This window comes from Bufo gargarizans, chromosome 3 (assembly GCF_014858855.1).
Source record: "Bufo gargarizans isolate SCDJY-AF-19 chromosome 3, ASM1485885v1, whole genome shotgun sequence".
Taxonomy (NCBI): Eukaryota; Metazoa; Chordata; class Amphibia; order Anura; family Bufonidae; genus Bufo; species Bufo gargarizans.
In genome coordinates, this window is record NC_058082.1 from 451251570 (window position 1) to 451395748 (window position 144179).

Below are 144179 nucleotides of genomic sequence, written 5' to 3' on the forward strand. Positions count from 1 at the left end.
AAAATTTGCAGACAAGTCAAACAAATGTTTTTTGTCGCACACGTTTTCTGAGACTTGCTGTTGCACGAAACCGGTGGCTGCACCATTGTAGCTATGTTTAAATACTCCCTGTGGCGGCAGGCATCTCTTGTAGTTGTTCTTTAAGTTTAGAGGCATTCAGTTATTCATTCCGTCATAATAGAAGCCTATGGCCTGCATAACGGATCCGTCCGGTTTCCGTTGTGCAGGAGAGGACTAGACGAATCCGTTATGCTAGCCATAGACTTTTATTATAACGGATTGCCTCTAAAGTCATTCCGTTATGGTCCGTGGTAACGGAATCCATAACGCAGTTCAGTAAAAACCACAACACGAACCCGCCCACTAACTTCAAAATATGAAATTCGATCATCCCTAATATGATATCTAAAAAAATGGTGAGTAGCAGAGGCCGGGTGGATATGTCATGTAATGATGCCACTAGCTGTTAGTCATCATGTGGTTCTCATTCAGGTTACAAGTTTACTTCAAATATTCTAAATGTCCGAAGGTGACAACTAATGGTATCGATTACGTAAAGCTAAAGAAAGTGAAGTCTTGTGTCTCGAAAACTGTATCATGATAATTTTTTTACGTTATGTACAGTAACTACCCACACACATGAATGGTTTTAATAAACAGTAAGTTAAAGGGGTTATCCTAGAAAAGATAATGACCTATGTTCAGGATAGGTCATCATTATCACATCGGCTGCGTTCTGAGTCCCATCGATCAGCTGTTTCAGGGAGCCGTTGCCCACACCGGATCTCTGGTGAGCAATGCAGGCTCCCAAGCAAAGCGTTATACATAGACCTGAAGGGGGCTGAGCTGCAACTAGGCCACATGACCGATGTACGATGACGTCGCTGGCTTAGGAAGAGGCTGCCATGCTCTTGGAATGCCTGGCCTCTTCTAACAACAGGTCAGACCCCTGCGGATGTGATATTGATGACCTATCCTGACGATAGGTCCTCAATATCTTTTCCCAGATAAACCCTTTAAAGTGGTTCTTGAAGTGTGTGCTACCTGTGGAGGGACTGCCAGAACTGGTGGAGGGCTCTTCCACTTAGGCCCCAACTGGATGTGTTCCTCAGTCATGTGAGCGCAGCCAAGAAGGCTGAATTGGAGGCATGATAGAGGGGTAAGTAGCAGACTACTTCCCTTCACAGGCCAAGACAGCAAGGTTTTCAAGAAAGCCTAAAGAACTCCTTGAAACATCATATCCACAGAGAAAAAAATGACTTCCTTTCTGTCACAAATACTCCTTTCTGACAGCAAATGCTGGTGGTTTTAGTCCTGCACCAGTGAAACAGCCACAGGTTGGTTAGATGGTAGAGGGGAATGGCAGAAAAGTAGTTACAGAACTAATCTGGGTTTATTTTCTATTTATCTAATACAAGGAGCAAAGAATAAAGATAAAAAGCCATACAAAGTATTTTATTTTAGCTTGTACATAATTTGTTATATTTCTTACATTCGATTCCCAACCTGCATGCCACAGAGAAAATATAAAGTAAAAAGAGGATCTGCAAGCCCCATGGACATCACAGAGTAAAAAAAACAAAACCCCAAAAAACCTAAAATAACTCATTGGGACTCATAAATGGAGAAGCTGTCCATCCAAACAGGTCATTGAAAATGGGAACCTGGGATGTGTCTGGCTTCCATTAAAAACACAAACTCCACCTATTGATTCACTAGCTTGACCTTGTATAAGATCTTGTAAAGATATAAATGGTAATAATTTGTGCGTATTGGAAAATGTAATCTATCTGAGCTGGCATTCATTTCATTTACTTATGACATCATACAACATACTAGGAATTCCAAAATTTTTAAGACAACATTTAGCTTGTATGTAATTAACATGATAAGTGGCCATTGTTGTGCTTTTATATCTGTACTATTTGGCATAAGGATATTTCTTATTTTGTCCCAGAGAAGCTTTAAGCAGCTGCTGAGTTGACGGCCATTGCAGTGTGAAGGTAGCCATAAAGCAATATATATCATAACTTCTACGAACAATCATACAAGCAAAGGCAGAAACTGAAATAGAAATCTGGTTTTGTAACATCCAGTATCGATAGTACATTGTGTTAGGGCTTTCTCTAGAAGTTTTCAAATTCGCAGTCAAAATCTGTCATTCGACAAACGATATATTTCCATTGACGATCCCTAGAAGATAGTATTTATGGATGAAAAGTTAATTTACAGAAGACTTATCAAAAGTAACAGAAATATATTTATAATACAAATCTAATTGAAATAATCTCAATTATTGATAATCCATTCCCTTAAAGGGGTTGGCCACTTTCTGGTTACTGGTGACCAAGGTGTTTGTAAGATGATTACATGGCACTTACTAATATAGGCTTTGTTGAAATTCTGCACCATTTTCTATATTTTATAATGTATGCCCCCTGTTTACAAAGTCTTTTCTGCTTTACACACAGAGGTCTTGTCCATAAGATGGCCGCTGATGGAGGGTCATGTGACCAGGCAAATCATCTCCATGTGATGTCTCCTCCATTCCGATACCCTGCACCTGCCATCTATACTTGTACTGTTGGGAGCTTAGTGAAGGTGTAGTGTATTTGGACAGAGGAGACATCACACAGAGGTGATTTTCCTGATCACATGACCCTCCATCAGCGGCCATCTTATGGACAAGACCTCTATGTGAACAAATGATTTTGTAAACAAGAGAACATATCTTATGAAATTTAGAAAATGTCATATAATCATCTTACAAATACATTGCTCAACGATAATCAGAAAGTGGTCAACCCCTTTAAGGAGCCATTCACATGGCATTCTTTGCAGGCTGATTTCGGCTCAGACTCCATGCCAAAAAAAAAAAAAACAGGCAGTGGTGCGGAAACTGCCTCCTATTACCTTTAAAGAGACACCGCCCCGCCATTCATGTGGTCGCAGTTTATTGCCAAAACTGCACCAATAAGGGTCCATTCATACATCCGTAAGTGTTTTGCGGATCCGCAAAACACGGACAGCAGCAATGTGCGTTCCCGGTTTTGCGGATCCGCAAAACACGGACACCAGCAATGTGCGTTCCGCATTTTGCAGACCGCTCATCGCCGGCACTATAATAGAAAATCCCTTATCTTGTCTGCAATTACGGACAAGAATAGGACATGTTCACATAGTGCGGCCCCATAAAAATGAATGGGTCCGCAATTCCGTTCCGCAAACGCAAATGAAGCCTAAAGGACATGTCCTTTCTTGGCCTCTCAATGAAAACAGTGTCAGTGCTGCCGCCCAGAGGCTTTTTGTTGCTGAATCCGTGCCACATTCAGCCTGTATAAAATGCTGCTTGGGTGGCCCCTTAGAGTTTAGGAAACGGCCATTAAAAGCCCTTACCAGTAATATGTTTGGAGCGATACATAATCTTAAAGGGGTTGCCCAGCCACTTAAAATAAAAAAAACCAGAATGGTGTAAAATAATAAAAATTATCCTTACCTAACCAATTACAGGCCACATCCGTGATCCACTAAATCCTGTGGTTGGCTGCAGTGGTCACAAATCTGTGTCGAGAAGGACCAGAAAGTGGCGCGGATCATTAAATGGGTTTACTGTGCTGTCGAAAAAATCACCCACCTGCCACTTTGTTCCTGTGCCAAGGGCATGATCCATGCTCCTTCCAGTCCCCGGGGTCTCATGTGCTGCTGAGGCCAATCACTTGCCTCAGCGGTGACATGTCACCTAGCGGCATGTGAATGGCCTCAGAGACGCACGTGATCCTGTCCAGAAGTTTACAGGCCCTCAGCACTGTAAGGATAAGGTGAGGAGCAGGTGACTGTATTTTTTTGTCAGCAGATTTGTACAGTAGCTATGAAGCTGGCTGACCTGTTCCATGTGTACTTAGCAGCTGAAGACATCTGTGCTGGTCCTGTGTTCATATGTGACTGTATTGTAATCTATGTTAATGAGCCTCTAGGAGCAATGGGGGTGTTGCAGTTACACCTAGAGGCTCTGCTCTATCGGTAACTGCTGCGTCCTCTCCACTTTGATTGACAGGACAAGGTATGATCCCATTTTCAGTGCCTAGTCATGCCAAAGCAAAGTGCAGAAGGCCGGGCAGTTGCAGAGAGAGCACAGCATCTAGGTGTAACGGCAATGTCCCTGTTGTTCCTAGAGTCTCATTTGCACATATTAAAACATAATTTTTCTTAGCAATGCGGGCACATATGAACATAGGGCCAACACAGATGCCTTCACCTGCCAAGCGCACATGTAACAGGTCAGTCAGTGTCATAGGTAGTGATGAGCGGCAGGGGCAATATTCGAGTTTGCGATATTTCGCAAATATTTAGGCGAAATATGTGCAAATTCACATTTTAGCAGGTCTGACTACATATTACTGATTGGTGCACTAAGTATTGTTGTGACATCACAGCACTATGTCTGTAGCATGTATGTATGGACAGCAGAACCCATCACACTACCTAACACCCTGCACTGGAACCAGCTACACTATATAACCTACACTGACTATCTCCCACTATCTGTATTATATATAAGCTAACTAACTATCTAATGTAATGAGTGGAAAGCACGGAGCACAGCGATGACACTGCTGTCCCTCTCAGATCTGCAAAATACTGCATACAAGGGCTGCTGGGGAGGTTCTTATTTAGTAAGGGGTGGGCAACTTTCCTATTGGTTGCTAGGGATGTTGCTAAGCTCTGACAAAGACATTGCAGCCTTCTCATTGGCCCACAAGCAAATCTAGAATTGTCATTAAAACGAACATATAGCACTATATTCAAAATCTTCGGGAATTCTCAAAGTGGCGATATTCGCAATTAAAATTCTCGATTCGAATATTCGCGCCCAACACTATTCATAGGTACAAATCTGCCGACAGATGCTCTTTAAAAAGGGGTATAAAGCTGGACAACCCCTCTAAGGCATTACTTCTTTCATTTTACACCATTTGGAGCATTTTTTCAAAGATGCCGGATAACCTCTTTGAGTGCAATATAGCAGATACAATATTGATAAACCTGACATGACTATGGTATTGTCGACTGGCTCTCTCCTCCTAGCTGCCACCACCCCCCCAACTTCCCTTAATCCCAAGAAAGACACAACCCAAATGTGGATTTAGTTGGCCACAGCAGCCATTTTATTAACAAAAACAACATAAATACCATAAATAACATATAACACCAACAAAGGGTTTCTTTCCTTAAGGCCCCTCAACAACCCCAAAACATTCCTAAACAGGGAGGGTCCTTGGAGCCCCAAAACTAAATTACCTCTAGCTGTATAGCCGCCAGCTCAGACACAGAACTGTGCAAACCTGAGCTACACGTGAGCAGATTCCCGCCATCTCATTCTTCCGATTCCAAGGCCTGAGGCCTCTTGGCTCCCTCCCCACCACTTCAGAGCCACCATTCCACCAAATCCAAGGACCCCCCAACCGCCACAATGCAAGGTGTGAACCCTCACCTCCTTGCCTCCCGCCACACCCGAAGCGCCATCTCAATCCCATCCTGCAGCACTGAGCACCACAAATCGATGCCCACTGCATTAAGATGCACTCTGTCCGCCCGCGAAAAAGCCCCCTCCCCATCCTCGAACTCCCTGTGCCGCACTGCCACTCCCCCATTCCTGACCAAAAACTAGCAATGTGCGTTCCCGGTTTTGCGGATCCGCAAAACACGGACACCAGCAATGTGCGTTCTGCATTTTGCGGACCACACATCACCGGCACTATAATAGAAAATGCCTAATCTTGTCTGCAATTACGGACAAGAATAGGACATGGTCGCCTCTATCAAGTGGGGACCTACTCTAACTTTGGCGCAGCACTGTGCAGCGACCATCGTGCCCCCACACCGCTCCAGCAGGCAGGCTGCTGCACAGTGAAGGCGCTGTGTGGCTGCTGGGTCCCATTGCCTGCTGGAGCGGGGTGGGGCACGATGGTCGCCGCACAGTGCCGCGCCAAAGTTAGAGTAGGTCCTCACTTGATAGAGGCGACCTTGTCGTGGTAAGTGGGCCTATGCTCTTTGATCAAACTGTATACTAATGCCTCCTAATAGTGCACAGCAATAGATTGTTAATAGTGCTGTATAGCCATGTCTTATCATGCTGATATTTAATAAGTTTGGTACATCAAAAGCATAGTTGTTGCCATTTCTTTACTTAAGAGACAGGATAACCGGATTAAGTTGCTTCTGAACTTATCTTGTGGATTACAGCAGATCTCTGATGGAGGACAAAATTTACACAGACACCATGCTTTTGTTTCCTCAGGAACACACACTGCTGCTTACTGTGCAGCCTCTTTTTTCTTTTTTTTTTCTCTGTGTGTACAACTTTATTTAAACACTTTCTGGTTAACAAACAGACAACATATTCATATGACTGTAGATCAATAGATAAGCTGTATAAGGGCATATAAAGAAAATGTCATATATCTTAACAATAGTAATGAGGATGTGCGATTTAGATTCTTTCTCATATTGAACATAGCCCAGCCAGCATATCACCGCCTCACATCTCCAAAACCCCAACTGCCTGCCGTCTGGCTGGACCGCTGCGCATAAAGCCCCCCAAAGCACCCAAAACCCCCCCAAAATACAAAATACTCAGACCCCGTTAAGGTCCAGCCGTATGTATGAACAAAAACAGATTTCCAACGCCCGATGCAACGGATCACCTGGTCCCCCAGACCCCTCTTCGCTGCCTCCGTGACGGCCCCAATCTGAAACTAATTTGCCCCCCAAAAAGCAACGGATCCAGCTCCAAACCCCCCAAACAAACCCAAAAAAACGAAATAAATTTAAAAGCGACAGAAACGTCCCGTCTTCATGTATCAACAACGGCTGACCTAAAACCCCCTGTAAACCAAAATCCCAGAGACACCTCACCGGGCAAGTGTCCGACCCCCGGACCTCAAACAAAACCACCCTGCAACCCCTGCCCAACTGGTCCGTCTTTGACCTGCGGATAACAAACGCCTCCCTATCCTGATATAGGTCTAGGTTCTCTCTACGCTATCCCCCAGCCCGGACCCTGCTGGGGCTAACCAATTCGCCCAACCGCAAAGCCCCAAAAAAAGCAAAAGAAAAGGCCAAATTAAACAATCACACTTCTGCTGCAGACATGCAAACCAGGCATAACCGTGCAAACAATTGGCCCAAAAGCTGAAACAAAACCGTCCGTCGAATGTCCGATGCCGTGCTCCGCCGGCTCCAACCCTTCAAAGCCTGCAACACCAAAAATGACTTTGACACATCCCGCATGCCTCTACACCTACACCCAAAAGCCACCCCCGCCATCAAACACGTGATACGAGACACCGACCATCCTTCCTCCCTACAATGCCCCAACAGCAACAAGACCTCATCCCCTAACCCCTCCCCCCTTAAACGCTGCTTCCAAGACTCCCCAAAAACCCACGCCCTCTCATAGGCAGCCCATGTACCGCCAATGACCCCCGCAACAAATCCTCTACAGACCGAATGGCAGATTCCACAACTCCATCGGGCATATCATTCTCTGCTCGTCCACCTCCGGTGCCAGCTCCCAAAAGCAATCCCACTGCAAACGAGATAAAGCATCCGCGATTGAATTGCTGACCCCAGGCACATGAGAAGCCACAATCCACACATTCAACGACAAACAAACTTATATCAAATGCTGTAAAATCCGAACGACCAGAGGGGAAGAGGCCGACAAGCGATTAATGGCTTCCACCAGCACCAAGTTATCGCAATGGAAACGCACTTTCCGATTCTTGAAGGATGCGCTGACACCGCCACCACTATCGGGAAAAGTTCTAGCAGAGCCATATTCTTCACCCAGCCTTCCGCCTTCTATTGTTCAGGCCCCACCCCCGCACAACAATGCCCTTGAAAATAAGCCCCAAATCCAATGCCCCCAGCCGCATCCGTAAACAATTTTAAATCCGCAGCAACCACCGTGTCCGCCATCCACAACAACTTACCATTGTAATGATCCAAAAAGGATTCCCAGACCCGCAAATCCCCTCGCAGCTCCATACCTAGCCGAATAAAGTGATGCAGAGCCAGGGCTGTTGCTGTCGCCTGCGCCAACCGCCGCCAAAAAATCCTGCCCATGGGCATGATATGGCACGCAAAATTCAGTTTTCCCAAAAGTGATTGCAAGTCCCTCAGCTGTATCTTCCGCATGCCACTAGCAGCAGATACCACCCTCTGCAAATACTCTAACTTATCAACCGGCAACCTGCACTCCATTGCAACCGTATCGATGACAATACCCAGGAAACTTAAAGCCGTAGTTGGCCTTTCCGTCTTATGCCCAGCCAGCGGTACCCCAAACTGTCTCGCCATCGCTTCGAAAGAGTGCAGCATAACCGATCATCCGTTCGAGCCCGGCGGCCCAATAAACTGAAAATCATCCAAATAATGGATGATGACCGCTACCCCAACCAATCCCATGCCACGCATTCCAAAAACGTGCTGAACTTCTCAAAATATGAGCATGAAATTAAGCAACCCATGGGCAGACATTGATCCACAAAAAAAACTCGTCCCAACAACAGCCCAACAGATGCTGACAGTCAGGATGCATCGGCACCAACCGGAATGCTGACTCAATATCAACCTTTGCCAGTAATGCCCCCTGACCGTATCTGCAAACCCAACGAACCGCCTCGTCAAATTACGTATAAACTACTGAACACAACTCAGGCGCAATCCCATCATTAACCGAATCCCCTTTGGGAAACGATAGATGATGAATCAGCCAAAATCTTCTGGGATCCTTTTTTGGAACCACCCCTAAACCTCAAATCCAGCATCGGAGGACCTGCAAACGGGCCTGCCATGCGCCCCAACTCAACTTTGTTCTGCAACTTATCTGAGACTATACCTGGAAAATCCAACGCCGAACGCAAATTCTTCCCCACCCCCACCGAACTTCTCCCTTCAACAAACGGGATCCGAAAACCCTCCCGGAAGCCCGCCCTCAAAAACTCTGCTGCAACCTGGTCCTTATACTTATTTAGGAAGGGCTCCATACCGATTAACTGAACGGGCGTCCATCGCTTTTCCCAGCGCGTCCTCCCCGCCCTTCCCTTTTCTGCTCCGGAAACACAGAGCGGCTCCATGATTCCCCCCGCAAGATTAGCACTCATGCTTAAACTTGCACTTGTCTGACTGTACGGAACCCCCGGCCCCCGTGAAAGGACTGCCCTGCCCTAAACGGAGCTGTCACCCGTTACTACAGCACTATATCCTTGTGGTCCCACCTGATACTAGGACGCACCACCTTGCGCTGACGAAACTGCTCGTCATAACGCAACCAAGCAAGCCCCCGTAAACCCCATACGCCTCCCCAATAGCGTCTATATAACAAAAAAAGGCGGAACAATTCTGTGGCGCCTTTTCCCTTATAACACTGGCCAGGATCACAAAGGCCTGCAACCAATTTGAGAACGTACGCAGAATCAGACGATAACGCCGCTTATCCTCATCCTCCTTTTTCTTATCTTCTGTCCCTTCTCTATCCAGCTTTGTCCCTTCTCTATAAAGCTCTCCAAAGGGAGTAGGGAAAAAATATCCACGTACTCCCCTTTCCAAATCTTATCCCGCACCTCTTGCTTTAAAGGGTCCTTCAAAGCTAACATACACCTCGCCCTTTGCCGGGTCGTCCAAACGCGGTACATCCCCATCCTTATTAATATCTACTCCCCCGTCCTTATCACCTCCCGACTCCGCTGACGTCCTTCCAGCCCCGCCGCCACCACTACTACCGCCGCTTGCAGTCATCCCCCCTGACCGGAGCTTCCCTCCCTTAAGACACCCCATGCCGCCAATGGCGACCACGCGGTCGACCCAGGTGCCAATAAACCCTGCACCAACTCCCGTAACCCAGCCCAAAGCTACCTTAACCCCCCACTGGCCTCTGCCCCTGGGGTCCCCCCCTCCCCTAGGGTGCCCATCATATTTGACAACGCCAAGGGGTTACCCCCTTACGACTCACCTGGCTGCACAGATGCTGTGACTCCGCCAGAAGGAACGCGAGCTTGAGGGTGTTGTGTGCAGTCGCCTTCCTGTCCTGAGATCCTCAGGAAATCCTCTGCAGAGATTTATTCTCCTGTAGCCCGGGCGCATAGTTCCACTGCCGTACCACTAGATGTCGCCAAAGCTCCAGAAGACAGGGAGCCAGCCCTGTGCTGCTCAGCCTGGGAAGAAGATGCAGAGCCTCCATCTTGGCCATGCCATACCTGCTGCTCACCCCTGTCATCTCTCCCTCGCTGGGCAACGGAACCTCTGCCTAGAGGTCCTGCCGCACCTGGTCCTGCTCCCCTACCGCCCACCTCTACTGGAGAAGAAGAAGAAGGGGATCCTCTCCCCAGGCCTGGGTCCCGCCATGCTGCTGGATTCCTCCTGGCCCGTGCCCGCCTGGAACTAACCTGCCCCACTACAGCACAAACTGGAGGGTCCCTGGAGGGGCTCCTCACTCTGCGCCGGACCCTCTGGGTCACCTCCGAGCTCAGGCGCGCCGGAGGCCTGGTCCTCCATGGCCTTTTTCCTGGGGGCACTTCAGCAGCAGCACCACCCGACTGTTCAGGAGCCGCTCGGAGCTACGCCAGCATTGCCTCCACCTTGGACATGGTAAGTAGGCTCTGGGGCACACAGCCACTGTATTTTTCTTTTTCTTCTTTTTTAAAATAGGGGGGGCGGGGGGGTCCCTTTACTGTGCCCAGTAAAAATGTCCCTTTCCCGCCTTTGGTCCCCCCTCCTACCATCCACTCCCCTCCCAGCACTGTCCTGAATGCCTTACCTGCCATTTTCTCCCCACTCCTTCCAAACCTAGTCATGCAGGCCTCCCCCAGGCTTTCAGCCCAGGTAGTAGACAAAACAAAATATGGCCAAATACCCACCTTTTCATGTACTTATTATAGCAAAAATGACTATTTTTAAATAGTAAAATCTTATTTATGAAAAATAGCACAGGACGATTGAGACTACATGTAGTATCAAAATTCTGTCACTGTTTATAAAGGGATACTCTGCTGCCATTATTGCTTACTGGGGTAATTATACTGGCATACTGTATGATGGGGTACTGTGATGGCAGTGTTTTGGGGCGTACCCTGATGGCAGTGTTAGTGCGGTTTACACTTATGGCATGTCCTCGAGGCACATTTTCCATTGTTACATTAGAAAAAAAAAACTTTTTATGCTGCATTTTTCATGCCTTCCTGAAAGTCTTTGGTCAAACATAAAATGCGGTGTTGTAACTAGAGCCATACTTGATAAGATGGTCCTTTCGATGACATCCACTTCATAGCCATACTATTGATCATATGATTGCATGTTAAAGTCCCCTAAGGGGACTAAAAAGTACAGTTAAAAATAGATTTAACATTTAGGCAATACAAATTTTGATGCATGGTGAATGCTGTAATGAAATGGCCAATTAGCAGTTTTTTAAATCACCTTAAATAAAAACGTAACCAAAATACATATGCCCTAAAACAGTACCAACAAAAACTACAGCTCGTCCTGCAAAAACAAGCCTGTAGGCTGAAATATCAAAATGTTATCTGTGTCAGAAAATGACAATACAAAGAAAAATGATTTTATCTTTTTTTTGTAAAACATAAAAAGCATATATGAATTTGGTACCATAATCATATTGACCCACAGAATAGGGTCTTTATGTTATTTTTAGCACGCAGTGAACACCATGAAAACAAAACCCCCAAAAAGCATTGGCAGAATTGCATTTTTTCCAATTGCACCCCACAAAGAATTTTATTGCCATTTTTCAATACATGATTGGATAAAACAGAAAGTTAAAAAAAAATTATGGCTCCTGGAAAGTCGAGGAGGAAAAAAAATGAAATGAAAATGGGCTGGGTCCTGAAGGGATTAAATTTTTAAGGCTAGGCAAAAAATAAAATAAATTGACGATGACTTGAAACTTCTTTTGGAGTATTTTATGTTTAAAGCACTTCCTATGGACAGTGACTGAATGAAACTAACCTATCCACTCCAGAGAAGGTTGTGGTTGCTCCTCTTATGTAATAGCCATAGGAATATAGAACCATGTCCACGTCATCGCCATAATGTCCAGGATATTCTTGTGTCAACCTGTTTTGGTAGAAATGAAGACCAATAGAAAGATTAAATTTCCACTAGAAAAAATAGAAATGTGTACAATTGTTTCCTATGATGCCTTTCAGAACAATCCCTGCAAAAGAGAGAACTCTAATGCAAAAGCTTAAGAATGTTTCCGAGTCTCGGTTATGCGATTAGCTCCTTTTTTGGGTACATAATTAGACAAGAGAACACATTTTACATGTATGACTGTAACTGAATGATGTATAAATGAACCTTAGGTGAAGTTTTTTCCGGACTGATAGAGGTTATGCGCTTTCCTAGTATACTTTGAGGCTAATTTATGAAGCTTAAAGAAAACTTTTCACAGCAGATTTCATTCTATATTACACTCAAGAAAACTCATACAGTGGCATGCAAAAGTTTGGGCACCCCTGGTCAAAATGACTGCAAGTTGCAGATGAAATGATCTCTACAAGTCATAAAGTTAAAGCTGACATATTCCCTTTGTATTTTAAGCTAAAACATTCTGGGTTGTACCTTGTTTTATTTCACAGGCGGGCTCATCGGGGGGCTGGGAGCCTCCCTTGGATCTGGAATTCCCTGTGATGGCTCCCCTGCTCGCCAGCGTCCTAGAAATGTTAAATCTGGGGGCAATTACTCAAGTTCCCCCCTCTCAAGAGAAGGAGGGTTTCTACTCCACTCTGTTCTCAGTAGCCAAACCGGACGGGTCATTCAGGATAATAAATCTAATAAATTCAGGATAATAAATCTAAAGGGACTAAACAAGAACATCCTACACAGGAAATTCAAGATGGAGTCTCTGGCGTCCACAATCCCGTTAATAAGATAGAACGCGTTAATGTGCACAGTAGATCTAAAGGACACATATTACCATGTATCAGACAGCAATCTCAAAAATTCAAAAGATTCGCGCTAAGAGACAGTACAGGGAAGGTCTGTCATTTCAAGTTCTCAACCCTCCTCTTCAGTATTTTCACGGCCCCCAGGGTTTTTACAAAATTGTCGTAGAGATGGTAGCTCATCTAAGGAGCCAAGATCTAATAATAATACCTTACTTAGATGACTTTCGGGATGGAAAGAGACCTAAAGTCCTTCCTAGCCTTACTGAAAGATCTAGGATGGATTGTAAATCTAAAAAAATCATGCCTTCTTCCCAAACAAATATAAAATTATTGGGAATTCTCCTGGATTAGCAAATACAGTCCTCATTCCTTCCAGAAGAAAAGACAGTGGACCTAAGAGGGAAGGTCCAACGTTTCCAGAAAATAAATTCATGCTCCATCACAGAGGCGATGAGATTTCTAGTTGTGTTTGCATAGCGTCGGTTCCCTGGCTTCAGTTCCACTTCAGGACCCTCCAGCTATGGTTACTGAGGTGTTGGGACAGGAGACAGACTTCCTTAGACAGGAAGGTCGTGATCCCACAACATGTAAAGTCATCACTCACATGGTGGACCCAGTCACAAAATCTAGTAAAAGGAGTGGCTTGGCAGAAGACCCCGTTTGCTCAGATTCAAACAGATGCCAGCAAAACAGGCTGGGGAGCAAACATAGAAGGGAAGTTCTTTCAAGGTCTTTGGCCGGAACCCTTTCAGATCACTTGTCAAACTACTGAGAATTAAGAGCTGTATGGGAGATAATAAAAGCCGCATCGGATATCATAAAGGGCCATCACGTAAAAATCTTATCCGACAATGTAACAACGGTATCTTACTTAAGGCAACAAGGGAGAACAAGATCAAAACAACTAATGAATCTGTCAGGGAAAATATTTTTATGGGCCGAAGGAAACCTAAAATCTGTATCGGCAGTGCATCTAAGGTTACCAGAATCAGGTGGTGGATGTTTTGAGCCTAAAAACCCTAGACCAGGGCGAATGGTCACTAAATCCAGAAATATTCAACCTGGTAAAAGAGAGATGGGGCTCTCCGGTCATAGATCTGTTTGCTTTAAGGTTAAATGCAAAAGTGAAGAAATTCTGCTCCCTAAACCCAAGAGACAACCCTTGGGCCGTAAATGCTTTCTCCATGACTTGGAACTGGACTCTGGCTTACGCATTTCCCCCCCGGTCCAACTAATTCCAAAAGTTATCCAGAAGATTATCAACGACGGACCAAACCTTATTCTAATAACTCCATTTTGGCCAAAACGAAGTTGGTTCTCGATTCTCAAAATTCTAGCGTCGGATCTGTGGGTACTTCCTCCCAAAATAGACATCTTGACTCAAGGTCCAGTAATGCACCCACGTCCAGAATTCTTCAGGTTGACAACCTGGATCCTGAGTCGGAAATCTTAAAGAGACAGGGGTTGTCAGACAGGGTCACTCTTAAAGCCAGTAGGAAAAAAGTGACTTCTGCAATTTATCTAAAAATCGGGAAACTGATCTGCTCCTGGTGAGGACAGGATGAGATAAATCAATTAGCTCCAAACATACAGAAAATTCTAGATTTTCTGCAACAAAAGTTAGATTTAGGCCTCCATTCTTCAACCTTGAAGGTGCAGGTTGCAGCCCTAAGTCTCTTCTTCGACTCATATTTAGCTGAGCACAGGTGGATTAGGAGATTTTTCAGGGCAGTGCGCCGATTAAGACTTTTTGTTAGACCTAGAATCCCAACCTGGGATTTAAACAAAGTACTAAAGGGTCTAACAAAAAGTCCTTTTGAACCTTTAAAGCAGGCATGCTCAACCTGCGGCCCTCCAGCTCTTGCAAAACTACAATTCCCAGTAATTTTACAACAGCTGGAGGGCCGCAGGTTGAGTATGCCTGCTTTAGAGGAAGCGTCAGTTAAAATGCTCTCATCCAAGACAGCTTTCCTTATAGCAATTACGTCGGCTAGGAGAATAGGGGAAATTCAAGCCATATCAGACATCCGCATTTAACTATCACGGATGATAGGGTAATTCTTAAACCAGATCCAGGATTTCTTCCAAAGATAGTTTCTGAATTCCATAGGAACCAGGAAATAGTGCTGCTATCATTCTGAAATAATCCAAAAAACATAAGAAAAGAGGAATTAAATTCCTTTGATGTCAGATGAGTTGTGCTGAGGTATCTGGAAGTATCTAAAGAGTTTAGGAAGGTTGACAATCTGTTAGTTCAGTTCAGAGGAAAAAATAAGGGGAAAGCGGCCTCTAGGGCCTCCATCACCAGGTGGGTAAAACAGACGATCTATGATAGTTACCGTATTCAAAATCTTCCTTGCCTTGTTAAAATTAAGGCCCATTCTACCAGGGCAGTATCTTCTTCCTACACAGAAAAAGCGTGTGCTTCATTGGACCAGATATGTAAGGCCACGACTTGGACCAACATTCATACCTTCATAGCATAAGCACTACAGACTTGACTTGTCAGGATCTTCAGAACTATCCTTTGGTAGGAAGGTCCTCCAAGCCATAGCCCCCCCTTAGTTAGGTAATCTGGTAGGTCTCCTATCTGCCGTCATGGTGGTGAAATGGGAAAAACTGAATTAGACTTACCGGTAATTTCTTTTCCATGAATCCACCACGACGGCACGGAATTCCCACCCAAAAAAGTATAGCGTACTTAATTATGTTAGTATGAAGGAATACTACAAAAAATTTTTTAATATATAATACATAGGTCTCTGCCATGTGTTGTGCTTAAATTGAATAGAAGAAATACAAAAAAAAAGCACATAAGGCTAAGGTGCATGGATACTATAGTAATCTGTTAAATACTGAAGAGGGTGGGGGCAATTTAATCTTTCTCTGTTTTCCGGCCACTACAGAGGTCAGGGGTCAATCTCCTATCTGCCATCGTGGTGGATTCATGGAAAAGGAATTACCGGTAAGTCTAATTCAGTTTTTTTATTTTCATTTTTTACATTTTCAAAATAACAAAAAATGAATAGGGCCTGAAGCAAAGCTTCAGGCATCCTGTATGTTTAATATATAGTAGCACCCCCCTTTGGCCAGTATCACAGCTTGTAAACTCTTTTTGTAGCCAGCCAAGAGTCTTTCAATTTCTGATTGAGGAATTTTCATCCATTCTTCCTTGCAAAAGTCTTCCAGGTCTGTAAGATCCCTGAGTCATCTTGCATGCACTGCTCTTTTGAGGTCTATCCACAGATTTGTTATGATGTTCAGATCAGGTGACTGTGAAGGCCATGATAAAACCTTCAGCTTATGCTTTTTGAAGTAGTCTATTGTGAATTTTGAGCAGTGTTTAGAATCATTATCTATTTATAGAAGCCATCCTCATTTCAATTTCAGATTTTTTACAGTTGGTGTTATATTTGCTACCAGAATTTGCTAGAATTTCATTGAGTCCATTCTTCCCTCTACCCATGAAATGTTCCCCGTGCCATTGGCTGCAACACAACCCCCAAAGCATGATTGATCCACCCACAGCTTAATGGTTAGAGAGCCAAAGAGGCCAAAAAGTTATATTTGAACCTTATCATTCCACAGGACTTATTTCCAAAATGCATCAGGCTTGTTTAGGTGTTCTTGTGCAAACTTCTGATGCTAAATTTTGTGGTAAGGCTGCAGTAGAGCTTTTCTTCTGATGACTCTTCCATGAAGGCCATATTTGTGCAGTTGTTGCTGAACAGTAGAACAATGTCCCACAACTCCTGAGTCTGCAAAATTTTACTGAAAGTTGTTTGTAGTCAAACAGAGGTTCTGAGAAGCTGTCTCTGAAATTTTTCTTGGTCTTCCAGATCTTCTTTTGACCTCCACTGTTCCTGTTAATGCACATTTCTTAATTACATTTCAAACTGAGGAAATGGTAACCTGAAAACGCTTTGCGATATTCTTACAGACTTCCCCTGCTTTGTGGGCCTCAACTATTTTCATTTTCAGAGTGTTAGGCAGCTGCTTAAAAGAACCCATGGCTGATATTTTTTGGGACAAGGTTAGAGGAGTCTGGGTATTTATAAAGCTTTGAAATTTGCATCACCAGGACTTTACTAATGATGATTGTGAACAAGCCTTAACCCTAACAGGCTATTTAAAGTCTGAGACCTCGGTCAAAGTTAAGTGTGCACTCAGATCTCCTTGGGTTACTATACTTTTGCAAGGTACTCCTTTCCTTTTTTAATCTAAAATTGTACAAAACCAAAATTATACATTGATATTGCTTAAAATGTTGAAAAGTGTGTTTCATCGTTAACTTTATTTCTTTTGAAGATCATTTCATCTTCAACTTGCTTAACTGTTCACAGTAACAGTAATTTTGACCAGGGTTGCCCAAACTTTTGCATGCCACTGTAGCTGTGCTGTGATTAGTTGCTATAATAAACAATAATAGTTTTTATTTCTCACAGTTTTCATAAATCTCCCCAAAGATGTTTCAATATCTGAACATTTTTAAAGTATCCACAATTAAGTGAATGGAACTATGCCGATCACAGAGTATGTCAGTACTCTCATCTGTCTCAGACTTCTGAATCATAGCTCTTTGCAACTATGTGACCAAGAATGTTTCCTTTCACTCACAGTAAGGGCTTAGACTACGGCTAACATGGCAATAATGGTCACACGACAGCTGTAGCGGCCAGGATTGCAGAGTAGTGACGATCCCATAGAAATAAGTCGGATCACAATGTGACCAAAATATTCAACACTACTGGATTTTTTGTCACTTGCACTACAATCCAGTTAATTTCTATGGGATCACCGCTTCTTTGCAATCTTGCCCGTGACAGCTGCCGCGTGACCAGTGTCGCTGTTTAGCCCTAGCCTTATTCACAAGTCAGTGATTCAAAGTGTGCTGTTTGTGTTCCCCAAATATAGCACACATATCCATTCATTTTAAAGTGTTTATTCACACAAACCTGTTTTTCCACTGACCAGAAAAACAGGGGAGACATGCATTACTTCGCTCCTTGGTGTAGATCAAACACCCATTGAAGAATTTTATTCCTTGAAGACGACTGATAGAACATGAATGACACGGTGGCTTTCACTAGGAGTTGCTTTGGAAATCCTGCCTTCAGCCTAGCAGTGCACATGGAATATGGATGACACATAGAGGCCAAAAAACTGACACATGGACCATCACGGAGATCTTCACAGATAAAACACTGCCATGTCACAGACATGACCATATGAATAAGGCCTAAGGCAGGGGTTACACGGCGACTTTGGCCATAACAAACACATGGTGCTCATTTAAGGATTGCAAAAATCCATCAGGTTTTAACTTCTTGTAACTGTTGAGTCGTGACAATTTGCAGGATACAACCTGAACCCTTTCACTATCACTATGCTGAACTGAATGGACAGATGTCTTTTTTCAGCCTTACAAACTATGTCATAATGTAGTTGTAATGCAGGAAGAACTACACTGCAGTCTTTAGCTGTGAGATGTGTGTCATGGCCAAAGTCTCTGTGTACCCATAGTGTAAGCAAAGATTTTGAAGGTGGTTAAGAACAGCAACAGAAAGTACTGCATCATTTTCCACTATATAAAAATTAAAATGCAAGTAGGGACTATAAAGATGGTACCTGCTCAGCTTCATAGCCAATGGGTACCTGCTGTTTTGCACAGCAGACACCTGGAGGAAGAGTCTATGATCAGAGATAATGCCAATCATGGATATTTAACCATCAGATGCTAGAGTAAATTGACATCTGAGCGGTCTTTTCCCCATAAAAAAAATTGAAACTTTTTTCAAAATATTAAAAGAATAAAAAAATTAAAATCACCCCCTTTCCCTATTTTAAAAATAAAAGTAAATAAATAATAAAAAAAATCACTAGCATCATCACATCACAAAACACCCTGATTATTAAAGTATAAAATTATTTAGCCCATATGAATGTCATAATGGAAAAAAAATCAAGATGGCCAAATCACTTTTTTGATCGCTTCACTTTGCAAAAAATGGAATCATTTTTATACACACTTCAAAATGGTATCAATAAATTACAGATCCCCCCACAAAAAAATTAACCCTGACGCGGCTCCGTAGACGTAAAAAGTCAGGTCAGAGTCAAAGAAAAAAAAAATTCAACTTTTTTTTTTTACAATTTTTTAAAGTATTAAAATACAAGAAAAAGAAAAACCAAGACTAAGACTTGATGTCGAAACGCATCAACTTGTTATGGCTCGTGTTCCTGTACTTTTAATGTAAGCCAAATAAAACTTGGATTTTAACAGCGGACGATCATGCTGGAGGATTTTTCTCCGTGCACGTCTCTTGCTAGAGATTATAAAAATGTGATGTCAATGACGTAAAAACTAAACCCGTAAAACTATGTTGGAATTGCGTTTTTTTTTTAATTCCCACCCCATGTGCAGTCTAAGTTCCGCACTACTAGCTTGAATGATCCTATAAACTCTATTTAACATGTTTAATTTTAATACAAACTTACCAGCAGCTATAAGAGCATCTTTTTTTGTAACGACAGCAGTAGAATTGCCATTCTCTATCCAAGACAGAATCAAAGTACTGACTGCTGAATCCCGCTACCAGTCCATTATTAGAACACGTCTGATACCTGTGAATGACAGCAGAGCAATAGTAAATACACACAGAGCTTCTTATTTCTGTATACATGTTTCTATATTTCAGAAACCATAGCATGCTGGGTGGGACACCGAGGCAACTGACAGCCACCCTTTTCCCGACAAGAAAACACTACATTTACATACAGCCACCACTAGGGGGAGGGGCTCAATGCAAAGAGATTAGGGATGAGCGAACCCGTGGAAGTGCGGGTTTGCTGGGTTCAGCCGAACTTCAGATCAAAGTTTGGGTTCAGTACCCAAACTTGACCCCGAACCCGGACCCCATTAAAGTCAATCGGGACCCGAACTTCACTTTATTATTTTCCGTTATAACATGGTTATAACGGGAAATAATAGCATTCTTAAGACAGAATGCTAAATAAAATGGCCATTGAGGGGTGAAAAATAATTTAAAAAACTTACCTCATCCACTTGATTGTGCAGCCGGTATCCTCTTCTTTCTTCTTTCTGCTGGACCTGCAAAAAGACCTGCAATGACATCACTGCAGGTCCTTCTATCTTTATTCAGCAGGACCTGCGATGACGTCACCGCGCTCACCACCTGGTAAACTCGGTGATGTCATCGCAGGTCCTGCAGAAAGAAGAGGATACCGGCTGCGCGATCAAGTGGATGAGGTGAGGTTTTTTGTATTATTTTTTAACCCCTCGATGGCCATTTTATTTAGCATTCTGTCTTAAGAATGCTATAAATTTTTGTTATAACCATGTTATAATGGAAAATAATAAAATCACCCGAACACCTAGCCCCAACACCGAACCGGAACTTCAGTAAAAAAAAGTCTGGGTTCGGGTCCGGGAAGCCGAACTTTGCAGTTCGGGTTCGGTCAACCCTAAAAAAGATTATTTCAGCTTCCATTCCAGTAAATGGTAATTGTATAAATTTCTATTCACTAATATCCCCCTAGTGGGTGCTTCAGGCAGTGTTTAAAAAGTCATTTAGAAGAGATAAGGAGCCCGTCTGCTCCCTGCCTGACGGAAGAGAGAGAAAATTCAGATCCTGCTAATAGAGCATTTCAGCTCTATACAGAGAAAATAACCATTATTTTAATAAAGACCAATAGAAAAAAGATTTTTACCTCATAATGAGTACAATGCAATAATAATAAAAAATTGCCCCCAAATGTGTACATAGCCTTTAAGCAAACATTTAAACATAGAAAATGCCACATATTAGTCGTAGCCAATGTTTCGGTCCCCCTGGACCTTGTTTACAGTACTCACAGCACTCCTGCTGTATTTTTGCTTGATTAAATAAAAGTTACGTAATTTTGAACCAAATTTTTAGCGCTCTTCTCACATGACATGCAGTTGCATCTCTACATGCCTGACGTCAAATCGGGTGAAAGAGTATGACTGGACAAGATGAATAGGTCATCAATATCACATCTGTAGGGGCCGACACCCTGCACCCCACTGACCAACTGTTTGCAGCAAAAATAAAGTAACATAGTGGACTAGCGAGAAGCAGAAAGCTCCATCCACTGTGCAGTGAATATGCCGAGTTACAGTCACAGCTCCCATTCAACTGATAGGTCATCAATCCCTAGAACTCATACAACCCCTTTAATTACATATCCTAAGCAGGATGGAGAAGCTTAGTGTAAAATCACAGTTTTATAATGTAACATGTATTTATTATATTATTGTAAAATGTTGATACACAAAGAAAAAAGTATAACAGGTAAAATAGAATTCTCCATTGGCGTCTGTTAGGGGTTCATTGGAATTGTTCAAAAATAATGTTGCAAATTTACTAATCCTAAAGATGGCGTTAACATAGTCCGTCTGTCTAAACCTCCACAAGATTTATCACAGGGGCTCAGGCTGGATGATAAATCTGGTGCGGGGATAAAGACTTTTGTCTAACTCTATACCAACTATTGGTTAGCTAACTTTGAGACTGAATTTTACACTAGAATTGTGGAGCAATTTAGAGGCAAAATGTTGCACCTTAAGCCGCGCCCCTCTCTGGTAAGCCACATACGCTATTTGGGTTAAGGGGGAAATGATTTATCTAAACCAAGTTGTGACAAATTGTGCCACTTTTAGTTCAGTTTAATCCAAAATCTAGGTGTACTCCCATTAGTTAATGTGGGCCTGTAACGGACAGTGGATATGGGCCCACTATGCCCACTAACCAATTTAACTTTGAGCTTTCAACCTTTAAGCCCTATACAGGGATCTGGTCTTCACTGCAGCGGATCCACCAGGCTTATACCTCTTGGAATAGTCCCACTGTAGTTGTTGGCTGATCCACAGGAGTCAGAGACATTGGTGAGTAGCACCAAAGGAATAGGCAACACCCACAGTTAGGAAACAGGCCAAAGTCAGGACAGCATGCCATAAATCCTTAGAAGTGATGATCGATAGGATGGGGAAGACTAAGGGTGCGCACTCTCCCCGGCTCTTAAAGGGCCAGTTGACGACCTTAGTCTTCCCTGTTCTATCACTGGTCACTTGTGACTATTTACGGCACCCTTCCACTCACCCTTGACCAAAAAGACCTAACGGAGCACAGGCCATGGCCTGCAACAGAGGAGGCCACATGGGCAGTGCGGCATGCTGCAGGTAGGAAGAGGAGGGCAAGCGGTCTGGACTGCTGGCATTGCAGAATTGAAAGCGAGGTTAGTTACAAAGAGGAGTGAGGCAGCGGTAGGCACGGGCCACCATTGTAGCAGCACTAATGTTCTTGTGTTTGGATATTGTTGTTACATGCTTGTTATTGCTCTCTTTAGTATTTTTTTATTCCATCTTAAAACATCCACCTTATGTATCGAATGCTGGGGTTACAAATGCTCAGTAGCTTAGCTCCATCATCTGAACTTTCTAGTACATGGGTGGTAGAGTGATCATCATAACAAGTATTTAACACTAATATCTAGACACAGGAGCATCGATCCGACTGGAAAATAGCTCAGGGGGAAAAGTTGTCATTTGTGTTTTTCTGGGAGCAACTGTGCTGTTATTTGCAGCAAATTTATAAAACTGTCACACAATTATGATAACTTGATTGTATCTTTAAATATGTCTAGAGATGTTTCTACTCACCTACTGGAATAAGATTGTGCAACATTTTAAAAAGACAGAAGTATCTAAAATCTGGCTATCTGGCAGCAATACCCACTTCCAAAAACTGACATGCATAGTGCAATTGATTCTAGTTCCAGTTGGTTAGTAAATATGTCCTGCAGCCAGAGGTCGCAGTAACGTCTGTACAAGCGCCATAGATGCCTGTATAAGCCATTTTACTCCCTAGAAAAAGTCTAAGGCGTACCAATACGCCTTAGACTTTTTCCTGCTTTTCATCAGTGTATGGCGCGCTGTGAACGGCACAGGCAGCGCAGCGATGCTGCCTGTGCCCACAGTAACCAATAGCAAAGCTGCTATGGCTAAAAACACGACATAGAACAAAACATGCAATGCAACAGCTCTCTGCAAACCAAATAAAGTACAAAAATGCATTATAATTGCTAGTGCTATGCTTATAAACTAGAGATGCTTGGCAAATACATTTTGAATTAAATTATTTGAGCCCGTCTGCCGGGCTCAAATAATTTTTTACAAAATGTATTTGCCAAGCATCTCTAATTTATAAGCATAGCATTAGCAATTATAATGCATTTTTGTACTTTATTTGGTTTGCAGAGAGCTGTTCCATTGTATGTTTTGTTCTAAATAGCAAAGCTCCAGACAACAAGGAGCTTTGCTATTAGTTACTTTAGGCGAGCGCAGGAGCGATACAGGTCCAGCATCAGGGGAAGCCGGTGGGCACTGGAAGGAGTAGGGGCCGGCTTCCAGGGGATGTTTGAATATGGAGTGCCTGGCGCGCTGCATAAGGATCCTGGCGGCGGTGGAGCTAAAGACTGGGCACGGACATGAAGATGGACGCAGAACAAGGTGACAGCAGCGTGTAACGTAACGATGTGTGTGATGTATGTAGTACAGTACACTCAGGGCCGGTGCAAAGATTTTTGTCGCCCCCTCATGTCACTAACTCACTGACAGACACACACACACACACACACTGACAGACAGACACGCACTCAGACACTCACTGAATGACGTACACAGAAACTCACTGACAGACACACAGAAACTCACTGACAGACACACATAGACTCACAGACAGACATACACTCGCTGACAGACAGACAGACACGCACTCAGACACTCACTGAATGACGTACTCACTGACAGACACACATACACTCACTGACAGACAGACACCTACCCACTGAAACACACACACACATGGAAACTCACTGACAGCAGGGGTCAAGTCCTGGGAAAAAAAGTGTGGGAACTCACCCAAGATCCACTGCAACCCCCCCTCCAAAAAAAAAAAAAAGCACAGAAAATCTAGCACGCTGTAATTTGTGTAGCTGCGGACTGAGCCAAATGACCCCTACACATCAGAGGCAAGGCATATGCCCTCACAGCTATGAAAGCTGTCTAGTTATTTATGTAAAAAAAAAAAATATATAAGACTTCTACTGTAGGTAACTTTGCCCACTGTGTATGGATGTAGCAGAGCTGGGTGTGTTGGGGCAGCTGTCATGTGTATGGTTGTACACTAGGTATCAGTACACTAGGTATCAGTAGAAGTCTTAAAAAAAAAAAACACTTTTAGAAAAGTTTGTCCTGGGATTCGAACTCATGACCTCTACACATCAGAGGCAAGGAATTTACCCCCACAGCCATGAAAGCTGTCTAGGTAGTTGCTTAAAAAAAAAAATATAAGACTTCTACTTATACCTAGTGTACTGATACCTAGTGTACAACCATACACATGACAGCTGCCCCAACACAGCCAGCTCTGCTACATCCATACACAGTGGGCAGCTGTCATGTGTATGGTTGTACACTAGGTATCAGTACACTAGGTATAAGTAGAAGTCTTATATATTTTTTTTTTAAGCAACTACCTAGACAGCATTCATGGCTGTGAGGGTAAATGCCTTGCCTCTGATGTGTAGAGGTCATGAGTTCGAATCCCAGGGACAAACTTTTCTGAAAGACATTCTAAATGATCTCCTATGTGTCAGCTGCGAACAGCGTATTAGGCCGACAGAAGAAGTGAAGGAGATGATGTCAGTAGGGGGCAGGGTGCCATGAGAGGAGTCACAGATAGCAGCAGCACCGCACAGACAGCTGTGAAGCTGCTTAGCCTGCCCTGCACAGTGCGCTTCACCCCCTGATTTTAGCCGCGTTCTCCTGGCTTGAGGCTTGAAAGGGAACGGCGTTCCTGCCATGAAAAAAGTGCACGCGCGTTCCCCCTCCACTCGACGACCCCTGACTGGCAGACACTCACTGGCATATACTCACTGACAAACATACACATACTCACTAACAAACACATAGACACTTACTGACAGACAGACATCCACACTCATTGACATACACTCACTCACTGACAGACACACATACATTTACTGACAGAAAGACAGACATACATTCACTCACAGACATAAATACGCAGACACTCACTCAAACATTTAAACACTCACCTCCCTGGGGTCCAGTGTGGTGCAGCTCCTCAGTCCTCCAGCGCGCCGTTTAGTATGCCGGTGCCGGAATGACGTCATATTCAGGCATCACAGAGGGAGGAATGGGGAGCTGCTAGAACAGCCTCCCTTGCCGCCCGCCTCCTCTCCTCTGGTAATTTACTGGCAGAGTAGGCACCTGCCATCAGGGTAAGTAGATGCCTGCTCTGCCATATTTAAGAAGGACCTCCACCTCCTGGCCCCCCCTGTAACAGCGCTGGGGGCGGCTCAAGAGCCGCTCGCCCAGGGCTGCAGCCCCAGTCAGGGGTAGCCCACCAGGGCGCACCCAGCAGGCCGGCGCCCTAGGCGAAAGCCTAGTTCCCCTATATGGTTGCACCGGCCCTGCACACACTGCACTACATACATCACACACATGTATACATCACACACTGCACTACATACATCACACGCATGTATGTGGTGCAGTATGTGAGTGAGTGCAGACAGGCTATTACAGCCAAGTGGTAAAGTACAGGGAAGATTTGTGATATTGGACTGGACTTTATAACTTCTCTATAATAGCTTGATGTTATCTAGACCAGTAATGGTCCCCTGCATAAATCCCCACCTCTAAGGCCCCGTTCACATCACCACTATTTAATTCAGTTGTTCTGCTCATCTAATGGAGCAGAACAACAAAAATAACGGAAGTGCTGGATCGGTCATGTAAGGCTGGGTTTTTGTCATACGATCAACATACACAACATATGCCATACTGTGACATCCATCACCATGGTGTTCCATAGTAAAAAAAAAAAGTACTTTTTGGGAGGATTCTGCAGAATGGGAAAGTGTAGTGTACCATGTTTTTCCATCCTGCAAAGTCCAGCAAAAAAACATGTAGGCTAACGTATCTTTTTTTTTTTTTTTTACACAATGGAATTCTATAGTGACAGATGCCACAGTATGTCGTCTGTCTGAGGCGTCTGTTAATGTATATATGATTTTTATGTGTACAATTAATATATGCCAAAAATGTAATGTAAACCTGGCCTAACTGACAGGGAAGAAGCTGAACAGACCCCGCTTACTATGATGGAGTCCGTTCAGTTTCCATTCACGAGCCTGTCTTTTTAAAGTGCTGCATATAAAGCTTTTTTGTCTGGTCTTATCTGCAACAGAGGCTCCAAACGCAGCCTCCAACGCAGATGTGAGCGAGTGCAGGCCTATATATTATGTATTTGAATTACTGCAAATTTAATACTCCTCCTCAAGTAAAAATACTCCTCAAAAATGGTCGGAGGAATATTTTTACTCTTCTGGAAAAAATGTAGTGCGACCTCTGCCCACAGCAGATAAAACACAATTTTGGAGTAAAACGCACCAGAAAAAAAAAGTGAAATGCTAAATGTGGGCCCTTATTTTTATGCATGCTAAGGAATGTAGTATTTACTAACCCCTTTAGTCCATTCTCGGACTCTGGTTCAATTTAAAGGAATGAATGGGAACTAAAATAACTATTAATATGCCTTAAATGTTATTAATCTGAATACTCCTTTAAAAATGACCTGCGATGTCCTCCAACAATTGCATCCACATCACCTGGCGGTAGCCACAGTTCCGCAGATTATTTCACTATTTTCTTTACAAGGTTACGCTACTTTCACATGACCATTTTTCCTGTACGGTTTTGAGATCCGGCAGGGAATCTCAAAACCAGAGCAAAATGCTTCTGTTCTAATATTACAACCGGCTGCATCCATTCAGAATTGTTGTATTACTGTTGTATTATTATAAATGAAGAAACCATATCTGCCACAAAAAAAAAAAAAAACGGATGACTCACATGGGTTTTTGTGCCAGATCTCAAAACCGGACAGCACAACGCGGATGTGAAAGTAGCCTTTCCCATGTTCCAGAGCAAAGGGTAACAACTCCTGATAACCAGCTATTGAGGCAATGCACTTTGTAATTCTCCAAGGGGGGTGAACCAAAGCTAGAATGAACAGCATTGGAGCTCTGATTCACTTCCAATTAAAGAATCACACCCCCTTGACGCCGCATGTCCCAAATAGAATATCAGGAGACGATTCTTCCAGTACCGATTGCTCCAATTCAGGATGTCTAGGGAAAAAAAACAGGGAGCATCCCTTGTGAGAAGATATGACAGGTCCTCTTCAAAGGAGTTTTCCAATAGTTACTTATTACTGATCTATCCTCAGGATAGGTCATCAATATTTCAGATTTGTGATGGCCCAACTCCTGGCACCCCTGCTTATCAGCAGTTCAAAGGGACTTCAGCACTTGGGTGAACATTGCAGCCTTGTCCTTGTCCTGTGACCCCATGTCCATTGGTCACATGGCCTTTCCGAAGGTCACCAATAGTTCACTTCCAGATAACTCCTTTAAGTATTTATTTTCAAAATGGGATATCTTGGTGTAGTACGATTACTCACTGTGCGTGATAACTTATTAGCTTTACATTGCTGATATACAGCATCAATTACTAGAACAAACGTGCTAGTCAGGCTGGGTTCACACCTGAGCTTTTACAGCGTGTTCCTACGTGCTGTAAAACGCTCAACAGGCAAGAACCAATGCTTCCCTATGGGCATGGTTCTCACCTGAGCGTTTTACAGCGCGTACGAATGCACTGTAAAACGCCCTACGCCCCAAGAAGTACAGGAGCTTCTTTGGGGCGTATTGTCGCGCGTTCCCGCCCATAGACTTCAGCGGGAACGCGCGACAATGGGTGTTTCTTGTTTGCTAATTTAAAAACGCGCGTACGCGCCGCTTTGTGTGTAAAAAGTATTTTACTACTGTCTGAAACGAGCTCTCTCCTGTTGATAAAATGGCCAGCCTCTGTACTCACTTTTATGAATGCACTGCAGCGAGTGGCAGCAAGCTGGCCGGCGCGTGACTGACGTCACTTAGTAACGCTCCACCTTCCTGAATTAGGAGCGTTACTAAGTGACGTCAGTCACGCGCCGGCTGGCCAGCTCACTGAAGCTCACTGCAGTGCATTCATAGTGAAAGTGAGTACAGAGGCTGGCCATTTTATCAATAGGAGAGAGCTTGTTTAATACAGTAGTAAAATACTTTACACACAAAGCCAGTTATGTGCGCAGTTTAGGACACATGAGGAGACACATAGGGCCATGAGGGGGACCAGCATAAGATGCTATATGTGTGTGTCTTATGCTGGCCCCCCTCATGGCCCTATGTGTCATAGCACACATCCCCTATAACAGTGCCAACCACAGATCCACCCCATAACAGCATCATCCACAGGTCCCCCATAAGTGTCCTCCACAGATCCCCCATAACACTGTCCTCCACAGATCCCCCATAACACAGTCCTCCACAGATCCCCCATAACAGTGTCCTCCACAGATCCCCCATAACAGTGTCCTCCACAGATCCCCCATAACAGTGTCCTCCACAGATCCCCATAACAGTGTCCTCCACAGATCCCCCATAACACTGTCCTCCACAGATCCCCATAACAGTGTCCTCCACAGATCCCCCATAAGTGTCCTCCACAGATCCCCCATAATAGTGTCCTCCACAGATGCCCCATAATAGTGTCCTCCACAGATCCCCCATAATAGTGTCCTCCACAGATCCCCCATAACAGTGTCCTCCACAGATCCCTCATAACAGTGTACTCCACAGATCCCAGAGTTTTTCATTGAATGCCTCTGTTGTCAATCACACAAACGCGCGTATTACGAGCGTTTCCTAAATACAAAAACGCCCCAAAATACGCCTCAAAAACGCCTGAAAAACGCCTGATAAAAACACCTGTAAAATGCGCATACTGAATACGCTCAGGTGTGAACCAAGCCTAAAGCTAACTCAAATCTAGGTACTCCAACATAGGTCCATTTACTTCAGTGGTGCTCTGTATGGTAGAATTCCCACCGATCAGTAAGTTATACGAGTAGAAAGCAATAAAATAATTCTGACCTCATAACAATCAGATTTTCGATGGATGCCAACTACTAAATCTAAAGTTTATGACCAGCTTTATGCAGTAGAATGTAGAGAACTCTAACCCTGTAAGGGTCCTTTTACATGCACAGATGATCCGGCAGATTATCGGGGATAAAAGTTTGTATAAACACTCAATCCCGATAATCTGCCTGTGTGAAAGGTGCCGGCAACCGCTTGTTTGTCAGTTAATCGTGTCATTCTGCTTGCACCAAAAATCATCGTTCCTGTGCAGCAGGTCGTTCTTTCTAAACAATGATCCTGCGCAGGAAAATTTACTCTTTATGGGGACAAGTAATCGCTGTACCAATCGCTTGTCCCCATACAGTGGAGGTGATTGCTGCTTGTAAATACAGCCTTCATCTCCGCTGATGATCTGACGTTTATCAGGAGTATTTACCAAATCATCTGTAGAAAAGAACCCTAAATGTATCTCTTCTCCACTAGATGGCGATGATGGATTAAATATTTGATAATTATATTAAGCAACCGTGTGTTCTCTATACTGGACAAACTAGTAACAAGTTGTAACAATGTTTCCTGATTGCTTAATTAATAATTGCTCTTGTGCTCAGACAAATCACAGCTTGCAGGCAGCTATTTGTTCAATGAAGATATGTCTGCTGCAGTGGCGTGCCTAGGGTGTTTGGCACCCGGGGCGGGTCATTTCTATGGCACCCCCCACCGATACTTTCAAAAAATTGTACCCCCTTACAGTAGTATTGCCCTCATTGTACAACCTTCACAGTAGTTTTGTCCAGATATGTGCCCTCTTATGGTAGTTATGCCCATATTGTGCCCCTTCCAGGTAGTTATGCCTTCACTGTACAACTTTCACAGTAGTTATGCCCACATTGTGTCCTTTTAAAATACTTATCCCTTCATTGTGCCCCCTTTCACAGTTGTAATGCCCTCTTTGTGCCTCCCTCACAGTAGTTATGCTCTCTGTGCCCATTTCAAAGTAGTAATGCCCTATCTGTGTCCCCTTAACAGTTGTAATGCCCTCTCTGTGTCCCTTCAGAGTAGTTATGCCCTCACTGTGCATCCATAACAGTAATAATGCCCTCTGTGCCCCTTCATAATAATAATGCCCACTCAGTGCCCCATAACAGTTATGCCCACCCACTTTACAAGAGTAATGCTCTCTGTACCCCCTTCACAGTAGTAATGCCATCTGTGCTCCCTTCATGGTAGTAATGCCCATTGTGCACCTTCATAGTAGTAATGTCCATTGTGCCCCTTTATAGTAATAATGCCCACTGTGCCTCCTTCACAGTAGTAATGGCCATTGTACCCACTTCATAGTTATAATGCCCATTGTATCCCATTTATAGTAGTAATGCCCATTGTGCCCCCCTAATACTAGTAATGCCCTTTGTAGTAGTATTGCCCTCTGTGCCCCCTTTGTAGTAGTAATAATGCCCTCTGTGCCCCCTTTGTAGTAATAATGCCCTCTGTGCCCCCTTTGTAGTAATAATGCCCTCTGTGCCCCCTTTGTAGTAGTAATGCCCTCTGTGCCCCCTTTGCAGTAATTTTGCTCTCTGTGCCCCCTCCATGGTAGAAATACCCTCTGTGCCCCCACCATGGTAGAAATGCCCTCTGTTAAATAAAAATAAAAAACACATTACCTACTCACCTTGTCCTGTTCCTGAAGCTCACAGTCCTCTCTCCCTTACAGACAGAGATCGCTCTGCAGCACGGTGTAGGCGGAGCTTATGAAGATTTCCAAGCTGCAGGCTCCGCCCACACAGGCGCGATCTGTGCGTGCAGGCTGCATGGTGGAGCAGGAGAAGTCTTCCTGCTTCACTATTCAGTGCTGGAGAGACAGAGCGCAGGGAGCTAAGTGACAGGACCGCAGCTCCCTGTGCCCCTGCAATGAGCGTTAGATTGATGGAAGCGCTCATTGCTTTTAAGCTCTGGCACCCCTGAGAGCCGGCACCCGGTGCCCTATAAGACACACTTCTCCCCCCCAAAATGTGTGTGGGGGGGGGGGGGGAAGTGAGTGCGTCTTATGGGGTGATTATAGGGAAAAAAAACATGTCCGGCATTACAGTAGTGTACCGTCCGCGCTGCTGGTGCTTGGTGATTGCCGAAGGAACCGAACGCACTGTGGGTATTCAGTGGCAGGTGCCGGGCACTGCTGTGATGCAGGGGCTGGTTGCCTCTGCAGGCTGTCTGTGGAAGGGACGGCCTCAGCAAGTGCTGGGTGGTAAAGACCGGCCGGCCCGAAGCGCTGTTATGGAGGAGGGAGGGAGAAGAAAGTTGAGGAGCGCAGGAGCCGGCAGACGAGGGGCGGAGCAGACTTCCCTGTCACACATTCCTGCTCCGCCTTTCAGTCGTCACACTGCCTGCTCCTGACTACGTGCTTGTCACTACCAGAGCTTTGAGACGTTCTCACAGCTCTGTTTCTCCACCCCGTGATGATGTCACTACTAGAGCTTGGGGGAGTTCCCTCGGCCTTGTTTCTCCGCCCCTGTGATGAGGTCTTTACTTTCTGTTTCCTTCCTCCCAGCTGTCCCTCCTGTGTTTGATTTCGCTGCCTTTAAATCACCCCTCCTCCTTTGTAGAGGTGCGGATTATACTTTTCATTTGAGCTGTAACTCTCGCTTGAGTATTTTCACCTGTGTGATATCTTTTCACTGGATCTGTGTTCTGCTGAAGCAAGTACTTCGGATATTGTCTGCTGACTTTGGATCTGCTTTCACTGCAGCTGCAGCTCCTTCAGTTAAGTGTTCAGACATTGTGTGTTTCTGTTTCTTTGCTGACTGGATCCGAGGCGACCCCGGTTCCGTCCATATACTGAGCAGGGCACCGGTGGCCGTGCCCCTTTCACTATTGTAGGGGTTTCAGTGGTCATCAGCCTTAGGTACGCGGGCATGTCTCGATCCACTATCTGGATCTGGACATGTGCATAGCAGCTTAGGGAGAGCTTTTAGGGTCTGACAGGGGGTCACCCTTTATCCTCCCTAGTTTGGGTCCGGTCAGTTGCTATTCACTGTGTAGGCTCTTGTTGCTCACTTACAGCCGTGACAGTGCTCCTAGCTAAGTGCAGAGCTGTGCCCTGACAGAAAGATTCTCTAAGGTAACCATAATAACCCCACTGCTAATAAAGTGACCCCCTAATAAAGTAACCCCATCTAATAACGTGACCCCCCCAATAAAGTGACCCCCTTATTAATATTAAAATATTGGTCTGTTATTTTATTTAAAATGTTAACACACCTTTTGTTCAAAGTATTTTTTTTCCTATTCTTACCCTCTAAACCCTAGGTGCGTCTTATAGGGCGAAAAATACGGTACTCTATGTCTAGAAGCTAGATGGTTTCTCCACCAACATAGAAGAGGATTCTTTACGGTAAGAGCAGTGAGACTATGGAACTCTCTGCCTGAGGAGGTGGTGATGGTGAGTACAATAAAAGAGTTCAAGAGGGGCCTGGATGTATTTCTGGAGTGTAATAATATTACAGGCTATAGCTACTAGAGAGGGTCGTTGATCCAGGGAGTTATTCTGATTGTCTGATTGGAGGCAGTTTTGGAAGCCAATGTCAGGAGTGGATCATGAAAGGAGATAAAGTATAAAGGACAGATAGGACTTTTCCTCTTTTTTTATTTTTAATTCACTCCCGGTTTTAGCTTTCAAAACTGCATGCTAAAACCTGCCATACCTTAAGAGATCTGAAAGAGAATAGTGACTTTAAGGTCCCATGCACATAACCATATCCATATTGCGGTCTGCAAATTGTGGATTCGCAAAACACGGATATTGGCCATATGTCCCTCATTTTCATGTTACACCTTACATTAAAAGTGCCTATTCTTGTTTGCCAAATGGACAAGAACAGCTGTCCTTCAAAATGTGGATCAGATGCAGACCAAAAATACAGTTGTGTGCATAGGGCCTTAGACAGCTATTTACTGTCCCCCAAACTGCAGACAAGTCTGGTCCAGAAACAGGAGAGAGTAGACGTGAAATACTACACATTTTATATCCCGGAGAATCGCACTCCCTACAAAATTCTCCTGATTTCTGATGAGCAACTCGACTAGCATGTATACACTCATCAATATGTCATCCTCTCTGCGTATAAAAAAATAAAATATCTGAGACAGAGAACATTTTTGAAAAACATCCATCCATGGATTAGTATTATGAGCAGTATAAACTGCAGAACTAATGGAATCCATCATGATGTTATATGTATAAAAACACATTCCATTGTTATGGCAAAGATATAATAATTGATTTGGCCCCAGCTCTGCTGTGCTAATGATTGTGTAACCATGTGCTACCTTTCACCCCATTTTAAGACTGACTGTCCACGCATACAAGAAAATTAAGAAACCAATTGTAGGCTGTAAGGTGTAAAGGTACTAACAAACCCTTTCTAATTTATGGAATATCTGCATTGAAGTTCATACACCTGGCCATGCTATATAAATATGGCTCCAAGGGTATAGGGCAATGTTGTACCTTCATATTCCTCCAATTTTGTACAGAGGTTTTCATATACAAATAACACAATAAATAATGACGGACTCTTGAAGCAAAGCTACTGGATATCTCAGGAGTACAGTGCCATAGGGAGGTCTATGGCTCTGTACCCCGCTATACCGGTTAGGCTTCACTGATTTTGGATATAATCATAATAAATATTGTAAGAACCAAATAAATCTAACAAACAAAGAGCCTTTTTAATTCATTGACCTAATCTTTCTGATAGAACAGCTTGCAATCATGGACGTTAATGGATGGGATGAAATCCTCTGAACTGTGAAATCGGCTTAAAGTGTATGGTCTGTAACTATGTGTCTTACCACAACAATGTCTCTCCTCTGTTTATAGCGCCTATGTAATCACAGAGCTCCTCTGCTAGTTCTGGATATCTTCTGGCAGTGGAATCATACTAGATGAATGAGTCTAGCTTTCCCTTCTCAGATTTGTTTTAGAATCCCTATGGAAGCTCCGTGATCAAAGTAAGATGGTAGGATTACATTACTGACAGAGGGACATTGTTATGAGTTATGAAGCATGTACGCCTGCCAGATCCGTGGTGAAATTCCAATATCCTAAAAGTAAACAAGTTGTAATTCCATTTTGAAATGGAAATGTAATGTTGATTGCAAGTTTAACTACAAGTCTGCCTCCAAATAAACAGAATAATCCATGAAGGCCCTTCAATAGGGAACATAATATGTATACATTTGATGGTGAATGATGGGCCTAGGGTTGTGTGCCAAATAAAAAATTGCGTTAAACAAAAAATTGGTGAGAATTGTTGGTTGATGTTCCCAACTGCAAGCAGAACTGGGCACCAGGAGTTAAGCATGATGCACAGTGATTTCCATCTCTTATATACGCAGCAGAGAAAGACGTTATGAACCCATGCAGAGTGGTCCGACATGCATAGGCATCTTCTATGGATACCATACTTGATGAGTATATGAGAAGAATGATGGCCAAGTGCCAAGGTGGACATGTTTGCATTTTAGTCTACGTCACTGACTTATTGCCGGCATGGTTTTTTCTCCTTGCACCATCTGAAACTGTGGATTGTATGTGGATTGTATGGGCAGCACAGTGGCTCAGTGGTTTTAGAACTGGTGCCTTGCAGCGCTGGGGTCCTAGGTTTGAATCTGACCATGGACAACATCTGCATGGAGTTTGTATGTTCTCCCCGTGTTTGCGTGGGTTTTCTCTGGGTACTCCGATTTCCTCCCACACTCCAAAGACATACTGATAGGGACCATAGATTGTGAGCCCCACTGGGGACAGCATGATGCTGATGTCTGTAAAGCGCTGCGGAATATAGTAGCGCATAAAAATAGTGCATGAAATAAATAATAAATAAATGAAATAAATAATATAGTGCATGAAATAAATAATAAATAAATGTGGCCTTCGTGATCTTCCGTTGAGCTGGATCTTGTTTTATAGTTTATTTTAGGGCCAGCATAGAAATATACCCTGGCAGCCAGATACAGGGTGGACTCCCCCACAGATCATACATCCTAGGAGCCCAGATTGGAAATGGCTCCATCCAAAAGTGAACTTTCACCTTTTGGATAGTGTGTTATCAGTTAATAGAAATGTGGGATAAATAGGAAAACCCAGAAATACAATGACCTTATATGAGCATTGTATAAAGCCCGTTCTCTGGGCTTATTTAGAAAATCCTGGAGTCTTCTCACCTGTGGAGGAAAGATCATTTCTTCAGTATTTACCTGTCTGTCACTCCCCTGATGCCACTCGAGAACACATCCAGTTGCTAAAAAAAAAACTTTAAAGATTTCTGTTTTTTATGTAAGTACAACTTTGTACAGCATTACATAGTAAAAAAAAAAAAAAAGTTCTCCAACTTTACAATAAACTTTAGGGGGATATTTATTAAAGGGATATTCCAGACTATCAATACCAGATTGGTGGGGTCTGACCGACACCCCACACCTGGACAACTTTAGACGAGCTCCGGCTCTCCTGCTCACCTGCGGCTACCTTATACCCTTTTGCGGGGTACAGAGTGCTGGAGAGACAGAGCGCAGGGAGCTAAGTGACAGGACCGCAGCTCCCTGTGCCCCTGCAATGAGCGTTAGATTGATGGAAGCGCTCATTGCTTTTAAGCTCTGGCACCCCTGAGAGCCGGCACCCGGTGCCCTATAAGACACACTTCTCCCCCCCAAAATGTGTGTGGGGGGGGGGGGAAGTGAGTGCGTCTTATGGGGTGATTATAGGGAAAAAAAACATGTCCGGCATTACAGTAGTGTACCGTCCGCGCTGCTGGTGCTTGGTGATTGCCGAAGGAACCGAACGCACTGTGGGTATTCAGTGGCAGGTGCCGGGCACTGCTGTGATGCAGGGGCTGGTTGCCTCTGCAGGCTGTCTGTGGAAGGGACGGCCTCAGCAAGTGCTGGGTGGTAAAGACCGGCCGGCCCGAAGCGCTGTTATGGAGGAGGGAGGGAGAAGAAAGTTGAGGAGCGCAGGAGCCGGCAGACGAGGGGCGGAGCAGACTTCCCTGTCACACATTCCTGCTCCGCCTTTCAGTCGTCACACTGCCTGCTCCTGACTACGTGCTTGTCACTACCAGAGCTTTGAGACGTTCTCACAGCTCTGTTTCTCCACCCCGTGATGATGTCACTACTAGAGCTTGGGGGAGTTCCCTCGGCCTTGTTTCTCCGCCCCTGTGATGAGGTCTTTACTTTCTGTTTCCTTCCTCCCAGCTGTCCCTCCTGTGTTTGATTTCGCTGCCTTTAAATCACCCCTCCTCCTTTGTAGAGGTGCGGATTATACTTTTCATTTGAGCTGTAACTCTCGCTTGAGTATTTTCACCTGTGTGATATCTTTTCACTGGATCTGTGTTCTGCTGAAGCAAGTACTTCGGATATTGTCTGCTGACTTTGGATCTGCTTTCACTGCAGCTGCAGCTCCTTCAGTTAAGTGTTCAGACATTGTGTGTTTCTGTTTCTTTGCTGACTGGATCCGAGGCGACCCCGGTTCCGTCCATATACTGAGCAGGGCACCGGTGGCCGTGCCCCTTTCACTATTGTAGGGGTTTCAGTGGTCATCAGCCTTAGGTACGCGGGCATGTCTCGATCCACCATCTGGATCTGGACATGTGCATAGCAGCTTAGGGAGAGCTTTTAGGGTCTGACAGGGGGTCACCCTTTATCCTCCCTAGTTTGGGTCCGGTCAGTTGCTATTCACTGTGTAGGCTCTTGTTGCTCACTTACAGCCGTGACAGTGCTCCTAGCTAAGTGCAGAGCTGTGCCCTGACAGAAAGATTCTCTAAGGTAACCATAATAACCCCACTGCTAATAAAGTGACCCCCTAATAAAGTAACCCCATCTAATAACGTGAGCCCCCCAATAAAGTGACCCCCTTATTAATATTAAAATATTGGTCTGTTATTTTATTTAAAATGTTAACACACCTTTTGTTCAAAGTATTTTTTTTCCTATTCTTACCCTCTAAACCCTAGGTGCGTCTTATAGGGCGAAAAATACGGTACTCTATGTCTAGAAGCTAGATGGTTTCTCCACCAACATAGAAGAGGATTCTTTACGGTAAGAGCAGTGAGACTATGGAACTCTCTGCCTGAGGAGGTGGTGATGGTGAGTACAATAAAAGAGTTCAAGAGGGGCCTGGATGTATTTCTGGAGTGTAATAATATTACAGGCTATAGCTACTAGAGAGGGTCGTTGATCCAGGGAGTTATTCTGATTGTCTGATTGGAGGCAGTTTTGGAAGCCAATGTCAGGAGTGGATCATGAAAGGAGATAAAGTATAAAGGACAGATAGGACTTTTCCTCTTTTTTTATTTTTAATTCACTCCCGGTTTTAGCTTTCAAAACTGCATGCTAAAACCTGCCATACCTTAAGAGATCTGAAAGAGAATAGTGACTTTAAGGTCCCATGCACATAACCATATCCATATTGCGGTCTGCAAATTGTGGATTCGCAAAACACGGATATTGGCCATATGTCCCTCATTTTCATGTTACACCTTACATTAAAAGTGCCTATTCTTGTTTGCCAAATGGACAAGAACAGCTGTCCTTCAAAATGTGGATCAGATGCAGACCAAAAATACAGTTGTGTGCATAGGGCCTTAGACAGCTATTTACTGTCCCCCAAACTGCAGACAAGTCTGGTCCAGAAACAGGAGAGAGTAGACGTGAAATACTACACATTTTATATCCCGGAGAATCGCACTCCCTACAAAATTCTCCTGATTTCTGATGAGCAACTCGACTAGCATGTATACACTCATCAATATGTCATCCTCTCTGCGTATAAAAAAATAAAATATCTGAGACAGAGAACATTTTTGAAAAACATCCATCCATGGATTAGTATTACGAACAGTATAAACTGCAGAACTAATGGAATCCATCATGATGTTATATGTATAAAAACACATTCCATTGTTATGGCAAAGATATAATAATTGATTTGGCCCCAGCTCTGCTGTGCTAATGATTGTGTAACCATGTGCTACCTTTCACCCCATTTTAAGACTGACTGTCCACGCATACAAGAAAATTAAGAAACCAATTGTAGGCTGTAAGGTGTAAAGGTACTAACAAACCCTTTCTAATTTATGGAATATCTGCATTGAAGTTCATACACCTGGCCATGCTATATAAATATGGCTCCAAGGGTATAGGGCAATGTTGTACCTTCATATTCCTCCAATTTTGTACAGAGGTTTTCATATACAAATAACACAATAAATAATGACGGACTCTTGAAGCAAAGCTACTGGATATCTCAGGAGTACAGTGCCATAGGGAGGTCTATGGCTCTGTACCCCGCTATACCGGTTAGGCTTCACTGATTTTGGATATAATCATAATAAATATTGTGAGAACCAAATAAATCTAACAAACAAAGAGCCTTTTTAATTCATTGACCTAATCTTTCTGATAGAACAGCTTGCAATCATGGACGTTAATGGATGGGATGAAATCCTCTGAACTGTGAAATCGGCTTAAAGTGTATGGTCTGTAACTATGTGTCTTACCACAACAATGTCTCTCCTCTGTTTATAGCGCCTATGTAATCACAGAGCTCCTCTGCTAGTTCTGGATATCTTCTGGCAGTGGAATCATACTAGATGAATGAGTCTAGCTTTCCCTTCTCAGATTTGTTTTAGAATCCCTATGGAAGCTCCGTGATCAAAGTAAGATGGTAGGATTACATTACTGACAGAGGGACATTGTTATGAGTTATGAAGCATGTACGCCTGCCAGATCCGTGGTGAAATTCCAATATCCTAAAAGTAAACAAGTTGTAATTCCATTTTGAAATGGAAATGTAATGTTGATTGCAAGTTTAACTACAAGTCTGCCTCCAAATAAACAGAATAATCCATGAAGGCCCTTCAATAGGGAACATAATATGTATACATTTGATGGTGAATGATGGGCCTAGGGTTGTGTGCCAAATAAAAAATTGCGTTAAACAAAAAATTGGTGAGAATTGTTGGTTGATGTTCCCAACTGCAAGCAGAACTGGGCACCAGGAGTTAAGCATGATGCACAGTGATTTCCATCTCTTATATACGCAGCAGAGAAAGACGTTATGAACCCATGCAGAGTGGTCCGACATGCATAGGCATCTTCTATGGATACCATACTTGATGAGTATATGAGAAGAATGATGGCCAAGTGCCAAGGTGGACATGTTTGCATTTTAGTCTACGTCACTGACTTATTGCCGGCATGGTTTTTTCTCCTTGCACCATCTGAAACTGTGGATTGTATGTGGATTGTATGGGCAGCACAGTGGCTCAGTGGTTTTAGAACTGGTGCCTTGCAGCGCTGGGGTCCTAGGTTTGAATCTGACCATGGACAACATCTGCATGGAGTTTGTATGTTCTCCCCGTGTTTGCGTGGGTTTTCTCTGGGTACTCCGATTTCCTCCCACACTCCAAAGACATACTGATAGGGACCATAGATTGTGAGCCTCATTGGGGACAGCATGATGCTGATGTCTGTAAAGCGCTGCGGAATATAGTAGCGCATAAAAATAGTGCATGAAATAAATAATAAATAAATGAAATAAATAATATAGTGCATGAAATAAATAATAAATAAATGTGGCCTTCGTGATCTTCCGTTGAGCTGGATCTTGTTTTATAGTTTATTTTAGGGCCAGCATAGAAATATACCCTGGCAGCCAGATACAGGGTGGACTCCCCCACAGATCATACATCCTAGGAGCCCAGATTGGAAATGGCTCCATCCAAAAGTGAACTTTCACCTTTTGGATAGTGTGTTATCAGTTAATAGAAATGTGGGATAAATAGGAAAACCCAGAAATACAATGACCTTATATGAGCATTGTATAAAGCCCGTTCTCTGGGCTTATTTAGAAAATCCTGGAGTCTTCTCACCTGTGGAGGAAAGATCATTTCTTCAGTATTTACCTGTCTGTCACTCCCCTGATGCCACTCGAGAACACATCCAGTTGCTAAAAAAAAAACTTTAAAGATTTCTGTTTTTTATGTAAGTACAACTTTGTACAGCATTACATAGTAAAAAAAAAAAAAAAGTTCTCCAACTTTACAATAAACTTTAGGGGGATATTTATTAAAGGGATATTCCAGACTATCAATACCAGATTGGTGGGGTCTGACCGACACCCCACACCTGGACAACTTTAGACGAGCTCCGGCTCTCCTGCTCACCTGCGGCTACCTTATACCCTTTTGCGGGGTACAGAGGACAGCAATCGGCTGGATACGGCAAGGACAAGGGCCAGAAACACCCGGCTCTCCTTCTTCCTCAGAGATCCCAGGGACCGCGCACACCACTGCGGCCTGGGTGAATTCATCCGCCATTGCCTTATGGCGGCAACAGTCTCCTGCAGCACACACCGCTTAGCGCTGCTGCGCTGTGATCGTGCCTCTGGATCAGGTGAGCACGCAGGGGGATACAGGGGCATATTAGCCCTTTATTTGTATGTGGGACTCCCTGGCAGGCGCCAAGACAATCTCGTGCCTTCACTTATAGAACTGTGACATGCTGCCCCCGCTTCAACACTGCTTTTTGGGTCTATGCCATGTCTGCCTTCCATCATAGGCACAGGCTGCCCTATATACTGTACAAGCTGCTCTACTGCTGTCACTACAGATCCTGCCCCTTTAAAGTTCCTTATTGGGCTGGTAGAGTTGTGTAGGCGCCTTCTGATCATCTATTAACCCTCAAGTTGCTGGGCTATTTTCTAAATGAAAATCTGCATAATTTCATTGCATTGCCTATCTCTAATCTTCATATTGAGGGCACAGATCAAGATCTGCTATAAGCTACATATACCCAGTTCTTCATCACTTCTCTTCAGAAACTTTGATTCTGTTCCACATGTAATACAGTCGCCAGTGTGACGCTGCTGGTTTTTCTACATTGAAGCTCGACCTTTACAGTGTATACGTGCTCCTTTGCTATCTCATGGCCAAGTTTATGGGAAAGAATGCCTCTGCTAATAAGGGATCTAGAACCCAGACCCGCAGTCAAACCCCAACTTCTCCAGTAAACGTGCCTGCAGACTCTATAATGGATACCTCAAAGGCCACATCTCCGGCTATCTCTGATCTACTGATGCCAACCATTGACACTCGTTTGGTGGCCTTTCAATCCTCTTTGGACCTAATTGTCTCCCAAGTAACTGCCCACAACACCCACTTAACGGAGATTGAACAGCGAGTTTCTGATCTAGAGGATGAACAATTGGAGAAGTAGGAGCAATTGCTCATCGCGATACAAAATAAAGTGGATTACCTGGAATATCACTTCAGGCAAAACAACCTGCGCCTCATTGGAGTACCTAAAACAGTTTGTCCTAATGAACTCTCATGGTTCACCTCTGAATGGTTACCTCAGGAATTAAAGTTTGGGGACTCCACATACAAAATTCCAGTGAAACGCGCTCTCAGAGTGGGCCCTCCGCTTGTGGACAGCTCCTCTAGACCAAGCCCTGTTATTTTTAAAATTCTCAACTATCAGGGCAAAATTGGAATCATGGCTGCATTTCGCCAGGCCTCTATGGTCAGCTATGAGAATTCCAAGCTTCTACTATTCCAGGACTTCTCCTCGGCAGTAGGGGAAAAATAAAGAGCCTTTAACCCCGTCTGCAAACTTCTGCTGGACAAGTCTATCCGCTTTAGTTTCCAATATTCTGCCACCCTCTGATTCTCAATGAGTGACAAGATATGGGTATCCATTGATCTCCAGAAGGCCTTAGCCCACATTCGCTCTCAGGGTCGAGCTCCACCCACCTCTTCTACTGCACCTACCTGAACAGCGGAGTTGCATGTAACTTCTGGCGTTAAGTTACTTCTCTACTTGCTCTTCTTTACCAGTTTTTTTTCACTCTGGTCATAGAGTCTGCTCTCACGGGCAGTGAGTAGTTGGTGGGCAGTTTGGTGCTAACCTGTTATTATTAGGCTACTTTCACACTAGCGTTCGATCGGATCCGTTCCGATCATAATAATGCAGACGGAGGCTCCGTTCAGAACATATAAAAGCTAAGTGTGAAAATAGCCTCGGACGGATCCGTCCAGGCTTTCAATGTAAAGTCAATGGGGGACGGATCCGCTTGAAGATTGAGCCATATTGTGGCATCTTCAAACGGATCCGTCCCCATTGACTTACATTGTAAGTCTGGACGGATCCGCACGCCTCCGCACGGCCAGGCGGACACCCGAACGCTGCAAGCAGCGTTCAGCTGTCCGCCTGTCCGTGCGGAGGCGAGCGGAGCGGAGGCTGAACGCCGCCAGACTGATGCAGTCTGAGCGGATCCGCATCCATTCAGACTGCATCAGGGCTGGACGGAAGCGTTCGGGTCCGCTCGTGAGCCCCTTCAAACGGAGCTCACGAGCGGACAGCCGAACGCTAGTGTGAAAGTAGCCTTAGATTGTTCATATGATGGGAAATCCTGTGTGCACCATTATGGGGGACCTCACGAAATCATCCTCCTTTACATAACAAAAGATTCCCAACCTGCATTGAAGCTTCCTTTTCTAGGAAAATAAGGGGTGTGGCTATTCTATTCAGCTCATTGGTTCAACATGAAATATTGGAGACCATTGAGGACCCGACGGGCAGGTATCTTCTAGTGAAGGTTATTATTGAGGGTGCAGTCTATTGCCTGGTAAAATGTATATGCTCCCAACGCTTCCAATAGAACTTTCTTTGCATCTCTGCTGACCGCTATTTCCAGTAGTGTTGGGCGCGAATATTAGATTTGCGAATTTTAATTGCGAATATCACCCACTTCGAGAATTTGCGAAGATTTAGAATATAGTGCTATATATTCGTATTCGCGAATATTCTAGTTTTTTTTCCATCTGAACCCATGATCCCTCCCTGATTCTTGCTTGTGGGCCAATGAGAAGGCTGCAATTTATTTGTCTGAGCTTAGCAACATCCCTAGCAACCAATAGGAAAGTTGCCTACCCCTTACTATATAAGAACCTGCAGTGTTTTGCAGTTCTGAGAGAGACAGCAGTGACATTGCTGTGCTCTGTGCTTTGCTGTGTTATTACATTAGATAGTTAGTGGGAGATAGTCAGTGTAGGTTAGATAGTGATATAGTGTAGCTGATAGGCTCTGCTGTTCTTACGTACATGCTACAGATATAGTGCTGTGATGTCACAACAATACTTAGTGCACCAATCAGTAATATGTAGTCAGACCTGATAAAATGTGAAGTTGCACATATTGCACCAAATATATACGCATCATTAATTGCTGATTTGCGCAATGGCGAATATATTGGAGCACTCTATTCTGCCGTGCTAACCATTTTCTCCAGTCTCGGGAAACTTCTAGCAGCTTGAAAAATGTAGCAAAAGTGACCAACGCCTGTATTACACATGCAATACGCACATAATACATTTCCGATTTTAGCAATCAAGAAAATAATCTGGAATTCGCAAATTTATGACAAATATTTGTGTAATATCGCAAATTCGAATATTGCCCCTGCCACTCATCACTAATTGGGACATAAACAATGTCATAGTAGGGGGGGATTTTAATGATGTTCATGATATGTTATTAGATAGGTCCCAACAACGTTCATCTTCCACAGCTACTGAATCAAACGCAATTCAAACACTTATGGACCACCTGGACCTGATAGATCCTTGGCAATTATTGCACCCCACAGACTCTGATTATACCCACTACTCACATATACACAATTCTCACGCGAGAATTGATTACTGGTTGATCCCACATGCTTCCATCCACCTACTAAAATCCTCCCAAATCAATTATATCTATATTTCTGATCATGCCCGTTATTTTTGAGTATGCCCTGACCACGCCGATCCCACTCTCTAAGAGATGGCATTTCCCATCTCATTTATTACACTCTGACGAATTTAAGAACATGCTATCTGGTTTTTGGATGAATTATGCATACAACAATGAGAGCCATAGGGAAGACATTAATCTATTCTGGGCTGCTTCTCAATCGGTTATCCGAGGTCAGATTATCTCTTATGTCTCTCATAAATGGAAAAAACTAATGATCATATTGTCTTTAACCAAAAAAAACGTACCCAGGCTTACAAGAGCTTTAAGCTTAGTAATACTTATGAAACAAAACAATACCTAAATGCTAAAATGGAAGCCGAGGCAGTTTCTCATGAGCGAGCTCTATTAGATGTAAATTACCAAAAACATAGATTCTTTCATTGGGGCAATAAACCAGGCAGACTGTTGACCTCCCTCACCAAACCATTTCGTAATGGCACAAAAATGTCCAAATTAAAGCTACCATCAGGTTCTTTTATAACTCACCCTATGGAAATTGAGGAGCAATTTAAATCCTTCTTTGCATCATTATATACAGCACCTTCAGAGGAGGCAGCATTTGATCCACCCTTCCTCAATCCCATTCATCTCTGCACATTATCTGATGATCAACGCCTGATTCTAAATCCCCCATCAGCTAAGAGGAAATTACTACCACCATTAAATTGCTCAACCTCTCTAAAGCCCCTGGTCCCGATGGTTTTGGAAATGAATATTATAAAATCCTAGTTATGTCTTTGGGTCCCCACTTACATTCTTTATACAATCACATTATTTATTCTAAAACTATTCCAGACGGCTTTAATGATGCATGTATAATGGTACTTTCAAAACCGGGTAAAGATCACCTATTAGTATAGTCTTACCGCCCCATCTTACTTTTAAATTCAGACTTTAAAATATTCACTAAAATATTAGCAAATAGACTTCAAACGATCCTCTCAGACATTATACATCCTTCACAAACGGGCTTTATGTTAGGGAGATCTATTACCTATAATATCCGAACGGCTATTGGGGCAATATCATCTAGCAGAGCACTAGGAGTATTCTGGTTAGCCTTGATGCCAACAAGGCTTTTGATCGAGTGTTTTGGATATATCTTCAGGACATTCTCCGGTTACAACATTTTGGTCCTCTGTTCTGTACAGCTGTTCAGATGATATACCACAATCCCCGCTCTACCATATGGGTAAACTCCATTTGTTCCTCTTCTTTGTGACTAGAGGAACGAGATAGGGATGCCCACTTTCCCCACTGTTATTTATCCTAGAGTCCTACAAACACTCCCCTCGTTTACTGATATATTCACAGGATCGGTCGAGACTAAACTACTAGTCTGTGCAGATGATATACTTTCAAATCCACATCAAGCTATCCCGTAGATAGTCAATTTTCATTAATTGGAAGTGCTTCCTATTTTTCGCACGGCCAAAAACCATTGGGATACCTCCTTCCAATTTCAATGGCATTCTGAGTCCATTACATATCTGGGGGTTAAATTGGCTGCCAACCCGGCCCATTTATATGACCTCGGTCATTTCATTAATTCAGTCATGGCAACATTTTACGTTGTCTTTCTCTGGACGACGTCATCTCCTTAAAATGGTAACCTTTCCTAAATTGCTATATTTAATCCAAACTTTACCCCTACTGCTCCACTCCTCAGATATCAAACTCCTTCAAAGAACCTTTAGACGTTTCATCTGGGGCACTACATGGAAAAGTGGTATCAGCCTATATAAATTACAGCAACCTCGTATACTGGGGGGTCTTAACTTCCCCTATATTTCACTGTATAACCTGGCTGCCAACCTTAGATATGTTCTGGATTGGATACGAGGTCAAACACATTTTGCAAATGTGAAAATGGAGAAACAATTCTTTCCTCATATCTTCCTTTTGGCATTACTACATCTTCCAACAGCCGTACTACCTCCTAACATTAGAGATTTTCCTGTTCTATGGTACACAATACAGGTTTGGCTTAATGTGAGGAAATTTAATAAGTTGGATGGCATACACACTTTTTTTCAGCCCTTTTTGGGTCACCCGGGGTTTCTGGGGGGTAGACGTCTAGATTATACAACACTGCAGCATCACCGGGTTGTATCTGGATCCTTGACATGTTAGACTCAAGCTATTCAGTTATCTCTTTTACAGAGGCTTCACAGAGATATCCGGCGTTTGACCATAACCAATTTATATATCTACAAGCCTATAGTTTTGTTTTACATTGTATGAGTAATATTCCGGAGAATTTAAGGGGGGCATGTTTGAACATATTCCTTAAAAGAGCCAGAACCCAAATACCGTATCTTCCACTGGTACTATTTACAGATTTCTTATTGGGATATAGTAGATACGGGACCCAAAAAATGGATCAAAGTCTTTCCAGATCTTGAAGTCAAACATTATTAGAGGCTACATTAAAAATACACAAACAATCCGTGGTCAGCAGCTACACAGATATGTGGGGTTGTGCGTGTATCCAGGACTTCCGGGGGCAGGTGCGATCCCACATACTAACAACTTACAATATATCCTTTACTGCATCTACTCATTGTGTTATTTTCCACATATTATCTGAGGAACCTCAGTGTCTAGCTAGACAAGATAAAGCTTTGTTACATATCTGGGCTGCTACTAGAAAGAATATTTTACATTAATGGTTAGACCCGGAGACCCCTTCTATCCCTTTTATCCAGGCTAAAATATTCCAGGAGGGAGGGAAAGGGAGTTATGTTCTTAATGAATCTGTTCATCCATGTCTGTACTTTTCTTTGCATATTGACATTTTGTATGCTACTGTATACTGCACTGTATCTGTTGGTTGATCTGATGATAAAACGATAAACAGATTTTGAAAAATTAAAGTGTTTTTTTTTAGCATTTTACACCGCTCACATCACTTTTCAAAAAAGTAAGCGGGACTTAGTGGAAGGGGAAGAGGCCTCCGCAGCCCATCACTTTTATTGTGATTTATGCCAGAAATCTGGTTTAAATTATAGCTGAAATCCATGCAGCACATAGCAAGCACGTAGAGCATGGACTGTGCATGATGTGATAAACTGAAGAAGAAGCATGCGCCTCTTAACAGATTTGGCACATCTTACTGCACCAGACTTTTTCCTAAGACTGGCGTATGAAATGCCAGTCTGAGTAAATCTGACCCTTTGTGTTTCAGAGAGGCAGATTTAATTAGACTGGCATTTCAGAATGTCAGACCATAAGATTTTGTTTGATATTGGTTTGTTAAAGGGCACCTGTCAGCAGATTTGTACCTATGACACTGGCTGACCCGTCCCATGTGCACTTGGCAGCTGAAGGCATCTATGTTGGTCCCATGTTCACATGTGCCCACATTGCTCTGAAAAATGATGTTTTAATATATGCAAATTAGTGTCTAGGAGCAACGGGGGCGTTGCCAGTACACCTAGAGGCTCTGCTCTCTCTGCAACTGCCGCGCCCTCTCCACTTTGACAGGGCTAGGCATCATGATATTTTCAATACCTGTCAATCAAAGTGAAGAGGACGTGGCAGTTGCAGAGAGAGCAGAACCTCTAGGTGTAATGGCAACGCCCCCGTTGCTCTTAGAGGCTCATATATTAAAACATAATTTTTCTCAGCAATGTGGACAAATATGAACTTGGGACCAACACAGATACCATCAGCTGCCAAGAGCACATACAACAGGTCAGTCAGTTTCATAGGTTCATATCTGCCAACAGATGCCCTTTAAAGGTACAAATGTTAAAGGCACAGTGGCTGTCTGTAAACCCAAACATCTACATGCAAGGGAAAAGAATGTGTGGTATACATATGGAACAGAAATATGTCATCACCATTCAGTGCTCTTGTTATAACAATACTTATATTTAAGCATGACTGATTTTGAACTCTAGAACATTCCCACAGTTCCTTGAAAGTGTGTATTTAAAATAAACTCCCCCATTAGAACTGCTTGCATAAGTGTCTATATGTGTATTGTGGGGGGTAAGCTCTTCTCCGGGGGTCATTCTCACAGATACGCCTTTAGGACACCAAGTTTCAGGTCCAAACAGTGTATTTATTGTTCAACACCAGCAACAATAAAATGACAAAATAATAAACACTCGCCCGTCCAGGCTCTAACTAAACATAAAGTTTCCTGACTCACCTAGGGCCCAGTTCACACCCTGTGAACTCATGCAGCTTTTGTCAGCCAATGTCCCACAGCCTCCTGGCTGTACAGAGCACAGTACGCCCACTGTCTCTAGTTCAGTATTTCTTGTGGGGGATTGGGGCTCAGTAGTCTGCCTGACTATGGCCCTGCGACCCTCCCAGGCGTCGCTGTGTCCCCCAACTCCAGGCTATCTCACAGCCTTGTGGTCCCTCAGCCTTGCCCAGCTGAGACCACACAGACAGAGCCTCCAGGCCTCTGTCCACAGGTAACACACTACCCCCTTTCTGACACCCTGGGAGGTGCTTTATACCAGGCTGATTACATCCAGCTTCTCTCACCTGTGGTGGAACAGGGGTGTGGACCGAACTATCCACCCCTTCCTTGCCTCTAACCTGAGTGAGACCTGTCACTGTCTCACAGTATTTATACATATACAGTATATTACAGCATTTCACTGTAATATAATAAAATGGAACACATTAGTTACTTATGTAGCACTGATGTGGAGTTACAGTGTGTAATCTAGAGCTGCAGTCATAGTTCTCTCAGTTGCTACTGGAAACAGTCAACAAGCATCCCAGCATAGCCAACATCTAGCTCGTCAGCCCCATTTGATCAGGAGCCATGCCATTATATCTACTGAGTATGTTCTCAAAGCTTTTTTTGTGACAAGAACACCTTTCCTTTTCCCAGGAGGCAAGCAATATGCACCATAGAGTTGCACTGGGTGGACTTTCTACTCATTCCTGCTTATCGACGACACAGGTGCCATATTCCTGAAATAGAGATATGGTTGGGGAAAAAAGTTCTGTTGTAAAAAACTACCTTTCCCTGAATAAAAACCACTGGGGTAGCATCTTTACAGACAATGAACTAACAAGCAGTGCTGGGAGATTACAGCTCTGAAGAATTCTGAATGCAGTTCTTGAATAATCAGTGCAAGATCAAAAACAGTAATATATTTTCAAAGTATGTGTTAGGCACCTTGCAGACGAGCGTTCCTCCCGCAGCGAGTCCGTGCAGACGAGCTCCCGGCCTGACCTCCCAGCGCTGCCGGTATTCATTTAGCATTATATTGATTTATGATGCTATGTAACCCTTACAGTTCTGGAATGTACTGGATAACACTGGCATAATGCTGCCAGTGTTATCCAATACATTCCAGAACTGTAAGGGTTACATAGCATCATAAATCAATATAATGCTATGTGAATCCCATCAGTGCTGGGAGGTCAGGCCGGGTGCTGCGATGCGGATTTGCTGCGGGAGGAATGCTCGTCTGCAAGGGGCCTTAATGTAGATTAAGGGCACTTTCATGTAGTTTTATGAGCCAAAACCAGGTGCAGGTCGAAAACACAGGACTGGAGCAAATCTTTCCATCATACGGAGGCTCCACTGATCAAACACTGTGTGAAAGCACCTAATTCTGTGTGTAAGGTAACATTTATTGTGTTAGGCCTCTTTCACATGTCAGTGAATTGCGGACATGTACTGCCAGCGGTCTCCATGGACCTCTAGTGTACCCATTGACTTTAATGTATGCATTCACACATCAGTGGTCTTCCACAGGCCCTATATTTTTTGTCCGTGATTAAAGATCCCTCACGCCTATTAGGTATAGTCTATAGGTCCATGAAAACCATGGACACAACACGGAAGCCAATGTTTGGTCTATGGTTTTCACAGACCATTGGTAGGAGATGCCCTGGAAATAAATGTTTAGCCTAGCAATGTCTGTGCAACACGGATGGCACACAGAGGGCAAAAAACGGACACACCAGCCAAACAGTGGTGCTTCATGGGCATCTTCATGGATGAACCACTGACCATCTTGTCACGGATGTCATCACAGGCACATATGTGTGAAAGAGGCTTTAACCCAGGAATTTCTCATAACTTGTTTTATATCCAGCAGTAATTCCCTCAACATTTTTGAACAAATACAGACAGAAGACATTGCTCTTTTCCTCTTTTTTTCTGTTGAGCTATGGTCTAAGGCATTCATGCACACGACCGTATGTATTTTGCGGTTCGCAAAAAAACGGATCCGCAAAAAATACGGATGACGTCCGTGTGCATTCCGTATTTTGCGGAATGGAACAGCTGGCCCCTAATAGAACAGTACTATCCTTGTCCGTAATGCCGACAGTAATAGGACATGTTCTATTTTTTTTTGCAGAACAGAAATACAGACATACAGAAACGGAATACACACAGAGTTTTTTCCGTTTTTTTTGCGGACCCATTGAAATGAATGGTTCCTTATACGGTCCTCAAAAAAACGGAACAGACATGGAAAGAAAATATGTTTGTGTGCATGAGGCCTAAGGGACATTAGACACTGTAAATTGATCCAAAAATATTTTGTATCATGCTGGCAGGACATTCTGCTGAAGCACACCTGTTGGCACGCCAAAATTTAATACCTCATTGTTTATTATAGTGCATGAAGTAATTTGTAACCATTGTTTTTTGACATGTGAATTCACATCGTCCTGACTGGTAGCAGCATATTCTGTTTCTAACAGGTACAAATTTAATGGTTCAGCGGAGACCCTGTTTGACTTCTTCTGGATTAACAACTGGGTTATCCAATATAAGACTAAGCAAATGAATGGAAGCAAAATCATTCTAAAATTATAAATTAAGGAAGTGTGTTATAACCAGTGTTCCCTCTAAGCCTGGGCAGGTGCTGAGCGGGGTCGCCTCAGAGCTGGACACAGCGCCATCAAAGGTGGGCGATAGGAAAACCTAAAATAATTGTCGCATTAACCACTTCAGCCCCGCTAGGTGAAACCCCCTTCATGACCAGAGCACTTTTTACACTTCGGCACTACACTCCTTTCACCGTTTATCGCTCGGTCATGCAACTTACCACCCAAATGAATTTTACCTCCTTTTCTTCTCACTAATGGAGCTTTCATTTGGTGGTATTTTATTGCTGCTGACATTTTTACTTTTTTTGTTATTAATCAAAATGTAACGATTTTTTTTCAAAAAAGACATTTTTCACTTTCAGCTGTAAAATTTTGCAAAAAAAAACGACATCCGTATATAAATTTTTCACCAAAATTATTGTTCTACATGTCTTTGATAAAAAAAAAATGTTTGGGCAAAAAAAAAAAAATGGTTTGGGTAAAAGTTATAGCATTTACAAACTATGGTACAAAAATGTGAATTTCCGCTTTTTGAAGCAGCTCTGACTTTCTGAGCACCTGCCATGTTTCCTGAGGTTCTACAATGCCCAAACAGTAGAAAAACCCCACAAATGACCCCATTTCGGAAAGTAGACACCCTAAGGTATTCGCTGATGGGCATAGTGAGTTCATAGAACTTTTTATTTTTTGTCACAAGTTAGTGGAAAATGATGATGATGATTTTTTTTTTTTTTTTTTTCTTACAAAGTCTCATATTCCACTAACTTGCGACAAAAAATAAAAAATTGTAGGGACTCGCCGTGCCCCTCACGGAATACCTTGGGGTGTCTTCTTTCCAAAATGGGGTCACTTGTGGCGTAGTTATACTGCCCTGGCAATTTAGGGGCCCAAATGTGTGAGAAGAACTTTGCAATCAAAATGTGTAAAAAGAATGCCCTGCAAAATCTGAAAGGTGCACTTTGGAATATGTGCCCCTTTGCCCACCTTGGCTGCAAAAAAGTGTCACACATGTGGTATCGCCGTACTCAGGAGAAGTTGGGCAATGTGTTTTGGGGGGTCATTTTACATATACCCATGCTGGGTGAGAGAAATATCTTAGCAAAAGACAACTTTTCCCATTTTTTTTTTTATACAAAGTTGGCATCTGACCAAGATATGTTTCTCACCCAGCATGGGTATATGTAAAATGACACCCCAAAACACATTGCCCAACTTCTCCTGAGTACAGCGATACCAGATGTGTGACACTTTTTTGCAGCCTAGATGCGCAAAGGGGCCCAAATTCCTTTTTAGGAGGGCATTTTTAGACATTTGGATCCCAGACTTCTTCTCACACTTTCGGGCCCCTAAAAAGCCAGGGCAGTATAAATACCCCACATGTGACCCCACTTTGGAAAGAAGACACCCCAAGGTATTCAATGAGGGGCATGGCGAGTTCCTAGAATTTTTTTTATTTTATTTTTTTTGCATAAGTTAGCGGATATTGTTTTTTGTTTTTTTTTTGATTTTTTTTTTTTTTTTTCTCACAAAGTCTCACTTTCCGCTAACTTAGGACAAAAATGTCAATCTTTCATGGACTCAATATGCCCCTCACGGAATACCTTGGGGTGTCTTCTTTCCGAAATGGGGTCACATGTGGGGTATTTATAGGGGCCTGGCTTTTTAGGAGCCCTAAAGCGTGAGAAGAAGTCTGGAATATAAATGTCTGAAAATGTTTACGCATTTGGATTCCGTGAGGGGTACGGTGCGTCCATGTGAGATTTTATTTTTTGACACAAGTTAGTAGAATATGAGACTTTGTAAGAAAAAAACAAAAACAAACCAAAAATTTCCGCTAACTTGTGCCAAAAAAAATGTCTGAATGGAGCCTTACCAGGGGGGGGGGTGATCAATGACAGGGGGGTGATCACCCATATAGACTCCCTGATCACCCCCCTGTCATTGATCACACCCCCTGTCACTGATCACCCCCCCCCCCCCCTGTAAGGCTCCATTCAGACATCCGCATGATTTTTACGGATCCATGGATACATGGATCGGATCCACAAAACACATTCGGACGTCTGAATGGAGCCTTACAGGGGGGTGATCAATGACAGGGGGATGATCAGGGAGTGTATATGGGTGATCACCCGCCTGTCATTGATCACCCCCCTGTAAGGCTCCATTCAGAGGTCCATATGCTTTTTGCGGATCCGATCCATGTATCCGTGGATCCGTAAAAATCATACGGACGTCTGAACGGAGCATGACAGGGCGGTGATCAATGACAGGGCGGTGATCAATGACAGGGCGGTGATCAATGACAGGGCGGTGATCAATGACAGGGCGGTGATCAATGACAGGGCGGTGATCAATGACAGGGCGGTGATCAATGACAGGGGGGTGATCAGGGAGTTTATATGGGGTGATCATGGGTGATCAGGGGTTTATAAGGGGTTAATAAGTGACGGGGGGGGGGGGGTTTAGTGTAGTGTGGTGTTTGGTGCGACTGTACTGAGCTACCTGAGTCCTCTGGTGGTCGATCCTAACAAAAGGGACCACCAGAGGACCAGGTAGGAGGTATATTAGACGCTGTTATGAAAACAGCGTCTAATATACCTGTTAGGGGTTAAAAAATTCGGATCTCCAGCCTGCCAGCGAGCGATCGCTGCTGGCAGGCTGGAGATCCACTCGCTTACCTTCCGTTCCTGTGAGCGCGCGCGTGCCTGTGTGCGTGCGTTCACAGGAAATCTCGGCTCTCGCGGGAGGACGCGTATATGCGTCCACCCAGAAGAGCAGGACCGCCGGCAGGACGCAATCCTGCGTACGGCGGTCCTGAGGTGGTTAAAGAGCATACAATGAAAGCCCTGCACCATGCTGTGTAATATACAGCATAATCCTTACACCATGCTGTACAGCAGGCATGCTCAACCTACGGCCCTCCAGCTGTTGCAAAACTACAACTCCCAGCATGCCCGAACAGCCTACAGCAGGGCATTGTGAGAGTTGTAGTTTTACAACAGCTGGAGGGCCGCAGGTTAAGCATGCCTGCTGTACAGAATACATTATAATCCATACACCATACAGTAAAATATACATTATGATCCATACTCCATGCCGTATAATATACATTATAATCCATACACCATGCCGTGCAATATACAACATAACCCTACAGTGTAGGTGTTATACTATATATTGAACGGCATTGTGTATGGATTATAAAGTATACTGTACAGCAAATGTATGGAGGTTACACCATGCCAGACAATATAACCCCTGTGGGAAAGATAATAGATAGATATACCTATACACAGCCTATACCTATGTACATATATACTGCCTATACCTATACACAGCCTATACCTATATACAGTCTATACCTGTGTCAGGGTGACTGCTTTGGGGCGGGATGTGAGGAATACATTGGGATTTTCATGAACAGGGATTGCCCTGTCTCCTTCTTCCACCTGCACAGCAGTGAGATTTATGGGGCTGGGGGACGTTAGCAGCGGGGCCCTTCTCTCCATCAGACTGCCACATTACCTCTGCCTGTGCACTGCTGCTCAGTCCTCCTCTTCAGTTAGAAAAGGAGGAGGCAGCAGTAGTGCGGGGACATGTATAGTGTCATCAATAGTGTGGGCATTTTGTGACCAGGTGCTGCTGAGCGGACTTATTAAACTTGTGAGCGGGGGCACAATAATTGCTGTGCGGGCGCTCACCCGCGTAGCTTAGAGGGAACACTGGTTATAACAGCAATATATTTTCAAATAAACAATTTCTGTGAGATATTTCTATACCAAAGCTGAGTCTTAGTTTATACTGGATTTATCAGGTTTCTGTATATTTATCAGTGTATTAAGTCAAATTTTCTGAATGATATATTTACAAAGTCTGACCAAGCGTAACTAATTTATCAATTTCCGCTACTTTTCTACTTACGATAATGTAAGGAAACAACACCAGTTCTGACTTGCCATTGATTGAAAACCTACATCACGTTAGATTCTGATGCATGTTTCACTGGGAGACAGACTCATACAGTTTACCAGTATTACAGGGGTTGTCTTACAACAACACCAGTCTGTGTGGACTGTGAGGGTAGGACCACACAAAGCAGCCGTGAGCTGTTACAGGCGTGGCTGACTGCAGTCGAGAACTGCACAACCAATTAGGTTGAAGTTGCCTCTTATTTAACTAATAAAGACCACACTTTATCGCCGGCCTTCATTGTTAATAGCCGTGTGGTATTGAAGGTGCGATGTGCCTATTAATAATGGAGACCGACTATACAGTGAGGTCTTTATTAGTTAAATGAGAGTCAAATTATGCCTAATTGGCCGCCCGGTTTGCGACCACAGCCGACCGTGCCCTGAACAGCTCATGCCGTTCCGTGTGGTCGTTCCCTAATATGGACTTTATAAAAAGGGGACCCCTTTCTATGTACTAGAATAGAGAGCCACTTTATGAGATCTGCTCCAACTTTAGTGGACTCGACACACCTTGCATTACATGTATGGACATTTCTTTGAATGGTCAGCAGGTAGTGCTACATTTTCCCTGGAGCTGCCTTTACAAGGGAAATATTAGTCATGGCTAAAAGTTTTGAGACTGACAAAGATCTTGCTTTTCTGCTTCTGTTTATATGGTGGAAATTTGCATTAACTCTAGATTGTTGTGAAGAGTGATCAGATGAATTGCAATTAATTGTCATTCCTTGCCATAAAAATTTACTTAATTATCAAAAAATAATTTCCTTTGCATTACAGCCCAACCATAAAATGACCTGCTAACATAATTTCAGTGATCTTCTCGATATCTCAGGAGAAACAGGACAAGGCAGCTGATATCACTGTCATGCTGATTGAATTAGAAGAGCAGACTCATTGCTTAAAAAAGGAGGGGGTGCTTGAAATCAATGTCTTCTTCTGTTAACCATGGTTACCTCCAAGAAAACCAGTGTAGTCATCATTGTCATCAAGCAAGGACATTTTATTTGCTTGTAACATTGCATCTAAATCAACCATTTATCAGTTCATCAAGAAATTCAAGGAGAAAGGTTCAATTGTTGTGAAGACGGCTTCTGGGCACCCAAGAAAGTCCTGAAAGTGACAGAACATTTTGTTATAGAGAATTAAGCTATGGGATAAAGAATCTTGAGACCATTCATGTGTGGAGTTGCTTCTCGTCCAACAGAATGGGCTCACTCACTATTTCATCTAAGAACACTGCCATGTATAAAGAATGGTATCAAAACATCCTCCAAGAGCAAATTCTCCCAGTGATTTTGGAGCAATTTGGTGATGCACAAGGCTTTCCCCAGCATGATGGAGCAAAATGTAACAAGGCAAAAGTGATAACTAAGGCTGGTTCACATCACGTTTTTGTCTTACGTTTAACATATACAGAAAACGTATATGTTAAACAGACAGCATGGCACTCTTCACCATAGAGTTTCATTGTAAAAAAAATATACATTAACATGTACTTTTTTTTTTTTTTTTTTTGCTAGATTTTGCAGGATTAAAAGGTGTAGTGTACTACCCTTTTGTATCCTTTTTTCCTCCAACATATATGGTATGCTGGATATCAGCTTCTGTGCCAAATCCTGACTAAGAACAACACATTCCTGCCTAATCAGTGCTTGGAATGTATCACAATTTCAGTGTTTTTGTTTGTTCACTTACTTTTTGAGAATTAACCACAGATTCTCCATGGTATTGAGATCTGGGGATTTTTCCTGGTTCTGGACCCAAATATTAAAATCTTTTATTTGTCGAGCCACTTGGGCTAGGTTCACATCACATTTTTGTCTTATGTGACAAATATTGACCAGTAACCTGAAGCAAAATAGTGACCAAATACTGACCATGTGAAAGTGGCATAAAGATCGCAATATAGTGTGGCTAAACTCTCCAGACAGTTGCTTTATGGAGGTGACCAGGTGAGAATCCAGCAGGTGACGTGAGTCACCAACATTTTTTTATTGAAATGCAGTTGTATTTATTTTAATCACTTTATACTGTAAATGAAGCATATAATCTGGATTTCTGAAATTCCACAGGTTATCTGCCTTACTGAAATCAGTCTACAAAACCTGTTAATTGGGGAAGAATGTTATGCAGCTATGGCTATGTTCACATCAGTGTTTAGAAATCCAGCAGGCTGTTCTGGCAGAGAAACAGCCTGCTGGAGTACACTGTATCTGGCCTAGCTGGATAATGCCGGAATCCGCTGTATCCCCTGTGACACAGTGAGGGGTTGTGTCTGGCAAGGCAGGTATTTTCCTCCCAGCATGTGCGGCTGGGCTGGTTTCCAGCCAGGTGAGGTCAAATACCGGACCAGAGTTTAAGTGCCGGTCTGGGTTTTGGCAGCACCTGGATGTCCTTAAATAGGCAGCCGGGCTCAGCAGAGATGTCTCTGTTTTAGGATCTGAGGCTTGATGCCGTGCTGGAGGGCTGAGAGCAGCATGCTGGGGAAACAGGCCCCCTAAAGCCTGTTGTGGACTAATGGATGCAGAACTGCCAGCAATGTGACTTGTATTATATAAACTTTCCATTGTGTGTGAACTAACACCAAGACTGCAAAGTTACTTGCTGTTTTGTGCAATTGCCTCAAGTGTGAATAAACACTGACGTTTTAAGTTAAGAACTTGTATTTTGCCTCTGTACTGCGCCCGCTTACACTATTTACCAGAGCGAAACCCCACATCCCATTGACCCCAATGGGATCCAATTGGGATCTGACCACATTTCCTTTTTGTCTGGCTGAAAGCTGGTAGTATGCCGGAAAGCGGCCAGATCCCAGTCGGATCCCATTGTGGTCAATGGGGATCCGGCGGTTCCTAGTATTATCCAGCTATGCTGGATATGGTGAACTCCAGCAGGCTGTTCTCTTCCTATCCGCTGATGTGAACATAGGATAATGCACTTCTCCCCAGTAGTAGCTTTTATTCAGTTTTGTAGCAGATATATTTATAACATGTTTCTGCTTGAAACTGTTTTTGACATGTATTATGCAGAAACACCCTTATATTAGGTGAGTCATAGCTTATACTAAACCAACATTTTGTCTTACTACCTTTATTTCTATGTGTGTATCTATCTATCTATCTACAAACCGGATTCCAAAAAAGTTGGGACACTAAACAAATTGTGAATAAAAACTGAATGCAATGATGTCGAGATGGCAAATGTCAATATTTTATTTGTAATAGAAAGTAGATGACAGATTAAACGTTTAATCTGAGTAAATGTATAATTTTAAAGGAAAAATACGTTGATTCAAATTTTCACGGTGTCAACAAATCCCTAAAAAGTTGGGACAAGTAGCAATAAGAGGCTGGAAAAAGTAAATTTGAGCATAACGAAGAGCTGGAAGACCAATTAACACTAATTAGGACAATTGGCAACATGATTGGGTATAAAAAGAGCTTCTCAGAGTGGCAGTGTCTCTCAGAAGCCAAGATGGGTAGAGGATCACCAATTCCCACAATGTTGCGCAGAAAGATAGTGGAGCAATATCAGAAAGGTGTTACCCAGCGAAAAATTGCAAAGACTTTGCATCTATCATCATCAACTGTGCATAACATCATCCGAAGATTCTGAGAATCTGGAACAATCTCTGTGCGTAAGGGTCAAGGCCGTAAAACCATACTGGATGCCCGTGATCTCCGGGCCCTTAAATGACACTGCACCACAAACAGGAATGCTACTGTAAAGGAAATCACAGAATGGGCTCAGGAATACTTCCAGAAACCACTGTCAGTGAACACAATCCACTGTGCCATCCGCCGTTGCCAGCTGAAACTCTACAGTGCAAAGAAGAAGCCATTTCTAAGCAAGATCCACAAGCTCAGGCATTTTCACTGGGCCAGGGATCATTTAAAATGGAGTGTGGCAAAATGGAAGACTGTTCTGTGGTCAGACGAGTCACGATTCGAAGTTCTTTTTGGAAATCTGGGACGCCATGTCATCCGGACCAAAGAGGACAAGGACAACCCAAGTTGTTATCAACGCTCAGTTCAGAAGCCTGTATCTCTGATGGTATGGGGTTGCATGAGTGCAGTGTGGCATGGGCAGCTTGCATGTCTGGAAAGGCACCATCAATGCAGAAAAATATATTCAGGTTCTAGAACAACATATGCTGCCATCCAGACGTCATCTCTTTCAGGGAAGACCCTGCATTTTTCAACAAGATAATGCCAGACCACATTCTGCATCAATCACAACATCATGGCTGTGTAGGAGAAGGATCCGGGTACTGAAATGGCCAGTCTGCAGTCCAGATCTTTCACCTATAGAGAACATTTGGCGCATCATAAAGAGGAAGGTGCAACAAAGAAGGCCCAAGAGGATTGAACAGTTAGAGGCCTGTATTAGACAAGAATGGGAGAGCATTCCTATTTCTAAACTTGAGAAACTGGTCTCCTCGGTCCCCAGACGTCTGTTGAGTGTTGTAAGAAGAAGGGGAGATGCCACACAGTGGTGAAAATGGCCTTGTCCCAACTTTTTGGGGATTTGTTGACACCATGAAATTCTGATTCAACATATTTTTCCCTTAAAATGGTAAATTTTCTCAGTTTAAACTTTTGTTCCGTGATTTATGTTCTATTCTGAATAAAATATTAGAAGTTGGCACCTCCACATCATTGCATTCAGTTTTTATTCACGATTTGTATAGTGTCCCAACTTTTTTGGAATCCGGTTTGTATCTATCTATCTATCTATCTATCTATCTATCTATCTATCTATCTATCTATCTATCCAGTGGTGACTAAACTTACAATATTAATTTCGTTCCAGGAGAACCATTTTATGATGAAACCATAACATGGAGCTGCTCTCCCCTTGTATACATGGGATCCGCTCACCCTGTCACAGATAATGGAGTACAGCCATGTAATACTGCACTGTACTATAGTGAGGCGCCACTAGATGACCAGTACATGTGTTTTTTTCCAGAGAAATGGCCATGTTGATTGGTTGGATGTAAGTCTGAGACCTTCTATGTTGATTGTAGTTTCAACACATAGTGGCCCAGGAAAGATCTGCATCCTGAGACCATTGTATCTTGTGGGAACTCTCTACATGCAGAGTCTGCACTGCAAATTTCAATAGCTTACTGTATAATACTTGTACATGTTTTTTATATAGGTAGAGAAATAAATCTGCACACAAATCAAAGCATGTAGAACATTTTTAAATCCAGAACATGTTCATTCTTCTCTGGAAAAGCCATATATTTTAATCACAAATGTAACCTTCTTTAAGAATCAGTGGCAAAATCCACAACAAAATCTCTATGTAAACATATGAATTTTAACACATATTTGCTATTAAATCTTTGGTTTTCTTAATCCTGGGCTACAAAGTGACTTTTGTAGCACTACTGATTGATTTTAAAGGGGTTTCCAGACTCTTTTTAACTGATGACTTATCCTCTAGACTGCACCTGCAGCTCTATAGTTAAAATCAATCAGTAGCTCTACTACAAAAAGTCTCAGCGTAGCCTTAGCCAGGGACATATTTGCCATCAGACACCCCTAGGCACATGTCTAAGGCACCATGAAGTTGGGGTGACACTCTACTGTGCAGCCTTAAGTCCCCTCCTGAATTTAACAGTATCGCCATCTTCAGGACAGCAATGCAGTTTAATACTGCAGCGGGGCACGGGAGCCAATGGTTCCCTGCCCCGCATTTCAACCTCATAGGCCTAGTAGGCTTGAGGCCTATAAGGTAGTAAATCTTGGCACAGGCGGGCGCAATGACATAATCGCAGGTGTCCAGACGCAATGACGTCACCTCGCTGGTGCGGATGTGTGCAATGACGTGAGGAGGCAGCGAGATTACATCATTATTTACAATTAGTCACTAGGACTACTAGTTTTCCTTATCTTGACATATACCCTTTAAATGCCCATAAAACTTTTATTTGTACTTATTATTCTTCCTACTAACCATAGTGAACTACATTTAAAATATTCAGTGGTTTAGCTTCCTGTTAGTATATTGTTGCATATTGTTGCATATATAATCAGCTCCTCTATTGGGATACTACTGATATAATCAAAGGCTGTCAGCCGCACGCTGGCTCCAAACCCATGAATAGTAAGCCTTGTATTGTTCAGATAATTCTAATAGCAATCGCTGTTCCACTGTACTAAAATTGATCCCTCAAACACTGGCCCCCGACATGTTTCGCCAGTAACTCTGGCGTCTTTAGGGGATTGGACAGTATACTAGTATATTCGCCTCTGCCTCATCCTTCAGTCCTCCACTGTTGCTACTGGTTACGACCCCGGCTGCTGACATCGCCTGTACCATTGGTACCTTGCTCAGGTACCTCCTAGTCCGCCTGAACCAGCTGCCTGGTGTGCCAATCCTCCTCAAGAGGTTGCGACCTGGTGTTCCCTTCGGGAAAATCTATCCCCACCATCAGGGGTACTGTGAAGATCGAGGGCTTCACTTAGACAACACCCTTAGAGGAGGTAGGACACGTGACACAGTGGGTTCACACCCGCTGGTTCGTGACAGCCACATGTCATGCAGTTGGGGTGTCAACTGTTTTGTCATTGACTAGGTGCCCCACATCTGGATCAGACCTCAAGATGCCCCAATAGCGCGAGAGAACCTCTTGCACTGTTTCATGCACCTCATTAAAAGTCACGATGATGCGGACCCGTCTGTTGTCCAATGTGCAGGTCTTTGGCTTAAGCAGAGTGTCTCGATTAACTGCCAGGGAATGCTGGTGTGCTGTGGCCAGTACATGTTGTGGATATCCTCTGTTTCAGAACCTGTTCTTTAACCCTACTGACACATTTCACACCAAGTTGAGAAACATTCTATTGGCAGCATGCGAAAAAAAGTTAATTAGTCAGACGGAGTATTCCTTTCTGCTTCCGAAATACCCTCAAACTCCCTGCTTCTATAGCCCTCCAAAAGTCCATAAAGGTCTCACTCCCCTTAAAGGCAGACCAATTGTTTTGGGGATGGGGAACCTGACGCAAAACATTAAAACTTACGTTGATACTGTCCTCCGACCGTTCATTTTGGCTCTTCCGTCCTATGTGAGAGACTCCATGGACATGATTAAGAAACTGGAGGGCGCTTAGCTAGACAAACAAACCATGTTGACCAGTCTCGATGTGAAGGCACTCTACAGCTCCATACCCCATGATAAAGGATGTGGAGCTGCGGCTGTCTTTTTAAGTTAGCAGGGCACACATTTGTGGTTGCACAACGAATTTGTGCTGGAACTGCTCCAATTTATTTTGGAACATAACGTGTTCTTTTTTAACCGCCGCACTTACCACCAGCTTAGGTGGTGGAGATGGCCAGTTCCTGTGCGCCCACTTATGCCAACCTCTACCTGGGCTGGTGGGAATGAGAGGTGGTGTTTGCAGAGGACACCAACAAATGGGCTAATCACATCAGCCTATGGTTATGGTACATCGACGATGTACTGATCCTTTGGTCAGCGAATACTGAGGACTTTAATAGCTTTGTGAGAGACCTCAATAATAATGAACTGGGATTATACTTCATATCAGAAATTCATGCCAATCAGATCACCTTCCTGGACTTGACTCTTTAGGGACCAGAAAGGTGGTCTAGGTACACGTCTGTTTCGTAAAGAGACCGCCACCAACAGTCTGCTACAGTGAGACAGCTGCCACCCTGCTGCCCTCAAAAGAGGCATCCCAAAGGGGCAATATTTAAGACTACGTTGCAATTGCTCCAGGTTAGCTGACTAGCATGTGGCAGCAAAAGACCTACAGAACAGGTCCCGAAACAGAGGATATCCACAACATGTACTGGCCAAAGAACACCAGCATTCCCTGGCAGTTAATCGAGACACTCTGCTGAAGCTGAAGACCCACACATTGGACAACGGACATCATCGCGACTTTTGATGAGGCGCATGAAACAGTGTGAGAGGTTCTCTCGCGCTATTGGGGCTTCTTGAGCAATCTCCCTCGGCCACCACTTGGCTTAGTTTGAACCTCACAGGTACATTTTGCTGTTGGAACTGTGTGGCGTGCAGTGCCATTGGATCAGGGAGCAGTTTCACCAGTACTGTCACTCAGAGGAGGTTTGCAGTTAGATCGTTTATCAACTGCAAAACTAGGGGAGACATTTATTTGGCCACTTGTGTGTGCGGCAAGCAGTATGTAGGGAAGACCATCCGTGAGTTTCATCAACAGATTGGGGAGCATCTCAATGACATTCAAAAGTGCTCAGACACCCTGAATGCACAACACGTGGCCACTGTTCATGACAATAATTTGGACATGATAAGATTCCAGGGGATTGAGGTGGTTAGAGGATCCCCGAGAGGAGGCGATTATGCTAAAAAGCTACTCCAAAAGGAGGCGCAGTGGATATTCAGGCTGCGTACTGTACGTCCAGAAGGCCTGAATGAGCATATCTTCTATGTTTGCTTTCTATAAGGCTCTCTGAGGCCATCTGGGTATGCTAACACGGTCGCCCCTATGCTTGCTTGTCAGTTCTCTGTAAGGGGTGTGACTACATTTTCACACACCACTGCATTACCGATGGTGTAGATACCCAGTACCTCTTGATACATCTCCCTTCCACTCTATGTTTACACACCTCCATGCATTGGGCATGGGGCATGGTCCCTTTTGGGATCACATCTCTTCCCCTAGAATATTCTCTTCCTAAGCGTACCTCCGCTTATTCAAGTGTTTAATTCAAGTATTTATCTGATGCCTTTATCTGACCCTAATCGGCCTGATGTTATACTTTGCTGAATGCTCAAACCTCCGCTTGATTCCCTGATAATAGTGGAGTGTTTTGACACTCCAAGTGTGATCGCCCCATTGAGTAAGCCCGCATGGTGGGCGGTGGTGAATCGCGTCTTAGGGGCTCGATTTGCATGGTGGGAGGGGTTTCCTCCTTATGGTCAGTGCATGTCTGCGGCCGCGTCTCGGCCATCCCAGTGCCGATGCCGCCTCACCACACGAGGTGGATGGCGTTTTGTGTGTTGTCTGTCTTTGCTCAATGTACTCTTTACTCCTGATGAGCCTGAATGGCGAAACACATAGAGTAATATTTAGGGTAGAGCTTCTATCATACAGCTAGTCACACTGTGATTTAATAGAGGGCACAAAACCGCGGTTACGCTTGTCTTTAGCTGCTGGAGCTACAGCGCATATAGCATGCCCCTGAATAGGGGTAATGTGGTTTAGGCATCTCTGGTGGGACACCACCTCGCTACTTGTTATTGGTGCCTAAAAACCAGCTCCTATCCCATGCTCTGATTTTTGATACTGCAGCAGCGCCCACAGTTGATTTATTGGCGCATAGTGGCTGGTAATCTACTTGTCAAGAAGCTTTACAGCTGACAAGTGATACAAAGTTTCAGGCAAAGTTTGCCACATTGTGCATGTTGGATCATTTTCAACTGTGCGCATACTTCATTCTGTTTACCTGGGGTCCTAATCACAAATGTAGGTGGATACGTCTAGCGGTGTCATTTAATTATCTGAACACCACTGGGGTGATAGCAGGGGTGTACTGATAGGGGGTGCAGAGGTAGCAGTCGCTACCGGGCCCAGGAGCCTGAGGGGGCCCAAAGACCCTTGTGTCACATAAGAAGACATGTATTATAGAAAGTACATGCTGGTCAAGTTACACCTCTGGCTGGAGGGAACGGGTTAGGTCAAGAATTTGGCATGGGGGGGGGGACGTATCAATTTTTTCCTTAGGCAGCACGAAGGTTATGTGCTTCCCTGCCCCTGGCCACAAATCACTGAGGGAAGGGAGGCCCAAGCTGAAATCTTGCACCAGGGCCCGTGAGCCTTTAGTTACGCCCCTGGGTGATAGGTATCTTGACACACCTGATTATATAGGCTTATTCCCTCCAGTTCAGAGTTTGTATGGTTTAACCAAGATACATAATAAAGAATTTTAGTTTAATTTTTTAACTGCCCCTGAATTATCTTTGGCCGTGAATACATTCGCTGTGAATACTGTGGATCCATGCTTCCGCTGGCTCCGTCCATAATGTAGGCCACAGGCCTCTTGTAGCCATCCTGCAGCCTGAGTTAGCTGTGTTCGCAATGATGTCATTGCACAGTGCACCACCTGCGCCAGGCTAATTCAGCTCTGCAGGCTGGTTGGAAGATGTCTGTGGCCTACATCATGGATCGCGCCATGGAGTAGGAATCAGGTGAGTATTTAATTTTTCTTTTCACTGCTGAGCTACAGACCACAGGGACACTAATGAGGGCTATTTAAATTACTGGGAGCACTATAGGGCACTATCTAAACTACTGGGGGCACTATAGGGTACTATCTAAACTACTCGGGGCACTGCACTATAGGGAGCTATCTAAACTACTGGGGGTAATATAGGGTACTACAGGGAGTGCAGAATTATTAGGCAAGTTGTATTTTTGAGGATTAATTTTATTATTGAACAACAACCATGTTCTCAATAAACCCCAAAAACTCATTAATATCAAAGCTGAATATTTTTGGAAGTAGTTTTTAGTTTGTTTTTAGTTTTAGCTATTTTAGGGGGATATCTGTGTGTGCAGGTCACTATTACTGTGCATAATTATTAGGCAACTTAACAAAAAACAAATATATACCCATTTCAATTATTTATTTTTACCAGTGAAACCAATATAACATCTCAACATTCACAAATATACATTTCTGACATTCAAAAACAAAACAAAAACAAATCAGTGACCAATATAGCCACCTTTCTTTGCAAGGACACTCAAAAGCCTACCATCCATGGATTCTGTCAGTGTTTTGATCTGTTCACCATCAACATTGCGTGCAGCAGCAACCACAGCCTCCCAGACACTGTTCAGAGAGGTGTACTGTTTTCCCTCCTTGTAAATCTCACATTTGATGATGGACCACAGGTTCTCAATGGGGTTCAGATCAGGTGAACAAGGAGGCCATGTCATTAGATTTTCTTCTTTTATACCCTTTCTTGCCAGCCACGCTGTGGAGTACTTGGACGCGTGTGATGGAGCATTGTCCTGCATGAAAATCATGTTTTTCTTGAAGGATGCAGACTTCTTCCTGTACCACTGCTTGAAGAAGGTGTCTTCCAGAAACTGGCAGTAGGACTGGGAGTTGAGCTTGACTCCATCCTCAACCCGAAAAGGCCCCACAAGCTCATCTTTGATGATACCAGCCCAAACCAGTACTCCACCTCCACCTTGCTGGCGTCTGAGTCGGACTGGAGCTCTCTGCCCTTTACCAATCCAGCCACGGGCCCATCCATCTGGCCCATCAAGACTCACTCTCATTTCATCAGTCCATAAAACCTTAGAAAAATCAGTCTTGAGATATTTCTTGGCCCAGTCTTGACGTTTCAGCTTGTGTGTCTTGTTCAGTGGTGGTCGTCTTTCAGCCTTTCTTACCTTGGCCATGTCTCTGAGTATTGCACACCTTGTGCTTTTGGGCACTCCAGTGATGTTGCAGCTCTGAAATATGGCCAAACTGGTGGCAAGTGGTATCTTGGCAGCTGCACGCTTGACTTTTCTCAGTTCATGGGCAGTTATTTTGCGCCTTGGTTTTTCCACACGCTTCTTGCGACCCTGTTGACTATTTTGAATGAAACGCTTGATTGTTCGATGATCACGCTTCAGAAGCTTTGCAAGTTTAAGAGTGCTGCATCCCTCTGCAAGATATCTCACTATTTTTGACTTTTCTGAGCCTGTCAAGTCCTTCTTTTGACCCATTTTGCCAAAGGAAAGGAAGTTGCCTAATAATTATGCACACCTGATATAGGGTGTTGATGTCATTAGACCACACCCCTTCTCATTACAGAGATGCACATCACCTAATATGCTTAATTGGTAGTAGGCTTTCGAGCCTATACAGCTTGGAGTAAGACAACATGCATAAAGAGGATGATGTGGTCAAAATACTCATTTGCCTAATAATTCTGCACTCCCTGTATATAAACTCCTGGGGGAACTATATGGGGCTGTCTAAACTACCGGGGGCACTATAGGGGGCTATCTAAACTATGAAGAGCAATATAGGGGACTATTTAAACTCATCAGGGAACTATAGGGGACTATCTAAACTATGGGTAGCTATATAGGGGACTATCTAAACTACTGGGGGCAGTATAGGGTGCTATCTAGACTACTGGGGGCACTATAGGGGGCTATCTAAATAACAGGCACTTTAGGGGCTGTGTAAACTACTGGGGGGACTATAGGGGCTATCTAAACTACTGGGGCACTAAAAGGGGCTATTTAAACTATCTGAGGCGCTGTAGGGGACTGTTTAAGCTACTGGAGGGGCTATAGGAGACCATTTAAGCTACATGGGACACTATATGGGGCGTAAATTACTGGGGGCACTACATGGGACATTTAAGCTACTGGCAGTACTATAAGGGGTATTATCATTACTAGGGGCACTATAGAGGGACCTCATTACTTCTGGGAGCACTACTGGAGGCACTAAGAAAAATTATTTCTATCATGGCGAATTATTTCTACTACTGGGGGTACTATTGGGTGGGTGCTATAATTATTTGGCACAATATGAAGAGCACTACTGCTAACAGGGGTATTTTGGGAGCATTATCACCATTAGGGCACTATTACTAATGAGGGCACTCTGGGAGAGAATTATTATTAGTAGTGGGACTTTGGGGACCACTGTTACTATAGAGCAGTGGTGGGCAAACTGCGGCACTCCAGCTGTTGTGAAACTAGAACTCCCAGCATGCATACTTGCTCTGCTTTTCTCAGAACTCTCATAGAAATAAATGGAGCATCCTGGAAATTGTAGTTTCACAACAGCTGGAGTGCTCAAGGTTTCCTACCCCCGCTATAGGGGGACTATCTAAATGGCACTAATATTTTTACAGTATAGTATTTCGGGACAGCTCTGGTCTGTTAACAAACTGCAGTGGGGACATACTGGTATATGGCATGTTACTGCTTTAACCAATCACCAATCAGTGGTCTAAGGTTGAGGACAGTGATTGCCTGCAGTGGTCACATGCCATACACCTGCACATCAGTGTGTGCACATCACCGACACTGTGACAGATGGGCACACTTGCCTGTTCTATCCCAGTATTTTTTGACATGAACGCAGCAATGATGCCAGAAAGTCCAGCACGTCACATGAATCATCACTGCAGCGATATAAACAAAGCACTCATACTAGAGTGGTGGGGGAGGGAACAGCTGAGAATTGTTGATTTTTTTTCCCCCATATTCTGCAGCCATATTTTATGTTTAACTACTGGATAAGCCCTTTTATTCTGGGGTGGTTGTGTTTCAAGGGCATTTTAAGTGTGTGAAATGGGGGGAATGTTCTCTAAAAAGGAGCTGGTGTATCCAAGTAAAAAAAATTGGGCTGTCTGTGAATTTTGGTCCAGTTGTCCAGAAAAATTTGAAGTGAAGGTTGGCAACCTTGATGACCGGTGGCCAAAGAGACCAGTGATTGGCTACTGTGTTGTCAAAGTGACGTCACCGCTGCAGCCAGGTAAACTAAGCTGGTAGACCTGGAAAGGCAGGGCAGGGTTTGTCAGGTAAGTAACTGTCAGTTCTTTTGTTTCTGTTCTTCTGTTGGTTTGAACCCGCCTACAACATGGGGCCACATTTAATTTTTCCAGAGCCACTTTAAATTCCCAGTCCACCCCTGCCAGAGGTGGATCTGTAAAACTACACATTCCAGATGTATAGACAAAAGGTGGACGTCCAGGAAAAATATTGGAGTCAACAAGTTGGCTCATCACAAGGTCTATCAGTTCTGGCACAACAAACACAGCAGTGGAGGTCGCTCGTATGCTTCATAATAGTGAGATCACAGACGTCCATGCAAGCACCTTGAGATGCGCATTACATAGGTCTAGAATGGTGGCCCGATTTCAATATCGTCATAAGAAGCATTGGCTCGAGTTTGCAAAAAAGTATGAACAGTGGACAGTAGAAGATTAGAAATAGGTGATTTAGAGTGATGAGATGAAAGTCAATAGACTGGGCTCTGATAGATGTAAATGGGTCTGGAAGAAACAAGGGAAAAAGGGGCTAACAGATCAAAAAATTGAATGAACTGTTATCTTTGGTGGAGGAAGCCTGATGATATGGGGTTGTGACCAGGATCGATGGTGGTCTTACTGCTGAGCTCTATGTGAGTATCCTACAAGACGAGTTACTTCGTACACTTGAGCACTATGGGTATGAGAAGGACGACATAGTGTTCCAGCAGGACAACGACCTGAAGCATATGTCGAGATTGGCGAAGAAATGGTTCAATGACAATAAAGTAGAGGTGCCGGATTGGTTCGCACAGTCCGAAGACCTCAACCTAATCAAACACTTGTGAGTAGAGTTGAAGAAAAAGCTGTATTCATACCCAATTGAGTTGACCAGTATGCACCAACATTGGAAACGTGTAGAAGAGACCTGGGAACAGATTTCGGTTGAGACATGCTTGAATCTGATTGAGAGCATGCATAGAAGGATTTGGGCAGTGTTGAAAGCCAAAGGTGGATTTATAAAATACTAACAAAATAATAAAAATTTAAATTTTGAATTTTAAGAGGGAAAAAAGAATCTCCATATCTAATCATATGCTAAATAGTTGCAAGACCAATTTATGTATGAGATGGCCAAGATGATTATCTATAAAATGATGGTAGTCTCACATGCAAAGCTGTAGTGGATGGTGAGATATGGAGCCGGAAAGTCAAATGTTCATTGACATTGTTACCATTTGCTGTAAGTCAAATAGAAAATGTGTCATAACTCAGGATAGATGTTTCATGACCCTTATTCCCTGTGGTCCCGATCTTTCTTAGTCTGCTCCTACGTACAAGTGAAGAAAATAATTTCTACAGTTGCGCAGAGACCTGACAGCCTTAATTAACTCCAAGTCAATTCAGTAATTATGTGCAGCAATTAACATGAAAGAGGTATGTCAGGTTGTAGTCTTCTCAAGAAGAGAAAATGACATTAAGATGCTGAAAACAATACAGTGAGTGTCTATATATAGATATCATACGTATAGAAGTGCCTCCATTATATCCTCTGCATTATTTAAATGAGCTTGATGGAACGGTTTGGAGATCGCGTTACTTGCATCTGCCTGAGCCTGTTAAAAAGCTGGACTATTTCCTGGAGGTCAATAATGCCTCAGACATTCATAGCACTGCTCTTCTAGAGGAACTGCTTTATTAGGACTTTGTGTGATTGTGTTCCCATCCTTCATCACAAAATGTGCTAATTGTAAATAGGTACAGAACATATCTATCCTTTTGTGATGTACATTTTATATTCACACATATTGTTATGTATTGTTTGCTTTTATTAATATGTAGAGGGAAGGGGGAGATTTGAAAAAATAATAATAATAAATAATAAAAAAAATATTAATAATAAAAAAAATTATATATATATATATATATATATATATATATACATACAGTGGGATGCGAAAGTTTGGGCAACCTTGTTAATCGTCATGATTTTCCTGTATAAATCATCAGTTAAATATATCATATAGGAGACACACACAGTGATATTTGAGAAGTGAAATGAAGTGTATTGGATTTACAGAAAGTGTGCTATAATTGTTTAAACAAAATTAGGCAGGTGCATAAATTGAAAGAAATGAAATCAATATTTAGTAGATCCTCCTTTTGCAGAAATGACAGCCTCTAAACGCTTCCTGTAGGTTCCAATGAGAGTCTGGATTCTGGTTGAAGGTATTTTGGACCATTCCTCTTTACAAAACATCTTTAGTTCATTCAGGTTTGATGGCTTCCGAGCATGGACAGCTCTCTTTAAGTCACACCACAGATTTTCAATTATATTCAGGTCTGGGGACTAAGATGGCCATTCTAGAACGTTGTACTTGTTCCTCTGCATAAATGCCTTAGTAGATTTTGAGCAGTGTTTAGGGTCGTTGTCTTGTTGAAAGATCCAGCCCCGAAGCAGCTTCAGCTTTGTCACTGATTCCTGGACATTGGTGTTCAGAATCTGCTGATACTGAGAGGAATCCATGCGTCCCTCAACTTTGACAAGATTCCCAGTCCCTGCACTGGCCACACAGGTGTTTTTCTTGGAATGCTGTGTTCTTTTTCCTCCATGCATAACGCCCCTTGTTATGGCCAAATAACTCAATTTTAGTTTCATCAGTCCACAGCACCTTATACCAAAATGAAGCTGGCTTGTCCAAATGTGCTTTAGCCCATCTCAAGCGGCACTTTTTGTGCTGTGGGTGGAGAAAAGGCTTTCTCTGCATCACTCTCGCATACAGCATCTCCTTGTGTAAAGTGCGCCGAATGGTTGAACGATGCACAGTGACTCCATCTGCAGCAGGATGATGCTGTAGGTCTTTGGTGCTGGTCTGTGGGTTGACTCTGACTGTTCTCACCATTCGTCGCTTCTGTCTATCCGAGATTTTTCTTGGTCTGCCACTTCGAGCCTTAACTTGAACTGAGCCTGTGGTCTTCCATTTCCTCAATATGTTCCTAACTGTAGAAACAGACAGCTGAAATCTCTGAGACAGCTTTCTGTATCCTTCCCCTAAACCATGATGGTGAACAATCTTTGTCTTCAGGTCATTTGAGAGTTGTTTTGAGACCCCCATGTTGCTACTCTTCAGAGAAAATTAAAAGAGGAGGGAAACTTACAATTGACCCCGTTAAATACTATTTCTCATAATTGGATTCACCTGTGTATGTAGGTCAGGGGTTATCGAGCTTTCCAAGCCAATTTGAGTTCCAATAATTAGTTCTAAAGGTTTTGGAATCAATAAAATGACAACAGTGCCCAAATTTATGCACCTGCCTAATTTTGTTTAGAAAATTATAGCACACTTTCTGTAAATCCAATACACTTCATTTCACTTCTCAAATATTACTGTGTGTGTGTCCTATATGATAGATTTAACTGACATTTTTTATCGTAACAACCAACGATTTATACAGGAAAATCATGACGATTAACAAGATTAACTTTTGCATCCCACTGTATATATATATGTTATACATATTGGCCAGTATGGGCCCAATGTATGTGTGGGGAGATATATACAGTACAGACCAAAAGTTTGGACACACCTTCTCATTCAAAGAGTTTTCTTTATTTTCATGACTATGAAAATTGTAGATTCACACTGAAGGCATCAAAACTATGAATTAACACATGTGGAATTATATACATAACAAAAAAGTGTGAAACAACTGAAAATATGTCATATTCTAGGTTCTTCAAAGTAGCCACCTTTTGCTTTGATTACTGCTTTGCACACTCTTGGCATTCTCTTGATGAGCTTCAAGAGGTAGTCACCTGAAATGGTCTTCCAACAGTCTTGAAGGAGTTCCCAGAGTGCTTAGCACTTGTTGGCCCTTTTGCCTTCGCTCTGTGGTCCAGCTCACCCGAAACCATCTTGATTGGGTTCTGGTCCAGTGACTGTGGAGGCCAGGTCATCTGGCGCAGCACCCCATCACTCTCCTTCATAGTCAAATAGCCCTTACACAGCCTGGAGGTGTGTTTGGGGTCATTGTCCTGTTGAAAAATAAATGATGGTCCAACTAAACGCAAACCGGATGGAATAGCATGCCGCTGCAAGATGCTGTGGTAGCCATGCTGGTTCAGTATGCCTTCAATTTTGAATAAATCCCCAACAGTGTCACCAGCAAAGCACCCCCACACCATCACACCTCCTCCTCTATGCTTCACTGTGGGAACCAAGGCATGTAGAGTCCATCCGTTCACCTTTTCTGCATCGCACAAAGACACGGTGGTTGGAACCAAAGATCTCAAATTTGGACTCATCAGGCTAAAGCACAGATTTCCACTGGTCTAATGTCCATTCCTTGTGTTCTTTAGCCCAAACAATTCTCTTCTGCTTGTTGCCTGTCCTTAGCAGTGGTTTCCTAGCAGATAGTCTACCATGAAGGCCTGATTCACACAGTCTCCTCTTAACAGTTGTTCTAGAGATGTGTCTCCTGCTAGAACTCTGTGTGGCATTGACCTGGTCTCTAATCTGAGCTGCTGTTAACCTGCGATTTCTGAGGCTGGTGACTCGGATGAACTTATCCTCCGCAGCAGAGGTGACTCTTGGTCTTCCTTTCCTGGGGCGGTCCGCATGTGAGCCAGTTTCTTTGTAGCGCTTGATGGTTTTTGTGACTGCACTTGGGGACACTTTCAAAGTTTTTCCAATTTTTCGGACTGACTGACCTTCATTTCTTAAAGTAATGATGGCTACTCGTTTTTCTTTACTTAGCGTCTTTCTTCTTGCCATAATACAAATTCTAACAGTCTATTCAGTAGGACTATCAGCTGTGTATCCTCCTGACTTCTCCACAATGCAACTGATGGTCCCAACCCCATTTATAGGGCAAGAAATCCCACTTATTAAACCTGACAGGGCACACCTGTGAAGTGAAAACCATTTCAGGTGACTACCTCTTGAAGCTCATCAAGAGAATGCCAAGAGTATGCAAAGCAGTAATCAACGCAAAAGGTGGCTACTTTGAAGAACCTAGACCTAGAATATTACATATTTTCAGTTGTTTCACACTTTTTTGTTATGTATATAATTCCACATGTGTTAATTCATAGTTTTGATGCCTTCATTGTGAATCTACAATTTTCATAGTCATGAAAATAAAGAAAACTCTTTGAATGAGAAGGTGTGTCCAAACTTTTGGTCTGTACTGTATACATATATATATATATATATATATATATATATACACATGTATACCTAAGTGCCCCCTGTAGAGGGAAGTGCCAGGTCCCCCAGGTTATATATCTATTGGCCCTGAATGGCTAAAGTGTATGGGCTATATGCCCCAGGTTATATATGTATGTGTAATATATATATATATATATATATATATATATTTATATGTCCCAATTATCTATATATACAGTACAGACCAAAAGTTTGGACACACCTTCTCATTCAAAGAGTTTTCTTTATTTTCATGACTATGAAGGCATCAAAACTATGAATTAACACATGTGGAATTATATACATAACAAAAAAGTGTGAAACAACTGAAAATATGTCATATTCTAGGTTCTTCAAAGTAGCTACATTTTGCTTTGATTACTGCTTTGCACACTCTTGGCATTCTCTTGATGAGCTTCAAGAGGTAGTCACCTGAAATGGTCTTCCAACAGTCTTGAAGGAGTTCCCAGAGATGCTTAGCACTTGTTGGCCCTTTTGCCTTCACTCTGCGGTCCATCTCACCCCAAACCATCTCGATTGGGTTCAGGTCCGGTGACTGTGGAGGCCAGGTCAAAGTTTTCCCAATTTTCAGACTGACTGACTGACCTTCATTTCTTAAAGTAATGATCGCCTCTCGTTTTTCTTTACTTAGCTGCTTTTTTCTTGCCATAATACAAATTCTAACAGTCTATTCAGTAGGACTATCAGCTGTGTATCCACCTGACTTCTCCTGAATGCAACTGATGATCCCAACCCCATTTATAAGGCAAGCAATCCCACTTATTAAACCTGACAGGGCACACCTGTGAAGTGAAAACCATTTCAGGTGACTACCTCTTGAAGCTCATCAAGAGAATGCCAAGAGTGTGCAAAGCAGTAATCAAAGCAAAAGGTGGCTACTTTGAAGAACCTAGAATATTACATATATTCAGTTGTTTCACACTTTTTTGTTATGTATATAATTCCGCATGTGTTAATTCATAGTTTTGCTGCCTTCAGTGTGAATCTACGATTTTCATAGTCATGAAAATAAAGAAAACTCTGTACTCCGTATGCATTCCGTTTCCGTATTTCCGCTTTTCCATTCCGTTGAAAGATAGAACATCTCTTATTATTGCCCGTAAATCATGTTCCGTGGCTCCATTCAAGTCAATGTGTCCGCAAAAAAAAACGGAACACATACGTAAATGCATCCGTATGTCTTCCATATCCGTTCCGTTTTTGCGGAACTATCTATTGAAAATGTTTTGCCCAGCCCAATTTTTTCTATGTAATTACTGTATACTGTAGATGCCATATGGAAAAATGTAACGGACAAACAGAAACAAAAAATGGAACAACAGATTTGTGAAAAACGGACCGCAAAACACTGAAAAAGCCATAAGGTTGTGTGCAAGAGGCCTAAAAGTGTGCTTAGTTTTGAGCATTGTATACCATGAGTAAGATCAACTGTTTGAAATGTGTTGTTAATACCTGGCAGTGCAGGAATTTTTTTATGTGATTTTTCAATGAAAGGAGTTACTTTTATTCTGGTGCTGGATCAATATTTTATTGCACTGCCATGGCCTACCATCACGTTCCATACTGTATAGCTGCTACCACTGCAGCTGCTGCTAATCACACTTCTGACACTTGCATTACCCCTACTGCCACTACCATTATAGCTACACAGCCATCACTACTATTACTACTACTACTACCTCTAAACACCCACACACACATTACTGTCTTAGGGTACTTTTTACACTATCGGCACGGACCTCTGGCAGGCTGTTCCGGCGGGTGAACAGCCTGTCGGATTTGTGAGTTCTGGCAGCAGCATGGCAGCGCACGCCGAGAGGCCGCCGTTATAAAAGTACATGTCGTACTTTTTTTCCGGCGACCTCTCGCGTGCGCTGCCATGCTGCCGGAACTCCGCCCTGCCCCCATTATAGTCAATGGTAGTCCAGGAGCACATGTTCACTAGAGGAACCCAACGGAACAGCCTGCCAGAGGTTCGTGCTGCTAGTGTGAAACTAGCCTTATCTATTCCATGCTGCTGCTACTATTGTGGCCCCATACCACTAGTACCCACATTTTTCAACATCCACACTGTACTGCTGCTGCTCCCAATTAAAAGGGATTACTTTTCCAGGCTTGTTTACAACAAACCACTGTTTCTTCTGACAACATTTGTGCATGTATAAATATGGGCAGACATCCTGCCCCTGTTAACACATAGTTATTGGATGCTTGTGCAATATTAACATGTGTGTGTAAAAGCACCGGCAGGGATCTGCCCCAATTTGATTTGCTCTGATTTTTGGATGCTTGGTATGAACGAGCGACAGTTTTTTCCCCCATAACACAGTGTGTGTTTAAACATGATCTGCTCTTGATAACAGAAATTTTTTGGAAGCTTTCTAATATGAAAAAACATAACACCTATGACGGCGCAGTGTGTTTTTAACCCCTTCAGCATCCTGCCATATTTCAACTTAAGGACCAGGCTTTTTTTGCAAATCTGACATGTGTCACTTTATGTGGTGATAACTTTAAAACGCTTTTACTTATCCAGGCCATTCTGAGATTGTTTTCTCGTCACATATTGTACTTCATGACAGTGGTAAAACTGAGTAAAAAAAATTCATTTTTATTTATAAAAAAATACCAAATTTACCAAACATTTTTGAAAAATTAGCAAATTTTAGGGTACATATGATTGTTGATCTATATTACACATTTTGTGGGGCAAAGTAATAAAAATAGCTGTTTTGGCACCCCTGACGAAGGCACGCCGAAACGCGCGTTGGGGTAGCGCCACCCTGGGTTTCTCTGCACACGGTTTATTCAGGTAAGCTCTGGTCTCCCATTGCCCCCCACTGACTGTGTGGTCAATTTTTGTCCACCGGCACCTTGCCTCTTATGATATACATCTTTATCCTTATACGTTTGCATCTACTTCCAGTGGGGGTGCATGAGTTGACCGCGCTTTACCTGATATTGCATGGTTCCATTTCTCCATCCACTATTTGCATGGGCTGGGCACTGCACCCAAGATTTTTTATTCCCATGTTAGATATTACGTATATTACATCTCTCCATTTGTTATAACCGTGTGCTCCTTCCTCCCAGGGTGGTGCTGTTTTTTCTCCGCTCCCATCACCTTGCTTCACGGCATCTCATGTACTAATTTACTTTTCTCTTTTTTCTGTTATTTTTAACTTATTGTAATAAAATTTATATTTTTGGTAATATGAGCTCTCTTTTCATTTGTTTCTGCTATTTCACTCGGGAGCTTTTACCGAGTTACACTTTAGGTGTATCCCCTGCGGCTATTCAGGGTGGGCACTGTCTCTTACCCGCCTTGGGGATACCCTGGGTCATTTTTGTTTGTCTGTATTACACTTATAGCCTACTTGCCTGTGAGATCCAGGGGGCTGGATCTCACAGGCTCTCCCGGGCTGCCTTCCATGCCATCGGGGACCTGTCATAGCAGCGCGGGGACCTGATGGCAGCTCCGATCCCTGCATAAACAGCGCACGTGCCGCTGTCAGCGCGGACTGCAGCACATCAAGGGTTAATGCGCCGGCATCAGTGTTTTCACCAATGCCGGCGCATGCAGCAGGGGTCTGGCTATCAGTGACTGTCGGACCCCTGCCGCGAATCGGGCGGCCGCAGGAGCTGCACCCGCCCGATCACCTTAAGTCACAGACATCTGCGCCATACATGTACGGCGCGGGTCCTCTACGGGTTAATGTGTTTACTTATGTCACTCTGACATTATTTGTTATTGAAGGAGACCTCAGAGTGCTGTATACCAACGTTCAGGCCAATTGGAGTAACTGATTTGTGTAGAATCAATTCGGACACAAATCAATTTTTTTTTTAAAGTCAATGAATCGGACAAAAAATAAATTTCTATTTTTTTTTTCTCATCTCTAATGGATAACTAATAAATGTAGATTTTTATATAGGCACATTTTTACGTAATGTATGAAATAAAATAGATGTAAAATAGCTTATTTATTTTTGCTAGCTTTTTTATTTCTAATTCTTTTATATATATATTTAAATATCCCGTTACAAAAATTACAAAATTATTTTAGGCTTATAATTAGGGATGAGCGAACTCGAACTGTATAGTTCGGGTTCGTACCGAATTTTGGGGTGTCCGTGACACGGACCCGAACCCGGACATTTTCGTAAAAGTCCGGGTTCGGGTTCGGTGTTCGTCGCTTTCTTCGCGCTTTTGTGACGCTTTCTTGGCGCTTTTTGAAAGGCTGCTAAGCAGCCAATCAACAAGCGTCATACTACTTGCCCCAAGAGGCCATCACAGCCATGCCTACTATTGGCATGGCTGTGATTGGCCAGAGCACCATGTGACCCAGCCTCTATTTAAGCTGGAGTCACATAGCGCCGCCCGTCACTCTGCTCTGATTAGCGTAGGGAGAGGTTGCGGCTGCGACAGTAGGGCGAGATTAGGCAGATTAACTCCTCCAAAGGACTTGATTAACTGATCGATCTGCAGCTGTGGATCATTGAGCTGCTGATCCTCAATTGCTCACTGTTTTTAGGCTGCCCAGACCGTTTGTCAGTCACATTTTTCTGGGGTGATCGGCGGCCATTTTGTGTCTTGTGGTGCGCCAGCACAAGCTGCGACCAAGTGCATTTAACCCTCAATGGTGTGGTTGTTTTTTGGCTAAAGCCTACATCAGGGTGAAGCTGTCACACCAAGTGCATTTAACCCTCAGTAGTGTGGTTGGTCAAGCTATCACACCAAGTGCATTTAACCAGCAATAGTCTGTTCATTTTTTGGCCATATACTAAATCAGGGGCAAGCTGCGCCCGTCACCAAGTGCATTTAACCCTCAGTAGTGTGGTTGGTCAAGCTGTGACACCAAGTGCATTTAACCAGCAATAGTCTGTTCATTTTTTGGCCATATACTACATCAGGGGCAAGCTGCGCCCATCACCAAGTGCATTTAACCAGCAATAGTGTGGTTATTTTTTGGCCATATCCCAGTCTAATTCTGTCACTAAATCCATACCGGTCACCCAGCGCCTAAATACTAGGCCTCAAATTTATATCCCGCTAAATCTCTCGTTACCGCTGTCCTGTTGTGGCTGGGAAAGTTATTTAGTGTCCGTCAAAGCACATTTTTTGTTCTGGGTTGAAATACAATTCCCAATTTAGCAATTTAAAAATTTAGTGGTTTCTGCTGTATCAGAGCTATTTGAAATCTATCCCTAAAAGGGTATATAATATTCAAGGTGCACATAGGGTCATTCAGAATAACTTCACACACCCGCTACTGTGCATTTCCAAGTCTAATTCTGTCACTAAACCCATACCTGTCACCCAGCGCCTAAATACTAGGCCTCAAATTTATATCCAGCTAAATCTGTCCTTAGTGCTGTAGCTGGGCGAGTTATTTAGTGTCCGTTCAAGCACATTTCTTGTTCTGGGTTAAAATACAATTCCCAATTTAGCAATTTCATAATTTAGTGGTTTCTGCTATTTCAGAGCTATTTGAAATCTATCCCTAAAAGGGTATATAATATTCAAGGTGCACATTGGGTCATTCAGAATAACTTCACACACACCCGCTACTGTGTATTTCCAAGTCTAATTCTGTCACTAAACCCATACCTGTCACCCAGCGCCTAAATACTAGGCCTCAAATTTATATCCTGCTAAATCTCTCGTTAGTGCTGTAGCTGGGCGAGTTATTTAGTGTCCGTTCAAGCACATTTCTTGTTCTGGGTTGAAATACAATTCCCAATTTAGCAATTTCATAATTTAGTGGTTTCTGCTATATCAGAGCTATTTGAAATCTATCCCTAAAAGGGTATATAATATTCAAGGTGCACATTGGGTCATTCAGAATAACTTCACACACACCCGCTACTGTGTATTTCCAAGTCTAATTCTGTCACTAAACCCATACCTGTCACCCAGCGCCTAAATACTAGGCCTCAAATTTATATCCTGCTAAATCTCTCGTTAGTGCTGTAGCTGGGCGAGTTATTTAGTGTCCGTTCAAGCACATTTCTTGTTCTGGGTTGAAATACAATTCCCAATTTAGCAATTTCATAATTTAGTGGTTTCTGCTATATCAGAGCTATTTGAAATCTATCCCTAAAAGGGTAGATCATATTGAAGGTGCACATAGGGACATTCAGAATAACTTCACACACCCGCTACTGTGCATTTCCAAGTCTAATTCTGTCACTAAACCCATACCTGTCACCCAGCGCCTAAATACTAGGCCTCAAATTTATATCCAGCTAAATCTGTCCTTAGTGCTGTAGCTGGGCGAGTTATTTAGTGTCCGTTCAAGCACATTTCTTGTTCTGGGTTGAAATACAATTCCCAATTTAGCAATTTCATAATTTAGTGGTTTCTGCTATATCAGAGCTATTTGAAATCTATCCCTAAAAGGGTATATAATATTCAAGGTGCACATTGGGTCATTCAGAATAACTTCACACACACCCGCTACTGTGTATTTCCAAGTCTAATTCTGTCACTAAACCCATACCTGTCACCCAGCGCCTAAATACTAGGCCTCAAATTTATATCCTGCTAAATCTCTCGTTAGTGCTGTAGCTGGGCGAGTTATTTAGTGTCCGTTCAAGCACATTTCTTGTTCTGGGTTGAAATACAATTCCCAATTTAGCAATTTCATAATTTAGTGGTTTCTGCTATATCAGAGCTATTTGAAATCTATCCCTAAAAGGGTATATAATATTCAAGGTGCACATTGGGTCATTCAGAATAACTTCACACACACCCACTACTGTGTATTTCTAAGTCTAATTCTGTCACTAAACCCATACCTGTCACCCAGCGCCTAAATACTAGGCCTCAAATTTATATCCTGCTAAATCTCTCGTTAACGCTGTCCTGTTGTGGCTGGGAAAGTTATTTAGTGTCCGTCAAAGCACATTTTTTGTTCTGGGTTGAAATACAATTCCCAATTTAGCAATTTCATAATTTAGTGGTTTCTGCTATATCAGAGCTATTTGAAATCTATCCCTAAAAGGGTATATAATATTCAAGGTGCACATTGGGTCATTCAGAATAACTTCACACACACCCGCTACTGTGTATTTCTAAGTCTAATTCTGTCACTAAACCCATACCTGTCACCCAGCGCCTAAATACTAGGCCTCAAATTTATATCCTGCTAAATCTCTCGTTAGTGCTGTAGCTGGGCGAGTTATTTAGTGTCCGTTCAAGCACATTTCTTGTTCTGGGTTGAAATACAATTCCCAATTTAGCAATTTCATAATTTAGTGGTTTCTGCTATATCAGAGCTATTTGAAATCTATCCCTAAAAGGGTATATAATATTCAAGGTGCACATTGGGTCATTCAGAATAACTTCACACACACCCGCTACTGTGTATTTCTAAGTCTAATTCTGTCACTAAACCCATACCTGTCACCCAGCGCCTAAATACTAGGCCTCAAATTTATATCCTGCTAAATCTCTCGTTAACGCTGTCCTGTTGTGGCTGGGAAAGTTATTTAGTGTCCGTCAAAGCACATTTTTTGTTCTGGGTTGAAATACAATTCCCAATTTAGCAATTTCATAATTTAGTGGTTTCTGCTATATCAGAGCTATTTGAAATCTATCCCTAAAAGGGTATATAATATTCAAGGTGCACATTGGGTCATTCAGAATAACTTCACACACACCCGCTACTGTGTATTTCTAAGTCTAATTCTGTCACTAAACCCATACCTGTCACCCAGCGCCTAAATACTAGGCCTCAAATTTATATCCTGCTAAATCTCTCGTTAGTGCTGTAGCTGGGCGAGTTATTTAGTGTCCGTTCAAGCACATTTCTTGTTCTGGGTTGAAATACAATTCCCAATTTAGCAATTTCATAATTTAGTGGTTTCTGCTATATCAGAGCTATTTGAAATCTATCCCTAAAAGGGTATATAATATTCAAGGTGCACATTGGGTCATTCAGAATAACTTCACACACCCGCTACTGTGTATTTCCAAGTCTAATTCTGTCACTAAACCCATACCTGTCACCCAGCGCCTAAATACTAGGCCTCAAATTTATATCCTGCTAAATCTCTCGTTAGTGCTGTAGCTGGGCGAGTTATTTAGTGTCCGTTCAAGCACATTTCTTGTTCTGGGTTGAAATACAATTCCCAATTTAGCAATTTCATAATTTAGTGGTTTCTGCTATATCAGAGCTATTTGAAATCTATCCCTAAAAGGGTATATAATATTCAAGGTGCACATTGGGTCATTCAGAATAACTTCACACACACCCGCTACTGTGTATTTCCAAGTCTAATTCTGTCACTAAACCCATACCTGTCACCCAGCGCCTAAATACTAGGCCTCAAATTTATATCCTGCTAAATCTCTCGTTAGTGCTGTAGCTGGGCGAGTTATTTAGTGTCCGTTCAAGCACATTTCTTGTTCTGGGTTGAAATACAATTCCCAATTTAGCAATTTCATAATTTAGTGGTTTCTGCTATATCAGAGCTATTTGAAATCTATCCCTAAAAGGGTATATAATATTCAAGGTGCACATTGGGTCATTCAGAATAACTTCACACACACCCGCTACTGTGTATTTCTAAGTCTAATTCTGTCACTAAACCCATACCTGTCACCCAGCGCCTAAATACTAGGCCTCAAATTTATATCCTGCTAAATCTCTCGTTAACGCTGTCCTGTTGTGGCTGGGAAAGTTATTTAGTGTCCGTCAAAGCACATTTTTTGTTCTGGGTTGAAATACAATTCCCAATTTAGCAATTTCATAATTTAGTGGTTTCTGCTATATCAGAGCTATTTGAAATCTATCCCTAAAAGGGTATATAATATTCAAGGTGCACATTGGGTCATTCAGAATAACTTCACACACACCCGCTACTGTGTATTTCTAAGTCTAATTCTGTCACTAAACCCATACCTGTCACCCAGCGCCTAAATACTAGGCCTCAAATTTATATCCTGCTAAATCTCTCGTTAGTGCTGTAGCTGGGCGAGTTATTTAGTGTCCGTTCAAGCACATTTCTTGTTCTGGGTTGAAATACAATTCCCAATTTAGCAATTTCATAATTTAGTGGTTTCTGCTATATCAGAGCTATTTGAAATCTATCCCTAAAAGGGTATATAATATTCAAGGTGCACATTGGGTCATTCAGAATAACTTCACACACACCCGCTACTGTGTATTTCTAAGTCTAATTCTGTCACTAAACCCATACCTGTCACCCAGCGCCTAAATACTAGGCCTCAAATTTATATCCTGCTAAATCTCTCGTTAACGCTGTCCTGTTGTGGCTGGGAAAGTTATTTAGTGTCCGTCAAAGCACATTTTTTGTTCTGGGTTGAAATACAATTCCCAATTTAGCAATTTCATAATTTAGTGGTTTCTGCTATATCAGAGCTATTTGAAATCTATCCCTAAAAGGGTATATAATATTCAAGGTGCACATTGGGTCATTCAGAATAACTTCACACACACCCGCTACTGTGTATTTCTAAGTCTAATTCTGTCACTAAACCCATACCTGTCACCCAGCGCCTAAATACTAGGCCTCAAATTTATATCCTGCTAAATCTCTCGTTAGTGCTGTAGCTGGGCGAGTTATTTAGTGTCCGTTCAAGCACATTTCTTGTTCTGGGTTGAAATACAATTCCCAATTTAGCAATTTCATAATTTAGTGGTTTCTGCTATATCAGAGCTATTTGAAATCTATCCCTAAAAGGGTATATAATATTCAAGGTGCACATTGGGTCATTCAGAATAACTTCACACACACACGCTTCTGTGCATTTCCAAGTCTAATTCTGTCACTAAATCCATACCGGTCACCCAGCGCCTAAATACTAGGCCTCAAATTTATATCCCGCTGAATTTGAATACAATACATTGGGCCAAATAATATATTTGTTGTTGTGGTGAACCATAACAATGAGAAAAACATCTAGTAAGGGACGCGGACGTGGACATGGTCGTGGACATGGTCGGACATGGTGGGTGACGTGAAGCCTCATTCTCTGCTATGACATGCAGACTGATTCTCTGCTGTCATGAAGCCAGATTGTCTGTTACGGGACCTCTCTGCTCTGCCTGTGTGCTAGGCCTAAATATATGCCAATGGACTGTTGCAGTGGTGGGTGACGTGAAGCCTCATTCTCTGCTATGACATGCAGACTGATTCTCTGCTGACATGAAGCCAGATCGTCTGTTACGGGACCTCTCTGCTCTGCCTGTGTGCTAGGCCTAAATATATGCCAATGGACTGTTGCAGTGGTGGGTGACGTGAAGCCTCATTCTCTGCTATGACATGCAGACTGATTCTCTGCTGACATGAAGCCAGATTGTCTGTTACGGGACCTCTCTGCTCTGCCTGTGTGCTAGGCCTAAATATATGCCAATGGACTGTTGCAGTGGTGGGTGACGTGAAGCCTCATTCTCTGCTATGACATGCAGACTGATTCTCTGCTGTCATGAAGCCAGATTGTCTGTTACGGGACCTCTCTGCTCTGCCTGTGTGCTAGGCCTAAATATATGCCAATGGACTGTTGCAGTGGTGGGTGACGTGAAGCCTCATTCTCTGCTATGACATGCAGACTGATTCTCTGCTGACATGAAGCCAGATTGTCTGTTACGGGACCTCTCTCCTCTGCCTGTGTGCTAGGCCTAAATATATGCCAATGGACTGTTGCAGTGGTGGCTGACGTGAAGCCTCATTCTCTGCTATGACATGCAGACTAATTCTCTGCTGACATGAAGCCAGATTGTCTGTTACGGGACCTCTCTCCTCTGCCTGGGTGCTGGGCCTAAATTTATGACAATGGACTGTTGCAGTGGTGGCTGACGTGAAGCCTGATTCTCTGCTATGACATGCAGACTGATTCTCTGCTGACATGAAGCCAGATCCTCTGTTACGGGACCTCTCTCCTCTGCCTGTGTGTGTGCTGGGCCTAAATATATGCCAATGGACTGTTGCAGTGGTGGCTGACGTGAAGCCTCATTCTCTGCTATGACATGCAGACTGATTCTCTGCTGACATGAAGCCAGATTCTCTGTTACGGGACCTCTCTCCTCTGCCTGTGTGTGTGCTGGGCCTAAATATATGCCAATGGACTGTTGCAGTGGTGGCTGACGTGAAGCCTCATTCTCTGCTATGACATGCAGACTAATTCTCTGCTGACATGAAGACAGATTCTCTGTTACGGGACCTCCCTCCTCTGCCTGGGTGCTGGGCCTAAATATATGCCAATGGACTGTTGCAGTGGTGGCTGACGTGAAGCCTCATTCTCTGCTATGACATGCAGACTAATTCTCTGCTGACATGAAGCCAGATTGTCTGTTACGGGACCTCTCTCCTCTGCCTGTGTGCTAGGCCTAAATATATGCCAATGGACTGTTGCAGTGGTGGCTGACGTGAAGCCTCATTCTCTGCTATGACATGCAGACTGATTCTCTGCTGACATGAAGCCAGATTGTCTGTTACGGGACCTCTCTCCTCTGCCTGTGTGCTAGGCCTAAATATATGCCAATGGACTGTTGCAGTGGTGGCTGACGTGAAGCCTCATTCTCTGCTATGACATGCAGACTGATTCTCTGCTGACATGAAGCCAGATCGTCTGTTACGGGACCTCTCTGCTCTGCCTGTGTGCTAGGCCTAAATATATGCCAATGGACTGTTGCAGTGGTGGGTGACGTGAAGCCTCATTCTCTGCTATGACATGCAGACTGATTCTCTGCTGTCATGAAGCCAGATTGTCTGTTACGGGACCTCTCTGCTCTGCCTGTGTGCTAGGCCTAAATATATGCCAATGGACTGTTGCAGTGGTGGGTGACGTGAAGCCTCATTCTCTGCTATGACATGCAGACTGATTCTCTGCTGACATGAAGCCAGATTGTCTGTTACGGGACCTCTCTCCTCTGCCTGTGTGTGTGCTGGGCCTAAATATATGCCAATGGACTGTTGCAGTGGTGGCTGACGTGAAGCCTCATTCTCTGCTATGACATGCAGACTGATTCTCTGCTGACATGAAGCCAGATTCTCTGTTACGGGACCTCTCTCCTCTGCCTGTGTGTGTGCTGGGCCTAAATATATGCCAATGGACTGTTGCAGTGGTGGCTGACGTGAAGCCTCATTCTCTGCTATGACATGCAGACTAATTCTCTGCTGACATGAAGACAGATTCTCTGTTACGGGACCTCCCTCCTCTGCCTGGGTGCTGGGCCTAAATATATGCCAATGGACTGTTGCAGTGGTGGCTGACGTGAAGCCTCATTCTCTGCTATGACATGCAGACTGATTCTCTGCTGACATGAAGCCAGATTGTCTGTTACGGGACCTCTCTCCTCTGCCTGTGTGTGTGCTGGGCCTAAATATATGCCAATGGACTGTTGCAGTGGTGGCTGACGTGAAGCCTCATTCTCTGCTATGACATGCAGACTGATTCTCTGCTGACATGAAGCCAGATTCTCTGTTACGGGACCTCTCTCCTCTGCCTGTGTGTGTGCTGGGCCTAAATATATGCCAATGGACTGTTGCAGTGGTGGCTGACGTGAAGCCTCATTCTCTGCTATGACATGCAGACTAATTCTCTGCTGACATGAAGACAGATTCTCTGTTACGGGACCTCCCTCCTCTGCCTGGGTGCTGGGCCTAAATATATGCCAATGGACTGTTGCAGTGGTGGCTGACGTGAAGCCTCATTCTCTGCTATGACATGCAGACTAATTCTCTGCTGACATGAAGACAGATTCTCTGTTACGGGACCTCTCTCCTCTGCCTGGGTGCCGGGGCCTAAATATCTGAGAATGGACTGTTCCAGTGGTGGTTTCAAAGGAAAGGACCGGCACTTCGCTGATGTAGATCACAATGTAGATTTATTCAGTCACATATTCAAAATGGCATAGTGACGCGTTTCAGCACAGATGTGCTTTCATCAGACTGCATAAAACATCTTACACTCCAGCTATTTATACATAAATGAAACACAAAGGAACTGACATCATCAAAGAAGCTCCGCCTCCCTCATTAAATAAAATTCGCATATCAAATAATCGCAATGAAAAATTCGCATTGAAAAATTCGCAACTGAAAATTCGCAATTGAAAATTGAAAATTCGCAATTGAAAATTCGCAATTGAAAATTCGCAACTAAAAATTCGCAACTGAAAATTCGCAATTGAAAATTCGCAAAAAACATATCCACTCTATACTGGCGAAGATTTTCAGTCACATAGTCCATTCTTGCAGTGATTAATCACGCTGAAGAAAAAAAGAAATATATTTATCAGATTGCATAAGGCCGAATGCCTTATAGGAAGCAGGACACATTGTACTCACGATTGAGGCCCCTGGGCTCCATTGTCTGAAGACGATGGATCCAGTAAGCCTCCCTTTTCAATAACAATTTATTTCTGTCACCCCCTCGACGGGGTAATGATACACCTTCAATAATCTGATACCTCAACTGCGAGATGTTGTGTTTTTTATCATAAAAATGAAGGGGTATTGGGAGTAATAAATTCTGTTTACGGATAGTAGATTTGTGTTTACTTAGTCTGTCCTTCATTCTCATTGAGGTTTCCCCCACATATAGTAATCCACATGGACATTTAAGAATGTAAACCACAAATCTACTATCACAAGTGAACGTGCCCCTTATTGGAATATTTTCACCTGAGTGAGGGTGGGAGAAACATGAACCCTTTATAACGCTGGAACAATTGACACAGTTTAAACAAGGAAAAGTGCCCCGTCTAGGTGTAGATAAAGTACTCTGTCCTCTTTCTATTTTATTACTTCCCACATCCGCCCGGACTATTTTATCCCTAATATTTTCTGCCCCCTTATAGCATATCATGGGTGGCCTCTGGAACTCTCCTATCCGTGGATAGGACTTAGATAATATGTGCCAATGTTGATTAACAATAGTCCTAAGGCGCTGGGACCAGGGATGGTATTTAATCACTAAGGGGATCCTTGTTTCTTTCTTAGTTCTATCTGGTGGTGTAATCTCAGCTTTATTACGCTGTATTTTCAATAGATCAGGGGGGTAGCCTCGCTCTCTAAATTTATTGGTCATATCGTCTAATCTTGTTTGACACATATCCCTATCACTAACGATCCGTCTAACCCTCTGGTATTGCCGCCCTGCTTCTTACTAGAATTGTTCCAGTGGTGGGTGACGGGAAGCCAGATTCTCTGCTATGGAACCTCTCTCCAATTGATTTTGGTTAATTTTTATTTATTTAATTTTTATTTTAATTCATTTCCCTATCCACATTTGTTTGCAGGGGATTTACCTACATGTTGCTGCCTTTTGCAGCCCTCTAGCTCTTTCCTGGGCTGTTTTACAGCCTTTTTAGTGCCGAAAAGTTCGGGTCCCCATTGACTTCAATGGGGTTCGGGTTCGGGACGAAGTTCGGATCGGGTTCGGATCCCGAACCCGAACATTTCCGGGATGTTCGGCCGAACTTCTCGAACCCGAACATCCAGGTGTTCGCTCAACTCTACTTATAATGTAATGTAATGTTAATATATTATGCACTGTGTCTGTCTCTATGGTAGAGGCTCTGTTTAGGGCAACCTTTCTAGGTCACCAGGGCTGACTACAGACTGCTTATCCAGCCACTGATCAGAATACTGATAATGGCATGGTCATAGACTGTGTAAATCAAAGGGTTAACAGTTGGGACATTAGCTGGAGACTAGTACAAGATATTATCACAGATGCTTTAGAGCAAAAGGATCCTTTGAGAACTGGAGCTGTTAGTTACAGTTCGTAAGACAATTTTAGATGTTTCCATGCCTTTAAATCAGAGTACAAGCCTTGAGATCTGCAGAGAGAACCACATATTTGATATGCTTCACAATGCATGCTCCTGTGAGTACTGTATAAATCCCATCACAACCTTCTAATCTTTCTCTACATCTTTTCCACAGCTAGAATACAAAAGAAGCTGGCATTAATGGTCTGACAGCATAAAACCTGTCTGAAACACAGAGCATGAAAACAGTCTATAGCTATGAAATAAGAAATCTGATGGTTATAGGAAAATAGATGGTACTTTATATAAAGGTAGGAAACTAACTAAACCCTGCACATTGGTCAATAGCGGCAGCTGCAAAGGTTTGTATATGCACAAAATATATACCATTAATGATGTGGCATCCATAATTCATTTATGATAGTGGAAGTGGAAAAAAGCGAACTCTTCAACAATGAGAGAATGTGTAATTTGTCATACAGTAAATTATTGTACAATGTTTGCTATTTCTGTAAACACCATTAGGAGCAAAGCCAGAAACATAGTTGCTATAACAAAAGCAGAGAAGAAAATAATGTTATTATAACTGTGAATGGAGAGAACAGATCACAAGTCAAAAGTGGATGTAAAAACAGCAAAAATGCAACTAGCATAAAGGACAGACGCATATGCATAGTTTTCAATATATACTTTGCTTTCATTAAAGGGGTTGTCCAGGTTCAGAGCTGAACCGGACATATCCCCATCTTCCCCACTCAGCGCCTCTGACATCGCTGGATCTCCAGAAAAAGCCCTTGCCCTGCGCAATTCAGCGCAGGGCAAGGGAGAGCATTGGAGCAGTGTATCTATTAACAAATTGCTCTGGAGTCTGGACATATTGGAGACTAGTACGAGGGAAATGTGACCAACCAATCAGGTTAAAGCTCTCATGTTTCAGAGATATTTTTACAAAAGCAGTAATGTGACTGGTCTCCACAATCATTTACTCCACATGTCCCTTGCACTACTAAAATTACTCTCCCCTATTGTCTTTAAAGACCCTTCACCTCTCCTGATATTCCCCATGTAATAATTTTGGAGCATCTATTCTTATGACTCTTTGATGCACCATTCTTTTATTATTCCTGCTAGAAGTTATAAATGAATTGCTAGCAGTTTGCAAAAAAAAAAGATCCAGATGGGTGTTACCAGTTTGGTGTGTGTCTCTGCACAGTAGGAAGGCAGCACTGAATTGATAGTGTAAAATTGTGCAGGGGAACACCCACAGCTGGTAACACTCATCTGGACCTTCCTTGCAAACTGCAACAATTCATTCATAACATCTTGCAGGAATAATAAAGAATTGGAATTTGACAGAGTCATAAGAATAGATGCTCCAGAATTGTAATTGCATAGTGAATGCAAGTAGTTACTATAACAGACATGTCAGGAGAGGTGACAGCTCTTCTTATGTAACTGAATATGGTTCTGTTCACATCTGGATTGAAGACTGAAAAATAGCGCAACAAGCAGCACAATTGTTTCCAGTAAAATGCCAGTTGCTATGATGGAAATCTGACAGACCCCAATGTAACGGACCCTGCGCTGCTGAACTGACCTTAGAGGACAGTCCCTATGATGTTGTACACAGTCATCCTTCCTAGAGATATTTCTATAGCAAATTTTGATTTTAATATCACACATAATATCTGCAAACGCTGTGCTGTTTTTATATGGTGTTTTCCTGGCACACATCCTCTACCATTATCGTCAATGACGGAGAAAGGGTACAAAAGCACCAGGGAGGCATGTCGCAGTTTGAAAGAAAACTCAGCATACTGTATGCCTGTTTGTTTTTTTGCAGTTAATTGAAGTAAATAGAGCTGTGCAAAAATGTTAGGCATGTTGAAAAAATGCTGCGCAGTAAGAATACTTTCAAAAACAAAAGTGTAAATCAAATCAGTATTTGGCGTGACCACTCTTTGCCAAAACAAAATTCTTCTAGGAACATTTGCACACAGTTTTTGAAGAAACTCGACAGAGAGGTTGTTCCAAACATCTTGGAGAACTAATCACAGATTTTCTATGGACGTAGGCTTACTCATATCCTTCTGTCTCTTCATGTAATCCGAAACACACTGGATGTCAGGGCTCTGTGGGGTCCATATCATCACTTCCAGGAAATCCTTGTTCTTCTTTACACTGAAGATTGTTCTTCATGACATTAGCTGCATGTTTGGGGTCATTGTCCTGCTGCAGAATAAATTTAGAGACAGACGCCTCCGTTGTGGTTTTGCATGATGAATAGGTATCTGCCCGTATTTCTCAGCACTGAGGACAACATTAATCCTGGCCAAATCAGCAAATCCATTTGCTGAAATTCAGCAACAAACTTTGAAGAAATCTCCATGCTTTCCTGCTGCCTGCAGACACTCATTAATATACCGCTCTCCAGCCCTTCAGCAAACAAACTGCCTTCTGTTGCAGTCAAATATTTCAAATTTTGACTCATCAGTTCAGAGCACCTGCCGCCATTTTTCTGCACCCGGATTCCTATGTTTCCATGCATGGTTGAGTCGCTTGGCATTGTTTTCAAATCAACGGTATAGCTTTTTGGGCACAATTCTTCCATTAAGACAACTTCTGGCCAGACTTCTCCAAATGGTAATTGGGTGTATCTGGATCCCACTGGTTTCTGACAGTTCTGAGCTGATGGCACTGCTGGACATCTTTTGATTTCAAAGGGCAGTAAACATGATGTGGTTTTCATCTGCTGCACTAAGTTGTGGACTTGGTCAGGATTAGCAGTGTCCTCAAAGCTGAGAAATCCAAGCAGATACGTATCCCTGATAGAATATCATCAGAGAGGTGTCAGCATAAAAAAAGAACAAGGAGTCATGGACGTGATGTTATGGCTCCCACGGAGCCCTGATCTCAACATCATAGAGTCTTCTGGGAATGAAGAGACAGAAGGATCTGAGCAAGCTTACATCCACAGAAGATCTGTGGTTAGTTCTCCAAGATGTTTGGAAAAACCTCCCTGCTGAGCTCCTTCAAATATGGTCTGCAAATATATCTAGAAGAATTGATGCTGCTTTGAAGGCAAAGGGTGGTCCAGACCGGATATTGATTTAATATAAATTTTTTTGTTCATTCACTTTACACTTTGTTAATTGATAAAAAATTAACCATTGACACTTCTAATTCTGCAGCATTTTTTCCACACCGGCCTAAAAATATTGCACAGTACTGGATATATATATATATATATATATATATATATATATACAGGGCTTTTTTTCTGGAGGAATGCACCGGAATGGCGATCCACCACCTTTTGACATCGCAGCCTGCCATGCTCCAGCATCGCAGGCTGCGATGTATCAGCGGGGAGGGACTGGGAGGAGGAGCTGGGGGCCGGTGCGTTCACTGTGCTCCGGCCCCGCCGCTCCAGTACAGTTATAAAATGTGTAATTCAATTAATAATGATTCATGCTGCCCCTCTGTAGTATAACATTCAATATATCCTACTCACAGGGCTACTGTTATATCGTAATGCAGGCCGGCCGGGCAGACGACCAGCAGCGTGACTGACGTCACGTGCCTGCCCGGCCTACTTTATGAATGAAACAGGCGGCGCAGGCACGTGACTGTTAAGGGGTGGGGTCTGTGGATAGCACTGTTATGGGGTGGGGGGGTGGGGTCTGTGGATGGCACTGTTATGGGGTGGGGTCTGTGGATGGCACTGTTATAGGATGGGGGGGTCTGTGGATGGCACTGTTATGGGGTGGGGGGTCTGTGGATGGCACTGTTATAGGATGGGGGGGTCTGTGGATGGCACTGTTATAGGATGGGGGGGTCTGTGGATGGCACTGTTATAGGATGGGGGGGGGTCTGTGGATGGCACTGTTATAGGATGGGGGGTCTGTGGATGGCACTGTTATAGGATGGGGGGTCTGTGGATGGCACTGTTATAGGATGGGGAGGGGTCTGTGGATGGCACTGTTATAGGATGGGGGATCTGTGGAGGCCATCCACAGATCCCCCATAACAGTGCCATCCACAGATCCTCCACCCCATAACAGTGCCATCCCCAGATCCCCCATTAACAGTGCCATCCCCATCTGGGGGGTTTCTTTGCTGGGCTGGACTTTTATAGCCCCCAAAAATTTTACTTGCATCCATGTTCTCTAAAGGGGCGGTTTTAGGGGGCGGTCCTAGGGGCATGGCCAGGGGAGGGTGGGTGAGTTCCACCACCTTTTCTCTGAGAAAAAAAGCTATATATATATATATATATATATATAGCTTAGCTATGGGGGTTGCAGCGGTCACAAATGCGACCGGGCCCCTAAGCCAAGGGAACCCACAGGGCCCCTCTTGCCAGTGGAGCACCGCCGATTATGCATCGCCATCCTGAGGACAGCGATACAGTTAGATATTGTGGCTAGGCACTGGGAGCAATGTCTCCCTGCACTGCCGTTACCTCTGATAGACTTCAGACCTAGTGCCTGTAGCCTATCAGAAGCCAGCACAGGTGGCATGGTCACATTTGCTCATAATGCCTCCTGAGTCGGGCAACCTATGGCTCACTAAACAGACCAGAAGAGGCTTGCACTGCATAGCTGACAATGCAGGTAGGTATTTGAGTTTATTGTTTTTTTATTTTGCACCATGCTGTTGGGCTACCATCGGGGTATGAGCTTTGGGACGTGGGGCACTATGGGGGCACTAAATAGGGGATTTTGTACTGGCACACATAAGGGGACATATTCTTGTATTGGCATACATTATGAGGGGCACTATGGGGACATTGGCTCTACTGGGGGCACTGAAAGGGGCATTTTTTGTACTGGCACATATTTTAAGGGGGCATTTTTTGCATTAGCACGCATTGTAAAGGGGCATTTTTTGCACTGGTGCACTCTATCTGTGTGGTACTAGTATTTTCAGGGGGACTGTTTCTGCAGTATAGTATTGGGGAACACAGCGGGCACATGATGGCGTGTTGAGAAGGTGGAAGACTGATGAAAAAGTAGGAAACTAAGATGTTTGTTTGTCAAAATCTGCAGAGACAAGAGATGTCTGAAACAAATCATCATGGTGGTCTGGTCTAAATGGAGAAGATGAGGAAAGAGAACATCTACATCAGAGGAGACGTCACTGGGTGTAGGGGGTATGTGGTGCTGTATTAATCTGTATGTTTTGTAGCGCCATATGTAATGTCTTCCAAGAATGTCTTTAAGGCCAGACACACACGAGTGAGCTGAATGCATGTATCAGTGAGAGGTTCCGTTCTGGCCTCCGCTCCTCTGACAGAATCCCACAACCTTATAATGATTTATAATGCTGTATAACTGTTAGAGTCCTGAAATATATTCTATTACACTGACAGCATTATGTCAGTGTAATTCAGTGGATTTCAGGACTCTCAAGGTCAAACAGCTTTATAAATCAGTTTAATGCTGTTCGATCCTGTCAGAGAAGCAGAGGCCAGAACATCCCGTCTCACTGACAGTTATCGCATTCAACTGACTTGTGTGTGTCTAGCTTAATGGAAGGGCCTGAGGGAAAGGGTTGGATTGAGAATTTGGCATGGGGGTGCCGTGTCAATTTTTACCTTAGGCTCCAGAAAGGCTCCACAAAGCAGTGAGTAAAGGGGGGCCCAAGCTGAACTCTTGCACCAGAGCCCATGAGCCTTTGGCGCTATTTATATATATATATACACAGAAACAGCTTACCATTTCTGCACACAGTAATAGTACTCTGCTTTGTACACCCATACATTAAAAACACCCCTTTTGTGCATCCCACAAAGAAATAGTTGTCCATCTTTGTCCTCCCAAACAGTAAGAATTCTCTCTTTTTTGTTCTTGACAAATGAATGATATCCTGTTTGTGCCCCATAATAATAACGCCCTCTTTTGTTCCCCCATACAGTAATAATACACAATTTAGACCCTCTATAGTAAAAATCTCCCTTTGAACCCCTCAAAGTAAAAATACTCCCTTTGTGCCCCAAAGTCATAGCACTCCCAAATAACAATTTTCTCTATGTGCACTCCATTCAATGATCGTGCCCATCTTTATCACCCCAAATATAATAAAGCATGTTACTCGCCTAATCCTGTTGCTAGACTGAGTGGAGCAGCTCAAACCCCATGTATTGAGTGCAGCACATTTCATGCGATGATATCAGTGCATCAGGCCTATGACAGTCCAGGATATTGTGGCCTAAACCAGTGAATGGCAGGACGCAGAGCTGCGGTGCCCAGATGCCCAGTGCTGAAGACTACACTAGCATCCATACCATATTGCTGCTATGTGACTCATGGAAAGAAGCCAGCCCTGGTTGGTCCTATCTATTATTACTGGGTAGAGAGAAATTAAAGAGAATATGTGAGCTTCTTTTTCCACATCACAATCTATATATATATATTTTTGGAATCCCTGCCTTTTGAGTGCAGCTACATGGGCCGTAGGCACAATGGACAGAAGCTGACCCCTTTGACTTCTATGGGAGAATGGTCTAGGCCAGGCATCCTCAAACTGCGGCCCTCCAGCTGTTGTAAAACTACAACTCCCACAATGCCCTGCTGTAGGCTGATACCTGTAGGCTGTTCGGGCATGCTGGGAGTTGTAGTTTCGCAACAGCTGGAGGGATGCAGTTTCAGGATGCTTGTTCTAGGCATATTTTCTGACCTGTGCAGATGGCAGCTGGTAAATTGTGATATCACCGATTGCGAACGGTGTACTGTGTTATCGATATAAAGAGGTATTACTTGTCATTGTAATTCTGCCTGCACGATAATGAAATGTGATTTAAACAGTAGGTCATTTTCTGATGAAACATTCCCTTGAACTCTCTGTGTACTGTACTATAAAAATAACACTCCAGAATTTTAAGTTGTATCCACATGTAAATGTAGCATCAGAGTTTTAAGGGCAGGGGTCTGGGCCCCTCATAATGGAAAAGCATTGCATCACTGTTATTATTGTAAGAGGATTTTCTTAGCAATGACTTTGTATGAATCATCAGGTCTAGTTTCCAGTCCTCATTTGCTAATAGACTAAAAGATACATAACACAGTAAAGAAGGTCAAGGGGCACAGTACAAATCACATACCATCAACCAACAGCATATATAAGCACCATATTCTGTGGTGTAAATTTTATATATTTTTCTTCCACGTTAATAATTAGAGATGAGCAAATTTCTTAAAAGTTTGATTCAGCTGATTCGCCGAATTTCACAAAACATTCTTTTTTTATAAGTAGCGGATGCAATGACAGGGCGCTGCGATAGCGCCGCCCCCCCCCGTCATTTTACCCATCAGATGCCGCCTTCATACATGATTGCGGCATCTAAGTCTAAAATAAACGATAAAAAAAAAATGAAATCAAACTTACCGCCTCCATTTGCTCACGAGGGGCCAGCCGCCGCCATCTTGCTTAAAAATCTCGGCCGAAATCCTGTGCAGCGCGAGATTACGTCATCACGTGATGATGTAATCTCACTCCGCACAGGATTTTGGCCGAGATCTTTAAGCAAGATGGAGGCTGGGGGCCAGTTGCGAGCAAATGGAGGAGGTAAGTTTGAATTTTTTTGTTTTTTATACTATTTCAGGTTAAATCGATTTGCTGACACGAAGCACGAGGAAATTCGACTTCTAGGCGAATCGAATTTAGCCAGAAATTCGGATCGTATTTCACTTTGTGGGATTCGATTCGCTCATCTCTATTAATAGCTATGTAAAAAATAACAGGCTGGACAATCAAGTCAAATCTTGAGACCATCACGTCTGCACCTAAAGCAATAAACAGGAGTCCTACTTACAGAATATTGTGTGCACAGGGAGACAATGAGACTACTGTGTGATCATTTCTTACCATTCCAGTCCAGCTCTGTTGATATCTTCCCACCAACATTCTGTAGGTTCTCCAAATTCATGAGGGGTTGGCATGCAACCGTAATTCCATCTTCTGTCTGATCCATCTTTTTTGCTAAATGTGCTTCTTATGGCAACCACTACCTGTCCATGAGGGCACTGGAAATTGAAACCTTGCCTAAAGAGGTTAACCCACTGATCTTCATCTGTGTAGTCATGTTGAGAGTAGTAATCATATTGTGCCCAGGCTGCAACCAGCAACTGTAGCAGTACACCAAGCAGTAACCGTGTCATGTTGTCTATGAGCCTGACACAGACTATGGGTCTCACTTTATGATGTTGCTGTTTTTTATCCAAAAGAACATCTGGTTTCCAGATGTTGATGCCTGGAGCCAAGTGCAGTGTGTCATAGTTTAACAGAAGAAAAAAATGGAAAAAAATGTAACTGGGAGTTAGGTTTTTAAGGTGGAAACCTATTATAGTCCTACATTAAGATGTACTGTAGAAGCAAACGGTTTGATCATTTGCACACATCTGATTTTCATTGAATGGATTCAGTACCATATGAAGGAGGTATTTATTTTACAAGAATAAAGATATCTCTTTATCATATCCAAGTGATACTGTTGCATGCCTTCTCATAATATATCTGTAATGTTTTTGGTATTCAGAGAAAGATTGCACAAATGGTTCCCTGAGGACTAATTCTTTGAATTGTGTTACCAGCAGAAGCAAGCTGTCTATACATTTACAATAGCTGCTTGCTTAGCTGACAGCTGTTCCTCCCCATACATGCAAGTTATCATGCCCTGCACTCCAGAATTCTCACTTAAAAAGTCCATTTGATAGTTTTTGGGATGATTTGCATGAAAATTTGCAACTTTTTGCATTTTTGTACCATTTTTAGGCCAAGTTCACATCAGTTTTCTGTTCTTCTGACTCATCAGAAGACCAGGAAATAAAAAAACTACAGATCCGTTATGATCAGTTTGTATCTGTTTGGTCACTTCCATCAGAAATCCGCTATTTTTGACTGGAGAACTTTTTCTCCTTGTATCTGGTGGAACTGACACAAACTGATCATAACTGATGCTCAAAAAACAGATGGTCAGTTATTTTATTGCAACTGATGCCTGAATTCCCCGCATTCGGAACTGCTAGAGGCAGACAGATTGTCCACTGTCCTCATTAAGTATAATGGGGTCTGGCAGAGATCTGGCAGAAGATGCAGAGAATCGGCTGGACACAAACTGAGGCTTGTGGCGGTTTGTGTCCGGCCAATTCCCAGCATTATCTGCCCGAACAGCCTTCTGGAATTCACTCTAGAGTTGTGAAACTAGCGTTCACATCTCCAGTGAATGTTTCCAGCAGGCTGTTGTCTCCTGAGCTGTAATAGGTAGAGCATGGACACGCCCCCTGAGCTGTAATAGGTAGAGCATGGACACGCCTCCTGAGCTGTGATAGGGAGAGCATGGACACGCCTCCTGAGCTGTAGCAAAAAGGACACTCCCATTGAGCTGTCAGCTCGATATAAATCTAGCAGAACAATGAATGGGGAGATCTCTGGATCCATGTGAGGTAAAGTGCTGGTTCTGGCTTTGTTAGAAAGAGGCTGACATGTACCATAAATCATTTTTTTACATTGGTCATGGACAAACCCTTTAAGATTAGGACGTATTGGAAAGAGTGATTTATTGTTCTGAAACTTGTATAATCCCGCAGAATCCAGTCATATGTATCTTTGGGGATATGAAGAGTTTTATTTCCCTCCCATTGATTTATAGATGAGTTGGAAAAGCCTTATTTCACAAAAGACTCCTCATCTTAAAAAATAGTTAAAGGGATTGTCTAGGTGGATAATTACAAAGAGGACCACAATTGGTTAAAAAGTGTTACCCACCAATCTCCCTTTACTGCAGTTCCAGTGCTGCTCCGGTCCCTGCTGTTGTTTGGTCCCTGGCCATACTTAACATACAGGAAATGCCTATTCAGCCAATCACTGGCTGAGGCAGGTCACCCCTTTACTTTACAACTGGTAACTTCTGAAAAAACGGTGATTTAAAAAAAAAGTTTTTCTACACTTTCCTTCCCCTCCTAGCATTGGTGGCTGAGCGATTTTTCCTATGTTCTTGCTTTCTTGTATTACTGTAATGTAATTATTGCCTAATTTGAAAAAAAAAATACTGTACAAAAACAATAAAAAACACATAAAAATGCTAATTTATTGAGTTGGGAATATATCAAAGCTCTGACATTTGCTCCTGGAATTTCCTGGAAAAAAACATCCCTCTTACACACAACCATGTTCATACTTTTGCCTTGTTCTGTTTTCAAAGTTTTATCCATGCACAACCCAAAGGGACTAAAGATCAAAAGACATAGCAGTTCCATATATCTGGTTGATGTAAGCTGCAGTAACTCCTGCCAACTCAGCAATCTGTATTCAATCCCATATTACAGCCTATTACTCTGTTTCTTATATTTGCCCTGAAGCCATTTCCCTGTACTAGCGTGTAATGCAGTGAAAATTGTTAGTATATTGCTATGCATTACATTCAGGCTCGGCTAGACTTTTAAGCATCACATCAGAAAGACTGTGTATCATAAGAAAATCTTATTTTATTTCAGTACTCTGTCACTAGAAATTACAGTACTTACGTACTACAATTTCACATAGGCACACACACTATCTAAAGCAAATTGGTAGAGATATCTCAAGGGATGTACATTATAAGAAATGATCTACCAATAAATAGAAGTTATAATGAAGGTCACATCAGTGTTCTTAAGGTAATCCTATGGTCTGAGTGGGAAGTGTAGTTAAAAGATCGACTGTTTGAGACAAATAAAAGGGCCCTTTATGCTTACTATGGTCCACAAATAGGTTGATTGGTCGGTCTAAAACTTGGGTTTTCTAGGACTTAATAAATTGATGATCTAGAGTTCATTAGTTTCTGATCAGTGGGAGTCTGACTGCTAACACCATCACTGATGTGCTATTTGAAGGGGTCCTGGTTATTACAGCGGACTCTATTTAAATCCAATTGAATCTAATGCACTGAAAGAGCTGAAGGACCTGTGATGACATCACGGGTGTGTGAGTTAAGAAGGACCAGCGATGAAGTGCAGGAAAGGATGGCGCTCAGCAGTGAAGAGGAGAAGTCCTGGGGAGGCTGTGGTAAGGTGTGTGTCAGAGGTAAGTGAAGGGATAGATTATCAGAGTGAGAGGCAGAGTAATGCTGGGAGTTATGGTTATTTAACTACGACTGTATGTTAGGGCTGAAGGGAGGGATGTTATTTACATAGGACTGTAGACTCACCTAAAGAATTATTAGGAACACCATACTAATACAGTGTTGGACCCCCTTTTGCCTTCAGAACTGCTCAGGTAGCCCGTGGCATTTAAACGATGGCCAATTGGCACTAAGGGGCCTAAAGTGTGCCCAGAAAACATCCCCCACACCATTACACCACGACCACCACCACCAGCCTGCACAGTGGTAACAAGGCATGATGGATACATGTTCTCATTCTGTTTACGCCAAATTTGGACTCTACCATTTGAATGTCTCAACATAAATCGAGACTCATCAGACCAGGCAACATTTTTCCAGTCTTCAACAGTCCAATTTTGGTGAGCTCGTGCAAATTGTAGCCTCTTTTTCCTATTTGTAGTGGAGATGAGTGGTACCCGGTGGGGTCTTCTGCTGTTGTAGCCCATCCGCCTCAAGATTGTGTGTGTTGTGGCTTCACAAATGCTTTACTGCATACCTTGGTTGTAACGAGTGGTTATTTCAGTCAACGTTGCTCTTCTATCAGCTTGAATCAGTCGGCCCATTCTCCTCTGACCTCTAGCATCAACAAGACATTTTCGCCCACAGGACTGACGCATACTAGATGTTTTTCCCTTTTCACACCATTCTTTGTAAACCCTAGAAAGGGTTGTGCGTGAAAATCCCAGTAACTGAGCAGATTGTGAAATACTCAGACCGGCCTGTCTGTCACCAACAACCATGCCACGCTCATAATTGCTTAAATTACCTTTCTTTCCCATTCTGACATTCAGTTCGGAGTTCAGGAGATTGTCTTGACCAGGACCACAACCCTACATGCATTGAAGCAACTGCCATGTGATTGGTTGACTAGATAATCGCATTAATGAGAAATAGAACAGGTGTTCCTAATAATTCTTTAGGTGAGTGTATGTTGGAGTGGGGTGGAGTGATGTTATTTACATGGGACTGTATGTTGAAGGCAGCTGTGGGAGGGAGGGATATTCTTTACATGGGACTGAATGTTGAGGTGGTAATGTTATTTACATAGGAATGCATGTTGGAGGTGGCTGGGAAGGGGGTGATATTATTTACATGGGACTATATGTTGAAGGTGACTGGGGGAGGAAGTGATGTTATTTACATGGGACTGAATATTAAGGGGATCATAGTTACATGGGATTGCATTTTGGAGGTGGCTGTGGAGGGAAGGGGGTGATGTTATTTACATAGGACTGTATGTTGAAGGTGTGATGCACGGCAGCGACAAGGGGTCCCTTTTAAGATGAGATAAGTGTTTGGTGACGCCAGTTGCAATGAAGCAACAATGGGACAGAGTCGCTTTAAGAAATTGTGTTGGTACCCAGGTGTAGGAATGGCTGAGTAGTATAGGGTGGCCTATAATATCCCTTAATATTTTGTGCCCGTGTCACGGTGCTCCTACCTGAACACGCTGGAACCCCAGGTGTTGTCGTCCGAAGCAGAGAAATAGAGGGTAGTTGAATTAGAGGATGGAGAAATAAATTGAGTCCAGACCTTGTGATGAAGTTCAATAACAGCTTTACTTGAATAAACGTTTCTCCAAAAGTTTTAGGCTTTGTTTTGGTTCCCAGCAGGCATTAACTCTGGCAGACAAACAAACTCAACTTTAATACATCTGTTGCTCTCTGGCTCTGCTGTGCTAACAAGGTAGCTGTATAACTTTGCTTCTTTCTTTATGCTTCAACTTCTCTCTGTAGTCTGTCTCTAGATTAATACCAGGGAATCTATACCTCCTGGCTTCAGAGGCTTCAGGCTTTGGCCTCTGTGTCCAGCAGAGCTGATGGTGCTCTAGCTGGCTTAGGCAGGACACATCCAGCAGGGACGTGGACCTGCTTCCTTCTCCAAGCAGGGAGTACTCTCCACTGAATTCTAACTAAACTCCTCCTTAAAGGGAGAGAAGAGAATGGAAAGAAGGTTACATCCTCTGCAAATGTAGCTCTGCCATGTTTGCTGCCACCTTCTGGTGAACCAGGTACATTATATGAACAATAACAGTTGCATAGAAATAGCAATGCACATTGTAGTGGACTGAAATAAATGCATAAGATGACACTGTGTTAGCCCATAGAAGACAGTAGCGGGGTGCAGAGTGGTAATGGCACTCTGGGTCATTACATTGGCAGCTGGGGAGGGGGTGATTTTATTTACATGTGACTGTATTTTGGAGGGGGCAGGAGAGATAGTGTGATGTTATTTACATGGGACTCTATGGCAGAAGGAGGGAAATAATGTTATTTACATGGGACTGTATGGTGGAGGGGCTAAGGAATTATAATTTCTGAGGGCACTAAAGGGAGGAATATAATTACAAGGGGCACTGCAGGGGGCATTATAAATACTCCTCTATAGGAGTGACTTATAGATCCACCTTATTTCTACTAAGAGCACTATGGGGGGCCTTATTACTACTGAGGGGTCTATAAAGAGCTTTATTACCACTCAGGGAGCAATAGAGGGGGGCCTTATTTCTACTGGGGGCTCTGTGAGGGCATTATTAACACTAGAGGGCCCTTCTACAAAGGGAGGCACTCTTGGGGAGCATTATCACCATTGGGGGCACTGTAGGGGCAGTATTACTAATAGGGGAATTTTAGAAGGGAATTACTATTGGTGGGATTTTGAGGAGCACTATTACTATGGGGGGGGGGGGGACTATCTGTATGGCACAAATTTCTGTTCAGGATAGTATTTGGGGGTATTTGGGAGCACATCGAGCAGCAGGATTTCACCTGGGACTCCAGGTTGGGGGATGATCATAGAAAAGTGAGGAAGCTGAGATGTCTGTGTGTCACGCTCTGCAGATACAAGGCTCTGCTGAAGTTGTCTGGACCGAATGGAGAAGATGAAGACAGAAAAGATCTACATCAGAGGAGTCGTCAACTTGGAGGCACTGGATGTGAAAGGTATGTGCTGCTGCATAGCAAGTACAGTAAAATGCGGGGAGAGGGTGAATTTAGATAATTGGGCAATATGCATTGGGGTTTGGGCCCCGGATCCTTTGAGACCCTAGCAATGCTCCTGCACAGTATTGTGGCTGTGCTTGTTATTGCAGCTGAATACCATTTACTTGAATTGCAGGATCGCAGACTATAAGGAATCCACGTGGGGTTATAGTCATCCTATGTGGATAACGTTACAGTTTTGTCAGGAATTTTCCCATCAAAGGAGTCAGTCTCATCTCTGGGCAAATCTGATCAGCTATTAGAAGAGACTAGTGCTCCTTGAGCACCACAACCTCTTCCTAGGCCATGTGACATCACTAAACATTGGTCACATAGCCTAGTTGCAAGTCAGGCCCATTGAAGTGAATAGGGCTAAACTGCAATACCAAGCACAACCACTATAAGATGTACGGAGCTATACTTGGAGAGCTGAGGATAGTTCATTATTATCCATTCCTAGATAGCCCCTTTAAAGTTACTTGATGATTTAATCGGTAAATGTTAACTAATAAAGGCTGTTGCCTATTATTTTCCACCCAAAATGTTGTGTGTCTATTATTTTAGATTAATTAAGTGGTACGACTTATTATCTCATGGGACTAAGCTGCACAAAGCCATATGAGCGATGAACGTGGAAGAGGAAGAGGCCACAGGACTCGCCAAAGAGTTCAACACCTGACTAGTGAGGATGCCAGGAGTCAGCCCCACCAATCAGATACTGATGACTTATTTAGAGAGGTGGTCCTCTCAATAACAATATGCATAAGATATAAGGGAATTGAAAATCCATAATAGTATGATGTGGTTCAGAAGTGAATTTCTCAAAGAGGTGACCTTTAGGGGAGGTGTCCCTCTGTATTGTAATTGTGTTTTATGCAACATTATTAAAGGGGTTTTCAAGGCTTCTAATATTGATGACCTATCCTCATAGTAAAAGCCTGGAAAACCCCTTTAAATGCAGTCTGTGTAAGCTGCTTATGGAACTGCTATCTTATGGCACATAACGGTTACCTAACCACAAGAACAGCTGATGAATGCAACGATGTAACAGTGCGGATAAAAATATTCATTGGAAAATTAAACAGAGAAAAATGCGGTCTAATCTGACCACAGTGGCAGCAATGAATCATCCTCTTCTTTATTGTCATTCTCCTGTATGTAAAAACTCGCCACGTCTACACCCTTATACTTTACCTTTTTCATCATTTTAATGCTTGGCCAACAGCTTCCTCTCCTGACTCCCCCAAACATATACTGTATATGCAAGGCTTGTTCTATATATGTATGGTTTTATGAAAGAACCAACAAAAGTATTCCAAATATATTATTTAAAGGGATTATTCGGGTTCAGAGCTGAACCTGTCATACCTCCATTTTCACCCCGGCAGCCCCCCTGACTTGAGCATCTGAGCAGTTCATGCTCCGATGCTCTCCTTTGCCCTGCCCTGCTAAATCGCGCAGGGCAAAGGCATTTTTAGGAGTTCCAGTGACGTACCGGGGCTCTCCATGGGGATGCCAGGAAGCCCGGTGATGTCACCGGCACTGATGGGCGGGCTTTAGCGCTTCCCTAGCCAGTAAAATGTGATAAACAAAAGACAAACAAAAGAGTCCTTGCCCTGCGCGATCTAGCGCAGGGCAAGGGAGCGCATCGGAACATGAGATGCTCCGATGATAGCCTCAGGGATGCTGCCGGGGTGAAAATAACCTTTAACCCTTCTGCCGATTTCATCCTTTGCAATCTGTGAAAGTGTGAAATTCAGTGACATATACACATCCAATTACACATCAAAATCCACATATAAATTTGTGTATTGTGTAAAATGATGCCAGATATTAAAGGGGTTGTCCAGGATAGGCCATCACTAGCTGATCATTATAGCTCTGGTCCCTGCTTAAAAGGAGCAGCATTGTAGTAATGAGCTCCCTCCATTACAAGGGTGACGGTACTGTGTTCTTCTGGCATCGACTTCTGGCAATTTACACTCAAACAGCTGATTGGTGGGGCTTCGGGGTGTTGGATGGCTAGTGATGGCTTATACTGAGGACAGGCATCACTTAGTAAAGTCTGGACAACTCATTTAATCCAGCCACTAAAGAGTTTTTGGTTCTTTGTACTATACACAAGAATTATGTATAAGGCTTTTTTTTTATAAGGGGTTATTCAATGATTCATGTAAAAAAAAAGAAGAAAATTATACATCATATAGTACATGACAATCACTTTCTAATGAAGCCAGAACCAGCCCTGTACCTCACATGGATCCAGAGATCTCCCAATTGCTCTGCTAGATTTTCTTCAGGCTGGCAGCTCATGGGCGCGTCATTTCTGCTGCAGCTTTCTCCTTGTAAGGGCTCATTCAGACGACCGTCTCAATTTTTGTTGTCTGTAAATTGCAGATCCACAAAACACAAATACCGTCAATGTGCGTCCCGCATTTTGCGGAATGGAAAGGCCAGCCCTATGACACAAATGCCTATTCTTGTCCGCAATTGTTCAATCTGCAATCTGTTGTGCGGGGCCATGGAACGGAGGTATGGATGCGGACAGCACACAAAATCTTTTGCGGCCGCATTGAAGTGAATGGGTCCGGATCCATTACGCAAAGTTGCAGAACTGATGCGGACTCAAATATACGGTCATATGAATGGAATGGACACAGCTTCAAACAGTAGATAGGGCTGGTGGCAGTTGAAGCATGTGTGACCATTTCAGAAATGTTACTCAAAAGGATAGAGAAATAAGAACAAACAGCGGGTGGGGCTATACAGATAGATTTTATTGAATAACTAATAAAAAATGTTATCATATGCAATTACACAATTGTTAAGCCCTTTAACTAAATGTCCAACCATATGTTCATTTATACAACTGCACAGGACATTGATGTACAAATTTAGCAAAAGAGCAATTTTAATTAATTCACATATTTTGTCAGCATAATGAAATTGTTGTATGAAGGATGAAATACATAGTTAACTATAAAGTTCATTTCTCCAGATCAACCTGGCCAACCAGTGGAGGAGGTCGTACGTACCTGGTTCCCGTCACTGAGACCGATTTCTAATGCTCCTGGGTGGGCTCTTCCTCTCCCTGACACAGTAAATAAACAATCACAGGCCACAGCGGTGACCTGCTCCCATGGCATCATGACAACTGCCACACTGGATGTTTATTTCAGCATGGCAGAGAGAGGAATAGCTATCCCAGGAGTATTAGACACCAAACCGAATGGCCGGGACCAGGTCTATCTCACCCTTTTGATAACTCTTTAAGTTTTTTCCTACTAAGTACCCACTAAAGTATTACATGGTTGCCAAACGGGTCAGAGTGAGACCTGCTGAGGTTTGAGGTATTTTGTAGCAAATCCTAAACCCCCTGTTTTACCCTATAGGCCCTAGCAAGGATATGGAAGGAGGCTGTTCAAATTTGACAAAACAAGTAAAGCAACTGTCGGTGACAACAAACAACAGCAATGACAGGAGGCTGACCATTGATAATCCTCTGGTACGGCACTGGTACAGTACATATGGTTCTATATAGAAATGACACAAACATTTCACTTTGTTTTTCTGAAGTAGTCTCCTGAAGTTTCCCTCATGCCGGTTACCACATGAATATGAAGTGGATGCCAAGTTTACTGTTTACATAATTCATCTAATAATCCCTGCTACTTTGACAACAATCTATACTTACCATGCTAAACCTGCAGTCTCATGGATAAGTATTGCAAACGCATTACCATGAAGTATTTAAAGTAATCTATCTACAGATTTGTAGCTAAGAAACTTTCTGAGCTGTTGCACTTAATTGCTGGCAGTTCTCTTCTGTACTGCAAACCTCTTTCCTGTACTATCTTTATGCAAACTCTCTTCTTGATCCTTTACAATCTGTCTTTCGCCTCCTCTACAGAAACTGCCCTTACTAAAATGTCTAACAATCTCCTGACAGCAAAAAAGAATGGCAACTATTCTCTACTAATTCTTTTGAATCTCCCTGCAGCATTTGATACGGTAGACCACAAACTCCTCCTCTCCATGCTCCACTCAATTAGCCTTAAGGACAGTGCTCTCTCCTGGTTCTCTTCCTATTTTTCTGGCAGCTCCTTTAGTGTATCATTCGCTGGTACTACTTCTTTTCCTCATCCTCTTGATGTTGGGGTTCCTCAGGATTCAGTTCTAGGTCCTCTTCTCTCTTTACACAGCCCCTATCAGACAGACTATCAGTAGATTTGGTGTACAGTACCGTCTCTATGCTGACGACACCCAACTATACATCTCATCCCTTGACATCACACTTGCTTTACTACAAAATATCAGTGATTGTCTGGCAACTTTCTCTAACAGTATGTCCTCTCTCTCTATCTGAAATTGAACGCCTCAAGAACTGAACTTCTTGTCTTCACTCAATCTACTTAACCACCAAAACGTGATATTTCAATTTTGGTCTTTAGTACTATCATACCTCATTGGCAGTGCGCCCGCTGTCTTGGGTTTATGTTTGACTCAGAGCTTTCCTTTGTTCCACATATTCAATCACTTTCATGCTTTTGTCGTCTTCTGTACTTTAAGAACATCTCCATAATCTACCCTTTTTTCACTTTGCGAAAGGCCAAAACTCTTGTTGCTGCTTTGATTCATTCTCATCTTGACTACTGCAACTCATTACTAATAAACGTCTTCCCTCACTAAACTGTTTTAAATGCAGCAGCCAGGCTCATCTTTCTATCCACCCACTAAACCAATGCCTCCAGTCTAAAGTCACATCACTGGTTGCCCATCCACCAATTCAAACGTCTCACCCACAAAGCTCTCCACAGTGCTGCACCTCCATACATATCCTCCCTTGTCTCTGTCTACCACCCCACTCATGCTCTCCATTCTGCCAATGATCTAAGACTAACATTCTCCATAATTCGAACCTCTCACTCCTGTTTTCAAGACTTTTCTTGAGCTGCACCTTTGGTTTGGAAAACGCTTCCCCGGACAATCAGGGTAATTAACTTCTTTAGCTTCAAATGTGCCTTAAAAACACATCTTTTCAGGCAGGCTTATCATGTTCAGTAAACTAACCCCACCCCCCTCTCAGAAACCCTTATTCTGAACTAAACCCCCACACCTAATGCACTAGCTCATGCAGCTCAGCCTGCACAAGTCTATTTAGTACACAGGTGGCTGGACCACGTTGTAAAACAATCCACTTTATTTTTTTGTATCACCCTCATTCCCTCAAAGATTATAATCTCTTGTGAGCAGAGCCCTTACTCCCAATGTTTTAGTTTTATATTACCCTGTAATTTTGTGATGTCTTACAGAAGTTATCCCATGACTAATGTAAAATATGAAAATCATATAGTACATGACTCAAAGCTAGAGCCAGCCCTGTACCTCACATGGATCCAGAGATCTCCCCATTCATTGCTCTTCTAGATTTATATCAAGCTGACAGTTCAAGGGGAGTGTCTTTTCTGCTGCAGCTAAAGGGGGGCGTGTCCATGCTCTACCTATCACAGCTCTGGAGGCAGTTGAAGGATAAATCTGAGCATGTGCGGCCTTCTCAGTGAGCAGGACAAAGAAACAAGAAAAAAAAAAACAGCAGGTGGTGCTATACAGATATATTTTATTGAACAACTCAGTGGCTATGCTAAATTTTTAATTACATGCAATTACAAATACGATGGCGCTATATAAATAAAGATTATTAGTATTAATATTATTATTACTGTGCCAGATAATGAAGCGCACGGCAAAGCACTAGACTTTATGGGACGTTAGGGCTAGGTGTGATCAAGTTTACATTGCCTAGCCATTTAAATCAAAGTGCAGAGGGCGTGGCAGTTGCAGAGAGAGCTGAGCTTCTAAGAGTAACGGCCATTGCTCCTAGAGGCTCATTTGCATTTATAAAAAAGTTCATTTTTCTCAGCCATGCAGGCACATATGAACATGGAATCAGGTGCACGTGTAACAGGTGGAAAGTGCACATGTAACAGGTCAGTCAGTGTCATAGGTACAAATCTGCTGACAGATGCCCTTCAATCTTTTAATGCAAATGCTGGACATTACTTAGGGGAACTTTGATGAGGAAAGTACATTAGGTGCTAAAAAGAAGAGGAAAGCTTAAAACTCCAGTAAAGAAAACTTCCTGTAGACCTGCTTCTAACTGCTTTGTATGTACTGTTAGTTAAGTAATGCCATTGCCTATGAACACGTATCAGGTTTTCATTTCTTTGTGACCAGAATTGTCTTCCACAAGTGTGTAGAAGCACCTATGGCACCTTTTAATGTCAGCAGTCCCATCTCCAGGCTTTACCATGGACGGATGAGGCACGCTCAGTAAATGAAAAGGTAAAATATGTAGATATTCGGGGGGGGGGGGGGGGGAGGGGAGAGAGATTTGGAGGTAGCAGTTATACCAGGCCTGATGCCTAACGGGACTAATGACAGGGGGCAATTAGAAGACATCAGTATTAAAAATGTCTGATGGGGTCCAGGAGCTTCAAGTTACACCTCTGAATGTTAGGCCAGTTTCAGACAGCTATTGTAGGGTCCAGACCTACCATGATTCCACTAAGTAGAGGTTACATCACTCAATGGTTCTGTGGTGACCTATAGATTTGTGGAGAGTCTGGGTTGTAGAGCTGAAATACAATATTAAAATGTGACCATATTACTTGTGTGCGAAACCAATGTATTGTAAATCATAAATCATCTGAATATTAGAATCAAATTACTTAACTGACAAAGCAAATCTGAATGTAAAACACCACATTTTACGGCCTGTGCCATGTACAAATAGAGATAAACTGATTTTTGGAAATAAATGATTAAACAATCTGGGAATAAATACAAGATTATAAAAAAAATCAACTAAAAGCATTTTTAAACATAAAAATGTCTAACCATGACTATCTCTTTATGTTCAGGATTGTTAGCGTGAGCATATCAGAATATCCATGTAAAATATTCATTCATATACCTTTCATGTAGTCTTTTTATCTAAACTGGTCCAAAATGATCTGCTGATTGACTTCATAATATGTTCTTAAATATACTTAGAGTGTTCCTTCACAGAGACTGAACACACCACAAAGTAGTGACAGACATGCTGATTTCAGTAGTTTGTCACTTATCTGTGGCTGTAAAGTGCTTTCTGAGATCTTATTGTATAATGCTTAGTAGCATTAGCTGATGAAAAGTCACGTGCTGCCTGAGAAGAATCCAACTTATTGATGAGCTACTGCTCTCCCTGCCCTGCCACCGCAGGCTTTCCAAAGAAGAAAACTGTCTTCTGGTGGATTGGGGCATTAGGAGCCAACCAATAAGCGGGACTCTTCTTTGGCAGTCTCTGGTTTATACTGCTCCCATTGAATTTATCGAGCTCTTAAACTCCCCCTAGTGGTAGATATAGACATCCAGAATTTTATAAATTAAAGCATAGTTTGGTGTTGTTTTGCTCCCCGAGTGCCTGCACACCTTGTGATTCAGAAAGTCTTTGGACTTAGTCACTCAGGGCTGGAACAACGGGCTCTATTGGTACCACAGGGGGATAATATACATATACTGGCACTACAGGGGTATTATATACTGGCTGGTACTAAAGAAGCATTATATACTGGAACTACAAGGGAAGCATTATCTACTGGCACTACAGGAAGGCATTATATATATATATATATATATATATATATATATAGTGACACTACAGAGGGGGCATTATATATACTGGCACTACAGGGGGGGGATTATATATAGTGGCACTACAGGGGAGTCATTATATATATACTGGCACTACAGGGGCATATATACTATATATATATATATATATATATATATATATATTGGAATAACATAGGACATCAAATTTCAGGGAGCACAGGGAGAACACTATGGTGGCATTATTACTACTAAGGGTGCTGTGGGGGCATTATTATTATTGGACACAATATGGAGAAAATTGCTGCTCATGCTAATACTTTTGGTCTGTACTGTACATGGACACACTCATACACACACTCACCACATACATGGATGCACACTTACATGCACTCATCACGTAAATGGACACACTCATACACGCACTCACCACATACTGTATGTGGTGAGTGCCTGTACAAAAATTTGCTGTGGGACCCAGTCAGTTCTAGCTACGCCCTTGGTCCTAGTGATAGAACCCCCAACAATCTGATAGTTATTCCCTATCCTGTGCATAGGGGATAACTTTAACCAACTGGAATATTCCTTTAAGCACAGTATGACGAGCCTCCTGTCGCCAACTCGCTCCCAGTATCATGTGAGCCTCTGTCTTCGTCCTCCCTCATGCTTTTTCCTCTCCAAAATTAACAGTAAAATGGTGTTGGGTGCCATTCTTACGTGATTCATGCAAAGCGAATCCAAAAAGCTATGGATTCGTTTGGTGGATTAATTTTTGTGAAGTTCGTAACAAATCCAGTTTGTTTAGAATGGATACGCTCATCCTTATTATATCTGTGTCTAATAAGGGCTCAGGCACATGACCATGGTTTGGGTTTGCATTCAATACGCATTTTTTTCAGGTCAGATGCGGACCCATTCAGTTCAATGGGGCCTAAAAGATGATGACAGCACAGCTGTCCGCAAAATTATAGAACATATCCTATTCTTGTCCACATTATGGACAAGGATAGGACTGTTCTATTGGGGTCGGCTGCTCCGTTCTGCAAAATGCACACGGCCAGCATCCAAGTTTTGCAGATCCACAATTTGCGGACTGCAAAACAGGCAACAGTTGTGTGCATGATCCCTAAGAGTGATCAAATGGTAAGAACCCATAGATCAGTTATTAGTGGTCTGGTTAGAGCAGACATGCAGAAAAAACGCAGCTTGCATCCTCTAAGCCCCAGAGAATCTCTGTGATGTCATCAATGATCTCACAGGGTTCCCTAGCATTTGGGAAAACTGCTTAATATGGGCGCTGTTTTCAGGGTTTGATTATTTCAGCTCCCTATCAAAATACAAAGGGGGCCATTTATTAAACAGAAATACACCTAAATTAAGAGTATTTCTGGCGCAGATTGCAGCGCAAACGTCCAATCTGCGACTTCTCCCCATCTCACGCCAGATCTAAAAAAGTGGGCGAGGCGCAGGCGGGGATGGCCTGGCAAGCCCGTCTCATTTACCATTTTCGACGCCTGGTTTAGGAGTAGAAAATGATCTAAATTTTTAAGACAGTTAGGAAGCTATCTTACATTTAGAAGCGGCGTTGGATCCGCCGAAGTTATGTTAGAGGCCGGCGTCTCTACATAACTTCGGCGGATCCTCCACCAGTGCAGGGCCTTATTAAGACTGGCGTCAGGTCTTACTAAATGACCCCCAAAGTTTTGCTTGTCATTTTGACAGCCTGGTCCTGCTGATGGAACAGCATGCATGAGTGTGCACCAGTGGCATGCCTCTAATAGAGGCGAACTATGCAGCTGCTATGGGGCCTTAGGATAGGTCATCAATATTAGATCGGCGGGGTCAGACACCCGGCACCCCCAACGATCAGCTGTTTGAGGAGACGGCGTGCGCTGTGTGCACGTGCTGTATCCCTTCTCTCTTCCTGCTCTGCTGCTGATCGGCCGGGGTGTCGGACGTTGGACTGTGATTTTAGCACATTATTACAAGATGTGGGCCCCCTCTTTAGATTTTTCACAGGGGCAAATTTTGTCTAAAACCGGCCCTGTCCATAATACCAGCCTGGACATGCTGGGAGTTTTAGTTCTCTCCCCTCCATGTATTGCCCACTCATTTTCACCTGTTTTACACTGCCGGCAGTAGTTCCAGAAAACTGTTCCAGCAGAGAACAGCCTGCCAGATGTTATCAGAGTGCCCACAGGCCCCATCGTACCCAGAGAGCTCCGGCAGGCCGTGCTCTGCCGGAGCAGCTTGTTGGAACTACTGCCGACAGTGTGAGACAGGCCTAACCTGCTTATGGTGAGATTATAGTTCTCTTATCACTATGATGATGTTCCGTAGCAGCTGAGGTGTATATTAGGCTTTGTTCACATCTGCGTTAGTGACGTTCGCTGTTCGGCTCTGTTTTGGGAGCACAACAACGAAAAATCACAGTAGTGCAGGATCTGGCATATCTGGACATGGTCGCCCAATTCAGATTTTTGTTATGGGGCCCAGTGAATTTAATGTACGCCCCTGGTGTGCAGTGTAGCGTCAGACAGAAGTCCCTTGAGACCACTACAGGAAATTATTCTGAGCGCCTACCCTGTATGTATATAGGATCTTAGGGGCCCTGGTTTATTGGGGGCCATTATTGTCAGAGCTTGGGTCCAACTGAGTCTCCTCTGGTGGGCCAATCTTGCCCTGGTGCATTGACCCAAGCTTATCGTGTAAATAAATAGGCAGCAGGCACAAGGACTGGCTCAACAACACATTAATTTACATGGTGTCATGAAGGAGTTAAACTTTTTTTTTTTTTTTTTACAGTACATGAAGCATTTTTCCATGTTTTAGCACAGCATATTTTAAAGTGGCTGTAATTCAATAAAGTAATCCAGGCAATAAATGAGTGCAGCCTTTTGGATAGCTTACACTGAAATTTAAGGTAGTCAGTGAAGAATGTCCAGCTAATCAGAAGACCCCACAGTGAGCTCAGGCCCCAGATACAGACTTCACATTGATCTCAGGTCAAGTACTCAGGCCCAAGAGCAGTCTCAGACCCAGACAGACTACAGCAATAAGCAGCTGTAATACAAAGGACTCAAAGCACCATCACATGTAGCAATTTGTAGATATGAATGATTGGAATGGCTCACCCTCCAAAGAACTAGGAATGGGTGCTCCCCCTGGAAAAAGATATCCCCAATCTTTTGGAAAGATTTAAAATAGATAGATAGATAAGGGAGGCACACCTACATCTAAAAAGCACATGGAGCAGCAGCCAATACGTTTGTAAAATTATTTATTATACTAGCAATAAAATCGGCTGAGGTTCCTCAATACATTTACATTAAAAGATTTACTTAGATATCATGCAAAATTTACTTAAAAAATGTACTTAAAAACATATACTATAACCGATCTATAGGTAATTGGTGCTATAGTATGTAGCAATATCACTGATTAGTTGTTGCTTTGTAGTAACTAGATCGTGACTGTTTAACCTTGTATACAGTCTTTTGTACAAAGTCTGATGCGCAGAGTCTGGTGCGTAGAATCTGATACGCAGAATCTGATGCGCAATATCTCTGCTGGTGTATATGTAAAAGTTCCAACTATAGCCAGCAGCTTACAAGTGTGTATATAGTCTTTTATGTCGGTTAGCTTCACTTTTGTACACCAGACGCGTTTCGGAGTTGGCAGTGACTCCTTCCCCACTGATGAAGGACTCACTGCCAACTCCGAAACGCGTCTGGTGTACACAAGTCTCGAGTAAAGAAAGAAACCGCAGCCTACAACCTGCGCACCATCTTTCAATCTCTGGAAGCGCTTCTACACAGCTGATAGGAAGTACATTTTTTAAGTAAATTTTGCATGATATCTAAGTAAATCTTTTAATGTAAATGTATGGAGGAACCTCAGCCGATTTTATTGCTAGTATAATAAATAATTTTACAAACGTATTGGTTGCTGCTCCATGTGCTTTTTAGATGTAGGTGTGCCCCCCTTATCTATCTATCTACATGTAGCAATTTGTTAGAATGTTCTGTGCAGGGAGCAAGTGTATTATTTGTCCTGAAACACCAAATTTAACAGGAGCATATTGAGTCCTGATGAAAATATGTCCAAGAATAATGTTCGTCTGATTGGTCCGAGTAGCAAGATCCTGAGAATGGAGGCTAAATGACAGAAAGCTTTTTCTCCATATGTTTTATGGTGGATCTCAGGTATAGACTGTTTATTCATGCCTGGTGATCTGAGAGGGCAGCAAGGAGTACTGGTATGTCAATGGTTCTATCATGTAGCTGGGGCCTAAATTGTTCATGACTTTAAAGATCAGCATGGCAATTTTAAAAGTTATTCTCCATTTTATGAGCAGGCAGTGCTCAGCACGATACTGCTAGAGGTGTTCCCTAATAGTACGTGATCGCTGAAGACAGTGATTGGCCACTGTGGTCATGGGACCAACCAGCTTTTGGTCCAACTGGGGACCGGGTGTGGTCGGTAATAGCAGCACAGGAGCGGTGGGACTGGAGAGAGGTGAGTGGTTTAATTTTTATTGGGCACAGGTTAAGAGCATCGGTTTGGTCGGCTCCTAGACTGGACAACCCGTTTATTGTTGGGCTTTATTCACAATGATAGTTGTTTTTTCTTATGCTATCCTTGATATCAAATTAATATCTTGCTGTCTGTGATAGTATTCACCTGAAAACAGGCCCGACTCCCAAGAGACAATTTTTGGTACATATATGGATTGAGAGTAGCTGTATTAAGGGACATGTTGCCCTCTTGTGCCAGCAGTAATATAGAGACCATTCAAGTTAAAATTTCTTAAAGAGGTTCCCACGAAAAATATTGTACAGTTTTCAAACCAGCAACTGGATCTGAATTATTTTGTAATTTTTTTTGGCTCACTGAGATGGCCACACATGTTCAGTTTGATCCTTCAATTGCCTCCTGAAATGAGATAGAGAGAGAGCTCCAGCAGAATGGACGCACACCCTAAACTCCAGCAGAAAATACACTCCCCTTGAGCTCACAGCTTGATGTAAATATAACAGAGAAATGTCTTAACTGGATCCCTCACAGCAGCAAAGTCTGAAAGACTGTAGTAGTAGGTTACCTTGCTGACTCTTATGGTTGACCATGCATATTCCAAGTTCTCCTTTATCTTTTTTTCCTTCTCTTTCTCTCTTGCAATAGATCTTGCAGAGATCTGTTAGTCTCTGAAGCTTTCAGAGCTTAAAGGGGTTGTCCGGGTTCAGAGCTGAACCCGGACATACCCTTATTTTCACCCCGGCAGCCCCCCTGAGCCTAGCATCGGAGCATCTCATGCTCTGATGCGCTCCCGTGCCCTGCGCTAGATCGCGCAGGGAACAGGCTCTTGTGTTTTCAATAACACACTGCCGGGCGGTAACTTCCGCCCAGCGGTGTGTTCGGTGACGTCACCGGCTCTGAGGGGCGGGCTTTAGCTATGCCCTAGCCGTTTTACTGGCTAGGGCAGAGCCAAATCCCGCCCATCAGTGCCGGTGACGTCACCGGGCTTCCTGTCAGCCCCATAGAGAGCCCCGGTACGTCACCGGAACTCAGAAAAATGCCTTTGCCCTGTGCAATTTAGCGCAGGGCAAAGGAGAGCATCGGAGCATGAACTGCTCCGATGCTCATGTCAGGGGGGCTGCCTGGGTGAAAATGGAGGTATGTCCAGGTTCAGCTCTGAACCTGGACAACCCCTTTAAGTAGAGGGAGCATAGGTCACTGCTTCCTTCCTTTCTAAACTCCCCCTAGAACAACCTTAAGCTAGGAGTGGAGCCTGGTCACTGCCCAGCTTCCTATAAGGACTGAGATAAGATTCTTTACCCTAGCTGTGCCATCCATACATAGCTATACTGGTTTCAACATATAACATAACATAGCATTACAATATATGACATAACAGTATATTACAAACCATTTGCAGATACCCCCTGCTCTGGGATACTGCATGTTCTGGATAATATAGACAGGGGTTGTTGGGACAAATCATTTGAAAAACTAAACGGCTCTATGTATTTACTGGTAGGTGAAAATCCTCTAATTTGTTTCTTACAAACCTTTTGTATTATTTTTTTTACTATATATTTCTTTCACTATTTTTGTCCATTCACATCAGTAAATGGAATCTTGTGCAAGGTGATATGGTTGAGTTGATTAAGGTCACAGGCTTGCAAAACTGGTTTAAAAGAACATAGTGGCTTTTCAAAACAATAAATCTTGTAGCTTTCAGCCTTCTGTATTCCTTGTATAGCATTTGTGCATCCATCTTGCACTATGATAAGCAAACTATTATGTTTGTGATTTCAGCCATTTAATGCTGGGTAACATACTGTATATATATATTTATATATTTAATTGCACACATAAATTAGTGGAATTAAATGGTGATGAGGAACATCTTCTGGCATATTTCAGTATTTTAACATTAACCAAGTACTTAGATATGTTTAATTGCGTCACTGATACTTTACACTAGCAAAAATATGTGAGCAAATATGTGGTATTGTCTCTATTGACATATAATAGAATGGATATTGGAGATATATTGGAGAGATAAACTGCTTCTGCAAAAATATGAGCCAATGAGCTTTATATTGGGGGCTTCATGTTTTGTGAGTCCATGGCCTATAAGCCAAACAGAAGCTTGAGACTATTTGGTGTAGTGCCATAAAATTTATCAATTTCCTACACATTTAACTGACCACCAAGGATCCTTACAGTTACCCTTTCACTGCCCTAGACCACCAGGTATACTGACAATAACCCATTCACTTTCATAGACCACCAACTATACAAACATTGGCCCACCAGGGATTCTTACAGTTACCCTTTCACTGCCCTAGACCACCAGGTATACTGACAATAACCCATTCACTGCCATAGACCAGCAACTATACAAACATTGGCCCACCAGGGATTCTTACATGACACCCTTTCTTACATTACACCAGTAGTTCAGGTCATAGTTCAAATTATGCGATTAAAGAATTCATTAATTGTAGCAATCATGTTGTGTATGTTATTCGATGCACACAATGTGATCTGCTATACATAGGAAGCACCACAAGGAGGTTACAATAAGAATGACATTGAATGACATTGAGAATCCTAATCAACAAAACATTTCTAATGTAGCAAAACACTTTATCTTATGTCACTTGGGGAATGTTAGTTCCTTCTCAGTATATGGCATAGAAAAAATATGCAGAAGTCATCACGGAGATGATAGATATGAAACGCCTCCTTCACAATTGGGAGGCTTTCTACATTTTTCAGCTATATGAAGCCCGTAATGACTCATGCAATGCGCAATGTGAATTAGTCACTGGGGGTCACTGTGGATGGCAATAGGGACACTGGATGGTAATGGGGCACTGTGGATGGCAATAGGGACACTGTGGCTGGCAATAGGGGGCACTGTGGATGGCACCCTGGGGGCACTGTGGATGGCAATGGAGACACTGTGGATGGCAATGAGGGCACTGTTGATGGCAATACTACAGTATATAGTGAGAAGTACAGCGTACGACTAGGGTTAGAGTATAGAGTTTAAAAGGGCACTGTACAGGATTTTAAAAGAGGCATAGGATAGGGGTATAGTATAAGGTATGATAAGAGGGCAAAGTACAGTATATGACTAGGGGCAGAGTATAGGGTATAAGAGAGCACTGTACAAGGTGCCCTCTTATACCCTATACTGTGCCCCTAGTCATACACTATACTATGCCTGTACTATACACCATACAGGCCATAAGAGGGAATAGTACACTTTAGAAGGCACAGTACAGAGTACAGGAGAACAGTGCAGTGTATAAGGTGGCATAGTACAGGTTATGTGGCACATTACAGGGTATGATGGGGCATTTGCACTCCAGGACTCAGCAAACTCTGCCAGGCTGGCTCCAAGGATCTACGCCACCAGATGGGGAGTCTACACCATATGCCATTCCCAGAGCACAACCTGGAAGCCGCTGGGCTTCCTTCTCATGCTCATCATGTGAGCAGAGTCCTGGGACACCCAGGAGTAGTAACCCCAGCAGCACTTTATGATACATGCCACTGGCGGAGCTCACAGGCGAGCGGGTGGACGTGCAGGTGGATGTGCAGGCAGGCTACTGGACAGACAGGTGGGAGACAGGGTGGAGAACAGGCAGGCAGGCTGCTGGACAGATGGGCAGACTGGAGGACGGGCAGGCAGACCAGTACTGCACTCATGCTTCCTAACCTAGCTGACGCTCTGCCAATCAGCTCCTCCCACAAGCTCAGCAGTGCCACAGGGGGAATGTCGCAGGGAGGATGTAAAAAATAAATAAATAGAATGTAATTTCCTTTTTGGTGTCGCCCCAATGGTGCCCTAGGTACATGCCCTCAAGTGCCTAATTACAACTACTAGCCATAAAATGTCTCTAAAACACAAAAAGTATGTATTTCTTTGCTCATATAGCACAGACATATTCTGCAGTGCTTTATAGAAACTGTCATTACTCATTTTCTCCAGTTATTCTCACAATCTAGATTCCCCATCAGCATTTGGAGCGTGAGAAGGAAACCGGAGTACCAGGAGGCAAACCCACGCAAACACAGGGAGAACATACAAACTCCATGCAGATGTTGTCCTTTGTCACATTTGAATTTAGGACACCCAGTGCTAACCACTGAGCCTCCATGATGCCCAAGACTGCTGGTCTTCAATCCTGTGTGCCGCAAGAGGATGCACCTAATTTTTGACAAGACCCTATGGAAGTCCGTGCACCTCGAATGAGATCTGCTGTAAGTCAGCTTGTAAATTTCAGCCTGGCATGAAAATGATGATGGAACTGCTGGGATTAATGGCCCTACCCACACCACTCCCCCTTATCAGAAAGTTGCAAAGTTGGAACAGAAAGTTGCAAAGGGGGCCCGACACATGTTTGATCAAAAATGTGCGCAAACAGCTTCTATTTTTTCAATTATAGTAGGTATAATACAATTTTAATTTAGAATTATCCCCATTTCTCAGTTCTATTGTTTGCATGTAAAATGTTGTTCAGCCATACTGTTATTAGCTTTCTGCATGCTCGCTTGATGGCTATGCACCTGTGACCATGAATGTGCTAGTCTAAATTTTCTTGTAGTATATATTGAGGGTAGCGGCCTCTTTTAGACTAAGCAACGCCCATCTTCCTTGGGCTTCTGAGCAGAGTACTTATGTAGCTGGTTCCTACACTGCCCTGAATATTGTAGGCTTAGGTAAGTCCAAGAGAGGCAGTTCTGTTAGTGTTAGGTACCCATCTGCGGAAGCCACCTTAAAGCCTGGTAGATAGGCCTGACACACATTTGATAAAAAATGTGCGCAAAGAGCTTCTATTTTTTTCATTTATAGTAGGTATAATACCATTTTAATTTAGAATGATCCCCATTTCTCAATTCTATTGTTTGCATGTGAAATGTTGTGCAGCCATACTGTTATTAGCTTTCTGTATGCTCGCTTGACGGAAATGTACCTGTGACCATGAATGTGTAACGCCCCAGAGTGGCATTACCACTTCTGCACCCTGCTAGTGTCTTTACTGGTTAACCTTATGTCATCATGTGTATTTATTTCAGGTCCAAACACTGTGCATTTCCATTGCTATTTTGTAGCAGTTTATGTTCACGTGTAATGTGCCTGGTTCACCAGCAAGTGGCAGCAAACACTGCAAAGCTACAGGTACATAGAATGGAGCTTTCCATTCCATTCTAACCCCCCTCTGTGGAGGAGTGGGCGAGTCCCACTTCCTGCAGGAAGGGTGGTTTCAACTTTAGTTGCAGTCTAGCTTACCCTCTGCTAGGGTAAGGAAGCAAGGACTGGGCACGTTGCCATTGGACATGCCCCAGCTAAGCCCAACAACTCAGCTAGAGCACCTTCAGCTCTGCTGGATATAGAGGCCACAGCTTAAAGCCTCAGAAGCCAGGAGGAGTTTTCCCTGGACAAATCTAGAGACAGACCAGACTACAAAGTGAAGTAAAGCCTGAAGAAGAACCGAAGATTCTATTTAAGTCTGTTAGTACAGCAGAGATAGAGAGCAACAGATGTAGCAGAGAGGAGTTTGCCTGCCAGAGTTTTAATGCTGCTGGAACCAAGACAAAGTCTGTAACCCATTCGGAGAAACGTTTATGCCAAGTAAAGCTGTTATTGAACTTCATCACAGGGTCTGGACTCAAGTTATTTCTTTCATCCCCCCAATTCAACTACCCCCTTATTTGCTGCTTAAGAAGATAACGCCGGGGTTCCAGCATATCCAGGTAGGAACCCTTTGCCGCTGTTGGACATTGCAACTCGCGTTATTTGTGTGTCCTTATACTACAAAGCCTATAGATTTGATGGAAAACCCTTTAAAAATAACTTTATTGCGTTTACTGAGGAGCAACCATAGCTGTAGTGTCCATTAATCAGGGGGGGGGGGGGGGGGTGCATAGGGTGTCTTAACATTTTATCCCTTTGCAGCAGTAAGGTCTATAATGCATCAAGCTGGGTTAAAAGCTGGGCTGCTGACAAAAATGCTGTGGCAATGCAAATCCTCCTTCAAAACATCCTCTTCTCTTGGAGGTCTTGGTGATGTAGAAATATCCAGAGCTTGAAGCTGGAGACTGGGGGAGAGGAGCACATCATGTCTACCCCCTTCCTCCACCATTCTTACAACTACTCTAACTAGAATCTTCTGTAGCCAGGGGGAGGGCTCCTGCACCAAGCTCCAGTGAAGGCTGGGCCAGGATTGTTAGTTCTGGCCACGCCATGTAATGTCTTCAACTGGCAGGTGGGTGCACTCTGCAAGCAGGCAGTGGCACTGGCATCTCTCTCCGATCCCTAAGGTAGCTGGCAGGGAATCTCTCCTGGGGCTGCACTGCTGGTGTCCTGTTGGCAGGTAACTGGCCAGCTTATGTGATGAGATCCCTTCCTGGCTGGTAGGCACACACGCATGTTAAAGCACAGCCAGCATATCTGCCCTACTGTCTTGTAGCCAGTAGAGCAACTCCATTGTGGGCTGTGCTGCCGACTTCCTGTTACTAAGTAACTGGTCAGGCAGCTGGAGTGGTGGCCAATCAAGTTTGTGGTCCGGATTCTAGCGTCAGGACTTCACAGGTCACGAGAGTTGCATGTCCAATGTGATCTACTGGGCACTCTATTTAAACAGGCAACTGCTGGCCACAGCTGCCTATGATTAAGGTATCTTGTGTTGTGACCTTTGGAATTTGAACCTTGGCGTGTTTTGGACTTTTACCCCATTGCCTGACGATTTGGATCTGATGAGACTTCCTGGTGCAACCTCCTGGCTTGGTATGTTTCTGGTTTCTGATTTGGCTTTAGATTTGACTCCTGGTTTAGAACTTGGCTTGTACGACTCTGTAGTCTTTGTTTTGGTTTGGTTCTAGTTCAGTTTGTCTGACCCATATAGTCGGTTATCTGTTCTGTGTATCTGTCATTACGTTTATTATTTTCCCCTTGTATTTTGGCCCTGTAGGCCCCTGCCCCTAGTTAGGAAGGGACTGTCTGGGGAACTGCAAATGCACATGAGATAACTGGTAAAAAATAAGAAATACAATTCATTTATGATAAATGCAAAGTTTGCTGAAAGGTTAGTTACACTTTAGGCACAAGAATATCTATAATTGTGTGTGTGTGTGTGTGTATGTTTATATACTACACTGTTTGTTTGCATTAGGTCCTACCATGTGATCCTGAGATCAAACTGTACAAATACTGACAAATCTGATCCCATATGGCACCTGTAACAGTCTTATCTTTCACCACTCTTATGCTGATGTAGCAACGAGCAATGTAGCAAAACTTTATAAATAATCACATCACATGCCAGCTTACCAAACCAGTTCCCCCAGGTATTCCGATAGCTTACAAAGGAACTTTCCGATATCAGCTATTCACTCAGGTTAGCAGTTAGTACAATAGCTAATTAAGACCTCATAGACACCATATTTCTTATCCGTGTACTTTCCACACTCATTTCTATGGAGCCATGCACATGTCAATGTTTTTTACAGATCTGCATGGCCGTTCAACAAATTATAGAACATGTCGTATTCTGGTCCATTTTGCAGACAAGAAAAGCCCTTTCTATGTATGGGAGTGAGAAAGAAACAGAATGCACATGGAAGGATATCCGTACTTTGTGGATCCATTGTTTGCTGACTGAAATACTGACGCGGTCATGTGCATGTGGCCTAAGGGCTTATGCACAAAACACTGAAACACATTCACACAAAAAATGGTCAAACAAACCCCATTAAAATCAATAGGGCCATTTAGACAGGAGTGTACCCGCCCAACGAGCGTTAAAATGAAAAAATAAAATACTCACCTGATCCACTTGCACATGAGGGAATACTTGCTCTAACTGGAAGCAGAACCACCTGACACTCCCAGCGTTGTGACGTCACATCGGAACTATAATTACTGAGGGCACAACTAGGGTAAATTATATATACCAGCACCTACTGTGTCCTTCTCCCATACCATGTAGATTGTAAGCCCTCACGGGCAGGGCCCTCTCACCTTCTGTACCAGTTTGTAACTCGTCTTGTTTATGATTAGTACAATTGTCTGTATTATGTATGTGCACCCCTTATCACATGTACAGCGCTATGGAATGAATGGCGCTTTAATAGTAAATAATAATAATAATACTGAGGGAACCATTACTTATACTGGGGGCACAAAGGGGACCATTATTTATACTGACTATGGGAACCAACCTTTATACTGGGGGTCACAAAGGGGCTATTCTTTATACTGGTGGCCCTAAAGGGCCATTCTTTATACTGGGGTCGCTATGGGGACCATTATTTATACTGGGAGGCATTATGGGGGCCATTGAATGTCCAAGGGGAACTACGGGGGGCCATTATGTACACTAAGGGCGCTGCAGGGGTTGGGATTTTAAAAAAAAAAAGCCAATGAAATACATCAGTTTTTAATGGCCGTAAAAACCGATGCAAATGGCCATTAAAAACAGATGAACGGACAGAAAATGGATGCAAACTGGCCATCACTGCCGTATGAATGAGTCCTAATACAAAACCACATACCCACTTCCTACTATTTATATTTTTATATCATACAGTTCCTATGAAAACTTATCACCCCCCTGAATCCATAGTTTGAAAATTGACATTATTACTTTCAACTGATTCTAGCTTTACTTCAGGTCATCATCTTGATGAAAAATACCATATTTTTCACCCTATAAGACACACCTGCCTTTAAGACGCACCTAGGTTTTAGTGAAGGAAAATAAGAAAAAATATATTTTTCATTAGACCTCAGAATAAGACCCCCATTAAGACCTTAGATCAGACCCCCATAGTGAATAAGACCCCTGATCAGACCTCAGATTAGACCCCCATGTTAATAAGACCCCCCTGTTAATCAGACTTCAGAGCAGACCAAAAATAAATAAAATCAACGTATGTCTTCTGCTCTGGACGCAGACGCCGGTCCTGAGATCCAGCTCTCTTCCTGGTCTTCCTACTGCGCTGTGCTGTGACTCGACGTCGCACAATGTAGAGGTCACAGAGCAGCGACATCCTCGCGCTGTGCGTGGGTCACAGCACAGCGTACAGAGCCCTGCAGGAGAAGACCAGGTAGTGATGAGTACAGAACCTGCACAGGGAGCTCTGCATTCACAGCTTCCCAGTCCTCCTGTACTAATGAGAGCTTCCATGATGGAAGCGCTCATTAGTATTCTTCCCATAAGACACCCCCCCCACACACACACACATACACTTTGAAGGGAATGCACCTTCTAGGGCGGAAAATACGATAAATCTTCTCACAAGTCAAACACTGCAGCAGTCTATTCCTCCAGAATCTGTATACTTTTTTTTATTTTAGAGGCAAAATCTTAATAACACGTTACTCTATAGATTTGTTAGGTTCTCCACGGACAGCACACCTATCCATTAATTTCAATGTGTTCATTTACATATCAGTAATTTTTCACTGATTGTGGATCAGTGTACCGATTTTAATGTGTTCATGTATCCATCATTTTCACATTCAGTGGAAAAACCACATAGACATGCACTACTTTGGTCTGTACCAAACAAGCCCATTGAAGTGTATAGGTCCGTGTAAACCACTGACACAACACGGATGGCATAATTTTCAGGCTAGCAGCGTCCGTGGAATACGCATGACAAACGGAGGGCAAAAAAATGGGCCATGGACCAAATGCAGATTCGGACATCATCACTGATGAACCATCTTGTCATGGATGTCATCACAGACACGGACGTGTGAAAGAGGCCTTTGGATGTAAGGTGCAGGTAGCTAGGTGACGATTAGGCCTCATGCACACGATTGTTGTTTGGGTCCGCATCTGAGCCGCTCGGATGAGGACCCGTTCACTTCAATGGGGGCCGCAAAAGATGCTGACAGCACTCAAAAAAAAAAAAAACACCAGCAGATGGAAGTCATCCGTGTGCTGTCCGCATCTGTGTGTCCATTCCGTAAATTATAGAACATGTCCTATTCTTGTCCGTATTGCAGACAAGAAAAGTAATTTCTAGTAAAAGGAGTGAGAAAAATGCGGATTGCACACGGATGGTGTCCATATTTGCAGATCCGTGGTTTGCAGACCGGTTGTGTGCATTGCATGTGCTGCCTCCGCAGCGTCTGATGCTTCCACAGCAAATGAAAGAACCGCTTTGCTTTAGTTGTGCAGGGACATTGAGGCCATTTACAGACAGCTAAGATAAAATGCTTCGGAAATAAACCACAAAGGGATACAATGATATATAGCGACTCTGCATGCAGCTAATATCCAGCCATAGCCTTCATCCGTTTTTTCTCATGAGCACAAATACAATTCTTAAAGACATAATAATGTTAGTTTTTAGCTGCTGTGTCTATAAGATGAATCACATAAAGAGGGTCTTGACTGCACCTGACACTGAGCTGATTGATTTCAATTAGAAGATTGATTGCAGTGATTCTCCAAAGACACTGCCGTAGCAGATTAAACCGCTACGTGTCCTGCATTCTTAAAGTCAGAAATATTACAGATCACGTAGCAAGCATTTTATGTAACGTGTCTTTGTTACTCCATTTTCCTAACAGAGCCGATGCACAATTGCATTTTTATTGACCTGCATTTTCTCCAGCTGCAGTCAGGGGGAGCGAGAGACTCATCCAACATGATGGCGTTCACAGAACTGTGGGGGAGGGGAGGACTCTTCGCTGACAGTCTCACTATATTTGCATCCGGCCATATAATGACTTTTTTTTTTATTTGGCCTTAGTGTGGGTTCACACTAGCATTAGGGATTCCGTTATGGCTTTCCATTATAACAGGGTTATAACGGAACATAACGGAATCCATAGGATGGAATGCAAAACTGAAGCTTTTAAGAGGCATTCCGTTTGCTTTCCGTCCTAATAGAAGTCTATGGGAAAACATAACGGATCTGTCTGAGTCCTGTTACGCAAGACGGAAAACAAAGTCCTATCGACAGGACTTTGTTTTCCGTCTTGCATAACCGGACCCAGACGGATCCGTTATGTTTTCCCATAGACTTCTATTAGGACGGGGCAAAACGGAATGCCTTTTAAAGGCGTCTGTTTTGCATTCCGTCAAAATGCAAGTCTATGGGCAGCAAAACGGATCCGCCCTTCCGTCTTATGGATTCCGTTATGTTCTGTTATAACCCTGTTATAATGGAAAGCCATAACGGAATCCCTAACGCTAGTGTGAACCCATCCTTAATTAAATATTAGAGTCAGGATTCCCTGCAGCCAAGCCAGTGAATTGAACCTCACCGTGGCGGTGAGGTGTTACTCCTAAAGGCGCTTTTGAACATTATACAGGTTCCTCTCAATAAATATGAATATCATCCAAAAGTTAATTTATTTCAGTAATTCCATTCCAAAAATGAAACTCATATATTCTATAGATTCATTACACACAGAGCGATCTATTTCATGAGTTTATTTCTTATAATCTTGATGATTATGGCTTGCAGCTAATGAAAACCCAAACGTCAGTATCTCAGAAAATTAAAGTATTATATAAGACCAATTAAAAATATATATTTTTAATACAGAAGTGTTGGCCTACTGAAAAGTATGTACAGTATATGCCCTCTGGTCTGGGCTCCTTCTGCATGATTTACTACTACATCAATGCGGCGTGGCATGGTGTCGATCAGCCTGTGGCACTGCTGAGGTGCTATGGAAGCCCAGGGTGCTTTGATAGTGGCCTTCAGTTCATCTGCATTGTTTGGTCTGGTGTCTCTCATCTTCCTCTTGACAATATGGGGTTTAGGTCAGGTAAGTTTGCTGGCCAATCAAGCACAGTGATACTGTGGTCATTAAACCAAGTATTGGTACTTTTGGCAGTGTGGGCAGGTGCCGAGTCCTGCTGGAAAATGAAATCATCATCTCCATAAGGGCTCATGCACACGACCATATGTATTTTGTGGTCTGCAAAAAACGGATCAGCAAAAAAAATACGGATTACATCCATGTGCATTCCGTATTTTGCGGAACGGAACAGCTGGCCCCTAATAGAACAGTACTATCCTTGTCCGTAATGCGGACAATAATAGGACATGTTCTATTTTTTGCGAAACGGAAATACGGACATACGGAAACGGAATGCACACGGAGTAACTTCATTTTTTTTTGCGGATCAATTGAAATGAATGGTTCCGCATACAGTCCGCAAATAAAACGGAACGGACACGGAAAGAAAATACGTTTGTGTGCATGAGCCCTAAAGCTTATCAGCAGAGGGAAGCTTGAAGTGTTCTAACATTTCCTGGTAGACGGCTGCGCTGACACAGTGGATCGACACCAGCAGATGATATGGGTTCCCAAACCACCACTGCCTGTGGAAATTCCACACTGGACCTCAAGCAACTTTGATTGTGTGCCTCTCAGCTCCTCGTCCTGACTCTAGGACTTTGATTTACAAATAGTAACATAGTAACATAGTTTATAAGTAGAGATGAGCAAAAAATCCGCTTCAATCCAAATTTATTTACGGGGAATTACATTTTAAAAAAATTCCTGGCTGCAGAGAGCCTTTATAGTGGTGTAGAACACTGTGCCTTGCAGTAAGGCCTCATGCACACAACAGTATTTTTTCACGGTCCGCAAAAACGGGGTCCGTAGGTCCGTGATCCGTAACCGTTTTTTCGTCCTTGGGTCTTCCTTGATTTTTGGAGGATTTGGTCGTTTTGGTGTCCGCCTGGCCGTGCGGAGCCAAACGGATCCGTCCTGAATTACAATGCAAGTCAATGGGACGGATCCGTTTGACGTTGACACAATATGGTGCCATTTCAAAAGGATCCGTCCCCATTGACTTTCAATGTAAAGTCTGGAGTTCTTTTATACCATCGGATTGGAGTTTTCTCCAATCCGATGGTATATTTTAACTTGAAGCGTCCCCATCACCATGGGAACGCCTCTATGTTAGAATATACTGTCGGATATGAGCTACATCGTGAAACTCAGATCCGACAGTATATTCTAACACAGAGGCGTTCCCATGGTGATGGGGACGCTTCAGGTTAGAATATACTACAAACTGTGTACATGACTGCCCCCTGCTGCCTGGCAGCATCCGATCTCTTACAGGGGGCCGTGATCAGCACAATTAACTCCTCAGGTGCCACACCTGAAGGGGTTAATTGTACTATCATATCCCCCTGTAAGAGATCAGGGCTGCCAGGCAGCAGGGGGCAGACCCCCCCCTCCCCAGTTTGAATATCATTGGTGGCCAGTGCGGCCCCCCTCCCTCCCTCTATTGTAATAAATCGTTGGCACAGTGTGCGCCCCCCATTGGCCCCCCTCCCTCCCTCCCTCTATTGTAATAAATCGTTGGTGGCACAGTGTGCGCCCCCCATCGGCCCCCCCTCCCTCCCTCTATTGTAATAAATCGTTGGTGGCACAGTGTGTGCCCCCCATCGCCCCCCTCCCTCCCTCTATTGTAATAAATCGTTGGTGGCACAGTGTGCGCCCCCCATCGGGCCCCCCCCTCCCTCCCTCTTCTGTAATAAATCGTAGGTGGCACAGTGTGCACCCCCCATCTCCCCCCCTCCCTCCCTCTATTGTAATAAATCGTTGGTGGCATAGTGTGCACCCCCCATCGGCCCCCCTCCCTCTATAGCAGTAACAACATTGGTGGCCAGTGTGCGGCCTCCCATCCCCCCCCCCGATCATTGGTGGCAGCGTAGTTCCGATCGGAGTCCCAGTTTAATAGCTGGGGCTCCGATCGGTAACCATGGCAACCAGGAAGCTACTGCAGCCCTGGTTGCCATGGTTACTTAGCAATAGTACAATAGTAGAAGATTCATACTTACCTGCTTGCTGCTGCGATGTGTGTGACCGGCCGGGAGCTCCTCCTACTGGTAAGTGACAGTTCATTTAGCAATGCGCCGCACAGACCTGTCACTTACCAGTAGGTGGAGCTCCCGGCCGGACACGAACTTCGCAGCAGCAAGCAGGTAACTATGAATCTTCTACTATTGTACTATTGCTAAGTAACCATGGCAACCAGGACTGCAGTAGCGTCCTGGTTGCCATGGTTACCGATCGGAGCCCCAGCGATTAAACTGGGACTCCGATCGGAACTCCGCTGCCACCAATGATCGGGGGGGGGGGGGAGATGGGAGGCCGCACACTGGCCACCAATGTTTTTACTGCTATAGAGGGAGGGGGGCCGATGGGGGGCGCACACTGTGCCACCAACGATTTATTACAATAGAGGGAGGGAGGGGGGGCCCGATGGGGGGCGCACACTGTGCCACCAACGATTTATTACAATAGAGGGAGGGAGGGGGGGGCGATGGGGGGCGCACACTGTGCCACCAACGATTTATTACAATAGAGGGAGGGAGGGGGTCCGATGGGGGGCGCACACTGTGCCACCAACGATCTATTACAATAGAGGGAGGGGGGGCGATGGGGGGCGCACACTGTGCCACCAATGATTTATTACAATAGAGGGAGGTAGGGGGGGGCGATGGGGGGCGCACACTGTGCCACCAACGATTTATTACAATAGAGGGAGGGAGGGGGGGCCGCACTGGCCACCAATGATATTCAAACTGGGGAGGGGGGGTCTGCCCCCTGCTGCCTGGCAGCCCTGATCTCTTACAGGGGGATATGATAGTACAATTAACCCCTTCAGGTGCCGCACCTGAAGGGGTTAATTGTGCTGATCACGGCCCCCTGTAAGAGATCGGGTGCTGCCAGGCAGCAGGGGGCAGTCTTGTACACAGTTTGTAGTGTATTCTAACTAGAAGCGTCCCCATCACCATGGGAACGCCTCTGTGTTAGAATATACTGTCGGATATGAGTTTTCACGAAGTGAAAACTTAGATCTGAAAAAGCTTTTATGCAGACGGATCTTCGGGTCCGTCTGTATGAAAGCAACCTACGGCCACGGATCACGGCCACGGATGCCAATCTTGTGTGCATCCGTGTTCTTTCACGGACCCATTGACTTGAATGATTCCGTGAACCGTTCTCCGTCAAAAAAATAGGACAGGTCATATTTTTTTGACGGACAGGATACACGGATCACGGCCTCGGCTGCAAAACGCTGCATTTTCCGAATTTTCCACGGACCCATTGAAAGTCAATGGGTCCGCGAAAAAAAAAGGAAAACGGCACAACGGCCACGGATGCACACAACGGTCGTGTGCATGAGGCCTAACACGCATAGGGAGTCTGCTGTGGTAGTGAAACAATACTGTGAGTCAGTATGACACGCTGATGACAGGCGTCACTCTTATCTTAGAATCACTGCATACAGTGTGGCACAATGAGTCTGGAGGTGACAGCAGCATGAGGAAGCCACAGAGTGGCACAATGACAGAATCTGGAGGTGGCAGCAGCATGAGTAGGCCACAGAGTGGCACAATAAGCGAGTTTGGAGGTGGCAGCAGCATGAGGAAGCCACAGAAAGGCACAATCACAGAGTGTCGATCGACCAGGATACTTCTGGGGGAACCTGTCTGGCATGAACAGGCCTCTAATAGCTACAGACAATGAGAAGACAAAGCGTCAAGATAACTTTAAGCCCGGAAGAGTCGTGAAGTTCATCATGATACGTCACTAAAGATTTTACCGCATATAAGCGCTGTGCTGACCGCTGAATACATTTTGTTTTTCGACCAAAATACTTCAATAAACATTTTACCGCATATAACCGCAGCGCTGACCACTGAATTAATTAAGTTTTTTGACCGACATACTTCAATAAAGATTTAACCACATATAACTACAGCGCTAGACGCTGAATAAAATTTGTTTTTCCACCGAAATACGTTACAAAAGATTTTACCACATATTACTGCAGCGCTGAACGCTGAATACAATTTGTTTTTCCACCCAAAAATGTCAATAAAGATTTTACCGCATATAACTGCAGTGCTGAGCGCTGAATACAATTTGTCTTTTCACCAAAATACGTCAATAAAGATTTTACCGCATAAAACTACAGTGCGGAATGCTGAATAAAATGTGTTTTTCCACCGAAATAAGTCGCAAAAGATTTTACCACATATTGCTACAGTGCTGAACACTGAATACAATTTGTTTTTCCACCGAAATAAGTCAATAAAGATTTTACTGTATATTACTGCAGCGCTGAACGCTGAATACAATTTATTTTTCCACCGAAAGATGTCACAAAAGATTTTACCAGATATTACTGCAGCGCTGAACGCGGAACAAAATTAGTTTTTCCACCGAAAAACAACAAGATTTTACCACATATAACAGAGCACGGAGATGGAGTTCGGATTTCCCCCGCACTATACGGACGTCTCAGCAATGAACCGCTGCTCCCGAAAGCAGCTCCTGGGAAGGTCATGGAGCGTCCCGATCATCCGGCATCTATTCGCCCCACTGATGGATTATTTTGAAAGTGTGTAGAAGTCACATGGGACCCCCATGCTGCAGATTTATCATGGAGATTTTACCGCATATAACTGCAGCACTGAACGCAGAATAAATTTTGTTTTTCAACCGCAATACGTCAATAAAGATTTTACCACATATAACTGCAGCGCTGAACGCTGAATAAATTTTGTTTTCGACCGAAATACTTAAATAAAGATTTTACCACATATGGCCTCATGCACACGACCGTTGTTTGGGTCCGCATGCGGACCCATTCATTTCAATGGAGCCGCAAAAGATGCGGACAGCACTCCGTGTGCTGTCCGCATCCGTAGCTCCGTTCCGCAGCCCCGCAAAAAAATATATAACATGTCTTATTTTTGTCCGCGATTGAACGCTGAACACTGAACAAATTTTGTTTTTCAACCGAAATACGCCAATAAAGATTTTACTACATATAACAGCAGCGCTGAACGCTGAATCAAATTAGTTTTTCGACCGAAATATGTCACTAAAGGTTTGCCACATATACCTGCTACAGTGAACGCTGAATATATTTTGTTTTTCTACCGAAATAAGTCATTAAAGGTTTTAGCACATACAGTGGATATATAAAGTCTACACACCCCTGTTAAAATGTCAAGTTTCTGGGCTGTAAAAAAATTAGACAAAGATAAATCATTTCAGAACTTTTTCCACCTTTAATGTGACCTATAAACTGTACAACTCAATTGAAAAAATAAACTGAATTCTTTTAGGTGGAGGGAAGAAAAAATATAAAAATAAAACAGTATGGTTGCATAAGTGTGCACACCCTTAGGGTCCATTCACACGTCCGTTGTTTCTTTCCTGATCTGTTCCGTTTTTTGCGGAACAGATCTGGACCAGATCTGTACCCATTCATTTTCAATGGGTCCTGAAAAAAAATCTAACATTGTGCTGTCCGATTTTTTTCAGGACCCATTGAAAATTAAAGGGTCTAGATCTGGTCCAGATCTGTTCCGCAAAAAATGGAACAGATCAGGAAAGAAACAACATTTTAGGAAAAAAGATTTGTTACCTGCGAGAAAATTCGCATTAGTTGCAAATCAAATTTTTTCTGAAATTCTCATCAAATTCCACTTCGTCAGCTTCGATTCGCTCATCTCTATTTATAAGGCCGAAAAAAAGACATCTGTCCATCCAGTTCGGCCTGTTATCCTGCAAGTTGGTCCAGAGGAAGGCAAAAAAAAAGAACTGTGAGGTAGAAGCCGATTTTCCCCACTTAAGGGGAAAAAAATTCCTTCCCGACTCCAATCAGGCAATCAGAATAACTCCCTGGAGCAACAACCCCTCTCTAGTAGCTATAGCCTGTAATATTATTAAGCTCCAGAAATACGTCCAGGCCCCTCTTGAACTCTTTTAGTGAACTCACCGTCACCACCTCCTCAGGCAGAGAGTTCCATAGTCTCACTGCTTTTACCGTAAAGAATCCTCTTCTATGTTTGTGTACAAACCTTCTTTCCTCCAGACGCAGAGGATGTCCCCTCGTCACAGTCACAGTCCTGGGGATAGATGATGGGAGAGATCTCTGTACTGTCCCCTGATATATTTATACATAGTAATTAGATCTCCCCTTAGTCGCTTTTTTTTTTTCTAAAGTGAATAACCCTAAATGCTGATTATCTTTCAGGGTACTGTAGTTGCCCCATTCCAGTTATTACTTTAGTTGCCCTCCTCTGAACACTCTCCAGCTCTGCTATGTTTGCCTTGTTCACAGGAGCCCAGAACTGTACACAGTACTCCATGTGTGGCCTGACTAATGATTTGTAAAGTGGTAGGACTATGTTCTCATCACGGGCATCTATGCCCCTTTCGATGCAACTCATTATCTTATTGACCTTGGCAGCAGCTGCCTGACACTGGTTTCTACAGCTTAGTTTGCTGTTCACTAAAATTCCTAGATTCTTTTCCATGTCATTGTTATTTGTATTATTCCTTGCCATGTGCATAACTTTATATTTGTCAGTGTTAAACCTCATCTGCCACTTATCTGCCGAAGACTCCAATCTATCCAGATCCCTCTGTAGCAGTATACTGTCCTCTTTGTCACGAATCAGTGGAAGTGGACCCACTGTGCTACAGACTGGCTGTACCCTGGAGAAGCGTGACTAAGCAGCTACCTGGTCTTCGCTAGAGCCTCTGGTGGTGAGGATAGACTTGGGCCGTTAGGGTAGCTGCCAGGTACCACTCCAGGGCAGCCCCAGAGTCGGTAGCAGCTGGTCCGGGCGGTCCAGGAGGTACTTGCGAAGGTACCGACAGTATAGACGTAGTTAGACAGGCAGGGACGTTACCAGGAGCAACCAGATGGGAACGCAAGTGGTAGCAAGCTCAATTGCACAGGATAGGACCTTGACTCTGAGGCGCTTGGGTAGAGGGCTGAGCCACTTAAATACCTCTAGGAGAGCCAGGGTAGGTCAATGGAATCACCTGACACAACACATCCCCGCCCAAGGAGTGATGCGTACAGCAGCCGAGCACAAGCAGCGTTCAAGTTGACTGGAAGCTGCGGAGCGGAATCTCCACAGCAGCAGCAGAGACAGGGAAGCACAGATCATGATCACAGGTGAGAACGGCGCCCGGGACCGTGGCGGCGAGCAGGGGGACATCTGCAAAAACATTTATTTTACTGTGCAAGCCTTCTACAAGATCATTAATAAATATATGGAAGAAATTAGGGCCCAATACTGACCCCTGAGGTACTCCACTAGTGACAGTGACCCAATCTGAGTGTGTACCGTTAATACCCACCCTCTGTTTTCTATCATTGAGCCAGTTACTTACCCACATACAGACGTTTTCTCCCAGTCCTAGCATTCTCTTTTTATATACTAACCTTTTATGTGGTACAGTGTCAAATGCTTTGGAGACGTCCAGATATACGACATCCATTGATTCACCGCTGTCAAGTCTAGAACTTACCTCCTCATAAAAACTTAATAAATTAGTTTGACATGACCGATCCCTCATGAAGCCATGCTGATATGGCGTTATTTGCTTATTTCCGTTGAGGTGCTCCAAGATAGCATCTCTCAGAAAACCTTTAAACAGTTTACCCACGACAGATGTTAAACTTACCGGCCTATAGTTTCTAGGCTCTGTTTTTGTACCCTTTTTGAATATTGGCACCACATTTGCTATTCGCCAATTATGTGGAACATTCCCTGTCAGTATAGAGTCTGCAAATCTCAGAAATAAGGGTCTTGCTATGACATTACTTAATTCTCTTAGGATACAGGGGCGTATGTCATCCGGTCCTGGCGATTTGTCTATTTTAATCTTTTTAAGACGCCGCTGTACTTCTTTCTGGGTCAGACAGGGCATTTTTAATGGGGGATTTACTTTTACATTCTGCATTTCATCTGACAGTTTATTTTCCTCAGTGAATACAGTGGAGAAAAAAATATTTAATAGCTTTGCTTTCTCCTCGTCGCTCTCTGCAACTCCCCCCTCATTACTCTGTAGAGGGCCGACACCTACAGGTTTATATATTTTACCATTTATATAATTGAAGAACATTTTAGGGTTAGTTTTGTTGTCTATGGCAATTAATCTCTCGGTCTCTAGTTTGGCTGCTTTTGGTAGTTTTTTTTACATGTTCTATTTTTTCCCTATAGTTTTTCAGTGCTTCCTCACTACCCTGCTTTCTTTTTGTCATTTATTGCTTTCTTTACAGTTCTATTTATCCACATTTTTTTTTCTTGTTCCTTAACCTTTTATTCCCATAAGGTATGTACCTCTCACAATTAGATTTTAGGATGCTTTTAAAAATATCCAATTTTGTGGCTGTATTTTTATTTTTGAGGACTTTGTCCCAGTTAGTTAGGCCTATGGCATCTCTTAGTTGGCTACATTTAGCTTTTAGTTCCTCCCTGTAGAAACTCTCTTTTGAATGACAATTGGAAGGTTATTACTTTATGGTCACTATTTTCCAGGTGTCCACCAACCTGCACGTCTCTGTTGTTCTGTCAGGTCTATTGGTTAATACTAAGTCCAGTATGGCCATCCCTCTAGTCTGGTCCTGAACCAGTTGAAAAAGGTATGTCTTTGGTTATTGCCAAGTACCTGTTTCCATTATGAGATATACAGGTTTCAGTTTCCCAGTCTATATCTGGGTAGTTGAAGTCCATCATAATAACGACCTCAGTATGATCTGCCGCCTCGATTATCTCGTTTAGTAGCAGATTTTCTGTGGACTCTGGTATATTAGGTGGTTTATAAAAAACTCCTATTAGTATTTTATTATTGTTTTTGCCTCAATGTATTTCTACCCACAGTGACTCCACATGTTCAGGGCCGTCTTTAATATTGATTGGACCCTGGGCAAGAGGGAGAACACAAGAGCTGCTGCCGCATTCATGGGTCCATACTTTATTAACTAAGTAGCAGGACATGTAGGGCATACATGGGGGATCTTCCTGCACTTACTTTTATTTATGGGCACAGCTCCATTGCGCAGCTGTGGCCCCCGTTACATTCTCCCGCGCTGTATGCTAAGTAACAGCATCGGAACACCAGGGAGGAGACATCAGCTTTTCTCTCTGGGCGTTCCTTCTCCCTGGTTGTAGCGCTGTCCAATCGCAGCGCAGAACGTCACAGCCAGGGAGTAGAAACGCCCAGGAGAGAAGCTGATGTCTCCTCCCTGGTGTTCCGATGCTGCTACTTAGCATACAGCGCGGGAGAATGTAACGGGGGCCACAGCTGCGCCCAAAAATAATAGTAAGTGTAGGGACATCCCCCATGTATGCCCTACATGTCCTTCTACTTAGTTAATAAAGTATGGATCCATGAAAAGTCCTCCAGTGGCCAGCAGCGCTCAAGAGGCAGTTGCCTTGGGCCCCACAGGAGCAATTGGGCCCGGGGCAGCTGCCCCATTTGCCCCGCGTTAAAGACGGCCCTGCACATGTTCATGTTCCTCACATATATCTTCTCAGACTGTAAGCTTCAGGACTTTACATAAAAGCAGACCTATCCCCCTCTCCGGTCTTTGAGATCCTTTCTAAACAGACTGTAACCCTGTACATTAACTGCCCAGTCATAGCTATCATCCAGCCATGTCTGAGTTATTCCCACTATGTCATAGTCCTCCTCACACATCACTAATTCCAGTTCACCAGTTTAAAATGAAATGAAATGCAAAGTTTACTTTAATCTGATAACAGGACTTTGGACCACCGAGCAACGGTCCAGTCCTTTTTCTCCTAAGCCCAGGTAAGACGCTTCTGATGTTGTCTCTGTGTAATGTTTGGCATGATACAAGGAATGTGACAGTTGTAGCCCATGTCCAAGATACGTCTAGGTGTGGTGGCTCTTGAAGCACTGACTCCAGCCGCAGTCCACACCTTGTGAATCTCCCACAAATTCTTGAATGGAATATACATATATATATATATATATATATATATATATATATATTATTATTTTTTTTTACAGTTTTCTGTATCAGTATTTCAGTATTAGTATCCTAAAGATCTGGATAGGAGTAGTAGTGCTCTTATTCTCTCTCTCTCTCTATATACACTACTACTCATATCCAGATATTTAGGACACTGGTGCTATCTCCTATATACAGAATAAGCAGATGTTGACACAGATATAAACAGATATATAGAAAAATCGGGCGGCATTCACCAAAAATGTGAAGTAGTATTTCTTTATTCCACGGATAAAAGTGTGACATTGAGCGGACCAAACACTGCAGGCAAACACTTGTGGCGACGGCCTCAGGCCACTAATGAGATGCGCCACCTCTTATGCGCCGGGTCAACTAGGTGGGACTAACGAATACCGCCGTAGGTGAGTCGGATATCTATAATCCATACAAATTACAAAACAAGCAATATAATAAATAAATAAAAAACAAAAGCATAACAATTACAATGTTTACAAGAACACACTCATATCGTTTTCATCATTCAGGCCTAAAGGGCCCATTGCTCCTGAGCGTATAATCCAGCTAGCTTCTTTCCTTAATAATAAATCGGTGTCGATCACCTCCTTGTGGGGGATTTTGGACAACTTCAATACCTGCAAAGCTCAATGCCTTGCTATGTCCATTATAAATTAACCTTACACGTTCTATGAGTCTAAGGCACCCCTTTCCTGTCACTATGGAATTGACATGTTCCCTAAACCTGTCACACAAGCATCTAATAGTTTTACCTATGTAAAAGCGGCCGCAATTACATTGTATGAGATAGACCACAAACTTAATTTTACATGTGATTAGAGAATCTGAAGTCCAATTCCCCAACCACATGCTAATTTTTTCTCAGTGAAACGACTCCTCACTAGACTGTCTCTCAGAGTATGGCTTCTTCTAAAAGTGATCAAAGGTTTGGTGCCCTTGATCCCCCTAAGATTACCATCTGCCTCCAGTATACTCCAGTTATCTCTTATCACACATTTAATCTTCTCTGCCATCGGGCTATATTTAAAGGAGAATACAAGACATTTCTAATTAACCTCCCTATTATAAACCTTAGTGTTTTCTGATGCTAAAGTATACTGATACATGGAGAAGGCTTTATTCCTTGCCTCTGCTATCAAATCCAAAGGATAACCTCTAGCCAAAAGGCGTTTTTTCAACTCCGCTGACTGTCTCAGGAAACTTTCATCTGTGCCATTGATGCTTCTCTGCCTAATAAATTGGCCATATGACACAGACCTTTTAACACTGTGGGGATGGGAACTGGAGTAGGGGAGAAGCGAGTTGGAGGAAACAAAAGGATCATCGACAGAGTAAATGAACTTGTCCTCAAACCTAGCCAAATGGTATATATGTTTTGCATAAGTACATACGACTGGGTTACCCATGGCTGTACCAAACTGTAGCCTGTATTATCTGTTCCCAAATCTAAAGGCATTATTTTTCAGGACCAAGTCCAGGGCTTCCTTTATAAAGTCCCTAAATACTTCACTTTTTTCAGTGCACAAAAGCACCTCATTTATTGCCTCAATGCCTTCATCTTGGGGAATCCTGGTGTAAAGGCTTTCTACATCCAGTGATACCAGATGGAATCTCTCCTACCACTGGAAGGATCTCAGCGCCAGGAGTAGATCCCCCGTATACTTGAGATAAGACGGTATAAGCAGTACGCCGCCCTGCAGGGTATTGCGATGTGAGGTCACGGTTAATGGGCAAACGAAGGTTACTCACAGTTTGTAGGGAGACCCTGGGCAGGCGTACAGCAGTGATGAAGAGGCTGACACAGGGGTCCTCTGGGGCACTCTCTGTATTTAGGGACCAGGCCTGATGGTGGATGAGGTGCCCTGGATGTTGCAGGTGTTTAATGTGCCTAGGGCAAGTTTCTTTAAGATTCGTGACGCCAGTGCCTGTAACGGTGGCACACCGATTGATAGTGTTAATAATTGAGGAAACGCGCTGTTGTTGTGAACCAAAAACTTCCTTTTACTGGAAATATCAACTTTGTACAGTTTAAGTTCAGTTCCACTTGGCAGCAGCAGTTATAAGCAGGCTTACACAACAATGGCAGGTACAATGTTCTTTGCAAGATACTCAGAGGATAAGAACAACACTTACAGACCAGGCTGCACTCTTCTTTAGAAATCCTGTGCACTATTCCTCAGAACTCCTGGCTGTCTCAATCCCAAGCCCTAATGCTGGCTTTATGCTTGGTAACAAACTTCCTCAGGTATATTTCCTTGCTTTAGGTTAATGATCCTTCTGCCCTTCAGCTTACTTGTCTGGCTGCAATACTCTTCTGCTCTGCTCTTTGCTCTGTGGGAACCTCTGGTTTCTCCCAGGAGGCAAACCCTTCTCCTGGGGCAAATCTTCTGAGCTAACTCTGGCTCAAGAACGTCCGGCAGGCTAGACTGCACTTACTAGCCTTCTGGCCTACACACCCTTTCCTGTCTAGGCCTAACTATATATAATAGGAGTTCCCTAGCTTCCTCTAGCGCCTAGGAGGAGGAACTACACCCTAACAGGCCTGATATACAGATAAACAGGACATTTTGCATAAAACATCATATCAACACAAATATCAGATTAACCCTTGTGTAGTGCCCACATTTACCTAGTGGGACACTACATATATATTTTAGGACTGGCCTGTGCAGCCAGTCAACATATTTGTATAGTGGTTCGGTCACTGACCCAACCCCCGAGACAATAGGTCTCCCAGGGGGGTGGGTCAGTGACTTGTGGATCCTCGGTAAGAAATACCACGAGGGCCTGGAAGGAAACAATGGCAACAACTTTTCTGCTTTGCTTTTGGATAACATATTAAACTCTACGTATTTATGCAGCAAGCTTCTCAACCGAGACTACATTTTCACAGTAGGATCATTTATCAAAACCTCATAAACAGAACTGTCACCCAATTGCCTCTCTGCCTCCATTACATAATAGTCTATGGTCATCAAGATTACATTTTCCCCCTTGTCTGCCGGTTTCACTATTATATCATCACGGGATTGTAGCTATTTTGAGGCCTTTTCTTCCCCTCTATCGATGTTCTTATGTATTTTTGGATAAATTTGGGCCTTTATTCCCTCCAGCACTTTATTGTGGAAGATGTCAATGCTACTCCCGATGGGCAAGGGGGGACAATAAGTGGACCTGACCCCTCCCACAAACTCAGTTGTGGGTACAATTGGAGGAGCTTTTGATAAGTCCAAGCCTGTCATCAATTCCAAACATGATACTTCTGTCTCATTGAACCCTGCTGATGTACTAAAACCCAACGGGCCTATACAAGCTGGACCTTCACACTCTTTTCTTTCCCTTCTATCTGAATTAGTTTCTGGTATATTATTAAAGTCTATTCAGATAGAGTTTCCGGACTGCTTTGAACAGATCTACCTCAAAGGTAACTGGGTTGAACTGTTCCACCAGGCTGTAGTTCAGTCCCTTCTCAAGGACTTTTACACAATCCGGTGGCAGTTCGTACCCAGTTAGATTCACTACAGTAACATGTTCCCCATGCATCTCATCTTCTTCTACTATCGTCTCCAAGAGACCTGCTTTCTTTTGTACTTATTTTCCTTTTTTCCTCTACCCCTGTTTCTCCTAAAGGGGCTTTTTGACCACTCAAACCAGTCTCTGCTGCGGTCCGGCTAGTAGAGGGATAATCCAAAATGCTAGAGTCTAAATCCGTGGTCCAATAGTCATTCCGTGTCCGCCGTGAATTGCATTTTCTTCTTTAATTTTTTTGCTGTTCCAATTGAAGACTCTGCCTAAGTCGTAGTCTTGTTTATCTCTCAAAAATTTGTCTCTCTTTTTCTCTTTTATATCCACCTGAGTCACTATTCATTTCTTATCTGTCCTTTTATTAAAGGCCTGTAACTGGTTCTCTGAGAGTCTTGTTTGTAACTCCACCTTAGCCCGGGGTAATTCCTCCTTAGTTTTTTCATATTCTTTTTCATTCCTTTTCAATACTGTTTCAATAATACGGGTAGAGAACTCTAACTGCAGTGAATGCCATTCCGCTGTAAATTCGGCATCTTCTTGGTATTGCGATATATCTTTGTAAATCCTTAAAGAGATTCTGTTACCTTGTTTTAGCTTATAGAGATGCGGACATGCACGGCTAGACTGCCGCTAGCATGTCCGCAATATACCTGTCCCATAAAGCGGGGTCCTTTTATTGTGCTTAAAAAAATATTTTAGAGATATGTAAATGAGCCTGGTAAGGAGCCCAAGGGGCTGTACTAACCTTCTTCGTGCCCAGCCACGCCCCCCCTGTGAAGAAGCCCAGCACCGCCTGCGTCCTCTGAATCTCCTCCTTTCTTCACAGTTAGATTGCAGTAATCTCGCGATTAGCGAGCTCGCGCATGCGCAGTTCCATCCCTGAGGCTGATGCCAGCACAGGAAAGGAACACTATAATGGCACTGCGCATGCGCGAGCTCGCGCATCGCGAGATTAAGGCAATCTAACTTTGAAGAAAGGAGGAGATTCGGAGGGCTCAGGCGGTGCTGGACAAAGAAGGACACTTATGGTTTATTGTGTGAAAGTCCATATTTACTGTGCACAATCAAGCAAAAATTATCTGAATATAGAATTTTTTTAAATCCAAATTGCAGCAAATAATGAAATAATATACAAGGTGGGGTCAAATATACAGATATGAACTAAACAAACACTTTCTGGATTAATATTGTAAATGTAACAATGCAGATCTATACCACAGATCAAAAAGAGGGACATGTAAGAAGAGCGACAGAGGGACTTTGGTCCAAAATAGGGACTATCCCTCCAAAAGAAGGACACTTGGGAGGTCTACCTTCATACTGAGGTACGGTATGTACACCTATGCCTAGGGGTCATTGTACATCGCAGTTTTGTTGTAGTTTTTACAATGAATTGCACCAAAAAAGGTTGTAAAACCCCAATGTTCAATAATCCCCAAATACACCGTCACAAAGTGTCTGCTGGTCTGTGCAGGAATGCAGGGCTGGAGGCTAAATTAACACCCCCTGCTGTCCTAGCACAGTGCCGCCTGAGGCCACCGCCTCACATGGCCTAATTAGTGATGCGCCCCTGGGCCTGGAGCACAGTGAAGACCGCCAGCCACTCACAGAGGTCGAAACTGAGTAGAGGGGAGCAGGTAATTATGGAAATGGGAGGGGGGGCAATTATTATTATTTTTTTTTAATTGAATCCTGTAAACCCCTTTAAGGGGTTAAGATATTTAATAAAGAAATAATACAGAGGATAAAACTAAGTATAACAAGCCTTCTCTATGTTTTAGACGAGAAAGACCCCTTTAATTCTATTTTTATTCCATTACATTTTTGTGTTTTATTTGTAAGAGTAGTGTAATTATTTTGTTTATATATAATTATAGTTGTTTGGCTAACATAATTGAAATCTGTGCTCATAAAACACACATTTTGAAAGGGGGGGGGGGTGCTTGTTGGTGCAAAATTCATCTACTCTGAATTTCTTGTCTGCAGCCACAGCATTATTATTTTTCGCTTCGTATTCCGACATGGCTGGTGTGCTGCTGATTTCACACGTTGTTACTGTCCGAGGATCAGCGTCTCTGGAGTCACTACACAGACTGCCCAGGATCATCTATTTCTGCAGCACTGTACACCGCCTGTAATCTGTCTCTGCCTTCATTCTGGAACTGCATAGCAACAGTGGTAACCTCTGAGCCACCTTGCTTCCCTCGCCTTGATTTTACAGTGGGGCACTCCTCTCCGTAAAACAAGGAGCGAGGCATAGAAGTGGTCTGGCTCTCCCTTTCTCTTAATATTTTCAAGAGAATCAGGACCTGCAGACGTCAGTGGTAAATGAGATGCCAGTGTGACTATCTTTAGTAATATTAGTCTTGATGCAAATCATAAATGCACATATTTGCTAATGACCAACATCACTGTGCACTCATCATTTGTAAGAAACCCTCCAAATAATTTACTCAAGAGCGGTCATCCAGAATATGAGGCATAGCCGGCAGCTCAGCAGGAGAATCAGATCTGTCACATCTCAGAGCAGAACCGAGCTCACACTGGCTCCCCGCTAACCGCAGCCATCTTCACATGGAGTGGTGTGATGACGCAGTCGCTACGTGGTTTATGAATATTCATGTGTCGTCAGCTCCGCAGTTGCACATTTGGGAAAGAGGACATCACGACTTCTGTACCTTAGAGAGAACGGTTTATATAGGTAGATGGAGAACAGCGTGTACTCTACCTGCAGTCTAAAATGTTTGGACATTATAGTTTTAAACTGAATTGAATTTGTTTAGTATAACCCTGTATGTGGCCCATCTGGCAGCAGATTTGTACCTATGAAACTGGCTGATCCCATGTTCCTATGTGCCCGCATTACTGAGAAAAATGAAGTTTTAATATATGTAAATAATCCTCTAGGAGCAATGGGGGGCGAGTTTCATTGGCACAAATCTGCTGACAGATGCACTTAACTCTTTCTGTTCCAGATTCATAAAGCATTTTAGCAATAAATAGACAAGACAGACAATTAGACAGACATAGATAGATAAATAGATAGATACTGTAGATAGACGATAGATAGATACATGATAGATAGATAATACATAGATAGATACATGATAGATAATAGATAATACATAGATAGATACATGATTTATAGATAATACATAGATAGATACATGATAGATAAAAGATAGATAGATAAATAATAGATAGATAGATACTGTAGATAGATGATAGATGGATAGATAGATAGATAAATACTAGATAGATAGATAGATAGATAGATACTGTAGATAGATGATAGATGGATAGATAGATAGATAATATATAGGTAAATAGTAGATAGGTAGATAGATAGATAATAGATAGATATTAAATATCATCTTCTCAAATGTATTTACACAGGAAAATCCTATGATAGATGATGCGTATATTCACTTGCATAACCCACCTCAAGGAATTGTCCTAAGTACCATTATAGACAGATGATTATGTATAATATTTAGGAACTCTATAATAGTAAGGTATGTTCCATAGAACCAGTGGCGACTCTAGAAACAATATATGGGGGGGGGGGGCCTAAGATACCACAGTCAAAAATGAGGGGGCTCTAATAATTTTCACCACTTAATTATACTACTGAAAAAAACAAAATAAGTATATATAAATACTTAGTATATATAAATAGATTACAAAATACGAGATTATTTCCTGATGTTACATCCCCAAGCCGCATTCTTTTCTGCCTCTGCAGGCCCTGCTAGGCTGAAATACACAGGCAGCCAATGGCAGTGCTGCCCTCTCCCTCCCAGCCAATAGCAGCTCAGGTGGGCGGGGGAAGATTCACTTGGCTGCCGAGTGCCGAGGAACCCGTAGTGAAGCGAGTAGGCAGCATGGGCAGTACTTTTAGTTTGGCAAAACTGACAGATCGCCGCTGCACTAGCTGCGGCGGCCAGCGTTTTAAAGGGGAATTAGCGGGCAGCGGCGTAGAGTGGGTTGCCAGCACCCGGGGCGAGCCAAGTATTGCGCCCCCTACCTGTGGCCACGCCCCTTTTACAGATAATGTAGTAGATGTCACTTGCAGTCCTATGTAACACTACAGATAACACAGTGATAACTCTGAGTACAGATACTGTAGTAGATGGGTGTGAGGCCCCAGAATTCAGAACACACTTAGTGTGACCCAAAGTCTAGGGCCGGGCTGAGGCAGTGTGAGCCAAATTCTATATACCCCCTCCCCCCGTCCCACCGTGAAACAGATATTTGGATGGACATTACATACATTGCTACGAAATATAAAGGAGAATACAGCAGCACATACCTCTTACATCCAGTGACATC

The 144179-nt window shown here is 43.3% G+C and overlaps 1 protein-coding gene across 1 annotated transcript; it reads right to left on the bottom strand.

Moving 5' to 3' along the window:
- Window positions 1–1439: 1439 nt before the first annotated feature.
- DPT (dermatopontin) lies at window positions 1440–96397 on the bottom strand. Its single transcript, XM_044283562.1, has 4 exons — window positions 96070–96397; window positions 19467–19592; window positions 12028–12135; window positions 1440–2193 (listed from the first exon to the last, which is right to left on the bottom strand). Exons 1-4 carry the CDS (start codon window positions 96360–96362, stop codon window positions 2127–2129), a joined length of 594 nt encoding a protein of 197 aa, XP_044139497.1. The 5' UTR covers window positions 96363–96397; the 3' UTR covers window positions 1440–2126.
- Window positions 96398–144179: the final 47782 nt, after the last annotated feature.

What these genes read in the sequence shown, in the direction of transcription:
- DPT (XM_044283562.1), bottom strand. Translation starts at nt 96,362, where the DNA reads ATGACACGGTTACTGCTTGGTGTACTGCTACAGTTGCTGGTTGCAGCC. An exon ending in AACAGAGCTGGACTGGAATG is followed by an intron (nt 19,593 to 96,069) that starts GTAAGAAATGAT and finishes TGTCATTCACAG; the next exon opens with GTATCAGACGTGTTCTAATA. An exon ending in ACCTTCTCTGGAGTGGATAG is followed by an intron (nt 2,194 to 12,027) that starts GTTAGTTTCATT and finishes ACTATCTTCTAG; the next exon opens with GGATCGTCAATGGAAATATA.